General features: G+C 40.7%; 4 protein-coding genes and 1 long non-coding RNA gene across 8 annotated transcripts; 2 read left to right on the plus strand and 3 right to left on the minus strand.

Moving 5' to 3' along the window:
* Positions 1–12,933: 12,933 nt before the first annotated feature.
* On the minus strand, positions 12,934–84,230 carry LOC134202518 (uncharacterized). 2 transcript variants are annotated; one of them, XR_009977251.1, is made up of 3 exons: positions 83,672–84,230; positions 82,273–82,532; positions 12,934–13,273 (listed from the first exon to the last, which is right to left on the minus strand). It is a non-coding gene; the product is annotated as an uncharacterized LOC134202518 (long non-coding RNA). The 2 variants fall into 2 exon arrangements; XR_009977250.1 differs by having other exon boundaries at positions 83,788–84,226.
* Positions 84,231–98,435: 14,205 nt separating this feature from the next.
* Positions 98,436–99,654, minus strand: LOC134202527 (C-type lectin 37Da-like). Of its 3 annotated transcripts, none has more exons than XR_009977256.1 (3): positions 99,493–99,654; positions 98,777–99,419; positions 98,436–98,687 (listed from the first exon to the last, which is right to left on the minus strand). XR_009977256.1 is itself a non-coding variant. In XM_062677534.1 (2 exons), exons 1-2 carry the CDS (start codon positions 99,604–99,606, stop codon positions 99,030–99,032), a joined length of 504 nt encoding a protein of 167 aa, XP_062533518.1. In that variant the 5' UTR covers positions 99,607–99,654; the 3' UTR covers positions 98,436–99,029. The 3 variants fall into 3 exon arrangements, 1 of the variants encoding a protein (XP_062533518.1); XR_009977255.1 differs by having other exon boundaries at positions 98,436–98,699; XM_062677534.1 differs by having other exon boundaries at positions 98,436–99,419.
* A 5,786-nt stretch (positions 99,655–105,440) lies between these two features.
* LOC134202529 (C-type lectin 37Da-like) lies at positions 105,441–106,361 on the minus strand. The gene is made up of 2 exons (XM_062677535.1): positions 106,097–106,361; positions 105,441–106,023 (listed from the first exon to the last, which is right to left on the minus strand). The coding sequence occupies exons 1-2, from the start codon at positions 106,208–106,210 to the stop codon at positions 105,634–105,636; spliced, it is 504 nt and encodes a 167-aa protein (XP_062533519.1). The 5' UTR covers positions 106,211–106,361; the 3' UTR covers positions 105,441–105,633.
* Positions 106,362–115,485: 9,124 nt separating this feature from the next.
* Positions 115,486–116,143, plus strand: LOC134202519 (C-type lectin 37Da-like). The gene is made up of 2 exons (XM_062677517.1): positions 115,486–115,644; positions 115,704–116,143. Exons 1-2 carry the CDS (start codon positions 115,543–115,545, stop codon positions 116,085–116,087), a joined length of 486 nt encoding a protein of 161 aa, XP_062533501.1. The 5' UTR covers positions 115,486–115,542; the 3' UTR covers positions 116,088–116,143.
* An 8,816-nt stretch (positions 116,144–124,959) lies between these two features.
* On the plus strand, positions 124,960–127,070 carry LOC134202525 (uncharacterized protein F21D5.5-like). The gene is made up of 4 exons (XM_062677532.1): positions 124,960–125,206; positions 125,271–126,082; positions 126,200–126,831; positions 126,889–127,070. The coding sequence occupies exons 1-4, from the start codon at positions 124,993–124,995 to the stop codon at positions 127,010–127,012; spliced, it is 1,782 nt and encodes a 593-aa protein (XP_062533516.1). The 5' UTR covers positions 124,960–124,992; the 3' UTR covers positions 127,013–127,070.
* Positions 127,071–130,436: the final 3,366 nt, after the last annotated feature.

Consider the following 130,436-nt stretch of genomic DNA (forward strand, 5'->3'; position numbering starts at 1 on the left):
TTGCCAATCTAAAGTAAATTAAATTTCAGACCCGAAAAATCTAACTATTTGCGGCTAAAATGTGTTTTAACGTTTTACAATTATTTTAAAATTGACGCCTTATATCCTTTACCGGGTGAAATGAAAAGCATCACCCAGCCCCCATTTTGTTTACTCGCTTCCGTCAGGGCCAAAGCGGTGTGTTGGTGATGCTTCCTTCTGCGATATTCATCCGACGGCAAGCGACTGAAGCGAATGCAGTGCCGTTCGCTCCCGCCGAAATAATGCTGCATAGCGTCCTCACGCAAACCAACTGCGCTCCCATACGCTTATTGCACGCCACAAAAAGATACCACTTGAGAAGTTCACTCGTATATAGGGTATGCGAGCGCATGATAGCAAAATAATAGCAAAAATGGGCTTGATTACGTTTAGCAAAGAGTAACGTTATTAATTATTGAACAGTTTTCTCTTCGTTAGAGGTTACCCAAATAAACACTTATAGGGCGATCATGCCTTCAGTGAAGACAATGGGTTCTTAATAATATTGTTCATCATTGCATTTCTTAATGTTTGCTTTACTTAAAGCGACACGTTGTAATTATGCCATTATGAATACTAATTGAAAACAATAATTTCCCCAACAAATTGGCTTTCCTACCTATATACTGCCGCCGCAAGCGTAACTGTTCCATATTTTCTTCCGTGCAAAATCAATATTGGACGATTATGCTTGCGACGGCAGTATAGTGGATCTCATTTTACCTCCAAGAAATTTAGATTAACTGTCAAGGCGAAATGAATCCAATTTCATTTCTAGCAAATTCAAAGTTTGTCTATCAGTTATTGCATTAAAACTATCAATTTAGAACCACTATTGATTTTATCAAATATATTTTCTTTCATTGATTCAATAATACTTCCAATATTGGTACCGTTACCCTAGCAGAGTGAACTCTGTGGCTTTGAAAATAAATGAACATATACCAATTTGATGAATACTGTACAACTTATATTTATACATACCATGTGTATCCCGATGGTGTTGTGGTATAGCAAGCGCTTTCCACCCCAAAGGTCATCAGTTCGAATCTAGGAAAATCCAATGTAGAACATTTTGCTATTTTTTTATACGCAAAAACAGTTTTTTGGCCATAACTCCCGATTGCGATGAGCTATTGATCTAATTTTCAATAGCAAACAATGGGACTGAATTCCGCGTCGACTGCAACTTGTTGCGAGCAAATCGGACAATGGGAAGTTCAAAAAAGTGTGTCTACAAATTTTGTACACATACACACATACACACATACACACATACACACACACACATACATCCACACATACAGACATCACCTCAATTCGTCGAGCTGAGTCGATCGGTATATAAAAATCGGCCCTCCGGGCCTCCTATCAAAAGTTTGTTTTTGAAGCAGTATTATAGCCTTTACGTACACTTAGTGTACGAGAAAGGCAAAAACACGTTTTTTGATGTTATTCGGCGTACTCACTGCTGAAAAAATCACAAAAATGAGAAATAAAACAATTTGCGCACCAATTCCCTGTTTTCGAATGGTATTGATTTGGGTACATGGTATGAATTCAAGGAGCAGAAACCCAACAAACTTATGAAGCTTCTTTTTTTCGGTGCGCCATGAGAAGCTGATTTAATTATCGATTAGTTTGTAGAAAAAATATTGCATCTGCACCGTTCGCCTCATGCGCCAACAAAGGGCATCTCTGATTTCCATAAATCAAATCTCCATTTTCGTTGTACACTGATGGATGAATAATTTGTTACCTTCAGAAAAAATATCGGAAAAAATGTCCGATGCTATTATAAATGCATGAAGTTATTTCGATAAAATGGTCATTCGCATTAAACCGTTTTGATCAAGGTTTTGATTCATATTATGAACACTTTAGCTCGTTTTCACTTCGGAGGTCTTTTTTGGCACATGAATTAACATATTTTTATAGATCAATTGCCATCGGGTAGCGCAAGAATAGAACTTTCAAAAAAGCGCTTGATAATCATATTTTATTGATTGTAACTATCTATACTGAATATTTTTATTCTGGCAAACTTTGTCTCAAGTGACGAAAACGCATAGTAAAAATTGTCTCAAATTCCAAACATTTTGTTCCAAATTCCGAACACCACCTTAAATCCATTAGAATGCGAAATTTCGGTCGAAACAGCCGCTGCATTTATCGCAGCCACCTATCCATCCAGGAAACCAATCCTCGTCCTGTCTGTGTCTGACTCTGCTAGCGTCATTTCCGCACTTTAGAGCGACGAGCATAAGCACCCCTGGATCTAAAACATCTTAGCAAACATGCTCCCAAACACGACCTTTGCCTGGATTCCGGGGCACTGCGCAGTGTATGGAAACATCAAGGCAGATCTTCTTGCTGGAGTCGGATATCAGGGCCAGCGGATAAGGACAATGGGACGGGAGGCCTGTATAAAGATAGCCGTACGAGAAAACTGGGAAAGTTCTTGGTTTGCCACAACATATGGATACCTTCGCAAAATTAAGGGGACCACATCGGCATGGACAGAGATATCCAACCTTACTTGGAAGTAGTGCGTAACGGTGTAAATCCGGCCATATCGTCAGGCTCAGTACAACACTGAAGCTGACAATATGGCGTTCCTATCCCCGAATCCCAAGGTGTCAGGCGACCCGTGCCGAGGGGATGAATGACCTGGGGGGTGAAAATATTAGCCAGGTCGTTAACGGTGCCTGTGGAGGTTCCTCAGAGTGAGGGCTGCTTCGGCGGCAAGCGGGTAGCAGTGGGTGGTACCCACACACCCCCAAGTGGGGTACATGTGGTGCAAGCGAATGGGAGTTAGGCGCCGTATTACTCGTAACACCCCGCACAGAGTGAGGGACCGAGTGTATGGGTGAGCACACAAGTAAGACTCGCATGGTACGCATGGTCGGTAGTGTTAGAATGACTGAAGTCGGGTGAGCCCTGGCAGGAGTGTGGGGGGGCAGATACCTCTGCGGCACCTCAGAAGTAGGGGACACGAAAGTCTTGCTACGACTGGTAGGAGTGTCGGGGGGTTGATGCTTCTGCGGCAGCTCAGAAATTGGAGACATGTAAGGTAACCCAAGCAACACCACTTGTTTCTCAGTGAGTAACAACAACTGTGGTGTGACTTATTAAAGGTCGGAGTTATGCACAACGCGCCGTATGTGGAACTCCTTTGTGACACAAAAAGCGCAAGAAGTGGAGCCTATTTGCAACATCTTGCGGCTACAATGAAAATAAAAACACAAAAATCAACCGGGAATCGAACCATGGACCTTGAGATTTGCAACCTTTTACTATAACCATTGCACCATGAATTCTATTTGGATACTCTGCTACGAGTGCATTACATAAACAACAAAGTCATTTGTAACTTCATTGTACCTTACACGGAACAGGTAGGCGACTGTCAAAAATAAAATGCTGCTCAGCTGAGCTCAAAGTGTTTTGCAACATATCAGAAACATTGTCGTAACATCAATGAACCGAAGAGTTATTAATACTGCAACTTATCGGTTCTGTTTTTGATATGAAACACATTGAATTCAAAATCACCCAAGAAGTCAGATGTGTGGCATATTGCAACGCCACTTAAACGGAAATGAAACATTGTAGGTTTCTGAAACTGGAAAGTGGCTTTAATGTGACTGGATGTATTGCCAGTGTCTTCAATGCAATTTTGTAGGAACAAACAGCTATTTGAAAGATGTTGCACGTGTTGCTTGGGAAGTGGTGCCACCTCGTTGCAGGATGAGGAGACCACCACACTGACTGAGGATCAATAGGTGGGTGCTGCGTGCAAAGTACCTGTCCGAGACCTATTGGCAGCATCAAAGCCCGGGTAGGTGAGTGTTAGGCACGCGTAACGTGCCGGGTGTTCCACGCCCAAACGATGCACAAGAGGTGCACAGAGTGGATATAAATGGGAGAAGGGGGTATTACAACCCCCACCAAGTGAGAGACTGAATGTCAAGAGAGTGGTGCACAAGTGGTGCAAGCGATTGGGACTGAATGTATGAGCGAGCACACAAGTCAGACTCGCATGGTACGTGTGGTCAGAGTGGCTGCTTAGGCAGTAGTGTGATCCGGCTGCCAGGGACGGATTGAGTGAAGTCTAGCTAGGCCTGGCAGGAGTGCCGGGGGCAGATACCTCTACGGCACCTCAGAAGTAGGGGACACGAAAGTCTCGCTATGACTGGCAGGAGTGTCGGGGAGTTGATGCTTCTGCGGCACCTCAGAAATAGGAGACATGAAAGGGTCTGCCTCGTAGCTGAGGTAGGAGCGGCATTGGAGCCACCAACCTAGGGTCGCCTCCGGCTTGGTAGACAAGTGGTGCCACCCTGTTGCAGGACGGAGTGAGCACCATACTGAATGAGGACTGTCTATGTTGTGAGATGGCGGCATGGGGTACCTGTTGTTCCTCTTGAAATCATTCAAGCGGCATAGGCAGGTGAGTGTTGGGGCATCCCGAGCAACACAAGTCAGACAAAAATGGTTACAGCAACTTTATTGTGACTGAATCTGGTCGCATATCAGTTGCAGAAATCAATGAGAAACATGTGTGCTGTTAGGGATATGTGGTGCCAGTGTGTCTTGTGCAAATGTGGAGTGTCGGAGAGTCGAGGCGCATACGTGCACTTGTGTACGTCATGGAGGGGGCGCAATGCCCAATAGTCATCCCCCGAAGTATTGCTTAATTGCGGGGGGAGTGGTGATCCCATCCCCACACTACCTGGGTTCGCCTCCCCAGGTGTCTGGTTGCAGATTTCCATTACCTTCGTTAAAAAAAAGTGCTTTCCAACCTGAAAGAACAGCAAATCATCTCCCGGTTCCCTACCGGTCACACGCGGCTCTCGCATAACTTGGATGGGAACCCTTTTCATACAACCTGCGACGTCTGTGATGTTCACAACACCGTTGAACATTATGTCTGTCAATACCTCAAATATCAGGCTCTCATGGATACCTACGGGATACCTGTTAGCATCAGGGATGCACTATTCGACGACGCTGCCAGCACCGCCGCCCTCATCTCTTTCTTAGAACATGGGGGCCTACAATTAATTGCATATTATTCGGCAATTCGGCCGTACGAAAACCATTTTTTTTTGTTAAATATCTTGGCTGTGGGGGCCTATACAAACTAACTAAACGGTTTCACGGGCTTCCCGAGGTCAATCTTGGAAGTAAGCTCCCACAGCACGAGGCTTTCGGGCATTCCTTGGTTACCCTAAGGCTATAAGTCCCCACCCCTCCAGTGATCGGGCTGCCTGGGAACCCCAACCCGGGTTCCAAGTCCCTTGCAACATAAACCACCGATTTCAACAAGGTTGCTAACCTAAGGGGCGGGCTCGCACTTCCCCAAATCCAATTACTGTTGCCTCATCAGCATAGTTATAAATTCCCTGGTCTTTTACCGCAGCAATGCAAGAACGAATATGCTGCTGTCAATCAATTTCAGAGCTCTAAAGCTAATTTCCAGCGTTCTGATCTTATTTATTTCATTTTCCTGCGTTCTGCATACTTTAACATACAGTCAGATACATCTGAAAATTTTCGGAGTTTAATTTCCGTTCTGATTTTGAATGACCAGATGGAATAAGAGGCTTGACCGCGACAATTAGGGTAGCCATTCCACGGTTGGACCTGAGGGTGGCAATCCTGCCCCCTCTCCCTACCAAGTGCCCCTGGCCTTGGTATTCTCGTGAAGAACTTAAAAAATTAAAAATTCTCAAAAATGAAGAAAAAAAACTAGAAAAAATTATCACAACTGGAAAATCAACATCGGAAACAAAAATCAAATCGATTTCAATTTTGAAATAAAGGAACTGTTCCCATTACGTTATCACTGCTGGATGAAATCACTAAACAAAGCAAACAAACAGTGTGTAGGATTGAGATGAAAATATTAAAATTAAATAAAATTGTGATATTTGGATTATTAAGCACAACATTAAATTAATCGCAATCTGCGTAAACAATTAAACAGTGTATAATAAATTCACGCTCTATTCACGATTTTATATTTCAATAATACCTTAGCTGCTTCAAAAGCTACAATCGTGATTTTTTCTTCTGGTTTAAGATGTAATTATCCTTTATCACACCAAACTATTAAATCTTCGGAAATGTACAACAATTCGCTATATTGATAAAAAGAAAACATTGACGAAAAGAAATCGATTAATGCGGTTACGTTCCTATGATTCTAAGCGCGAGAGATATAGAATTCCGGTTTTAAAGATATTTGGTTCGTTGAGATAAAAAACAGATTCATCCCGTGGGACAATTTTATTCTCCGACTGTCGGCGGAGTCCAAGAGAAGGGAGCAGGGGCCAGTCGCTTGAGTAACGGTGGGAGGATAGGAATCGCTCGACGGGTAGCCGGAATTTCCGGATAGATCACCTCGTTGAATGCAGGAACACGGTTCTTTCTCGGCAGAGTCCTGATGGAAGCCTTCTTCCGGATTGCCAAAAACTCTGCCCGCTTTGGACAGCCCTTGGTGGTGGCTCGATGTTACTCGCCACAGTTGGCGCACTTGGGAGCGGCCACCTCCATCTTGTCGTACTAATCCATTGGCGATTTTGAGCACCGCGACTGGCTTCCAATTCCTGGATGAGCTCCTTTGCAGCAAAGCCTTGAGCGGCTTCGTGCCGTGTAAAACTCATATTTGTGGACCTCGAGAAACTCCACGACCGACTTGTGATAGTCCGTTTTGGTAGGGATCACATTAACGCCTTCACTACAAAGCCGGCATGTGCAGTTTGCGCCTTTGGCGATCAATTCTCAGAGCTTCGGACGCAGTTCAGGCAGGTCGCTTCTGATGAAAACCGGTGGGTACTTTTCCTTTCGCAATGATTGAACTTATGGTAGCTGCGACAGCTGCTTCCTCCGTTGTTTCGCCAGTGGATTGCCGGCATCATCGTCACGCAGCGCAGATCGCAATGTTACAAGCACCCAAAAAAAATCTTACACTTCAATACCAAATTTTCAAAACGACTTATCTACTTTTGTAAACAAAGATTCAAACGTCGATTTGACGAATCTGATAGCACTCCCACTCAAACCCGCACCATCACCTACGCATTGATGGTGTTGGTTTGCGCGGGAATGCAATCAGATTCGTCAAATCGACGTTTTAATCTTTGTTTACAAAGCCAGATAAGTCGTTTTGAAAATTTGGTATTGACTTATTGTATAAAATCTTGACATATACATATCTGCAATGTTTTAATACAAAATATGTAAGCGCGGCAAATGCTGGGTAAAGCGTACCATTGGTACTTCGCGTACTTGAAGGAATAAAATAGACCCCATTACGCGGTCCTTAGTTTCTTACCCAGCAACTCCTATCCAGTTGTGGAAATACTCGCTTCACGAGTTAGAAAAGAGCGTAATTGGTCCTTTAAAAAATGCCACACTCACGCGAACCTAGTGCCTGCATTTTTCTGGCGCTTGCTTTGTTCGCGAGTACGGGCAGAGCAAAAACAAAAAGCAGGGCAATATTTTGTTGGGAGTAAAAATCGCGGTCGCGAGTATGTTTAATTACTTCGAATACAATGAATTAATTTGACTTGACATAAACACAATAACAATAAACAATTGTGTTCTTGCTCGAACATCCGCGATAAACATGTTCCGAAGTTATTTTATGACATTTTGCAAATTAACCCGAATGACTCGCAAAGCTTCACGAACATTTTTCAGGGTTCGTTTTTCTCAGAGTCTATTATATTTATATAGAGTTACGCAAAGAGTGAAGCCAAATCTACCTATTGAACTGTCAAACCGTCTACCTATTGAGCAAAGTAAACAAATGTTTGTTGGTAAGGCGGAAGTATTGTTATCGCCTAATGATTATTATGGCGAGTTAAAACGCAAGAATTGAAATGTATTAGATTTGTTCTAGAAACAGCTTCAAAAAGCTTCAATACACCCCCCAATAAAGTAGCAACAAGAAACTCACGTGTTTGCACTCTGTGGATGACTTGGTTATCGAATTAAAAAGCTTTGGCAGTGAACACTCCCGTGAAGTCACTTTAAGGGTTGAACAAAAATGAAAGTTGCAAACAGAATAACAAGAAGATCATTCAGAATAAGTGTAAGAAGATACTCTTTGCGCAACTCTATATAATAGACTCTGGTTTTTCTGTTTTCTATGCGAGTAGTAGGTAGGTAAGAAAGAGGCAAAACAAATGTTCGCGAGTATTTTGCATTGCCTACTACTCGTTTTGTGAGCAAGGTTCACAGATTTCCACCACTGCTCCTATCCCTACCTCCTCGTGGCACTGGCCGGGATACGAGCAACTTTAGGGAAGATCGGGTAACCAACCACGGTGGGAACTATGGTCGTATGCTGACAGGGAAGGGGGGATTTGCTCCTCTCTGGAGGTGCAAATCTGATCGAGCGTCTGTTCTGCATGTTAGGAGCGGCTCACAACAGCGTCTGTTCCCCATGTTGGGGGCGATTGATCATCGTCCGAGTGCTAGCGAGGGACTCTAAACTAAACTGTGCACACCATGTTGCATCGTGTCAGCATCGAGAAGGCAGCCCCTTCAACGCGATGTAGGTAGCGCAACCCTGGTAAGGTAGCCTACAGAAGGTTCTACAGTTACCGAGAAAGAAAAGTAGAGCAAACGGATTGATTCAACGACAACAGACCCGGCAACGGATAAAGGACAACGATTGAACAGTCGGATCTTGGAACGTGAGAACTTTGAAAGAAACCTGCACGTGGTGGGCTCCTGTCTCATGGGCTGCAGCAGGCCGGCGTGAGTGTGGCAGCAATCCAGGAAATACGGTGGCCCAGAACTGAAGAACGTGAATTCCGGACGGACGATCCCATAGCGACCACTTCATTCAAGTACCACATCTACTAGAGCGGCGGTGACAGAGCAGAACGAGGAGTTGGCATCATGGTGATCGGGAAGCAGATGAAGCATGTTATCCGGTGGAAGCCGATAAGCGACCGCATTTGCGTGTTGAGAATGAAGGGCAAGTTCTTCAACTATAGCCTGATCAGCATCTATGCCCCAACGAACGATGAGCCTGATGACGTGAAGGATGAATTCTATGAGACCTTAGATAAGGCCTACGGAGAGTGCCCAACACATGATGTAAAGATTGTCATCGGGGATGCGAACGCGCAGATCGGAAGAGAAAGTTTCTTTCGCCCTATCATTGGTACTGAAAGCCTTCATTCCACTAGCAACAAAAATGGTCTGCGACTTGTAACCTTTGCTGCTGCTGAAGGGATGGCAATCAGCAGTACCCACTACGCACGTAAGAATATTCGCACACCTGGAAACATCCGAGTGGAGACACTTGCTCACAGATAGACCACGTGCTGATCGACGGACGACATTTCTCGTATGTTATAGATGTATGGTTCTTCAGAGCCCCGAACATTGACTCGGATCACTACCTTGTAGTTGCAAAAATTCGGACGCGACTGTCCAGCGTCACGAATTCACGAAACAACAGAACGATGCGTTTCAATATCTAACGCTTGTCAATTGGAGGAGTTGCTAGACAGTACCACCAGAAGCTGGATGAGCGGATAGGAGATGCCACCGGATCTGGCGACGTCAACAGATTGTGGGAAAATATCCACGAAGCTGTGACTACAACAGCGCAGGAAGTGTTAGGCACTGCACAGCGACGCCAACGAAATGGTTGGTTTGATGAAGAGTGCCAGCGAGTGACGGACGGGAAAATGTTGCTAGGAGTCGAATGCTAGTGGCTCGTACTCGAACCCGTACACAGCAGAGAGCGGTACAGTGTAGCAAGGGCAGAAGAGAAACGAATCCACCGCAAAAAAGGCAACACGAAGAGAGTGTGATAGCTGAAGCGCAGAAGAACATGGATAGAAACGATATGCGGAGGTTTTACGCAACTGCCAATGGCACGCGGCATAAGACTGCACCAGTGCCCGCCATGTGCAATGACCGAGAAGGGAATTTACTGACAGACAAGACTATGGTGGCAGCCAGGTGGAAGGAGCCCTTCGAAGATTTGTTGAACGGTGGAAATGAAAGTGTATTAAGGAGCAGGATGGACATAGTCGGCGACTGTACAACCACCAACGCTGGACGATGTAAAGAAGGCTCTAAACGAGCTTAAAACAGTAAAGCTGCTGGGAAGGACGAGATCCCGGTCGAGCTTCTCAAACACGGAAGTTAGCAGCTGCATCAATCAATCCACCACATTATCCAAAAAATATGGGAGGATGAAGAACTACCTGCCGGCTGGTTGGATGGCCTCATATGCCCAATCTATAAGAAAGGGCACAGACTACAGTGTGCCAAATACTGAGCGATCACTCTTCTGAACTCGGCGTACAAAGCCTGTAGCGTATCCTGTTTAACAGACTGACGCATGAATCATGAGCTGTCAGGGTTAGAATCTAAAGGAGAAAGAGAAAATCTCTCACTTATTATGTCTGTATACACTCTCGATAGGTAGCATACCGTGAGATACGTTTTTCGGTAGCTGTTACGATAATGAACTGATTCGAGGGGCTACATGATAAATTTCTTTGATCAAGCCCCAATTGTTTTACACAGCTGCGCGAAAAAAATATGGTCCCCGACATAAAATGAGCGAGAACAAAGCGTTTTATCAAACCCCCTCGGTGGGGGTCGCCTATCCGAATCAGTTTTTTCCAACTTGTATACAAGTGCGATGATTTTGTTTTCATGGCTTGTTATGATTCGAAGAGGTTTTTGCCTCTCTTTTATCGTTGTTCGTTATCTATTGAGAGAGATTTCTGCAAATCCTGTGAGCTGTATCAAGTATACAAAGAAGAAAATATTGTGAATCGTATAAAATACGGCAGACTTCAGTAGGCTGGTCACTTAGTGCAAATGTCGGAAGAAAGAATAGTGAAAACAATATACAACAGAGAACCAGATAGGGGTCGGCGACTTCGTGGAAGACCACGAACGCGCTGGCTGTACGCGGTGGAATCGAACCTGGGAACCCTGCGGAACATCGCCCAAGACCGATGATCATGGAGCTCTACAATACGCCAGGCATAGGTGTATCGACGTATTCCAATCAGGTATTCAGGTAGATATGTAAGCTTTTTATACAAACACTGTATTAAAATAATACAAAATTGTAAGATTTCAATACAACGATTGCATTAAAATCTTCCGAAATTGTACATGCCAAATTATTATACTCTTTCTGAAAGGTTGTAATGCACAACTGTATTAAATTCTGCCATGGTTGGGTGTGTAATTTGAAGTGTTTTATTTAATTATTGGTGCTGGGCATGCCAGCTTGCCGAGAGAAAGCGAAGTGAAAAAAAATTTCTGGGTGTACGATCGTGCTGGGGGTCGTACACATATTACGTAAGGGTCGTACACACTACACATATTATTAAGTACGTCTGTCGTTTTCTTACGCACCATATAAATAAAAAATCATTTGTGTGAGCAATATCTTACATGGCTGGAGGGGGGGGGTCGAAAATCCCAGAAAAAATGCTTACGTAATAAGTGTACGACCCCCTAGTGCTGGGCACATCAGCTAGTCCGGAAGAACACGAAGGGAAAAAATATTTTCTGCAGTTTTTTTTCTTAAATGGAGCCTAACGAAATTTTTGCGCAATTCCCCATAAATTTCATTGGCAACCTCTTTATTTTAGGATGGTTCTATTTTACACCGTTTGATTTTGGCAATTTTGATAAATAACTCCAACCACAAAAGGTTATAACATGGAACAATTATTACATTCTATTTTATCAATAATTTTATGAATACAATAGTTTTGCGAAATACAATTTCAATTGTGTTTCTTGGTTATTGAGATTATTTTAAATCTATATAAGAAAAATGAGTTGACATTTCCTTCCTGACGATTTAACTCGCGAACGGTTTGACCGATTTGCAAGATTTCTTCCATAATCGATTCGTTTTGGAATCCGAATGGTTTGTATATACAAAAAGTTGGTGAATTTAACGGGGAAATGTAAAAAATCATTGGAAAACTATTTTGGGTCAGCTGTTGAGGAAAACAAAACAAACGCACGGAAATTGATCTAGAGTGCGGTGCTGCAAACAGTTTATTGTGACATTTGCAACACCCGGGCAAATCTGGGTTTCTTTTGCTAGTCCTTTATCTATATAATAAAATTGAAATGGTCTGTGTTCGTATACGCTTAACTCGAAACGGCTGGATGGATTTGATTCATTCCTTTAGCAGTTAGATTCGTTATAGTTTCCGACGGGTTTATATGATATTTCCTCATGCGAAAATCACGAGTAAGGTTGAGTAAATCGTGAAAAACTAAAATTAAGAATCGTATGGAAGCTTCGCATGTGCCGTTCAGAACGCGCATTTTTGCCTACTATGCAGGACAACGTCTGCCGGGTCGATTAGTCCTTTATATATTATAAAATCTATGTCCAAATCTGATATGTTCTGAGTTTTGCAGCGAGGAGGTGTGTTTGTTGTAATTTTGCGTGCCCAATCGCATCACTTATTACAGTGAATTTAGATGCAGCGTTGCTCATCAACTAATATTCTTCCCTATGGTCTATGTGGAGACGTAAAAGTAAACAAGGCATTCAAACGAAAAAATCCCCTTCTATTATTTCTTGATTTATGTTCAAATTTTACTTCTTAATAGTTTTAGAACAGTCTACCGAGTTGCGTATCATTGAAGCGCAATGAACCATACTAATCAAAATTCAATTGAGACTAATTAAGTGGAATAACCCTTGTTCCATCTTCCATCTGGAAGAAAGAATGCGTTATCTTGAACTGATGTTATTCGATGTCATCTTGTTCTTGATTTTACGTTTACAGTGCTATTAATGCTTTTCATGTTTGCCTAAATCACTCTGACAGAAACAAACGATGGCAAACATATAAAGTGCTTCAGTACAATAAACTCACCTCTTCAAATCTGGAAAACTAATTAACTACGCGAAAAACACAGGAACTGTAACCAGGAGTTGACGATGTTTGCTAATACTCAGAAGGAGACACATGTCTGTTGCTGGAAGCTACTACAACCGATATCACTATCACTGTAAATTCCGCCCGCCGGTCTGGCTGCTGCTTCCACTAATAACGCTGATGAATCGGGCTTGGCGGTTCCGATGATACAAATGACGTTCATGCCCATGTCACGTCATCAAGAAAGCCGACGACGGGCGCCAACCAAGTGTGGCAATTATTGTGCACTGAACTGCAACCGACGACGGCAACGACAACCACGATCCGGGTGTGGAAGGTCTCTGAAAATCACCGGGGAAAAGAACAAACAAATGAAGCGTTATAGCAGCGACATTAAACAACTTTAAAGGCTAATTTTATGGCATCTATCTCGACATGTATGAAGGGTCAAATTCGCTAATGCCCGTCATCAGCGCACGAGCAAGATGGAAAGTTTAGTAATGAGGTAAATGGGATTTTTACACCGGCGGGAATAAATTAATAAAATTAATAATAAAAAAATATTTAAAAGCATATAAAAATGTCGAAAAATAAAGAAAACTAATTTCTTTGAAAATTACACAGTAATTGTTCTAAAACTTGTACATGTAATGAAATATATTATCTACCTTAAATTTATATTTCTATCGGGTTCAAAACCTTTAATTCTTTCAATCTTTTATCATTATGACCTTTAGTTTTTGTCACAGAAGCAACATCGTCAGCTAGATTTAATTTCGCCGAATTTATTCATGCCAAACTGGATTGTGATCTGCGATGCAGCAGCGCTGGAACCTTGCTCATGAACAAAAAATGTTATGAATATGCATGAAGACAAATAATTTTATTATTAGCACATCAGATCCACTTATCCACTACAAATGCGCCCGTCGGCCATTGGTCGGTGGTGAGCTACAGTTTATTTAACATCCTACACTCACTCACTCATCAACTAACTCCCAGACCGGTCATTTACATAATTGGCCGGCGTCGTACAGTTGAATGTTAGTTTGTCGGATGGCTTAGCGCCGGGTTACTAAACATGGAGGTCTTGGGGTCGTCGCATCATGCACGAACTTAGACAACATAACAACTCATCGTGTTTGGATGCAACTTATTTCACCGACAATCTGCTGGAAAGCGTTATTTGAAAAAGACTGAATCAGCATTTTTGACCAGATAGCGTACTGGATGAATATTGAACACTGAACACGCGATCAATAGACAAACAGACATAACACTTGAGATTATTTCACCGCCATCCGGTACGTGAAGTCGATGTAGGGAACATATACCATTTATTATGTCTGTTTGGCTGTGAGAAGATATCCAGTGGACCAGGGAACGTACGCACACTCCCAGCTCGCAAGTGCATCTCATACTATTGACAAAAAATAACGTCCGAAAACTGCTAGACATGCCTCATAATTTTCAGATAAAGATTTCTTTGTCTTTGATAAAGAGATTTTCAGCCCTAGGCTCATCATCTATCTTTACGACGCAATACAAAATATTTTCTTACATTTATGTTATATTGAAAATGTACTATAAAGACAGCAATAAATTGATTTGATCCTTAACACCGACTTTTAGGATAATTCAGAATTTCTGATTTAAGTTAACTTTCCATAACCCCACTGCCGCTAACCGCAAGTCACTCTCATCTGTATGTGGATGTCATATAAGAGAGAGATAAGTCAGACTTACGGTTGGCGGCCCAGTAAAACGTTATCAATATAGGTGATAAACAATTTTCCTCCAGTAATCCAACAACCCCCGCATTCCAATTCAGACGTTCTATTAGAAACAGTCATTCAATTTATCGGCTACGCGTTCATTGCTAGAACAAGAAAAAAACTTTCCATTCTCTTGAACTACCTACGCTCTATGGCTACCCTTAGACTCAATACTCCCACGCTGCAATGTAGAATGCAGAAATAATTGTTTTGATTCACTCCACCTTCAGACAATTTGATATAAATCTATTTCTGTGCATTCAATGGAAACAAATCCTCTTGGAAACGGCGGAGAAACAAATCTTCAATAAACGTTAAATCTCAACGGACTTCCCCAGGCTATTTGATGAGACATATTTACCGAGCAATTAGGAATCGAACGATACTCGATACTAGTGGAAACAACATATTCAGGCGGGTAAAAAAAACATTAGCACGGTGACTATATCAACTTAAAATGTAGTTTGTATTAATTCTGATTTAGCCAGTCGACTAATGGGAACTGCTTGCGAAGCTAATTCTTTCGATTATGCTTCGTGACAGCAGATTGAAGCTATACCTATAGAGGTTTATATTTATTTTGTCACCAAGTAGGGTAGCAGGAGCATTTCGGACCACTGATTTATTTTGAACACTCAGATAAGCAGAACCCAGGAATAATAGTGCTGAGCAATGGGGCCATACACTTTCGATGGTCGATGGTCCAACAGTTAGTGGTCCGAATCTCCCCCCACTGCTCTAAATGGTAGATGGAAACGACACTAATGAGCCAGAACAACGTTGGCGATGACAGCTACAACGGAGCTCGTCCAACAACGCTGTGAAGCTCGTCCCTCTCAATCGGTTGCTCTTTTGAGCTCCTATCGTCACGAAATGTGCGATAGAACCTAATCAAGCGCGGAAAGTATCCAGCCGTAGACAAACACGATTGCCTAAAGCTATTTCAGTACAACGGTATGGTACATATATGTCCATAGGTAGACCGCAAAACACAAAGGACTGCATGCGGGTGGATTCCTGTCACGTAGGACGTGAACCAAGATTTATGCGCTTATGCTACTTATATCTCTCTGATGTATATACCTTCATACGTATGCAATGCTCAGTGAACGCTGGCACAAACTTCATCATTATTTCACGACTGCGGACATCGGGAGCAAAGCGATGGCTAAAATGAAAGACTCGACAAATCGCGACGGCTCTTCAGTTGCTATGTTGAACGGCCTTGACCAATAATTAATTTTGCATTCACAGCTGCCTGGAAGATGGTTTTACAGCTCTTGAAGGCATTGCACCAGTAGGATAAAATAAGGAAATAATCACGCCAGGATATCATGCACATATACCACCTGCCATTTTGGTGAGACAGGAAGTATAGCAAGTTTATTCTGACTTTATTCTGACACTGGATTGGCAACTGGCAGGTCATCGATAATGAAAGGTGAATAGGCACTGGTTTCGAGTGGAGAACTGGTGATGCATTTTCAATGTCAAGTTCAATGTAGTCCGACAACTTGACGGATCAGGGTACAGGGAATAAGAGAATAAAACAAATAATGTCGGTCTTAATTAACATCAACTGTCGTAAATTCAAAACTGAAAGGTCATAATTGATATAGGCTAAATGATTAAAAAATGATGATATTTGAGTTCTCGTTGAGCAAGACCAAGTCCTACTCCGTAAAGAATTCCAAAACTCTGAAAGCAATTATTTTTCAAAAATTTATAAAAATGTTAATTTCGCCAAATTTTATATAGGGGGAAAACACCAACTGCTGGCAATCTAAGCCTTTCGCCAAATTTGATGTTGTTAAGTCACATATCAATCCCGCAGATCAAACAGGCTGTTGCTAAAATGATCGTGTTGGTCGAGTGATGTGCAGAGAGATAAAAATAAATCGTAGTTAGCAGTGCGGTAAGATGCGCGACTATAAAGCAAGACCATGCTGAGGGTGGCTGGGTTCGATTCCCGGTGCTGGTCTAGGTAATTTTCGGCATGGAAATTGTCTTGACTTCTATGGGCATAAAAGTATCATCGTGTTATAGCCTTATGGTATACGAATTCAGAAGTGGTAACTTGACTTAGAAAACTTGCAGTTAATAACTGTGGATGTGCTTAATGAACACTACGCTGCGAAGCGGCAATGTGAGGGATGTAATGCCAATGAAGAAAAAGAATAAATCGTAGTTTGAATGATATGCGAATAGTTTTCTTTATTGATATTGAATTGGACGTAAATTTGCTGTAACTTATGATTTTCTAAAAATAACGATAACCTAGCCTAGGCCAATGACAGTGGGCTCTGTCCAAGCAGGTCCTATTAAAACGAACGGGCGTTGCTCAAAGCACACTAGCCCAGCCCAGGAGCTTCGAAAACGGTAACGTCGACAGACACGAGCGGAAATCGAATCAAGGGCTGACAGTTGAGACATTCAACTCCTAGAGTAAAACCGGGTCCGTCTTTAAATGGCCTGTTTTTTTTTACAAGAAGGCAGTTACGCACGACCCAGCACACGTGCTTAGTAGTTGCCAACCCTAGTAACATTTTGGTTTTATGCTGGTTTCAACACACTCTTGTAGATTAAATTATGAATTTCAAGACCGTTTTGAAACTTAGAAAAGTTACTTGGGAAGCTACCACACGGAAGTGTACTGGAGTGTCGGACTCGACCAGTGAAGGTAATACTGACTAAACTCTCCTGGGCTCCACCCATCATTTCCCCCAGGAACTGCCTCCCAGCATTACTTCTGACGGATAGGCAGTAATTACTGTACTCACTCACTCATGCTCATGCTCACACTGGCACTCATCCCATATGATGCTTACTTGGGTGCTCTCTCTCTCTTCTAACACACCCTGAGACTCTCTCTGACTCACTATATGAGTATTACTTGGATGCTCACCACTAACATACCATGCAATTCTGACTTGGATGCTCTGCTCAGTCTACTCTCCTCTGCCATGCCTCGAGGTGTCGATAGCGATAGGTACCAACAGTCCTATGCTACGACCCTCTCACCTCGGCATGTGCAGTCCATACTAACACCTACATTCTCTGCAAGCTGCAGGCAATCTGAGTGGTTGCAGTCAAAACTGCGTTCAACTTTTCCACCGCTTGGGCAGTATCCGGGGTTGTGTCCCGACCGCAAACGTCTAGCATGGCTCTGCTTTCGACGTCGAAACGAGGACATACGAACAGTATGTGCTCTGCAGTTTCATCAACACATGGGCAGTCAGGGCAGACGGGGCTCTCCGCGTGCCCAAACCTGTAGAGGTACTGCCGGAATCAGCCATCCCTAGTAACATTTTGGTTTTATGCCGCTTTTATAACACTCTTGAAGAGTAAATTATGGTCTTCAAGAGCGTAATAAAACTTAAAATGTTACTTGGATGGCTTGACACTAGTACCTAAGAATAGATACGGCAACTGCTGCCAGTAGCCTACGTCTACTCGCACACACCTTGGAACTGTTGGACATCATCCTAGATAGTGCCGCAACAGCAGTCGTAGCCTTCTTGCACGTGTAGCCGACATGGCTGCCGAAGCTCAGCGTGTCGTCTATTACGACCTCAAGAAGCTTCAAACTCCGCATTGATGCGATCGCGACTTTACCCACATGAATTACTGCATGTTGAAACAACTTCTTATGTTGAGCGAGCTCCAGGCCTCTAGCGCTCATCCATTCCGGTACCGTGCTGATCACGTATGCTGCGGTCAGTTCTACTTCGGGAATAGACTCCCCGTAGACTTCCAGCGTTACGTCATCGGCGAAGCCGACGATCTTAACACCAGGAGGGAACTTTAGCTTCAGAACTCCCGCGGACATAAGGTTCCATAATGCCGGGCCCAGTATTGAACCTTGCGGAGCTCCTGCGGTATATGTCCCAAATGGAAACCCCGAAAACAACGCCAGAACACCGAGATGCAGCAGAAAAAGGAAATCCGTGACAGCGTTTCATACGCTGCTGTAGTAGTGAAAGTTTTTTCGGACAACATCGAATATGAATTGGAGAAGGCGCCCGAACTCGAAGTGGATGTATCTAGCCCAACGATAGAAAAACTTGTTAGAAAACAAGCAAGTGAAAGCGATGGCGATACTGAAGCGTGTGTAAACCACCCGCCGAGTGTATGTAGATGCAGAAGATACAGGAACTGAGGACCAGTGGATGTTGCAGCGAAGGAAAAAAAACAATACCCCGGGTCAAAACCCCAACCTTCACACTACCTAGGAAAATGTATTATTGATCAGCTGCCTTCCGTTCCGTAAAACCGTGGCAGGGATTGGGGAACGCCCAATCCAGCCGTCTGGCTTACGCCGATCCCGCTCTGAACACCACGGTGTCAACCCCCGCATCGGTGTCAACCCCCTTTGCATCAGCAAAGATAACCATAGGATCAAGAAGGTGACTATTCCAGCTGGACGAGTAGCGAAGTAGTCGTCTTGGAGAGCGATAACGGTACGCCAATAGTCGGCAAGTAATAGCACAATACGATGGAGATAGAGTCTAGTGGTATCCTGCAACTCGATGGCATTATCAATTTCACCAATGGACTGGGCAATATGTCAAAAGACCTGAAGCTGAACTTCTTCAAGCTTCACAATTTGGTTCTTGTTGCAAAGCAAGGACAGGACAGACTGTGCCAGAGCGCCAGCTCGAACCTTTGGGGGAGACGCCTATGGTGGTGATGGCCAAAACAAGAGAGGCACAGGGTTTTCCCGAGCGATGTCCAACGAGGCTGAAGACGATAATCGAAGTACTATCCCGCACCACGGCAGCGAGGGTAGGAACAGATGAGGAGGGTGTCGGTGGAGGAGCTTATAACGGTGGCAAATTCTCTCGACCACAAAAAAGCACCTGGTCCGTGACGGGTCGTGAACATAGTGAAAGCAGTCATAATGACCAATCCGGGCATGTGCAGGTCAGGGGAAGTCACCAGGAGACCCATCAGCGTACAGACCAATCTGTCTAATAGACACGGTAGGGAAGCTACTGGAGAAGTTGATCCAAAACAAGTTGTCGCTGTACGTGGAGGAGGCGAAAGGATTATCGAGCGAGCAATTCGGCTTTCGGAGAAAACAATCTACTCTGGGTGCCATTGAATCGCGGTTGTTGACACAGCAGAGGTCACCATCGAATACAAGCGACGCGGTATACGCTACTGCGCAGAAATAACACTCGAAATGCGGAATGTATTCAACAGTGCGATGAAGATTGCGAACTCGTTGCTTCAACGGGGAGTACCGGGAGGCTGTACAAAATTCTGGGAAACTACTTCCAGAATCGATTATTGATCTACGAAACAGACGACGGCTTGGTTTACAGGCAGTGAAAGTCAAGGCAGCGGAGGAGATGACTACGTCAGTTCAGCGGACGATGGAAGCCAACCAGCCCCCACCTTGAGGGAAGTTAAGGATGCCATTCAACAGCTAAAGACCAATAAATCAGCTGGTAAGGATGGTATCGGAGCTGAGCTCATCAAGATGGGCCCGGAAAAGCTGGCCACTTGCCTGCACAAACTGATAGTCAGAATCTGGGAAACCGAACAGCTACCGGAGGAGTGGAAGGAAGGGGTTATATGCCCCATCTACAAGAAAGGCGACAAACTGGAGTGTGAGAACTTTCGAGCGATCACCATCCTTAATGCCGCCTACAAAGTGATATCCCAGATCATCTTCCGTCGTCTGTCACCATTAGTGAACGAGTTCGTGGGAAGTTATCAAGCCGGCTTCGTTGACGGCCGCTCGACAACGGACCAGATCTTTACTGTACGGCAAATCCTTCAAAAATGCCGTGAATACCAGGTCCCAACGCACCATCTGTTCGTTGATTTCAAGGCGGCATACGACAGTATAGACCGCGTAGAGCTATGGAAAATTATGGACGAGAACAGCTTACTGGGGAAGCTTACCAGACTGATCAAAGCAACGAGGGATGGTGTGCAAAACTGTGTGAAGATTTCGGGCAAACACTCCAGTTCGTTCGAATCGCGCCGGGACTAAGACAAGGTGATGGACTTTCGTGCCTGTTGTTCAACATTGCGCTAGAAGGTGTCATGCGGAGAGCCGGGTGTAACAGCCGGGGTACGATTTTCAACAGATCCAGTCAATTTATTTGCTTCGCGGATGACATGGACATTGTCGGCCGAACATTTGCAAAGGTGGCAGAACTGTACACCCGCCTGAAACGTGAAGCAACAAAAGTTGGACTGGTGGTGAATGCGTCAAAGACAAAGTACATGCTTGTGGGCGGAACCGAGCGCGACAGGGCCCGCCTGGGTAGCAGTGTTACGATAGACGGGGATACCTTCGAGGTGGTCGAGGAATTCGTCTACCTCGGATCCTTGCTAACGGCTGACAACAACGTTAGTCGTGAAATACGAAGGCGCATCATCTGTGGAAGTCGGGCCTACTACGGGCTCCAGAAGAAACTGCGGTCGAAAAAGATTCGCCACCGCACCAAATGTGTCATGTACAAGACGTTAATAAGACCGGTAGTCCTCTACGGACATGAAACATGGACAATGCTCGAGGAGGACTTGCAAGCACTCGGAGTATTCGAGAGACGGGTGCTTAGGACCATCTTTGGCGGTGTGCAAGAAGACGGTGTGTGGCGGCGAAGAATGAACCATGAGCTCGCCCAACTCTACGGCGAACCCAGTATCCAGAAGGTGGCTAAAGCCGGAAGGGTACGATGGGCAGGACATGTTGCAAGAATGCCGGACAGCAACCCTGCAAAGATGGTGTTCGCTTCCGATCCGGCAGGTACGAGACGGCGTGGAGCGCAGCGAGCGAGATGGGCAGACCAGGTGCAGAACGACTTGGCGAGCGTGGGGCGTATCCGAGGATGGAGAGATGCGGCCTCGAACCGTGCATTGTGGCGTCAAATTGTTGATTCAGTGTTATCTGTTTAGATGTTAACTAAATAAATGAAATGAATGAAACGACGGCTTGGTTAGCGCTCACATCACGGCAGGTGTGCCGCAGGGATCAATTCTAGGCCCATTAATGTGGAACGTGATGTACGATGGCGTCCTGAGGTTGAAGCTCCCGCCAGGAGTCAAGTTAGTGGGATTCGCCGATGACATTATTATGACCGTGTACGGAGAGTCCATCGAGGAGGTCGAATTGACTGAAACATATTCGATCAGTCTAGTAAAGGAATGGTTGCGCAGTAAGAAGCGGCAGTTGGCGCATCATAAAACAGAGATGATAGTCGTCAACAACAGGAAATCGGTGCAGGAGTCGACAATTGGAGTCGGTGGTTGCAACATCACCTCCAAGAGCTCTCTGAAACCATTGGGGGTGATGCTCGACGATAATTTGAGCTTCAAAAGTCATGTAGACTACGTCTGCAAGCGCGCGGCGACGGCGATAGCGTCACTATCAAGGAAGATAGCAAACGTTTCTAGGGTGTGTTCCAGCAAGCGTAGCAGTTTCCATACTGCGATACGGAGGTCCAGTCTGGGTGTCGGCGTTGAGCGCAAACTGCAACGTGCGAATGCTGAATAGTACTGATAGGCTAATGTCATCAGCGCATATCGCACCACATCTCGTAAGGCGGCATGTGTACTCGCGGGCATAATGCCTGTCAAACTGGTGGTGGAGGAAGACGAGGAGTGCTACGCCCTCAGGGGTACCGGTAATGCTCGAAGGAATATCAAGGCAGCAACGGTAGCCTAATGGCAGAGGGAGTGGGACAACTCGGCTAAGGGAAGGTGGACCCATCGTATATTCCCAAGTGTGTCGGCAAGGATAAGCAGACGTCATGGAGAGCTAAACTTTGACTTGACCCAGTTCTTAACAGGCCACGGATGCTTCAGGTGGTACCTGCACAGGTTCGGACATGTGGCTTCGCCCGCCTGTCCGCAATGCCCAGACGTGACAGAAACGGCTAAGCACATCATGTTTACATGTCCCCGTTTCGAAACGGAGAGGGGTGCGATATTGGAGGCATGCGGAATGGACACTACCACCGATAACATCGTCAGAAGAATGTGCCAGAACCTAGAGCAGTGTAGAGCGGTCGCAAATGTGACGTCCAGGATATCCGACATCCTATATCGAAGTTGGCGTACGGCATAGCAGCATGCCGCCATTGCGGATAGCGGACCATGAGCACTCCGCCGCGGAAGATATATGTCGATTATGAATGGGAACACCAGTGCCAGCTACCAACGTCGTCAGCTTGCGGCGACCGCGTAGCCGCAGAACGTGGCGAAACGGCCGGTTTCGAGGAAGCTTCCGCTTCTGGCGAACTTTACGTCGGGGTAGGATAGATCCGCCGTCGGGGACTATCCGAGTCGTTCGCGATCGTGACCGAGACGGGAGCTAAATGGTTCAACGAATAAGGTGGGAGCTGAATGGCTGAAGGGCATCAAAACTCGGTTATCAAAGTGGGCTATGCCCACCACCGCGGACCAGCTGAGTAGACCGTAGCGGAAGTTATCTCCACCCGGAATCTTTGGATCAACCTCGGTACTCGTCCGGTCACCCGTTGAGACAGGTTGTCGGTTACGGGGGAGCCTCCGACGTCGGTGAACTCCCCGTCGGGGTAGGATAGATCCGCCGCCGTGGACTATCTGAGTAGCTTGCGAGTACGTAGAGAGCTAAATGGCTCAAAAAACAAAAAAGCAAAGCATTGAACAGGCAGACTATTGCTGAAACAATCGTCAAAAAAAATTATTTAAGCTCTGTTAGTGGAATGTCTTGAACTGTCTAATACGAGTTTAGTACTTTCCATTTAATTCCACTACGTTTTGTTATCTTTACAGATACGTATTTCGACCTCAACTGTGAGGATTTCTTCAGTGTCTCCTACTTCACTCGACTTTGTCGAGTCGAGTCAAGTACGAGACACTGAAGACGGCCTCACAGTGAAGGTCGAAATACGTATCTGTAAAGATAACAAAACGTAGTGGAATTAAATGGAAAGTATTAAACTCGTCTTAGACAGTTGAATCTCAAGATGTTTCTCAAACAAATTTGTTTTATATGGAGCGTAGTTGAAAAATAGGCCAAGTTACAGTTGAAATGTAGAGTCATTGAGGAATAAGGAGTTCCTCAAACAAATTATTTAGATACCTAATAGCACGGTTTTTGTATGCCGCGATTGCCGTGAACTAACAGATCGTATAATTAATAACAAGATATAGCTACAATATTGTAAGAGTCTTAACAGTACTAGTTTTGATTTTTAATGAAATAATGCATGGTATTGCCGATAACTTCTTATGCTTGCTGGTAGATACAATGACTTTTGTTACCCAATAAGCAATTTGCGAGAAGTATCTTTGCCTTGCATCAATTATGCACAATTCGAGTTTCGCAGCGACCCGTTCCACGAATTATTTCTCATTAACATAAATTTTACCATGAAATTAGTTTCCTCGAACTAAAATGAAATCGAAACTAACAAAACGTCTGTTAAATGCCACCTCCTACGACAGGCCCACACATTCCTAAGCAACACGCCAAACCTTGAAAGCTCCAGTTCCTTCTAGGTGTCTCGAACGGCAGAACAACTTTACAAACATTTCTCAACTCAAACACCAAATTTGTTTTGCGCATTTAGTGCTTCTGCAAATATTTGCGAAACCATTCACTCTTTGCCAAACCACCATACCACCGTCAACCATCATGGGACAGAATCGTACATGCACTTCAGAACGTACACCTAAAGTGTGCTTTTCAATTGAATTTAAAAACTTGTTTGCTTGCTGTGCCCGGGGAAAACCTGCTCGTGGGTATGTGCACCGAGAACCGACCGATCTCCACGATCGATCGGGCCTCACGGGCGGGCATATCGACGCTGCAGAATGTGCTATATTCCGGCTGTACCGCAGAGCATTTGAAAAGTTGTCTTCCTTGACGGAGAGGAAAATCTTGCGAAACACTGTACCTATACGCTGCTGCGAGTTGGCAAACCGCTAATCTGCAGGAAAATCACGCCAACGTCCTCCCAGTAATGCGATGGAACTGCACTGCACACCCAAGGTCGCCCGCCGATGGGGTGGTTGGAAACTAGGCTTTATCATGGGCAGGATTTCTGCCAGTGTGAATTGTTCGGAACGAATTTGATTCGAAAATAGCACATTTTTCAGCATTAATTTTGAAATGAAATAAGTGAAATAGGGATTCAGGTGGATTCAGTTTTTTTTAAGCAAATGCTTTGTCGTTTGTTTAAATTTGTTTAGCTAATAAATGCTATTAAATGAGAGCTGCAAATAATTCCACGATCATGAGACCTTTTGAACGTCTCTACATTAATGACGCATTTCGCGCCAAATCGTATCCGGAGCTAGCAGCACCCTTAACTTAATGAAACTTTGTCACAAAAAGTCACTTTGAATACCTAGTTTTCAAAAAAATAATCTAGACAAAACATTGTTGTATGAGTGAGCATGGCAAAATTAGCCAAATATTCGAATAAAATATTGAAAATAATTGCAAAAAAACTTTTTGGTTTGAATGACATTAGTTAGGAGTTAGGAAATTATGTTCCCAGCCCGTCCATTCATGGGCACTAAAACCAATAGAAGACAATCTCGTCCACTTGCATCAAAAAGGCCTCAAATCATTCATCGCAGTTGAATTCTATCCGCCAGTGACCAGCAGTCGTCCCGGTCCTATAGGATTGTTGTCGGAGAAGGGGTCTACCGATGTCCTGTCAACGGCAAGTACTACCAATTAGGGTTCCTAGTACCGACTCCTTTTTGTGGTACCGGTGCTACGGTACTGAGAATGTACAGTACCGGTAGTACCGGGAAAATACCGGTACTAGAGTATTTTGATTGATGTTGGATTTTGATCTGAATAATTTGCTCCTTTTACCTTAAATTTATAATGACTTAGATGTACGTTCAGTCATGTAGGGTAAGACGGTATAATGCGCCCCACCTGGCCAAAACGCCCCCCTTTGATTTCTAAAAAACTATAACTAATTAAGGGTCAAAAACAGTTGGTACCTATAAGTATATGTAAACCCATCATACTATGTGAATGTGGAAGTATTTTTGTATTACACAATGAAAATAATAGCAAAATACAAAAAGTTACAGTTTTGATGTAACTTTTCATGTTTGTTTGCTCAACATTCTGGAGCGACTCTGGCATACTGTCCGCAAAATTTGCACTGCAACACTCAGTTGGGCAACAAAATTACTTTTCTCAGTGGTTAATATGATATAAAATTGCTTCCATCTTCAAAAATTTAACGATTTTCGAAAACATGTTTCACTGGCCAAAACGCCCCAGTGTAGGCAGGACGATATGCCCTTACCAACTGGACACAAGCGCAGCGAGCCTGCAGCAGTTGCTTCCAAATTGTATGGAAAATATTAAAATGTAATTCACACCTGCTTGAATGGACCTATGTTGGTTTTTTAATGTCAAGCGCATAAGGATTTGTAGCCTTTTTATTATGGGATTGATAAAATACTAATGAAGGGCAATTAAACGTCTTTGGTTGAGGTGGGGCGTATTGCCCAGGCACATTTTGAAATCCATTTTCACGACTTTTCAAAAAAGCTTTATTACGTGTTAACTGAAATATTTTTATATGACTACTCACGGGCAATGCATTTTCGACTTCCTGGACTACCAAATAACACAAAGTTTGCATAAATTGCGTTGAAAAGTAAAAAGTTATCAAGGAGTTGTCTTAGGGGGGGCATATTATACCGTCTTACCCTATAGTATACCGTTTTCCGTGAGAGGTAATCGCCGCCAATTTACCTGCGGATTAGTTTCAGAATTAACATTTTTAAAGGTCAACTGCACCTGCATTCTGTCTAAAGTAGTAATTAAGAAGGTGTTGATGAAGTAGATCCACACAAAACATATTTTAGTCACAAGATAAAGATTGTAGTTTCGCTTCGCCTTGTTCTGCTGTCCGAAACATGTTGGGTACAGAGTTTTCAGTGATGAACTTAGGATAGTGAGGACAATCTTTAACTAAAATATCGTTTATCCACAACTTCTTATCAACTTCATTGCTGAGAATACTCATCACATCATGTGCAATAGACCTCCACAAACGCCAAATCAGAAATTAAGGCCGGCGCACAATGGATCCGGAAGGCAATCCAGAAAATTGACATACATGCAGTCAAACGTAGCAACGCACAATGCATCCGGAATGAGTTTGCGGATTGTACTAAACGCAAAGTAAACCGCAAACCTGTCCGCACCATTTGAACAATCTCAAACTTTGCGGACAGGTCTGCGTCAAAAAAATAAACAAATCACAAGAAAATGATGATTCATTTTTACTTCCACTGGAATCTCAATTGAAAATTTTAAGGAGTTAAAACTTAAATAAATATGTTGAATTTCTATGTGAAAATGTAAGTATGTTTCTAAGGAAATTATAGAGAGATGTAACGGGTAATTCAAACGAATATTGTCGGAAAACTTTAAGGAAATTTCCTGGGAAATTGTAAGAAATGTTCGTGGAAAATATTGTATGAATTTTTCAGGGGAAATTGTAAAGAACTTCCATACGAAATTGGGAGGAATTTCAACGAAAATGGAAGGAATTTTCTTCGGGCGTTTATAAGAAATTTCCATTAGCATCTGATAGGGATTTCCATCGAAAATTATTAGGATCCTTTGGAAAATCCTCCAAAAAATCCTCCGGAAGTTCATTCAGGAATTCGTCCGGTAATTCCTCCTGAAATACATCCAGGAGTTCCCCTTAAGTTTCTCCAGGAATTCCTCCGGAAGTTCTCCAGGAATTCCTCCAGAAATTCCTCCGGACGTTCCTCCAGGGATTCCTCCGGACGTTCCTCCAGGAATTCCTCCGGAAGTTACTACATGAATTCCTCCGGAAGTTCCTCCAGGAATTCCTACGAAAATTTCTCCAAGAATTCCTCCAGAAGTTCCTCCAGGAATGCCTCCAAAAGATCCAACAGGAATTCCTCAGGAAGCTCCTCCAGGAATTCTTCCCAAAAGTTCCTCCAGGAATTTCTCCCAGAAGTTCCTCCAGGAATTCCTCTCTGAGGTTCCTCCAGGAATTCCTCCGGAAGTTCCCCCGGTAATTCATACGAAAGTTCCCCATGGAATTCCTCCGGAAATGCCTCCAGGAGTTCCCCTAAGTTCCTCCTGAATTTCCTCCAGGAATTCCTCCGGAAGTTCCTCCAGAAGTTCCTCCAGGAATTCCTCCGGACGTTCCTCCAGGAATTCCTCTGGACGTTCCTCCAGGAATTCCTCCAGACATTCCTTCAGGAATTCCTCCAGGAATTCCTCCGAAAGATCCACCAGGAATTCCTCCGGGCGTTCCTCCAGGAATTTCTCAGGAAGTTCCTCCAGGAATTCCTCCCGGAAGTTCCTCCAGGAATTCCTCCCGGAAGTTCCTCTAGAAATTCCTCCCGGAAGTTTCTCCAGGAATTCCTCCGGAAACTCCTCCAACAATTCCACCGGAAGTTCCACAAGGAATTCTTCCGGAAGTTCCTCCATGAATTCCTCCTCCAGGAATTCTTCCGGAAATTCCTCCAGGAATTCCTCCGGAGGTTCCCCTTGAAATTCCTCGGGAAGTGCCTCCATGAACTCCCCTCGGAGTTTCTCCAGGAACTCTTCTGAAAGTTCTTCCAAAAACTCCTCATATATTTCCTCCGGAAGTTTCTATAGGGGATCTTTCAGGGAATTTTCTCCAAGAATTCCTCTGAAAATTTCTCCAGGAATTTCTCCGAAAGTATCTCCAGAAATTCCTCAAGGAATATCAGGAAGAATTCCTCAAGAAACTTTCGGAAGAATAATAGAAAGAACTTCCGGAGCAATTCCTGAAGGAACTTGCAGAGGATTTCCTGAAGGAACTGCCGGAGGAATTTCTGAATGGACTTTCGGAGGAATTCCTGGAGGAACTACCGGAAGAATTTCTGAATGAACTTCCCTGGGAATTCCTGGAGAAACATCCGAAGGAACTCCTGGAGGAACTTCCGGAGAAATTCATGAAGTAGATTCCAGAGAAACTCCTGAAGGAACTTCCGAAAAAAATCCTGGAGGAATTTGCGGAGGGATTCATGTAGGTTATTTCTGAAGAATTCCTGGAGGAACTTTCGAAGGTATTTCTGAAGTAACTTCTGTAATTTACTGTAATTTCTGAAGTACCTAAGTAATCCTGAAGGAACTTCCGCTTAAATTCCTGAGGGAAGTACCGGAGGAATTCTCTGAGGATCTTCCTGAGGAAATCCAGTAGAATTTTTCGGAGGATTTCCTGCAAGAACTTCCGGAACAATTCCTAAAGGAACATTCCCCCGAAGAAATTCCTGAAGGAAAGTCCGGAGAAATTCCTTGAGGAACTTCCGGAGGAATTCTTGGAGGATCTTCCTGAGGAACTTTCGGAGGGATTCCTGAAGGAACTTGCGGAGGATTTCCTGAAGGAACTTCCGGAAGAATTTCTGAAGGAAATTTCGGAGGAATTTATGGAGGAACTTCCGGAGGAATTCCTGGAGGAACTTCCTGGAGGAACTTCCGGAGGAATTCCTGGAGGAACTTCCGGAGGAATTCCTCGAGGAACTTCCGGAGGAATTCCTGGAGGAACTTCCGGAGGAATTCCTGGAGGAACTTCCGGAGGAATTCCTGGAGGTACTTTCGGAGGAAATCCTGAAGGAATTTTTGGAGAAATTCCTGAAAGAATTTCTGGAGGAATTCCTGAAAGAATTTCTGGAGGAATTCCTGAAAGAATTTCTGGAGGAATTCCTGATGGAACTTCCGGATGAGTTCCTAGAGGAATTTTCAGAGTATTTTCCGAATAATTTTTTGTAGAAATTTCCGAAAGAAGTTCTGTAGCAATTTCTGGAGGAGTCCCTATAGAAACTTCAGAAGGACATTTTTGTGGAATTTTCAGAAGTATTCTTGGAGGAACTTCCGGAGGAATTCCTGGAGAAACTTCAAGAGGAATTTTTAGAAACTTCCGAAGGAAATGTTTGAGGAATTTCTGGGGGAATTCTTGGAGGCAGTTACAGGGGAATTCCTGGAGGGACTCCCGGAGGAATTTTTTACAGGAACTTCCTGAGGAATTCCTAGTTGATTTTTTGGAGGATTTTTCGAATGATTTTTTTGTCATAACTTCCGAAGGAACTCCTGTAGAAATTTCTAGAGGACTCCTTATAGAAACTTCAGAAGGAAATTTTTTGAGTATTTTTTGGGAAAAACTACTGAAGGAACTTCCAGAGGAATTCTTGGAGAAACTTCCCGAAGTATTCTTCAAGGAATTTCCGAAGAAATTTTCAAATAAACTATTTATAATTTATGTGGAAATTTCTGAAGGATATCCTGTAGAAACTTCCGGAGGAAATTTTGAGGAATTCCTGGAGGCACTTGCAGAGTAATTCGTAGAGGAAATTCTAGAAGAATTTACGGAGAAACTTCTGGATAAACTCTCGGAGAAATTTCTGGAGAAAGCTTCAGAAGAATATGTTGAGGTACTTTCGGATGAAGTCTAGGAGGATTTTATGAAGGAACTCCTGGAGGAGCTTGCGGAGGAATTTTCGGAGGAATTTCTCCTGGAATGACTTGTGGGGAACTTGCGTAGGATACACCTGAATCAATCACGATTTTTAATTAATTTCCATCCTCTAATGTCCAAAAATACAGTTTTAATTCTCCTTAAATTTTAAGAATACTTTAATAACTTGTCTAAATAAATATAAGCTCAAAATCTCGAGCGCCAGAGATACATATATCCATTCCGTAATAACTTATTTGAAACACAAAAGCGAAAAGAAAATGTTAACTGCTCAACTGTCAAAAACCGTATGCATTGTGGGTTGCTTATCCGTTTTGTATTTTAGTTCAAAACGTATCAAACGGATTACAAAACGCAAACTCAAACGTAAACGCAACGTATCCATTGTGCTCCGGCCACAATTGTTGTTATTCCACAGGCAAGCTAGTGACCATTATAGGGCACTGCACGGACTGCTTTGTCTCTTTCTCGCTGCAAAGAAGTTAGAAAACAAGGCCAGTAGACGTCAATTTTTTTGATGAACGAAAGAGAAAGAGATGTTTCCGTGCAGTGCCCTATGGGGCCCTATAGCGAGGAAGAGACAAAGCAGTCCGTGCAGTGTCCTCCGAGAATTCCAAAGAATTTCCTTTAGAAATCTCGAAAAATTGCCCTTGAAAATCTCAAAAATTTCCTGAAGAAGTTCCGAAGAATTTCCCGTGGAAATTCCGAAGAATTTCCCGTTAAAAGTTCGAAGAATTACCCGTGGAAATTCCTAAGAATTTCCCGTGGAAGTTCCGAAGAATTTCCCGTGAAATTTCCGAAGAATTTCCCGTGGAAATTTCGAAGAATTTCCCGTGGAAACTCCGAAGAATTTCCCGTGGAAACTCCGAAGAATTTCCCGTGGAAATTCCGAAGAATTTCCCGTGGAAATTCCGAAGAATTTCTCGTGAAAGTTCCGAAAAATTTTCCGTGAAAATTCCGAAGAATTTCCCGTGAAAATTCCGAATAATTTCCCTTGAAAATTCCGAAGAACTTCCCGTGAAAACTCCGAAGAATTTCATTTAGAAATCTCGAAAAATTGCCCTTGAAAATCTCAAAGAATTTCCTACAGAAATTCCAAAGAATTTCCTACAGAAATTCCAAAGAATTTCCCGTGGAGATTCCGAAGAATTTACCGTGAAAATTTCAAAGAATTTTCCGTGGAAATACCGAAGAATTTCCCGTGGAAATTCCTAAGAATTTCCCGTGGAAATTCCGAAGAATTTCCCGTGAAAATTCCGAAGGATTTCCCGTGCTAATTCCGAAGAAGGTTCCGTAAAAATTCTAAAAAAAATACCTTTAGAAATCTCGAAAAATTGCCCTTGAAAATCTCAAAGAATTTCCTGAGGAAATTCCGAAGAATTTCCCATATAATTTCCGAAGAATTTGCCATGGAAATTCTGAAGAGTTTCCCGTGGAAATTCCGAAGAGTTTCCCATGGGAATTCCGAAGAAATTTCCGTGGAAATTCCAAACATCTTCCCGTGGAAATTCCGAACAATTTCAATCAGAGTAAGCTTTTAACAATGTTCTAACCCCGGTCAGATCTGCTGCAACATTTTCTCGACTTCCCTGGTTATACTTTGACCACTTGAGCAAGCCACATGATACTTATACAAATACATGAAGGATACTTGGCTTGCAAACGTCACAGATAATAACGCTGGAGCTGTTTTATGAACACAAAGCTACGTAGTGACGATCCCAGTAACACAAGGAAGCCATAATCAAGGATAAATTATCAAAACAGCTTAGGTGATTTTGTAAACAAAAATTCAAACGTTGATTAGCCAAACACTTGAACCAACTCCATCACCAATTAGCTGAAACCTTCCACTATCTGTTTGGTTTCAATGGTTCGCGTAGGTGTATTATCGGATTCGGAAAATCTACATAGGAATCTTTGTTTACAAAAACAAATTGAAAATTTGTCCTTGAATTGATCAATGTCGTCTTCTTCTTCAATGGCTTTACATTCCAACTGAAACTCGTCTTGCTTCTCAACGTATTCTATTAGCATATCCGTAGTTATAAATTGAAAGCTTTTTTATGCCCGCCATTGCATGAGTTTGTATCTTGTGTAGCAAGCACTATAGATACACTACGCCCAGGGTGTTGAAAAAATTTTCAACCCGAAAACATCCTAAACACCGGCCCGAGAATCGAACTCACCATTTCCGGATTAGCAATCCAACGCCTTTGTTCTCAAGGCTATTGGAAACCCCAAAACTACTGGAATTGAACAATGTGTTGACTGGAAAAATATTTCTCTTAATTGGTAGACTCAACCACTGATATTATATTGTTTTTCAATTTTAAATTATTGTACTGAATGTAAGAATGGTTTAAACATGTTCATTTATTTATCTACTGACGAGTAATTTCCAAAAACTTTATGTATCACTGCGCATGAATACAAGAATCCAATATTAGCTTTAGATATCAGTCAGAGAATCAACAACTGCTAATCGAATTCCGTCAGATGCTGGTAGTTGAGTGTTTTCTGTTTGCATTAGCAGCTCGTTTGTCCGAAGAGTCCCCTCGAACGCGGCGTTTGCCATTACTCATTATGACTTGTAGAATGTTGAGGCGCAAGTACGCAATTAAGACTAAATGATATGACGTCAGTAAGCCTCGCTTAGGTTATTCAGACCTTGATCTCTAGCGATGTCAGAATCAGGTAAATTGTGTAGATTTTTTCTCAAGTATAAGTCAGAATTTGACGTAAGAGAGCATTCCACAATAAATCATTCTACATGTGCAGACAGATGATGCTCTGCTACAGAAGCATCACGAAAATCAATCATCACGATAACTATATTGCGTTCGTACTCATATGACCGCGCTCATTTCTTGAGTTTGAATTATTGCATAACAATGACGACTGAGGAGCGCACTGAGTTGATACTGTTGTTGCTTTTCGTTTCTTCAATCATTAGTATTTTAAACGTATTTACATGTGTATATACAGAATATGGACAGCAATCGAGAAACCTAATAGTCAAGAGTGTCTACGGTATACCCACTTGAGGCAACGCGCGTCTGCCTAAAACAACACAAAGTCTTAGCAGTCGCACATGAAGTAGAGTGCAAAGCGCGAAATAAAACATTGAACTGATTTGTCTATATATACCACTAATAATTTTGATGAATCATTTTGTTTTTAATATTCATCTAGCAGTGATGTAGCTTCAAAGTGTTTCCAATTTAAGAATAAGTAATTCTGGAAAGACTTTTGAATGTACTGAATGCCATGGCATATTCTCAAAACGCCTTCCTCCAGTCCGAACAATAATTTTTAGATAGAAATAGATTTACAGAAATTAAAACATGTATAAGTGGTTTTCACGTTTTATGTGTTTTCCATATCATTTTATTGAAAACTTTCCATATCCGCCATTGGATTTGTGTCTTTTGTGGCATGCACAAAATCCAGGGATCGTACATGTTTCCCCTCGGTAAGATTCTAGACTCGACCGAGAATCGAATCACTATATTGATATCCATCATAATTGATGTAAGCCCATACTGTGACCTTTATTATCTTTTACTGAAACATAAATCCCTTCCTGATCCTTAACTCCAATAGCAATGTATCGAAGTTCTTGAAAAATCCATAAATATCAACGACCATTACAATCTGCAATTCCATTTTCGCAAATTGCAAATCCGAACATCTCAATTAAAAAAAAAATCTGCCATATCATAAGAAACTTGAAAAGGGCAAGACCACTCATCGAGCCGTGACCCCGGCCGTGGTTCCACCTTTGTGTACTGGACAAACATCGGATCCGGTCGCTGCTGTACCTTCAGTTTGCAATGACTTGTCACTACACGACAATGACACAGCCAACCCGGGATCGCACGAGTGACCTATACGCTTCATCAACCACCACCGCCTCTGCGTCCATCATCCAACAATACAAGAAAAAACAGAACAAATTCACCTTGCATACCGCATCCCAGCCGCAGCAGCAGGGGTATCTTCACGCATCAATGACCCGTGTCTGTCGAGTGGCTGTCGCGATACAAAATCGAAGCCCAGCTCGCAGCATTGAATGATGGCTTTGCAGATAGGCACTTCTTACCCAGATAGAGTTATGTGACGCAATTTCACAATTCAGACCGAAAGAAACGCAAATTTCCATGCTCGGTGACCGCGAAGCTCAAGAGTCGAATGTGCGGCGCGCGCGGTTGTTCAGCAGGCAGTAGTGCTAGTTGCGCTCAAGTCACCTCCATTACTTTGTAGTGAACTCTGTTTCCCGCGTACTTTACGCACTCTGTACAACGCTAAAGTATCTCTGAAGCATCAACGACGATTGGGACATACAACAAGTGTGTTATTATGATCATTATTAATACCTGCTGTGCGACGGTCAAGGTTGCCCGTCCACACAAAATAAAAGTTGATCGAACGAGGTCAAAGTCGAGTTTAACTCACTGCATTCGTTCTCCGACACATCAGCACAGCACAGGATGAGTTGGGACAGGGACTAGAAGCAAAGCATGATAATGTGGATTTTCGGGTTTGGGATTTTTGTTCGACTTCCACATCATCGTGCGATGATAAGAAAATAACAGTCATGACAAAACTTTACCAGAAATGATATAAACGGCAACGAAAGCTATTTCAATCGTAAATACGATATCGAAAGGTTAAATGGAAACTATAAAAATGAAGCCAACAACAGATTGTTTTATAATTTAAAAAATTGTAGTAATCAAAATTAATTATTTATCATTTATCAAAATTGGTGAATACCTTTTTGATTTTCTCATTCAAAAAAAGAGAAAGTGAGAAAGAGAAAGGTACAATTACCGTAACGTGGATAAGTTAGAGTTTTTTTTTCTTTCAGAACCAGTTTAGCGTATGCATTTAAACTTTAGGCGAAAATTCGAATGCGTGGGTCATGAGACCCATCGTGTCCCAAATCAACTCTGCTAATACCTGAAAGTCTATGTAGATTGCAAAAATTCCACCGTAAGAATTTTTGAAATTGTTTGACAATTTCTGGCTATGCATAAAGATTTGTGGAATGTTCGTTTCAGAAAGAAAATTGAGCGGAATTCAGCGGTATTTGAGCATGATAAAATCTGATTTATTGATTCCGAAAAATACGTTATTATTCAATGTGTGAAGGAAAAAGTGCGTAATGAAAAATGAAACGGAGTTTCGTAAATTTTATACATGAATTTTAATTAAAGCCAAACTTTCAATAAAGTAAAAAAAATCAGCTGCACCGCTGAATAAAATCCTAAGGCGTGCGTTCAAGATATGTATTGGAATTAGGGATTTAACGATACCACTAAGGTATCGATACGTTTACTTTGAAGTAGTATCGTATAAAAGTATCGATACCACTAAAAATATCGAATAAATAGTATCGATACCTACTCGTATTATATGAGTTATCATATATTTTAAGAAAAATTTAAAAACGATTGTTCTGTTACTGTCAAGTAGTTATTATTTATGCTGGACGGGACACTAAAGAGTGGAAGAATTAAGAACATTTCATTACTATTTGTTCTTCGATACAATAATCACTTACCCCGAGAGTGTATAAAAAGCTATTAAACTTATTTCAAGCGAATCATTTAATATGTGAACCAATTGCATCTTTTAATCATTAGATATATTTTCGGTATAATTCAATTCCCTAAAAATGGGAATCTCTTTGATGCTTCTTCAATAGTCCCACTGCTATACGTCTGCAAATATTAATGCAAAGCCGAGATTACCGGAGATGTTTGAGTCATTTACTATCGAGTTTGAGAATATTCCAAATGTTCTAAAATGGATTAAAGTGACCAGACTTATCTTGGGTCAATCCGTTATCAATATCTTATTTGGTTTAGTGTCAATTGGCCGAATGCCGTTTGGTCGAATAGTTGAAATACGTTACCTTATTAAGTGTGTGAAGGAAAAAGTGAGCAGTGAGAGGTAAGCAGTGTTTGTAGTGGGAAGCAAGAAGTGGGAAGTGACAAATGAGAAATGACTAGTGTGAAGTTATTAATAAGAAGTAAGATGTGATAGGTGATAAGTGAGATAGTGAGTAGCGAGCAAGATCATCTCTGAATGAAGTATTGACCATAAGAAGAGAACCCCCTCACGAAGAACAAACAAATAGAGTTCCCTCTCTACACCACGGCAGGCTACTGATACTTCTGCCAGTAGCTGCAGTTCTCTTTATTCAACAATAGGTATCTACAATACATTCATAACAATATTCCTTAATCTACCCAAGAGCAACTACAACCAACTGGCGCCTACCTCCTATCTATCTTCGATCTACAGCGAAGCGTCGCACACTACCTGATATTCCAACATGAAGAATAAATGAAGAAGAAGGATGGAGGAAGAAGATAGCTAGCTTAACTTTTCAAAAGAAGCTAAGTAACACTTTTCTCAAGAATTAATTAAAAGCTTTCATTTTGTTCTATTGATTGCAATATTCAAATGAATTCTTGAAAAAATGTTACTTAGGTTCTTTTAAAAAATTAAGCGAGAAAGAATCAAGGTTGATGAGGAAAAAAGAAAAAAGAAAAAGAAAGAAAGAACTGGGAAGATGGAAGAGGGAAGAAGGAAGAGAGAAGAAGGAAGAAGTTAAAAGAAATAAAAAATAAGAAAAAAGTAAAAGGAAGAAGGAAGGAAGAGGAAGCAAGAAGCAAGAAAAAAGAATAAAGATGGAAAAAGAAAGGAGAAGAAGAAACAAGGAAGAAGGAAAAAGGAATAAATAAAAAGGAAGAAGGCAGAAGGAAACAAGAATAAGGAGGAAGGAAAAAGGAAAAAAACAGGAAGAAAGAAGAAGGAAGAGAGAAAGAAAGAAAACGGAAAAAAGAAAAAGCTGAGAAGAAAGAAGACGGACGAAGGGAGAAGGAAGTAGTTCTAGTAGTAGATCTCAGTTCTCAGTCCACTTTTGTCTTCCCACTTTTCACTTCATTACTCGTAATCTGAGGTCAAATTTCTGAAACTAGGTATTCGGCTAAACTTCAAATAAGGTACACTGGGGGAAGTGGAAAAAGGGGGTAAGTGTAAAAATCGACTCGCAAAATTGTAATTGTACATACTTTACAATTTTTACCACACCATAACATTGTGCAAGCATATACTTTGATGCCCACACTAATACTGTATTAAAATTTGTATAACACATACACTAACACAGTTAACGCTTGAGCTGTCATTTGAGGTTTCGAAAAAAGTTAATTTTTGCATTCATAAAATCAATTCTTATTTGGACACATTGTCCCCTTTTTCAGTGAATTTATGTCACAGGTGACCATTTTAATACAATTAAACTAATCACATTCAATTTGTAGTGGTTTGTACCATGAAAGCAAATAATTTAAAGATTTTACACTTACCCCGGGTGTCAAACACTGCGGGGGAAGTGGAAAATGTTCTGATCACGCAATTATTTCCTTCCCTCCAGGGTTTATTTTGATGGCTGTGAATCTTAATATGTTCCTTCTTTCTTATCATTGTGATTTCAGTGGTGATTGGACTAATGTACATATGAAAAAGCCTGATTAATCCACCTATCGGTATTAATGCCTTTCACATGTTTAACATATGGAAAAAATGTATGAGAAAGAAAAAATAGCACCGGTAGGTGAATATATTCCATAATTCACATTCATTTATATTTATAGCAAGTTTTGCCGTTGAATGCAATTTTTTGTGCGAACAAATTGGTTAAGGACAAGTGCCCCAACATAGGAGATAATTTTGTACGTGTTTTTCGCACACACATACATACAAACACGCACACACAGACATCTTCTCAATTCGTTAAACCAAGTTGATTAGTTTATAACCCTGTAAGCCCCATTTTTCATATAAAAAGTTCAGCTTTGGGGCGAACCTATAAATTTTACGTAAACTTAATATTCGAGAAGGCAAAACCAGCCCTCCACTAGCTATTACGAAATTCCTTGGGGACCTATTCCGTTAAGCCAATGAAGTTATTAGACGAAAGATACTCAGAGCAATTACCGGTTTGATTTTAGTTATATGTAGCTACTCATCACAATTGAAGGTCAAGGTAACATGGGTTTTCCACTTACCCCATCCCACTGGGTCAAGTGGAAAAACAACTCCTAATTTTTAAATCTTTTTCCATAAATTTCAAGCAACCAAAATGGTATGAATTACCGCACAGTTGGTGCAAAATTGACAGTTTTTGATAGCCCATTTTGATTGAATGCATTTAGATCATTTAAATTGGTTTTACACTAATTCAAACATGCGCTATCGATTTTTCCTTTTCCACTTCCCCCAGTGTACCAGTTATATCAAATAAAATCTTCATATTACTATCACTTCTTAAGGTTATTCAAATGCTTTTCTATTCCATAGATTGTCACTGATTCCTAGGATTTTCTACTGATTCCATAGTCTCTCGAATTTACCCGAGCAGGAGAAATTGCCTGAATAATACCTAATTCTGTTATTGATACCATACTCTGTTATGAACTAGCCCTGCAGAAGAGATAAAATACCAAAGGAATAAAATCCAAAACTAATATGCACAATACTTATGCCATAACAAACTCAAATATTAAATTGAATTTCAATACCAACCAATTATTATTCGTTTGGTATTGAAATACCTAAGCATATTATGCCTCAAGTATTTTGCATTTAAGTTTTTGGTATTATTTTTAGGTATATTACCTCATATGCAAGGCTAGTTCATACCAATTTCTGTTATCGACGTCGTCGCTCCTGCTCGGGTACAGATTCATCATGGAATAGAGGACGTGTTCCGACTCGCCTGTAATGCGGGACTAGTAGACTGAGTTTGGGACTGTCCCGCTCAATAAGAGACGTCCGGTTACTTCAGGATTGAGGATAGGTCACATTCACGATCAATTTTAAGCTGAGTTCACTTTTGTGCATTTCACTAAAATTATACCGCGATTAGCATACTCGGGTACTCGATTAATTCAAGTACTTCAATTCAATACTTACTTGGTATCGGATATCAAAGTATCGATTCCATAAGCGCTTGGTATCGAATCAAAAGTATGGAGTATTCACTCGTATTTACGATTTACGTATGTCCGATTCATCCCTAATTGGAATTAGAACTTAAGATTTGTATGGGGCAAGTTTCAAAGAAAGGTTCATAGAAATAACTACATTAAAGAGTTTTACAGCAGCTGCTCAAAAGCATGAAACGTACATCACAGTCAGAGCTTAAGGTGATTATACAATTGATCCCGTGGTGAATTTCAAATTCACCACATGTTTTTATACTCCCATTTCCAAAAACCCAAATCTAGCGTAATAATTTTTGTACATTTCTGAAATTTAAGTCGATTGCTCAGCATAAGTGAATAAATGATCTACCATTGTTTCACCTGCTATATGTGTTATGGTTCTCTCAACTCGTGCTCTTGAAAATATTTCGGCAAAAAGCACGTAATTTCCAAGATGACCGATTTGTGGCTTTGTTGTTTAATCACCTTAATCTAGGAGAAGACTTGCTATAGTTATTGTATCCCCCTTTATTGCGGTATTTTGAAAATAAAACAAACTTAAATTCACGTAGTTGTTTTTCTGCCTTTATCGTTAAACATCAACATTGTGGGTCGATGTATCAATATCAACCGAAATATCAAATCAATTCAACAAAGACACAAATTTTACAAAATAAGCTACATATTGAAATAATTAAAAGCCAAAGAATTTTATAAAGCATTCAAAATTTGTTTTAAAACCCTGATTAATCCACCTAGCGGTGATGATGCCTTTCTCGCTCGTTCAAAAGGGTTGACAAACATATTTTTCACATTTGTTTATGGCAGCCTTACTTTGTACCGTTAAATGCACAAAAACGATCCATAAAAAATGAAAAACGATCCATAAATAACATCTGAATGTTCCATAAAACGCTACCTTAAATCCAAAAAATAGCTCAGGCGTATCCATAAAGATTAATTTTTAAAATCCATAACTAAGCATAACTAAGCTAAAAAAATAAACCAAATAATTGAAAAATAAGTATGTACCTTTGAACATGATCAAGAAAAACAATATCATTCCTGCTATTTTCCCATCATCCATTTGGAAATTGGAAAATTTAGAAAACTACATTTTGATCCATAAAAATACAATTTTGCGAAATTTTATTGGTGATTATGATCCCTAACTTCGGTAATATGATCCATAGTTTTGGATACATGATCCATAATGTTGGTCATTTGACAAACTTTCGAGTGTTTCTTGTTTTGAAGTCAGAATCCAGCTTAGGCTTCTGGCATCCATCAATAAGTTAGTCTTGATTCATATTAATTTGTTTTTGTATATATTATAATGAACTGATCTAAAATTATTTATCAGATCACTCTGTACAGGTAAACTATCACTGTACAAAATCTGATAGATTACTCGTGACAGAGCTGGTGTTACCGAAATCAACATACTTGGGCCAATAATGTCTAATACTTTATATCATACTGATTGCATACCTGATATTATTCTATCAGGAAATCAAAAATCGTTGATTGCCTTAGAGTAATTTGTTATGGATTATAGCAAGGATGTTTTCGATCATTTAGTAATATAGGTTCGATAATTTAGTAGTTTGTCAATAACAGAGGATAAATGTCGAAAAATATTCGCACCAGAAATCCACCATAAAACACGTTTAAAATTTAATTTCTGGTATAAGTAATCGACAAACTAAATGATCGAACTTAGATTACTACATGATCCAAAACATGCTTCGATTGTAGAAAAGTTTGAATACATTTTCCATTGAAAGAAAAATTTTCTTTAAATACTACCGAATCTCAGCTTCTCCCACGTAATCCGAGTGCTATTTGAAATCTTCAAACAGATGTGTTGTCACTATGAATGGGGTTCCAATTGGTCTAGAGAGGTCCAAGATTTAGGACTTATGTATAGCATGAATTAATTAACTATCAAAAACCACACCGAAGGTATGCAAGCGAAAAGGTAAGGAATATAGTAAGTAGTTATAGAAAATCAAAACCATTTACTCAAATAAATTGTTGTATTTACAAACTAATTGTTAGACCGCAGCCATGTTTTACATATACTGTGCCAATATGAATTATTTGCTGAAACGCCAGGAAGAATGCCTTACAGAGGATTCAAAATAAATGTCTGAAGTTGCTTTCCTTGCACACCAAAACATTATGAATATTAGGTGACATATTTGAATGAATTGACACAAAAGCACATGACGTAAACTCAATCGTATATGTTTTTCAACGTCAGATGATTTAAATATGCCACGGAACCTAAAAACACAGCACTAGGTGCGTTGCCGCACGAATGCACAAGCAGCCGATGATAAGTGCAAATTGCATATAACCTGATATACTTCGATCACCACTCATCCAAGAAGTAAAGATAGCTGAGGGGTAATGTTCTAGCCTCTCACTCAGAGGAGCTGTGTTCGACGCTCGTTCGGTTCTCATTTTTTTTCAAAAACATATTTATAAACAATTTTTATTTTCTATAACTAAATACCAAATTTTTAAAACGACTTCTCTGCGTTTGTAAACAAAGATTAAAACATCGATTCGTCAAATCTGAGAGGCGAGAGCACTCCCACGCAATCCAACACCACCAACAGGTAGCCGAAATCTTCACATATATGTTAGGCTACATATTTACACATGTTTTTAATCGAAATAATTAGACTTTCATGTTGCCAATCTAAAAGTAAATTAAATTTCAGACCCGAAAAATCTAACTATTTGCGGCTAAAATGTGTTTTAACGTTTTTACAATTATTTTAAAATTGACGCCTTATATCCTTTACCGGGTGAAATGAAAAAGCATCACCCAGCCCCCATTTTGTTTACTCGCTTCCGTCAGGGCCAAAGCGGTGTGTTGGTGATGCTTCCTTCTGCGATATTCATCCGACGGCAAGCGACTGAAGCGAATGCAGTGCCGTTCGCTCCCGCCGAAATGTGCTTGCATAGCGTCCTCACGCAAACCAACTGCGCTCCCATACGCTTATTGCACGCCACAAAAAAGATACCACTTGAGAAGTTCACTCGTATATAGGGTATGCGAGCGCATGATAGCAAAATAATAGAAAAAATGGGCCTGATTACGTTTAGCAAAGAGAAACGTTATTAATTATTGAACAGTTTTCTCTTCGTTAGAGGTTACCCAAATAAACACTTATAGGGCGATCATGCCTTCAGTGAAGACAATGGGTTCTTAATAATATTGTTCATCATTGCATTTCTTAATGTTTGCTTTACTTAAAGCGACACGTTGTAATTATGCCATTATGAATACTAATTGAAAACAATAATTTCCCCAACAAATTGGCTTTCCTACCTATATACTGCCGCCGCAAGCGTAACTGTTCCATATTTTCTTCCGTGCAAAATCAATATTGGACGATTATGCTTATGACGGCAGTATAGTGGATCTCATTTTACCTCCAAGAAATTTAGATTAACTGTCAAGGCGAAATGAATCCAATTTCATTTCTAGCAAATTCAAAGTTTGTCTATCAGTTATTGCATTAAAACTATCAATTTAGAACCACTATTGATTTTATCAAATATATTTTCTTTCATTGATTCAATAATACTTCCAATATTGGTACCGTTACCCTAGCAGAGTGAACTCTGTGGCTTTGAAAATAAATGAACATATACCAATTTGATGAATACTGTACAACTTATATTTATACATACCATGTGTATCCCGATGGTGTTGTGGTATAGCAAGCGCTTTCCACCCCAAAGGTCAGCAGTTCGAATCTAGGAAAATCCAATGTAGAACATTTTGCTATTTTTTATACGCAAAACAGTTTTTGGCCATAACTCCTGATTGCGATGAGCTATTGATCTAATTTTCAATAGCAAACAATGGGACTGAATTCCGCGTCGACTGCAACTTGTTGCGAGCAAATCGGACAATGGGAAGTTCAAAAAGTGTGTCTACAAATTTTGTACACATACACACATACACACATACACACATACACACACACACACATACATCCACACATACAGACATCACCTCAATTCGTCGAGCTGAGTCGATCGGTATATAAAAATCGGCCCTCCGGGCCTCCTATCAAAAGTTTGTTTTTGAAGCAGTATTATAGCCTTTACGTACACTTAGTGTACGAGAAAGGCAAAAATGGACTGGGGCATAACGCACTATAGGTGATGCAAAATAACACACATGTAAGGAAGAATCTCACATTGTGGACTTTCAGTGACAATAAAAGGATGTTCTTAATATATGTATATTGAAGTCAATGGTAGATACGTCCCACTCAAATGAAAACCGCGTAAAAAATCGCATGTTTTGTCATTAACTCTGGGGCGGGATGACCGATCATGTTTTCGGAAAAATCATTCACATTTATTTCTGTGTGCACTCATTGTAAGAAACGCACCCTAAGAAAAATATATTTTAAACTATTGTATTTTAACAAATTTGACAAATTTTGAAGATCAACGCCGACAATCTTGCCAGTAGGTTGGTTCATGGTATCGATTTAGCGTGTGCTTCATATTTTTAAAAATGCCTTCTAACTTTATATTCGGAAGACTGTTGCTGCCTAAAGAATCGATAGTTATTTTTATTCCGCCATTTCATTTTTTCCAAAATTGAAGCAAATATTCAATATTTGCTAAAAACGGTAAGTAAAAGTTTGCTATTCGTGTGCTGTTTTCTTTGGCAGTGCAATAATGGCAAGGATTTCAGAAGTGCACAAGTATTTAGGCTATTAATTCTTCGAATATTGCAACTTGAATGCAAAGAACATATTCAAAAGGAATCCCATACTTAAAGTTGCGTGTTTGGATCTAAGTACCGTGGAATATTTTTGTGGAATTATTCAAATGTTGCTAGGGCTGCTAAAAATAGTCGTGAACTGCCAATACCTTATTTCACCCAACATAATGCAAAAAATGGGGTTCTCCTTGGCGGTGCGGTAAGACGCGCGGCTACAAAGCAAGATCATGCTGAGGGTGGCTGGGTTCGATTCCCGGTGCCGGTCTAGGCAATTTTCGGATTGGAAATTGTCTCGACTTCCCTGGGCATAAAAGTATCATCGTGTTAGCCTCATGATATACAAATGCAAAAATGGTAACTTGGTGTAGAAACCTCGCAGTTAATAACTGTGGAAGTGCTTAATGAACACTAAGCTGCGAGGCGGCTTTGTCCCAGTGTGGGGATGTAATGCCAATAAGAAGAAGAATGCAAAAAACACAGATTCATTATTCTAGTGTTTTGTTCTAGCGATGTCTTTCTCGCGCTTCGTGTTGGGGACAGGATTGCCCCAAGCGGGTTTTTGTCAACTGCGGTTTGGTTTTCCAAGACCCTTAGAAGAATACAGGTTTTTGTTTTGCAGAGCTTTAGCCAGCTCTAGTTTATTCACTTAATCTTCACAGTTCGCCGGTTCGAAAAATACTGAATAAGAATGGAATTCCCTAGCGCTATTTATACTTAATAAATTAATTCTAGAATGTTCTATAAAATCGTAGTTGGCAATTGTTAGGTGTCGCTGTTTGTGGTCGGTCACGTTATTTATCTTCGGTATCCATGGAAATTTGTGTTGCTAGTGTCGTAACTATGGTTGCTGCAGGTTTGTTATGTTTATTCCGGAGCAGTCGATTCGGCGCGAACATAGTCCCCCGGGCTGGGAAGTATATAAGGGTCTTAGATGTCAACATTGTTATCTTCAATTGGCAGGATGGACAATTTTGATATAGCTCGCCTGTAGATAGAGTTTCCAATGCTTACATCTGCTACTCGTATCAACTTGTCGTGACCTGGATAGACCTGGACGATTTTACCTATCTTCCAACACTGCGGTGGAATGTCTTTTTGTTCGATCAACACAATCATACCAGGACGTACGTTTTGCTGTGCTTGACAATTTTTACCTCTCGGTTGCAGATTCTGCAAGTAATCCCGGCTCCACTTTTTCCAGAATTGATCGCGGATTTGCTGAAGATATTGCCACCTTGAAAAGCGATTCATTGGTAGTTCGTTGTAGCATGGTTCGGGAGTAGTGGTCAAAGGACGACCAATCAAAAAATGGGCAGGCGTTAGAATTGCCGCTTCCGGATCCGATGTTAAGCATAAAGGTCGAGAGTTCATTACTGCTTCCACTTGGCTGAGCACGGTAGCGTATTCCTCAAAAGAAAGATGAGCGGTCTTCAATGTCCTCTTCAGGTGATACTTAGCTGATTTCACGGCGCTTTCCCACAGGCCCCCGAAATTTGGAGCTTCGGGCGGGATGAAATTCCAGGAGATCTCTTTTGGTTGGCAGAAAGCTACTATTTCATCAATTGCCTTGCGGTTTTGAAATAGAAGATAAAGCTCGTGTAGTTCTGATTTTGCCCCCTTGAAGTTGGAACCGTTGTCAGAGTATATCTGCTGACAAAGGCCCCTTCTACTCACGAAGCGCTGTAGAGCGGCTAGGAAAGCAGCGGTCGAAATATCCGAAACTAATTCCAAATGAACTGCTTTGGTTGACATGCAGACAAATACTGCAATATACGCTTTGACTAGCTTCGGTTTGTGTCGTCCTTCTCGTACAATCACTGGTCCAGCATAATCAATGCCAGTCCTCAAAAATGGTTCAGCAGGTGTCACTCGGCAAGATGGAAGAACTCCCATCATCTGGCTGGATCCTTTAGGTTTCGCTCGAAAGCAAGTAATGCAGCTTCTGGTAACTTTTTCTTATTGACGACCTCCCGTCGAGCAACCAGTAACGAGAACGAAGTAGTGCCAACAGAGCTGTCGGACCGACGTGCAGATTTTCTTCGTGGTATGTCCGAATGATTTGATCGGTTATGAAATGTTTGGGAAGTAGATAAGGATGTTTTGAATCAAAGGATAGCCATGAGTTTTGAAGTCTTCCTCCTACGCGCAGTACTCCATCTTCGTAGATTGGGCTTAAAGCGGCGATCTTCTTACACGGTTCATTTGATATTACACGATGTATTCCATCACCCAAAACTTCATGCTGAATTACCTTGATAATAACATGGAGAGCTAATCGGAGTTCTTGAATTGTAGAATGTTGTTCCAGAATTCGATTGTTGCTAGATTTTTGTCGACAGTTACTGATGAATCGCATGACTAATGCAATTACTCGCTGAAGCTTTCTAAAGGAGCTGAACTTGGAAAACACAGTTAACGTTTCTGCTTTGATGGCTGGGATGACGATCATATCAGCTTTTCTCATTTCCGGAAGTTCCTCATCAGGAATGTCATCCGGAAGTTCTGGCTGGTACTTTGCTTTACTTAGAAATGATGGACCCTTCCACCAGAGCTCATTGCTGCTCAAGATGAGTGGGGTTTGGCCTCTGGATATTAGATCGGCTGGATTTTCCTTCGACTTGACGTAGTTCCATGTGCACATCCCGGTTTTCCAAAATTTCTGTCACTCGGTTGCGCACAAATACTTCTAGAGATGATAACGGCCTTTTTCAACCAAGCAAGCACTACCTGACTATCACACCATAAATTAACGTTGGATATTTGCAGTTGGAGACAGTTCAGTACTTTAACCAGCAGACGAGATAATAACCGGGCACCAAGCAACTCCTTACGCGGAATACTCATTTCTGCAATCGGGGATACTTTGGATTTGCTGCAGAGCATGTTGACTGTGATCGTATTATTCGGCAAAATACAGCGAAGATAGATGACTGCTCCATATGCAACTAGGGATGCATCGGAGAAACCATGGATTTCTATGGCGGTGACACCATATGGTATTGTGCATCGAGGAATCTTGACTTTGTTTATCTGGATCAAAGCCTCGCGAAACTGTTGCCAGGATTGGTACAGTTCTCCTTCCAGCGGATCATCCCACGTTAATCCGGCCTTCCAAATCCTCTGCATTATCAACTTGGCTATGACAGTAACCGGAGTTACGAGACCTAATGGATCGAATAGCTTACCGATTTCAGAGAGTACTGATCGTTTGTGAGTAGATTTGCTTATTGATTGGGATGGTTGGCGTTAAATAGTAATTGGTCTTGTTGCGGACTCTAGATCAAACCGAGTGTCTTCATTACATTCGTGGTGGTGTTGTCTAGATGCACTAACATTTCACGTTCGGCTTCCGGAATCGAATTCAAAACTTCCGAGGTGTTGGAGCTTCATTTGTGGACAGGGAATCCACCTCTTGCAAGCAACTGTTGTATTTGTCTCTGACTTTCTACGGCTTCTTCTTCGGTATCTGCACCAGAAATTATAAAGTCGATGTAACAGTCCATTCGAATTATACGAGCTGCAAGCGGGAAAGAACTGCCTTCATCATCACAGAGCTGGAATAGACATCTAGTTGCCAAATATGGGGCGGCAGCTGTCCCATAGGTTACTGTTGTGAGTTCCAGGACACGAAGAGACTCTTCCGGATTTGTTCTCCAGAAAATTCGTTGGAAGCGTGCGTGCTCCGGTTCAATCCGTATCTGCCGATACATTTTCGAGATGTCAGCAGTGAATACGACCTGATGTTTGCGGAACCGTAACAAGATGCTGAATATATCACTTTGTAGTGTTGCTCCGACTCGTAGAACGTCATTCAACGATTTTTCAGCGGGAGCTGCCTTTGCTGACGCATCAAAAACTACTCGGATTTTGGTTGTAGAACTTGATGGACGGAGAATGGCTTGATGGGGCAAGTAGTAAACGCCTTGGTTGGTAGCATCGGATACGTTTACTTCGTGGCAGTGCCCCATTTCTTTATACTCATCGATGAATTGACAATATTGCTTCTTTAGTTCCGGATTTTTCTTGAATCTTCTCTCCAACGAAAGAAATCTACGCATCGCCAAATTTCGGTTGTTCCCAAGTTGATTCACCGACTCATTAAATGGAAGACTTACTATATATCTGCCTGATTCATCTCGACGATGGGTCAACTGGAATAATGTCTCACATTCATCTTGATCGGACACTGGTTTTGTTGACTCTGATATTTCCCAGAATTGACGAAGAATGTCGGAAACAGGATCCACTGTTGCAGCTAGGCATTGCTGGGAAACCGAATCTTCGTCGATGTCTCCGGCAATCACCCATCCGAAATGGGTTTCTTGAAGCTCCGGTAACAAATAATTCAATTGAAGACGTCCAGATTTCAGCAACCGCAAGAAGTTAATTTGAGAAGGAATGTTGAATTTAGAGTCTGCCAAAGGTAGATCGATATTAATTGGCCATGCAGAAATGTCGATTTTCGCTGCAGGAATAGTTCCCGTTATTTTAGGAACTACGAGGCATTCGATGTTGGTAGAGAAATCGGAATACCGAGACTCAACTTCCACTATTAGCTTTTCCTTGGCGTAGGTTTTGACTCCACCAATTCCAGCGATGGGTATGTGTGCCTGTAGTCTTTTATTTGCCAAACGATCGGCCATTGCCTTACAAAGGAAGTTTACTTGGGACCCGCTGTCCAACAGCACACGACAGGGAACTGTCCATCCTCGAGGGTCCTTGATGTGCACCACGGCAGTCATAAGCATCACGGTTTTGGCAGCCTGGGATTGACTGCACGACACAACAGCATCGGAAACTTGTTGCGGGATTTGGGCTTGATGGCTTCTTCTTCGTCTTTTTTCTTCAAAAGCGGCTCGCTCCTCCACTGTTGATGATGGTCGTTCTTCATGCAATAGTGTATGATGCCTCCTTTGGCAGCGAAAGCACGTCTTTTTTTATGAGCAGTCAAGGGATCGATGACCTGGGCGAAGACAGTTGAAGCAGATTTTCAACTTGGTGACTCTCTCCCTCCGTTCAGCTGGTGTCAATTTGTTGAATTCCGGGCATTCGAAGTGGCGATGGATTTCACTACAGATTTGACAGGAACCGGTGATGGCCACAGTGGTTGCAGCGTGTGATTTGTGTCGTTGAGAGGGTTCCTTCAAGGGTATATGGTGCCTATTTTGAAATCGTTCCAAAACCTGGCATTCGCTTCGTAGAAACTGCATAGTATCTTCAAATTTGGGTAGCTTGGCGTGCTGCTGGGTCCTTTCCCACAGTTGGAGTGTTTGGTCATCCAATCGTAAAGTAAGGATCTTCGTAAGTATGAGACCAGAAAGTTCATCAACTACTAGTCCCTGGTACTCGAGACCGCCAACATGACGGTTGAATGTCTTCACAAGTTCGAGTAAGTCCTTATGGCTGCGTTTGGTCATCGATTTCATCTCAAGCAGCCCTTCGAGATGAGTATCGACGATTACTCTGGGATTCTCGTATTGGTCGCTCAGCTGTTTCCATGTTTGCTGGTAGTTATTTTCAACAATCATCTTTGCCGTGATCCACCCGGCGGCGTCACCGATTAATGCTTTGTCCAGATGATGAAGCTTGACTGCATCAGAATCACGGCTACGGCCAACAATATCCTCAAACATTGTCCGAAATTTCGGCCAATTTTCCGTTTTTCCGTCAAATGAAGGAACTGGAGCTCTTAATGGTTGTTGCTGAACGATAACAGACGGATTCGCTCCTCCGGAACCAGATGGAGATAGCTTCTCGGTGAGGTCCTCAAGTACAGCGAGAGTGTCGGTGTGAAGAGCGTCGAAAATATCCAAAACTTCATCTTCTTCCTCAATTTGTGCTGCAGGGGTAACGGCAACGACCGCTTGATGAGCTGCGAGAAATTCATTATAGTGCATTTCAAGCTTCTTTGCATACACCTTCAACAAGGATGCACTGATTCTTCTTGGGTCGTCGACGGCTTCTTCCAGTGATCGGCTTATCGAATTTACTCTGGTCTGGATTTTGTCGCGCTGGTGAACCAAAGATGTTTTGAAATCTTCCTCGTTCTTCATCGGACTGGTTTTCTTCGGTGTGCGTTGCATTTTTGGAGGCATTTCTTACTCACGTTGTCGGAGCCACGGAGACGCTCTGATTCCACTTGATTTTACTTTTACACGTTGTTTGAGCCACGTGAGACGCTCTAAACTTCACTTTTGGAAATTTCCACCATGGCGTATTCGGTTGCGCTGGTGGAATCGGGTTCGAAGGACCATTTGTTGGGGACAGGATTGCCCCAAGCGGGTTTTTGTCAACTGCGGTTTGGTTTTCCAAGACCCTTAGAAGAATACAGGTTTTTGTTTTGCAGAGCTTTAGCCAGCTCTAGTTTATTCACTTAATCTTCACAGTTCGCCGGTTCGAAAAATACTGAATAAGAATGGAATTCCCTAGCGCTATTTATACTTAATAAATTAATTCTAGAATGTTCTATAAAATCGTAGTTGGCAATTGTTAGGTGTCGCTGTTTGTGGTCGGTCACGTTATTTATCTTCGGTATCCATGGAAATTTGTGTTGCTAGTGTCGTAACTATGGTTGCTGCAGGTTTGTTATGTTTATTCCGGAGCAGTCGATTCGGCGCGAACACTTCGAAAAAATATTTTAAAAAACACATCAGAGAGGTCGTAATAGCAATTAAGATTTCATTATTTTCATCAATCCACATCTATTTGCGATCATTTGAATGCATTGCAACAACAAATCGTCAACCTTGTCCATGATTCAACCCCCGCCACATGATCCAAAGCAAATAAAAGCAATGTACCTATGCTTACTGTAACAGTAACTCATCCATTTCGGAAGCGTACGTTTTAACACGCATTAGTGGCAGCGGAAACGTATCGCCCTCATAGGCTTCCGAGACAACGACGAGAACCAAAACACAAAAGGTAATCCCACTTAATGAATGGATCTCACGGGGGTTGCTAGTTGGGGGTCCCTTCCGCATATTTGAAATCTTTGTTTTTCCTTATTAGTGTGAATTTTGAATTATTTTAATTTTAATTAAAACCGTTGATTCAAAAGTATTAGATTGCTAATGTCGTTCCTGTTCGCATGCCTAACATCTATGTTACTTCGACCTGGAAGCCAAACTACCGGTACTACAAGTACAGTGAAACAGATGTCTCACCAAACACATGTTTCATCGTTCATCATTTTAATGGTAGATTCAGTTTTTTGTAAGTGGTCAATCGGCCACCGATGGCACTTCAGTCGATCTTGCTTGTGTTTGACGTTTACACACTATCGCCATCTGGTTACCGCTTAACCACTCCCATAGCATTTAGTATTGGGCGATAATGTTTTCGCGACGATGATTTTGAATGCAATTTGTTCTAAGTGAGACGTCTGTTCCTCTGTGCTACAATTGTCAAACCGATGATGTTGATGATGAAACTAAACATGCACTACATGATGTATAAATTATGGCCAATTGAAGCTTGTTAAAGCATAATTTGTCAAAATAATTTTAATGACTACATCACCACTAGCGTTCTTGTAGTACTTATGCTTCAACTAAAAAAACTGAGCCTTTTCTTCGGCATCAACTGGACTGGAATCACATAGCATAACAAAAGATCGTCTTATCTGGTATATTTTACCAAATGATAACATAGCACGAACTAGCCAAAACGAAAAAATAAACTGTCAAATGAAAAACACTACCATCCGCGAAGCCTACTTCGATCTACGCTTCTATAGTATTTTATTTAACTGGTTGAAAACATAAAGGGGAGGCAAGGACGGAGGTAATGGAATCATCATTTTTTGTTGAATGCACTAAATGAGTATTTTTTATGATTTCTGTGAGCCCCTGACATCTATGTTCGAATATTACAGCAGTGACGATTATTCATAAATTCTTAAATGCTTAATAAATATTATTTAATTCGTGAAGAAAAACATTTTAATGAACATTTAAATGATTCAATAAACTTACGCAAATCCATTTAAAAGATTTTTCTATTGCTACGTTATATTTGGGGCCGTGCCTTAGCCGTGCAGTAAGATGCACGTCTACGAAGCAACACTATGCTGAGGGTGGCTGGGTTCGGTTCCCGGTCCGGTCAGGATATTTTCGAGTTGAAAATTTTCTGGGCTTCCCTGGGCATAAAAGTATCATCGTGTTAGCCTTATGTACCTTGGCTTAGAAACCTCGCAGTTAATGGCACAGCTGCGAGGCGACAATCTCCCAGTGGGGGATGTAATACCAATGAAGAAGAAAAAGTTATTTCAAAGGAATTGTTGGACTTAGATTAGTCAATAAAATCAAATTCTGATGAATGTAGGTTGGGTGATAGTCAGAATCGACATCGTAAGCACGAGGGTCAAGACAAAAAATTCAATTCTGGGTTTGATTTAACTCAAGAAAGAAAGAAATTATGAAAACGTAACAAACATTGGTAGTTAAACGACATTTTTGTCCAATAAATTAATTCCCGATTAACAAAACAAATGTTTAGTTGCCGAAATTCCTCGATGCAGATGATCCCATTTTCCAAAACCGTTTGATTTCAAATACGCATCATCGCATCGTTTTCAAGCTTTATTCTCCTATTTCTCTAGTATTTTGTGAAAAAATCGCATTGTTTTTTTCACAATTGCACAAGTACAAGTTTCTGGTTTGTTAGAATCGGAAATGTCGCCAGGTCGCATGTGGCCATGATAATTATTTCTTCGACCACATAGAGTTTTTTTTACATAAATCAAGCTCCATTAAAAACAAAATCATTACCGCTACCATCCGGTATCAGTCTTTAAGAAAAATGCTCTACAGCATTGACGTAATCTGAAAAAGTAACATAGGTATGCACCAAAGTAATTTTTTTCTCACTGTAATGAAACATTTTGATTATGTAAGTCCCTCACCGACCGTTATAGTATCCAAAATTAGAACTAATCCATATGAAACGGATATACGATTTCTCTGATTTTCACAATATTTGGGAGAATTGTACCTTTCTGAAAATAATTAGGCCCGTGTATGTACTATTTTCGGTGTGCGCCTGACGAACAACAGTTTAACTGGAGACCTTCGTATATATTAAATGAAATCATGTTTACCTTTAAGGCTAATCCCTTTCGCGTTTTTAAAGTATTTTTCAATATTTCAATATTTTTATGTTTGATTTCAGATTTTTTGATCCGCAAGTGATATTTATAAAAGCAATCAAGAACCTTTTCCAGTCAAAAATAATTATAAACGCATTTCTGTTCTATTTTTACAACAGTTTTTACAAAATGCATACATATAACATTTATTGCTAGTCAATATATTGATCTCGAAATTAATCCTGTGAAAAATCAATTCTTTTGATTTGAGATTTTAATCGTTTGTCATGTTCATCATTTTGTCTGAAAATCAAACATAATAAAAACTGCTGCAATTGAATAGCTAAAAAAAGCTAAACAGACAATTTCAAATTGTTATATCCATTTTCGCCTTACCCTATATTAAGAGTTCGTGAAGGCTACGATATAAAAACGAACCTGTTGATAAGAGTTTTTTTTTCGGTGACTAAAGTCCAATCTCTTCACTGCCAACCAGAATGACAACTCTACAAGTTGTTCGCTTATCACAGAAACTACATCGGCTCCTTTATGAATAAAAAAAACAACAACAACAACAATGAATATATCGCTCCATTTGACTAATCCACTTCGATTGAAACCCACCATGATGCAAAATTATTACCAATCACCCTGAGGTTATGTGATAAATTTGCAACTTATGGTTTCTATAAATAAGAGATAAGATAGCTATCAGGAATAACATTTCTGCTCACGATTAATTTTGTACACGTACTTTAGAAACACATAAATTAATCAACCAAAGGAATATGAGATGCTCAATCGATTTTGATGCTCATATAGTATCAAATATTCGAGGAACGCTCAGTGTCCGAAAATTATCGTGAACAGATTATTTTTCCAATGAACTCTGCTTATCAATCAAAATTATTTACGATCTTTACAATATAAAGTAAAAGCAAAAAATATTTCAAATTGGTTGCTGCTCCTTGAATTCATAATAGGTACCCATATCAATAGCAATCGAAAGCAAAGAACCGGAATGTAATTTGTTTTGTTTTTCATATTTGTGACTTTTTCAAGAGTGAGCACGTCGGATAACAATCCAAAAGAGAAACCAATTGATCCAAAATTGACCATTATGTGAACAAAGCTAAAATACTTCACTATTCCATTTACTTCCACTATATGTTCACTACATATAGTGGAAGTAATGGAATAGTGAAGTCTTTTAACTTTGTAACACTTTCCCCGAAGACGCACAATATTAATTAAACATTATGTGAATGTTATTGATATAGAATCTGTAATTAATAATGGAACGAATTCCCTAAATATGTCAACACATACCATAAACTGAGAAGTTGTCAACTATTTTAAATATCAAAACTTTCAATGGAAATCAGGCAGATTAAATATTGAAAGGAAAATCCAAACGAAACCCAAAAATTCGGCATTTTTATTTTCCCACTCCTCCCCAATGTCACACTTTTTTGCTTGAAACATGTCACACTTTGCTCAATTCCCAGTCTTCCCTCTAATCGTTACGTAATTTGTGTACACTCCCTAATGTAAAAAACTGAGTTGCTATACTGAAACGTGATTCGTGCCAACGACTGTCGATCACATTTGAAATTTGCGAACGGAACTGAGGCTGCATCAGCCGTACCACATCGGGGTGCAAACGAAATTTACAAACAAACAAAAAATTGGACCCCGCAGGGCACCACGCGCAGCAGCGTCAGCTGCTTTTATAGATATTTCATTTTTGTGGCACCCTTGTTTTTAATTACTTTCAAAAAATGTTGAATGTTACTTTACCATTAATAGTCGAATGAGTCCAAACGTCTAACCATCGGTAATGATGGCAGCCATTTTTTTTCCAATTAATGTTCAAAGCTAGATAATAGATATAAATACAATATACAAATGAAGTGTGAGAATTTATTTCGAAGTGCACATCCATGTACAGACTTATAAACACTAATGAATCAGAAAAATATATTAAGCTCGTTTAGTGGAATGTATTAAACCGTCTAAGACGAATTAAGTACTGTCCATTTAATTCCACCAGTTAATTTTCGTTATCTTTGCAGATATATTCGACCACAACTGTGTGGTCAGTCTTCAGTGTCTTGTACTTGACTCGACTTCGAGTCGAGTCAAGTACAAGACACTGAAGACGACCACACAGTTGTGGTCGAAATACGTATCTGCAAAGATAACGAAAATTAACTGGTGGAATTAAATGGACAGTACTTAATTCGTCTTAGACGGTACTAATGAATCTTTAAATGAATTATATCACGCTTATTTTAATTTTTAACTAGCAGATAGCATCGAAAATTAGTATGATTGACAGGTAAGATTTTATGCACGGCATATAAAAACACGCTCCCACACCTAAATAATTGATTTCGCTGGGAGCACACAAACGAAACGACAAAATATGTTGTGATTATTCTAATAGTCAAACGAATTGTGGAAAATTTGCTGAAACTCAATAAAAATAAGGATAAATATTCAAAATATTTTGTTAACAGAAAGTCAACCGTCAATTTGTCGGATCTGATGGCAATTCCCCGTAAATGGTATTCATCGACTGGTTGCAGAAGCTTCTCGCTACCTAACTGTATTGATGGTTTGGTTGGATATGTTAAGTACCAGATTCTACGAAACAAAATTTGAATCTTATGCTACAAAATCAGATAAGTCGTTTTAAAATGTGTTCTTGGTATATGGTGACCCGGGGAGGCCCAAAACACACAAATGGAAGTAAAACCAGTATGTATAACTGATTCAATTACATGTGAAATAGGAGTAAACGCATGGTTGTTTGGTGCGTTTTGCACTGTTCTCCATAACTGTAAATGTAACAGAATGCATATTGCGAATAAGAACGAGGCGTCATACCTTTCCAAAGTCATACAGCGCTATAGGAAAACAAAAATTTGCATCACGATAGAAATGATGATGATTGGATGATTATTTGTTAGAGTTCAGTTAACATTTAAATGTTTGAAAATTTTACCTCCATTTTTTAATAATTTAGGTAAAATTTGGAAAACCTGGCAAAATGTCAGGCAATTTGGATGACGCAAAGGCAACTTTTATGTGTATGAAAATTCGGATGGGAGAAACTCTCTTTTGGACAATCGACGTTTTCAAAAATCATGCTAGAAATGATATGTTAGTCGTTCTATTGACGTTGCCGATATTGGGGCTTCTTTGCAATTTAGGAACAATTTTGCAACATTACAAATAAACGCATTACAAATTACAAATTTATATTATTAGAGGAAGTTGGACGTCCACGTTAATGAAGAGATTTTCAAAAGTTTGAACTCGGTGATCTTAGTCAAATTAAGGATCGTCTAGTGTAAATTTATTCAGTTTTGCAAACTTGATTTTTTTTTAATTCTGGATTTTTTAATACACAATAATTACTTTTATTTTCAGTATTTTAGAGATTTTCAGCCCAGGGCAATGCACAATAATCTTTAAACCTATGCGCCATCGCCCCAGGCCGCCGCCGCTGATGACTTTCTTGCACCGTCACTGCCGTCAAAAATTAACCTTTGCATCCCCAACCTCTTTTGTGCAACAAAATTTTGCTCTAATTCAATCAATTTTAGACCGATTTGTTTGAACTTTTCAGACATAAACCAGAAATTATCATAGTTTCAGAATATCGATCGATTGGACATGTCGGTCCAACGGTTCCAGTTGGGTCTGTCGGGTGGCCATTTAGAACTATTTTGACTTTTATGTTTGTTATTCGTACCAATAAAGTTTTTTTATACCTGTATCGTGAAGAAAACTTATTTGCGATGCTTCTGAACGAATTTGAAACCGGTTCCGGGGCTCCAACTGGGGACATATATCAGAATACTTCGGAATGTATCATGAGGTATATCAATCATCGGCATTTTTTGCCGAAAGTTTTTTCGAAACTAATTTCATAGATTTCTACCATCAATTTTGATCCTTTTGATTCCGTTGATCAAAATATCCCGGGACACCTGGAACCAATTCCGGAGGCCCTGAGGAAGACTTGAATCTGGTTTTTGAAAAGAACACAGCGTGCGACATATCAAACTTCTTAATTCTTCATGACAAAAATGTTGGAAAACATTTTTTACATCTTGTTTCTACTTCTGCACAGATAAAAATATGTTGTGATTTTAAATGTATTTTCATGCACATATTTGGAGGGGGAAGGGTCATTTGGCCGAAACCCATTCGGCCGAAAGCCATTTGGGCCGAAAGGGTCGTTTGGCCGAAAGAGTCGTTTGGCCGAATAGGTCGTTTGGCCGAATGGGTCGTTTGGCCGAAAAGGTCATTAGGCCGAAAGGGTCATTTGGCCGAAAGGGTCGTTTGACCGAAAGGGTCGTTTGGCCGAAAGGATCATTTAGCCGAAAGGATCATTTGGGCAAAAGGGTCATTCGGCCGAAAGGGTAATTTGGTCGAAAGGGTCGTTTGGCCGAAGGGTCATTTGGCCGAATAGGACATTTAGCTGAATAGTTCATTTGAAAAGTGAGAATTAGCAATGAGAAGAGAGACGTCTTACTTCTCACTTTTCATTTTTCTTTTCTCACTATAAAAAGTAAGAAGCGTGAAATTAGTAGTGAGATGTCTCACTACTCACTTCGCTCTTCTCACTTTTTACAGCGTGAAGTGATAAATGAGGAGTGAGAAGTGAGACGTCTCACTTCTCACTCCTCATTTATCACTTCTCGATGTAAAAAGTGAGTAGTGAGAAGTTGGGAGAGAGACGTCTTACTACCCACTTTTTACATCGATAAGTGAGAAGTGAGTCGTCTCACTTCTCACTCTTCATTCAAAACTTCACGCTTTAAAAAGTGAGAACCGCGAAGTGATTAGTGAGACGTCTCACTAATCACTTTATTTATCGCTTCTCACTGTGAAAAGTGAGTAGTCCGAAGTGATTAGTGAGACGTCTCACTACTCACTTTGCGCTTCCTCACTTTTTAGCAAAAGTGATAAATGAGGAGTGAAGTGAGACGTCTCACTTCTACTCCTCATTTATCACTTTTGCTGTAAAAAGTGAGAAGCGTGAAGTGATTAGTGAGACGTCTCACTACTCACTTTGCGCTTCTCTTTTTTTACAGCGAAAAGTGATAAATGAGGAGTGAGAAGTGAGACGTCTCACTTCTCACTCCTCATTTATCACTTCACGCTGTAAAAAATGAGAAGCGCAAAGTGAGTAGTGAGACGTCTCACTAATCACTTTGCACTACTCACTTTTCACAGTGAGAAGCGAGAAATGAGGAGTGAGAAGTGAGACGTCTCACTTCTCACTCCTCATTTATCACTTCTCGCTGTAAAAAGTGAGAAGCGCAAAGTGAGTATTGAGACGTCTCACTTCTCAATCATCATTTATCCCTTCTCACTGTGTAAAGTGAGTAGTGAGACGTCTCACTACTCACTTTTCACAATGGGAAGTGAGAAATGAGAAAAGAGAAGTGGGAAGTGAGACGTCTTACTTCTCTTTCTTCATTTTTTCTTCTCACTATAAAAAGTGAAAAGCGCGACGTGAGTACTGAGACGTCTCACTTCTCACTTTGTGTTTCTCACTTTTGACAGCGAGAAGTGATAAATGAGGAGTAAGAAATAAGACGTCTACGAAGTTGGTAGACGTCTCACTACTCATCTCGCGCTTCTCACTTTTTACAGTGTGTAGATTATTTTCGGCCAAATGACCCATTCGGCTAAATGACCCATTCGGCTAAATGACCCTTTCGGCCAAATGACCCTTTCGACCAAACGAGCCTTTCGGCCAAACGACCCTTTCGGCCAAATGACCCATTCGGCCAAATGACACATTCGTCCAAACGACCCATTCGGCCAAACGACCCTTTCGGCCAAATGACCCATTCGGCTAAACGACCTATTCGGCCGAACGACCCATTCGGCCAAACGACCCATACAGCCAAACGACCCATATGGCCAATCGACCCATTCGGCCAAACGACCCATTCGGCCAAACGATCCTTTCGGCAAAACGACCGATTCGGCCAAATGACCCATTCGGCCAAACGACTCATTCGGCCAAATGACCCTTTCGGCCAAACGACCCATTCTGCCAAATGACTTTCGGCGTAATGAACCTTTCGGCCAAACGACCCTTTCGGCCAAATGACCCATTCTGCCAAATGACTTTCGGCCTAATGGTCTGTTCGGCCTAGCCAAACAACTTTCGGCCTAGTGGCATTCGGCCAAATGGCTTTCGGCCGAATGGGTTTCGGCCAAATGACCCTTCCCCTATTTGGAGCATGAAAATAAACGTAACATTCAATCGATCTCACTATTCTTTTAAATCGAAATAAATGTAAACGGTGCTTGCTTGTGAAATTCAATTAAATTTAATAGAATATCAAATGTATATTTGTTTGATGGGATAAGCTGCAATTTTACACGTCGTTGAATTTTCAAAATTATTTGCTGTGTGGATACTTCCTGGAAAATCCGAAAGTCGAAGGAACCGGTTTTGAAGTTTGTTTCATAAGTTGAAGTTCGTTATGAAAAATGTTAGTTGTACTTACATTTCGACTTTTCGAAATCAGATCGAGAAAAAACAATCATAGGTTTGCGTCTATTATAATTTTGAACCTTATTGGTCAGGTTTCAAGCACCTGGAACCGGTTCCGGGGTAAACCTGTGCGCTGATTGCAATTTAATTGGCGGCGGTGTAATGAATAATTTTGAGTTTGCGGCGGCGACGTGACGGCGTCCCACCATTGGTGATCGAAATCGGTGCGGAATTTCCTGCATCATTTCCTTCGGAAGTTCCTTCAGGAATTCCTCCGAAAGTTCTTTCAGGAATTTCTCCGGAAGTTAAATCAGGAATTCCTCCTGAAGATCCTTCTGGAATTCCTCCGAATGGTCCTTCATGAATTCTTTCGGAAGTTCCGTCAAGAATTCCTACGGAATTTCCTTCAGTAAGTCCTCCGGTAGATCCTTCGGGAATGCTCCGGAACTTCCTTAAGAATTCCTTTCGGAAGTTTCTTCACGAATACCTTCGACAGTTCCTTCATGAATACCACCGGAAGTTCCTCCTGAAGTTCCTATAGCAATTTCTCCGGAAGTTCCTTCAGCAATTCCTCCGAAAGTTCCTTTATTAATTCATCCGGAAGTTCCTTCAGGAATTCTTCCAGATGTTCTTTCAGGAATTGCTTTGGAGTTTCCTTCAGAAATTTCTCTAGAAGTTAATTTTGGAATTTCTCCCGAAGTTCCCTCAGAATTTCTCTGGAAGTTTCTTCTTGAATACCTACGAACATTCCTGGAGGAATTTCTCCTGAAGTTCCTTCAGAAATACCTTTGAAAGTTCCTTGAGAAATTCATTCGAAAATTCATTCAGCAAATCCTCCAGAAGTTCCTTAAGCAATTTCTGCGGAAGTTCCTACAGCAGTTACTTCAGTAGTTCCTCCGGAAGTTACTTCAGGGATTCTGATTTCTGAAGAAACTTCCGGAGAAATTTCTGAAGGAACTGCCAGAAGAACTCCTTAAGGAGCTTCCAGAGAAATTCTGGAAGGAACCTCTGGAGGAGTTCTTGAAGGAACTTCAAAAGGAATTGCTCAAGGATTGTCCGGAGGAATTCTTGGAGGAACTTTTGGAGAAATTCTTGAAGGAACTCCAGAAGGAACGTCGAGAAGAATTGCTGAAGGGACTTCCGAAGGAACTTCCGAAGCAATTACCAAAGTAACTTCCAGAGGAATTCCTGAAGTAATTTCCTGAGGAATTCCTTAAGAACTTTCGGGGGAATTCCTGAAGGATCTTTGAGAGGAATTGCTGAAGAAACTTCCGGAGGAATTCCTGAAAGAGCTTTCGGCGGAATTCCTGGAGGAACTTTCGGAGGAATTCCTGAAGGAACTCCTGGAGGAATTCCCAAAGGAACACATGGAGGAATTTCTAAAGGAACTTCTGGAGGAATTGCCGAAGGAACTTCTGGAGAAATTTCTGAAGGAACTCCTGGAGGAATTTCCGAAAGAACTCCTGGAGGAATTCCTGAAGAAACTTCCGGGAGAATTCCTGAAGGAACTTCCGGGGGAATTCCTTAAAGAATTTCCGAGGGAATTATGCTGCAGATCGAAAATCCGTTGGGTATACGCAGAGATATGGCCATGTTCTTAAAATCGGTACGGGATTGGCCATACACCCTGGGCAAATGCCACTTTCGCAGAATACCCGGAACCTGTTACAAATTGGCCAGAGAGTCTTACAGTCATCAAAATGTATCTTTAATAAAGATCCTATATTTATCGTCTTGGGAAAACATGAATTTTGACACCCATATAGGTATGGTCCCAGATGGTTCCAAAACCGGCCCCTCCTGGAAGGCCCTGGAACCTGCTATCAGGGTGGCAGTGGACACTATCATTCGGGAAATGTTTCTGTTATCATCGTATCGCAAAGCCATGAAGTTAGATACTCATACTTGCATTATTCCGATCTGTTATCATCTCATCATGTTCCCGGAAGCGTTTTTACGGAAATGGCCATATCTCTACGTAGTTTTGATGGATTCTCGATCTGCAGCCACCGTTGCTTGGCTTATTAGTTCTAGTTTTTGTAGACAGCATAAAACATGATGACAGTAAACGTCACATAAAATGGCAAGCAGTGCAAAAAATGCATCTTGAACATACCTTCGGAAAACCCGGAACGTCTCTGGTGGTCAAGGACCTACCTCAGTTTTTGCAATGGAACAGTATACTAGAAGAGCGTCCACTTCTGATGGTCTTGATTTTATCAAAATCGAATTATTGTACGCAAAGTAATGATAATTTGAATTTCGACATAATTTTACCTATCTCAACCTTTTTGACTAACCCCTGTAGTTATTCCTAACGGTAAGGGGCTTGGGGTTTCATAAAAAATAGGGTGGGCCACATTTAAAAAACAAACTTTTTTATTTGCAGGGCTATGGGTATACAATGTTACGCGAAGTTGTAGTTCAGCCTGTTTCCAAGAATTTTGCTAAAAAATATATTTCTCTACCTCTTAAATTGACTGATTTTAGGGTGACTTAAGGTGACCCTTAAAAAGCAGTTTTTGTTTCACCTTTTTGTTTTAAATTTCTCACCCATGTGATGTTCAGACCACTTTTTGAGCTTTGCAGGGCGCAACTTTTCATGGGCTTAGCGTTGCCATATCTCATGTTGATTAAAAGTTACGTAGGGTTTTCTTTAAAAAAAAAGTTCTCTTCTAACGGCTGTTTCTATGAATGACGCTCAGGTTCTATAACAAAATCACAAATTATGCCATGGAAGAAGCAAAACACATAAAAATAGCAAAATAGTGCTGGAAAATTAAAAAAACGATAATTTTTCTATACATTACTATAGGGTTATTTTCAACTATCCCCTAAAATGGAGTCTGAAAGTAGTAGAATAAGGTCGAGAAAATAGATTGAAAAACTGTTTGTGCTATTCATAGATACAGCCGGTAGAAGAAAACGTTTTTTCGAAGAAAAACGTAAATAACTTTTGATCGGCGTCTAACGTCCATGAAAAGTTGCGCCCTGCAAAGATCAAAAAGGGCTGTCCATACTTCCCCTCCCCCTAAGCTGTCCACGTGGTATTTGGACAGCCCCGTAGTCGTATGCGCACCTCATTGCTGAGAAATTTGAAACAAAAAGGTTAGAGCAAAAAAAACTTATTTTTAAAGGTCTTCCTTTGAATAAGCTATAATTGCTATAAATCGGTCAATTTGAGAGCTAGAAAAATATTTTTTTAGCAAAACTCTTGAAGCCTTATGTTGTGAAAAACGGATTTTTTTTTTCAAAAAGAAAAATATTTCCATTAAAAAATTGATTTATCTGCTCTGCAGAACTAAATACAGTAATATCCCGATTTTATCACCCCCTGGTGAATTTTGGGGTGATAAAACAGGGTATGTGACACAATTGGAAAAAAAATATTTCCATTTTTCTTAATTCATTCCACAAATATGAATCATTTTATGCCTTGGAAAGGCCAAATGCATGAACGGTACCCGTTATTTCTTGCCGAAATTGCTTACAGAATATTTCCCAGGTACTGAAAAGTCGTTCGTAATAAACTACAGGCGGTGAAAGTTATTTCATGAAAATCAATGTTGTTTGAGGTAATATTTACGAAAATAAAAAGAATGACATTTTTTTTTTGGGTGACAAAATCGGGTCGAAAACGTGACAAAATCGGGACGTGATAAAATCGGGTCGAAAACGTGATAAAATCGGAGGTAGACAAAATCGGGGGTAGACAAAATCGGGGAGTGACAAAATCGGGTCAACACTGTACCAGGTTCTCATTTAAAGAATAGAGTTTGAATTTTATTAAATTTACCCAGAAGAATGCGTATGAATCGTCGGATTTTATTAGGCACGTTCATCTGTTGTGAAATACGGATATAAATTCACAATAGCACGAACTTTAATTAGAATTTAGTTTCTCTGCTCCGCAAAACTAAATTTTGGCAGCTCCCTTTGAGAATAAAGTTTTGATTTCAGAATATGGGAATGGATGTTGGATTTTATTTGGCAAGTACCGCCAACGGGGGTGTCATTGGGCCAAAATGTGGTATGCTCCAAATAAATGTTACAAAGCTTTAGTAGTTAACATTGTAATCAAGTTTTAATTAGTTTGGTACAAGCTTGAACAATGAATTTATCACTGTGTGGGGAAAAAATAATAAATGGGGGAAATTCTTCAAAGTTATATGTTGTTTAAAATTGGCCCATTCTCACCCCTCACAGGGGGTGACATTGAGCCAAGTACAAAAAGTTCAACGGTGACGATGCCTAGATTCAATCGTTCATTAAAAATAATTGCCTACATTACGGCTCTTACCAACTATGTATGGCAAATCAACCAAAGGCTTGGCCCAATCTCACCCCTTTTCTACGTGCATTGCTCGATGCTACGAAAAACCAGAACCGCTATATAAATATTCATAAAATTCGATAAAACAACAACAGATTATCGTAACATGATAACCAGGTATCCATCGACCTAAAAACTAGTTATGTAATAGATGTGTGGGGCATTACTGACACTATTTTAACACTGGTTCATTCTATCAATAGTTTTACATTCAAATTCCAAGCATTATGGTACGAGCACAATTAGTTCTTGGAATTTGTTTTGTGATTTCCTAGACGTGTATTTTAATATAATTTCGAACCGTTTGAAGTTTTGATCAAAATTCGTAACAGTTTCTGAGATATTAGGAGTTGAAACATTTTTCGTTTTTGGCCCAATCTTACCCCCTAGGCCCAATGTCACCCCGAACGACGGTACATTTGTTGTGAAAAACGGAATTAAATTCATTCAAAATTAAATCATTAAACTCATCTGCATTCTGCAAGGCCCATTCTATGGAATTCAACATTCGTTCTCAAAGTGAGAAACAGAAATTCAGCTTTGTAGAGCAGCGGTTCTCAACCTGCGGTACATGTACCCCTGGGGGTACCTTCACTGGCCTCCAGGGGTACTTCAGACGATTCTATCACAAACGCCCGAATGACACTCTCCCGAATGACAAACGCCCAAATGTAACAGTCGCCCGAATTCCATTCGCCCGAAAAGACCAAACGCCCGAAAAGACCATTCGCCCGAATGGACCACTCGCCCGAATGGACCACTCACCCGAATGGACCACTCACCCAAATGGACTACTCGCCCGAATTGATCATACGCCCGAATAGGCCATATGCTTATGTATACCTTCAGATTCTATAACAACATGTTATTTTTCCTAATCATATTGAAAGAAAAAATATAGGGACACAGCAGGTATTTTCGTCTGTTCGTCATAGTCTCGAAAACCAATAAAAGAGACGCTTTTTTGTAAAACTCATACGTACCAAATCGTAAGCTCAGGAGAAACGTTCTGCTTTAGTGGAATTCTAGCAAATGTACGTTGCTTTCGTTGGTTTTAGCCCCTATGACGATGGACGGAAATACCTGCCGTATCCCTACCAATCACCTGGCATATATGAACGTACCAGTTTGTTCAGTTTTTCATTCTTTTCTGCTATTTTAAATGTCTTCTTAGCCTGCAGTGGTCGTAGAGTATCAGTGGTCGCTTCCTCGGAGGACTTCCTCGTTTCAAAAGCGTATTCGAGGCATTCCACGGGGGCATGTCAGTCGATCCTGAGCGACCATTTCGAAAATATTTGAAACTCTGCACAGTTTTTCAATTTCATCTAAATCGTCATTTTTCGATATCAAATCTTCATATTGAGTCACGACTAACTTTTCAAAAGGGTGTATGTGAAAATGGTTCAAAAATATTTAAAAAGCTGCACAGCAAAAACGAAATGTTTGATTGTTATGATTTTTTCAGCAAAGTTAGACAACTAAATGGTGATTCTTAATAAAATGCGCAAAGTAAAAAAAAAATTTTTTTTGCCTTTAAAAATATCATTTTTGTCACAAAAACTCAAATATCTCAAAACCCTATCTTTTTTCGAACGTAATTTTTTTAGGGAAAACGGTCCATTATATTAGCTATCTACCATAAAAATTTGGTGATGGTAAACTAATAAACAAAAAAGTTATGACATTTCAAACATTTCACAATTTTCACATTTAGTAAAAAAAAAATTTTTTCTGTATAAGTTATTTCGAGAATTGCAGTTTGATGCAGATTTTATTGTTAAGGGACGTGATTTAAACAAGTTGTTTTCATGATATTTTGATTTAATTATTCATAGCATCTATAAGAAACTTAGACACGATCCAGTGTTGTGATCAAAAGTATTGATAGTGTCATAATTTTCATTGCACGTGACTGGCGAAAAATTCTTTTAATAGTGTTGAAACCTGTTGATAATAACGTTGATAGAAACATATCAGAAATGTTATTTTTAAGACAAAAGCTGCAAAATCAAAGATTTATATACACGTGTACGTCTATAGTTTACCTGCAAAAAATATACCTCTTAGAGAATAGACTTTATGATCGGGAGGAAACGGGTATCTTCAACAACAACAAATGCATGATAGGTACATACCATGACAATGTTTCACGAAAAAGCAAAAAATTACTACTACTAAGGTTGTTAAAGATCTTATAGTAATTTTTTTCTTCAGTCAAGCAAATGACACCAAACTAGTCAGTAAAAACTTAAAAGTGATTTTGTTTATTGAAATATTACGAACAACATGAGTAGCCGCAACTGTTGTAGGCCGTTTGATGGAAAAAAGTGTTCAAAAGAGTTACGAAATCTCACCGAAAGCACCATAGATAAACTGAAAGCGACTGGTTATGCTCCAATGTCCACATTGAATACAAATTTACGCATTTGCACGTCCTGCCGTCTAAACGTTGACAAAAGAGCAATCTGTATATCATCGGTTGAGCAGAGCGCAGGAAGTTCGAAAACGACAGCAACTGAGGAATTGCCAGATGTATCGACAACAACTGAGGAATTACCAGAAGTATTAAGTGCTGAGAGCCTTGCCACCGTACCATCAGCGAAATCTGTTTCAACAAATCAATCGGAAGATGAGTGTATCCAAAAGGTCAACATCGAACGCTTTAACGAGGGCATAGCTGGGATAAAAGTGACTCCGATTAAATGGAGTAAGATGGACTACGTTTATTACCCGGAGAAAAAATACCGTGAAATAAACGAAGCTGTACGAAGAAACCTCTTCAAATTAGGACCTGATGATGTGGAAAATACAGACTACGATGAGGTAATTATAAATATGAAGGAAAGGTTCTCGAATGCAGCCACGACAAGGAAAGAAAAATTATTGATCTTTTCGATGCCGCCAAGTTCGTGGTCTATTCAGGATGCCATTGATGAGTTCATAACCAATAGAAATACAGTCAAAGAGGCAAAACAATTGAAGAATAACTGTCTTTCAACCAAAAATACTAGGTCTAGTACTGCATTAACAGATGAGACAAAAGAAATAGTAGTTCAATATTTTGAAGATGATGAAGTAAGTCGAGCTATGCCTGGTCAAAAAGATTATGTATCAGTAAAAAAGATGGAAAGCGTCAAGCAATCCAAAACGATTAATGATGACGACTTTGAAAGAAGCGTACACACGCTTCAAGGAAATTCACGATAATATTAAAATAGGTTTTTCCTCATTTGCAAGCCTTCGGCCAAGGCAATGTAAGCTTCTTTCCAATTCAGGAACACATAATGTTGGTGTGTGCACAACCCATGAGAATATTAATCTTATTTTACATAGTTTGAAAAGAATCAATTTAACAAAGGATATTAAAATGTTAACTGGTAGTCTTTTGTGTGAAAATACAACATCAAATTGCTATCTACGATCTTGTTCGGATTGTCCAGATTCTTCATCATTGGAAAATACTTTATTCGCTGAGTTTGAAGAAAAATATATTGATCAGTTATCATTTGAGCAATGGGTGACCACGGATAGGTGTGACATAGAAACTATTGTAAAACCTGTAGATGAGTTTGTGTCATATTTTTGCTTGAAATTAGAAAGTTTAATCCCTCACGATTTCATTAAAACAGAACAATCCAGCTTTTTAAAAATACGAAAAATACATTACAAAATGGTGAATTTTTAGTCATTTGTGATTTTTCTGAAAATTACAGCTTTGTATTGCAAGATGAAGTGCAGTCCCATCACTGGAACGTACAACAAGCTACAATTCATCCATTCGTTATTTATTTTAATGGAAGTACGCAAAGTTTTATTATAATTTCCGAAGATTTAAGACACGATTCAGTATCCGTAAACTTGTTCATTGAAAAATGATTAACTTTTTACGCGTTGATAAGCATAAAGAAGTCAAAAGATATATTTCATGTCTGATGGAGCAGCGTCGCAGTACAAAAATCGTAAGAATTTTTCGAGCCTATGTCAATTTAAATCAATGTACGGAATTGATGCAGAATGGCATTTTTTGCTACATCACATGGCAAAGGTCCTTGTGATGCTATTGGAGGAACAATAAAGCGCATGGCCACAAGAGCAAGTTTAGCCAAAGAACGTGAGCATCCAATTAAAACTGCGAAAGAACTTTTTGATTGGGCAAATCGTAGAAAAGAAAAAGATTTAACCAAATTATCATTTTGTTTTACTACTACTGAAGAGTACGAAATAAAGGCTTCAGAGCTCAGCGAGCAATTTAATAACGCGAAAACGATCCAAGGAACCCAAAAATTTCACTGTTTCATTCCATTGTCGGAAAATAAAATTAAAGCAAAACTATACTCAAACTGTGCTGATAATAATTCAAAAGTGTTCGATATTTTAAAAAATTTTAATAAAAATAAATAAAAAATAAGTATTAATAAACTGTTTTCATGATATCATAACCCATACCAAAATTCAAACCCAAAACTCTTAGAGTTTCTATAACAACATTGTGTAACTGCCACATTTAATTTAATACTTAGGATAATATTAATTCAATTTTATTTATTTATACATATAATATTTATACATATAATATACATAATATCGATGAATACATAAATATGGAATATCATACAAACACCTTGCTTAACTCTCGATAGGCCCTTAACAATAACATCAGCATCAAATCAGGATTCTTGAAAAAAAATACACGGAAATTTTTTTTTGTTTACTATATGTGAAAATTGTGAAATGTTTGAAATGTCATAACTTTTTGTTTATTAGTTTACCATCACCAAATTTTTATGGTAGATAGCTAATATAATGGACCGTTTTCCTAAAAAATTACGTTCGAAAAAGATAGGGTTTTGAGATATTTGAGTTTTTGTGACAAAATGATATTTTTAAAGGCAAAAAAATTTTTTTTTACTGTGCACATTTTCTTAAGAATCACCATTTAGTTGTCTAACTTTGCTGAAAAAATCATAACAATCGAACATTCCGTTTTTGCTGTGCAGCTTTTAAATTTATTTGAACCATTTTCACATACACCCTTTTGAAAAGTTAGTCGTGACTCAATATGAAGATTTGATATCGAAAAATGACGATTTAGATGAAATTGAAAACTGTGCAAAGTTTCAACTCAATAGAAAATCATGAATTAAAAATTTTCTTAAATTTTGATGCTGTTGCTTGGAATCGCTCATTCCACTTATTGTGCCACCCGAAAATGTTATTGGAAGTTCGAGGAATACTGTCTAGGGTATTTTCGATGCTAGGAGTAGTGAGAAGTGAAAAATGAGAAGTAAAAAGAAGTGAGGAGCACGAAGTGAGAAATGAGATGTGAGAAGTGAGAGGTGAGAAATAAGAAGTGAGAAGCGAGAAGTGGAAAATGACAAGTAAGAAATGAGAGGTGAGAAGTGATAAGTGAAAAGTGAGCAGTGAGGAGTGAAGAATGAGAAGTGAGAAGTGAGTAATGAGAAGAACGAAGGAAAAAAGATGAAAAACGAAGAAAAAGAGATGCAAGACAAAAAGAAGAGAGAAGGAAGAAAAGAGTGAAGGAAAATAGAAAGAAGATAAAATGAAGAAAGAAGGTAGAAAGAAAAAAAGGAAGAAAAAAGGAAGGAAAAAGGAAGAAAGAAAGAAAAAAGAAGGAAGAAAGAAGGAACAAAGAAGGAAGAAAGAAGGAAGAAAGCATGAAGAAAGGAATAAGACAGAAGGAAGAAATAAGGAAGAAAAAAGTAAGAAAGAAAGACAACAAAAAGAAGGAAGAAAGAAGGAAGAAAGAAGGAAGAAAGAAGGGAGGAAGAAGCATGAAAGAAGGAAAAAAAGGAAGAAAGGAAAACGAAGGAAGAACGAAGGAAGAAAGAAAGAAGAAAGAAGAGAGAAAGAAGGACAAAAGAAGGAAGAAAGAAAGATGAAAGAAGGAAAAAAGAAGGAAGAAAAAAAGAAGAAAAAAGGAAGAAACAAGGAAGAAAGAAAGAAGAAAGAAGGAATAAAGGAAGAGGGAAGAAAGAAGTATGAAAGAAGGAAGAAAGAAGGAAAAAAAAGGAAGAAAGAAGGAAGAATAAATGATGAAAGAAGGAAGAAAGACGAAAGAAAAAAGGATGATAGAAAGAAAAAAAGAAGAAGAAAGAAGGAAGAAAAAGAAAGAAAGAAAGACGAAAGAAAAGAAAGAAAGAAAAAAATAAGGAAGAAAGAAACGAGGAAGAAAGAAAGAAGGGAGAAAGAAGAACGAAGGGAGAAAAAGGAAGAAAGAAAGAAGAAATGAGGGAGAGAGATGGAAAAAAGAAAGAAGGAAGAAAGAAAAAACCTTGATTAATCCACCTAGCGGTGATGATGCCTTTCTCGCTTGTTCAAAATGGTTGATAAATGAAAATTGATATATGAAAAGTCTAAAATAACAATTGGTGAATAAGACTTATTTTTCACATTTGTTTATACCAGATAAACCGACCTAGGGTCGAAAATCTCGTGAATAAAGATAGATAAATAAAGATAGATTGAATTGAAAATTCACATTTGTTTATACACATTGTTATAATTGCTGCTGGATGCAATTTGTTGCAAGCAAATCGGATGAGGTTAAGTGCCCGGAAAATGTGAGGTTGTGCAATTGCACAAATCGAGTTTCAGACATATGGGTCTTCTGAAAAAGTTCGTATCGTATGCTTTGTATACGAGAAAAGCAAAAAAACGGTGGTGAGAAAAAAACAAATGTTTCCAGTTGCCAAGCTTTCGAGTGCTTTCCGTTTTGAAGCCAGAATCCAGCTTAAACTTCTTTCATCCAATCAATAAGTAACCTTTTTTGAAATTGTTGTTTTGAATAATATGATTCTTCATATAGATAAAAATTTAGTTGACCTTTCCCGTCAAAAATTGTATTTCGTTTCATTGTTTCAGTCGATTCTTTGGCTTATTTAAGGTCGATTTTCCCAAAGAAAATATAGGTTCTTTGAAGCCTCTAACTATTAAATGGAAAACAAAACCCGAAAACGTGTGCACTTGTGAACCGGCCTGAAAAAAATTCACTCGATGTTCGTTCAAAATCGGGCCAATCTTAAAAACAGCACTTTTTCGATTTTTGTTTTAAATTTAAAAAATACTTAGAGGCGTTAAACAATGTAGGTTAATTGGGAATGTTGACCTTAAATAAGCCAAAAAATCGATTAAGCGAATAAAAATTTTTGACGGGAAAGGTCAATTTTTGCTGATAAGCAGTTCCGTTTTTGTCATTATCATTCAAATACTTTTCAACAAGATTTATGAATTTGATCCGACTTTAAAAAAAATCTGAAGAGAATTCTACTGGGGTTGCTTTTCTTTATATGGAAAGCATTTCGCAGTTATTGGTATGAATGCATGGTTAAAATTGATTATTTTAATTTCTAAACTGATCCAAAATTATTTATCAGATCACTCTTTACAGGTAATCTATCCAAGTACAAAATCTAATAGATTACGCGTGACAGAGCTAGTGTTACCAAAATCAGCATTCTTGAGCTCATATTGTGCAATACTTTATATCGTAATGATAAAATACCTGATATATAGCTTGCCTTCGTGTAATTTGTTATGGATTGTAGCAAGGATGTTTTCGATCATTTAGTAATATAGGTTCGATAATTTAGTAGTTTGTCAATAACTCATTCCAGAGGGTCAATAACTCATTCCAGAGCGAAGGTTTTTACAACTCTGCCTAATTGTTGTTTCTATTGCACTAATAACAGAGTAATAGCGCTAGTTGCAGTAACTTATTATACAGACTGATCGAAATTTTGTTATCATTTAGTATTAGTAACTAGTGCTTTAACTCTGTTATTAGTTGAATTAAAACAACAAACTATTAGGGAGAGCTGTAGAAAAATATTCGCACTAGAACTCCACTGTAACACGTTTTGATTTTTAACCTCTGGAATAAGTCATTGTAGTTTGTCAATGATCGAACTAAGACTATTAAATTACCTTAAACATACTTGGATTACAGAAAAGTTTGTATATTTTTTCTTCTGACTTCCAAAAATAGAAAATTTTCTCCAAATCCTTCCAAAACTCAGTTTCTCCTACATAATCCGAGTGCTTTGCAAACGAAATGAATATCATATGGAAAATACCACGCGAATAAGGTTTATATAGCCATTTAAATGCGAGTGTTCGGAATATGAGTCATTTTCGGGACTTGAGTCAAAACGGTTTATATTTTTCAACATCAGATTATATGCCACCGAACCAAAGCACAGCACCCAGTGCGTTACCGCACGTATGCACAAGCAGCCGATGTCTTGATGCAGTGAAATAGTTATTTATTGCATATCGCGTAGCCTCTTGTTCTTCGAACACTCTTCTCCCAAAAAACGAAGATAGCTCAGTGGTAACGTGATAGGCTCTCAATCGGAGGGTTTATGTTCGATCCTCGTGCTAGCCATCTTTTTTTTTTCAAAACTCATATTTTCTAGGAGTGTGGTATAATATTACGCATTGCAAGAAAAATTTTGAATACTAGAAAATTCAAAGCGCCTCCAATAAAAATTTTTATATTTAATATTTTCCATGCTAATAATCTATGGAACCTAATGCTGTGTATTGTTTATATTTATATTCATGACATTTCTATATGTAATTGAATCCATCTGATTTTGGGGGTATTTGAAAGAATTCAGGTCTGAACTTTAGATGAAGAAGGAGGTAGGAAATGAAACATAAATGCATAAATTGAGAATCGATATGTGCTCAACAGTTTTCTTTAATGATTGTTAGCAGAAACAAAATAGCTTTTGATTTACCTTGGTAGTAATCAAACTTGCCCACCGAGTTTCAATAGAGAGTAAACATAAGTGGAAAATTATATTCGATTGCTATACAATGCACAAAGAAAAGATGCCTTAGTGAATAGAAAATAATTATTCAATAAAATCAGAAGCTTGCGAGTTTATGGGGCAGCAGACGCTATATCCAATGAATTAGGACCGGGGATTTCCCTCTGCGCGTTATTAACGCGGAGCTATCAAAATGTTTCTCTTTTTCCGTAATACTCATGAACCAATTTCCCCAAATCTCATTTGCTCGGATCAGCATTCAACCCAGCTGAGCTAAAAATAGAACATTGCCGCACGCAATGCGATGTGTGCTGGTGATGCTTCCTTCGGCAATATTCATCCGACGGCAAGAGACTGAAGCGAATGCGCATGCGTCCCGCGTCTTCCCGCACACCAGCTGCGCTCCCATATGCTGATTGAACGCCACAAAGAATGATGCATGCATATGCGTAAAAATAGAACAGAAGCACGGCTTGCCGCTGATGCTACGATGGTTAAGCCGACCGATCCACAGTGGCGGAAACCCAGACAAAACCTAAAACAAATCGTTCTTTCTTGAAGCTGATATTATTTTAATTTTGTGCATTTAGTCAAGGATAATTCTAGGAACTTTTTTCAAATAGGCGTAACTGTATTTGACCTTGAAATTTGAAACGGCTAATACTCTCTCAATTTTGCATATTTGATATAACTGACGTTACTATCAGATAGATCGGAATCAATTCTTCTTGTTGGGCACATAAGTTCACCGAAATAGTTTGAATGAAGAGCACAATCGCCGTTCCAAAAATCAAGGTCAGAATCAATTAGGCCCATTTGAAAAAAGTTCCTAGAATTCCTCAATTTGTTAATTGTAGTTGGTAAATTTATTTTTTGGTGACCTGGTTCAAGTTGATGCTGTAAAGTATCTCCTAAACATATATGCATGGAAAAATTAAATTTGACTAAATTTTTTATCGGGAAAGATTCGGAAAGAACTGATATCATGCATTGAAATATATATTTTGTCTACTTAACAGTGGTTAGTTTGGCGAATTGCGCCTTGCTGCACCAAAGCGGAAAATTTACTGTTTCAAGGTTAGAATTGAGACGCTACTGTGGCTGCAGATCTTGGGCTTCCGTAAGTCATGGGCTTCCGTAAGTCATTGGATAGCATAGCATATGTCGGATAACTATTTAAATTTCAAAATGAATTCAGCGTTACAAAATTACTGTTGCTAAATTTCAAGCGCAATCGTAGGTTTAGTCGAGCATTTGTATGGGGGACCACCACTGCGCGAGGCACATTGCCATTCCTCCTTTAGGGTGCATTCGTACGGGAGAGCGTTGAACGTGTTGAACAAAGCACGATGCTTTTTGAAATTGCTACATGAGGATTATTTACAGGCTGTTATATAGGGTATTTGTGATTTTCTTAGCGCTTGATAGCAAAAAGACATGAGAAAAGTTATGTCTAAAGTTTAGCAGAGAAGAGGATTTTTAATTACTGAACGGATATCCTATCGAAAACCCTGATTAATCCACCTAGCGGTGATGATGCCTTTCTCGCTTGTTCAAAATGGTTGATAAACATATATGAAAAGTCTAAAATAACAATTGGTGAGTCGTCGAATATCGAATCTCGTGAATAAAGATAAATAAATACACATTGTTATAATTGCTGCTGGATGCAATTTGTTGCAAGCAAATCGGATGAGGTTAAGTGCCCGGAAAATGTGAGGTTGTGCAATTGCACAAATAGAGTTTCAGACATATGGGTCTTCTGAAAAAGCTCGTATCGTATGCTTTGTATACGAAAAAAGCAAAAAACGGTGGTGAGAAAAACAAATGTTTCCAGTTGTCAAGCTTTACCGTGCTTTCCGTTTTGAAGCCAGCATCCAGCTTAGACTTCTATCATCCAATCAATAAGTAAGCTTTTTGAAATTGTTGTTTTGTACAATATGATTCTTCATATTGATAAAAATTTAGTTGAACTTTCCTGTCAAAAATTGTGTTTCGTTTCATTGTTTCAGTCGATTCTTTGGCTTATTTATTTAAGGTCAACTTTCCCAAAGAAAATATAGGTTCTTTGAAGCCTCTAACTATTAAATGGAAAACAAAACCCGAAAACGTGAGCACTTGTGAACTGGCCTGAAAAAATTCACTCGATGTTCGTTCAAAATCGGGCCAATCAGCACTGTTTCGATTTTTGTTATAAATTTAAAAATACTTAAAGGCGTTTAAAAATGTAGGTTAATTGGGAATGTTGACCTTAAATAAGCCAAAAATCGATTGAATGAATAAAAATTTTTGACGTGAAGGGTCAATTTTGCTGATAAGCAGTTCCGTTTTGTCATTATCATTCAAATACTTTTCAACAAGATTTATGAATTTGATCCGACTTTTAAAAAATCTGAAGAGAATTCTACTGGGGTTGCTTTTTCTTTATATGGAAAGCATTTCGCAGTTATTGGTATGAATGCATGGTTAAAATTGATTATTTTAATTTCTAAACTGATCCAAAATTATTTATCAGATCACTCTTTACAAGTAATCTATCCAAGTACAAAATCTAATAGATTACGCGTGACCGAAATCAGCATTCTTGAGCTCATATTGTGCAATACTTTATATCGTAATGATAAAATACCTGATATATAGCTTGCCTTCGTGCAATTTGTTATGGATTGTAGCAAGGATGTTTTCGATCATTTAGTAATATAGGTTCGATAATTTAGTAGTTTGTCAATAACTCATTCCAGAGGTTGAATTACAAACGTGATATGTGGAGGACTTCTAGAGCGAAGATTTTTACAACTCTGCCTAATTGTTGTTTCTATTGCACTAATAACATAGTAATAGCGCTAGTTGCAGTAACTTATTATACAGACTGATCGAAATTTTGTTATCATTTAGTATTAGTAACTAGTGCTTTCACTTTGTTATTAGTTGAATTAAAACAACAAACTATTAGGGAGAGCTGTAGAAAAATATTCGCACTAGAACTCCACTGTAACACGTTTTGATTTTTAACCTCTGGAATAAGTAATTGTAGTTTGTCAATGATCGAACTAAGACTATTAAATTACCTAAAACATACTTGGATTATAGAAAAGTTTGGATATTTTTTCTTCTGACTTCCAAAAATAGAAAATTTTCTCCAAATCCTTCCAAAACTCAGTTTCTCCTACATAATCCGAGTGCTTTGCAAACGAAATGAATATCCTTTGGAAAATACCACGCGAATAAGGTTTATATAGCCATTTAAATGCGAGTGTTCGGAATATGAGTCATTTTCGGGACTTGAGTCAAAACGGTTTATATTTTTCAACATCAGATTATATGCCACCGAACCAAAGCACAGCACCCGGTGCGTTACCGCACGTATGCACAAGCAGCCGATGTCTTGATGCAGTGAAATAGTTATTTATTGCATATCGCGTAACCTCTTGTTCTTCGAACACTCTTCTCCCAAAAAACGAAGATATCTCAGTGGTAACGTGATAGGCTCTCAATCGAAGGGTTTATGTTCGATCCTCGTGCTAGCTATCTTTTTTTTTTTCAAAACTCATATTTTCTAGGAGTGTGGTATGATTGCATTGCAAGAAGAATTTTGAATACTAGAAAATTCAAAGCGCCTCCAATAATTTTTTTTTGTATTTTATATCTTCCACACTGAGGAAAATGGGCGTATGATTTTCAATCAAACGCCTTATGAAAATTTGCCACAAGGAATCGGTATGAATTTCAATATGTTGCCTTATGAATGATGATTTTCATTTGAAAAAAAGTGAAGTGCGGCAGACTGGGTTCGAACCTTGGACGTCGGGGTCAGGAGGCCGGTATGTAGACCACTCGCCCATCGACGCTTGATTACTCGGGAAGGTAACTGCGTATAAGAATTACTGTTGGTGGAATATTCGGTCGAAGATTCATAAGGCGCCAGTTATGAATTTCGATAGTTCAGTTCGCTGAGTGCATGCTAATAATCTATGGAACCTAATGTTGTGTATTGTTTATATTTATATTCATGACATTTCTATAATTGAATCCATCTGATTATTTGGGGTATTTGAAAGAATTCAGGTCTGAACTTTAGATGAAGAAGGAAACATAAATGAAACATAAATGCATAAATTGAGAATCAATATGTACTCAACAGTTTTCTTTAATGATTGTTAGCAGAAACAAAATAGCTTTTGATTTACCTTGGTAGTAATCAAACTTTCCCACCGAGTTTCAATATAGAGAGTAAACATAAGTGGAAAATTATATTCGATTGCTTCACAATGCACAAAGAAAAAATGCCTTAGTGAATAGAAAAGACATAATTATTCAATAAAATCAGAAGCTTGCGAGTTTATGGGGCAGCAGACTCTATATCCAATGAATTAGGACCGGGGATTTCCCTCTGCGCGTTATTAACGCGGACCTATCAAAATGTTTCTCTTTTTCCGTAATACTCATTAACCAATTTCCCCAAATCTCATTTGCTCGGATCAACATTCAACCCAGCTGTGCTAAAAATAGAACATTGCCGCACGCAATGCGATGTGTGTTGGTGATGCTTCCTTTGGCAATATTCATCCGACGGCAAGAGACTGAAGCGAATGCGCATGCGTCCCGCGTCTTCCCGCACACCAGCTGCGCTCCCATATGCTGATTGAACGCCACAAAGAATGATGCATGCATATGCGTAAAAATAGAACAGAAGCACGGCTTGCCGCTGATGCTACGATTGTTAAGCCGACCGATCCACAGTGGCGGAAACCCAGACAAAACCTAAAACAAATCGTTCTTTCTTGAAGCTGATATTATTTTAATTTTGTACATTTAGTCAAGGATAATTCCTCAATTTGTTAATTGTAGTTGGTAAATTTAATTTTTGGTGACCTGGTTCAAGTTGATGCTGTAAAGTATCTCCTAAACATATATGCATGGAAAACTTAAATTTGACTAAATTTTTTATCGGGAAAGATTCGGAAAGAACTGATATCATGCATTGAAATATATGTTTTGTCTACTTAACAGTGGTTAGTTTGGCGAATTGCGCCTTGCTGCACCAAAGCGGAAAATTTACTGTTTCAAGGTTAGAATTGAGACGCTACTGTGGCTGCAGATCTTAAGTCATGGGCTTCCGTAAGTCTTTGGATAGCATAGCATATGTCGGATAACTATTTAAATTTCAAAATGAATTCAGCGTTACAAAATTACTGTTGCTAAATTTCAAGCGCAATCGTAGGTTTAGTCGAGCATTTGTATGGGGGACCACCACTGCGCGAGGCACATTGCCATTCCTCCTTTAGGGTGCATTCGTACGGGAGAGCGTTGAACGTGTTGAACAAAGCACGATGCTTTTTGAAATTGCTACATGAGGATTATTTACAGGCTGTTATATAGGGTATTTGTGCTTTTCTTAGCGCTTGATAGCAAAAAGACATGAGAAAAGTTATGTCTAAAGTTTAGCAGAGAAGAGGATTTTTAATTACTGAACGGATATCCTATCGAAAAATGTTTACTGTTAGTAATTTCCATTGGGCACCCGTAACCTGAGGGGTTCTTATTGATATTTCACATTATTATACACATATGTTTATTTAAGTTTGGATGAAATTATGTTATTATACCAATACAATTTTGCATTGATTTCCTCGCATCATAGTGAATCTACTTTTTATCTCCAATAAATGAACAGCGTATCCAAGCGGTTTCAATAGTTTATCTATTAGAGCATCATTACTGGGTGCGAGTGTTTTGATCACCCTCGCTGCTCTGTCATTTTAGTTTAGTCACTCTTTTTCGCACCAGTCGCTATTTTCGGTTAACATTTTGGTGGCTGCGTTCCATACCGGTGACGTTTAATAGTTCATCAAATAGCAGCGCTGTTATCGCGCTACCAAATTTGATCACCTGTCAGCTGCGCTACTATTTTAGCAGCGCGTTTAGTAGCGACCGGTAAAGTGTGAAATAATGATACTGCGCTGCAAAACGGCTTATACTCACCACGGCATCTTGTTCTAAGTTAATGTATTGAAACTGTATATTTTAATAACCAACGAGAAAAATTAATATTTTCTTTTCTCATTCCATTAATACTTCCAGTATAGGAAACAATACCCTAGAAGGATGAGTTCTGTTGCTTATAGAGGCAATGAATATGTGCCCAATTCGATGATTTATATTTGTACGTATCTTCTCACATGTTATGTGTATCGATGGTACAGTGGTGTAGTAACCGCTTCCCGTTCTAGAGGTCACGAGTTCGAATCCAGAGCTAGGCATTTTGCTTTTTTTTTGAACGTTAAAACAGTTTTTTGGCCATAACTCCAAAACGCAAAGTTCGATCGATCTAATTTTAAATAGGAACCAATGGGACTGCATTCCGCGTCGAATGCAACTTGTTGCGAGCAAATCGGATGATGCTAAATGCCCAAAAACGTGTCTCACATTTTTGTACACATACACACACACACACACACATACATACACACATACAGACATCACCTCAATTCGTCGAGCTGAGTCGATTGGTATATAACACTATGGGTCTCCGAGCCTTCTATAAAAAGTTCGGTTTTGGAGCAGTTCTATAGCCTTTCCGTATACTTAGTATACGAGAAAGGCAAAAAGAAGGAAGAAAGAAAAAAAAGAAAAAAGAAAAAAAAAGAGGAAAGAAAAAAGGGAGAAAGAAGCATGAAAGAATAAAGAAAAAAGGAAAAAGAAGGAAGAAAGAAGAAAGAAAGAGTGAAAGAAGAGAGAAGGAAGAAATGAGGAAAAAAGTAAGAAGAAAGAAGGAAGAGGGATGAAGAAAGTAAAATAAACGAATGAGGAAGAAAGAAGAATGGAGGAGGAAAAAGGAAGAACTAACTTCTCACTTCTCGACCTAATGGCATGACACCGGTATTCTCATAGACCGACCATAGTGAAGGGGAGAAAAGTAGGTCTCTAGTGGTCTTTTTGTGCGTTGATTGGCGACCATTCACATGAGTCCACTACGTTAGGCATAATGAATGTTACACATTACGGACGTTATTAATTATGTCTTCAATACATTTAGAAAGAACAATGTATGAAGAAAAGAAGGGTGAATTCCTAATTCCGCCTCTTATTTTTGACGATTGGTTTAAATAAATACCCTTGCAATATCATTTTTCGCTACAGCTCTAATTATTCCGTCAGGTTTTAATTCATTTCAGGATGTTTGTGGACCGGTATAAGTGACCAGCATAAAGCCTGTCCACGTTAAATTTCGGACACCCATTATCCAATGCGATTTTTAAAAAATTTTCACAAACCACTGAGGAGATCAATTTACACGACAGTTGAATCTCTCCGCTTTATGTTATTCTTTCAGCGGGTTTTCCTTCTTGTCCAAAGAGATAAAATGGCTTCAAATCAGTTGGACATTGTCTCAGTGTCCGAAATTTAACGAGGACAGGCTTTACATAAAACTTATTTTAATATCTGATTCTCTCAACAATGCTAAGCGATTGAAACTGATTTTTTTTTTCTATGGGGCTTTACACCTCGGGAAAGTTTTCCGCCGGATTTTGGTCCCTGTGCCTTTGGGAAAAAATCTGTGGACAAAATTCCCGAGGTCTGAAGTTAATGCATACGTATATAAAGAAATCAAGTCATTATTTGAATATTATGAAAAAGAAAGTACATAACGTCGTTATTTTTCTTATTATTTCACACATAAACGAAACGATTATTTAAATACATATGAGAGACGTGTACAACAAAATATGAGATAAGTAGGAAATCAAATATACTATTTATTTTCATTAGTAACAAAAAATCTTTTCATCAAGTAAAGTAAAGAGTTTATTCGAGCAAGTAGTCTATTCGGGCGAATGGTCTTTTCGGGCGAATGGTCCCTTCGGGCGAATGGTATTTTCGGGCGAATGGTCCATTCGGGCGAATGGTCCATTCGAGCAAATGGTCTTTTCGGGTGTTTGGTCTATTCGGGCGAATGGAATTCAGACGTTTGTCATTCGGGCGAGTGTCTTTCGGGCGTTTGTGATAGAACCCTTCAGACAAAGATGCGTAATGGCGGATGTTGTATTATAACCGTAAAAAAAATATGATTTACCTCGAAATTTATTACAACTAATACTCCTTATTCAGCCTCTTTTCTTCATTTGACTACCAGATAGAACGAAATATTTTTTTCTATTGAGGAAATTAGTCGTCCTGAATAAAAAGCACAGTCCTAGGGTTTGGGTTTTTGAGAGATTCAAGAATCGCTGTTCAAAGGCCTATGGTCAATATCTATTACGCTTATTTGGGAAAAGTCCATCAATTGGTATATCAGGGAATCAATATTCGAGCAACGCCTAACAATATACCCTTTGTCATCAACAGAGTTTGTTACTGACAAACGCACCTTGCAACAAGTCTTTGTCAGAACCTGAATACAATATGACAAGAATCATTTGCCTTGCATGCTCTGATATTTCCGAGAATACGAGGCTATTTTTGTAATAAGCGTTAGATTCTCGTATATTTCCATGAAAGTAGAAACTGCGATAGCATAAAACCGACATTAGCTCTAGAGAGAATGCAAAATAACGGAATGAAAAGTTATGTCCCATTGTATCCTATTGAAAATTGGGCCCAGAAGTTATGGCCAAAATATTATTTTTTTTTAAACCAAAAAAAAATCCCACTAATTTTTCTATTGAAAATTGTCCTATGGGCTCAAAAGTTAGGGCCAAAATACTGTAATAGTATTTTTATATCACACGAGAAAGGTTCCATCACCGCTAGGTTGATTAATCTGGGTTTCTTACAATAAAAAGAACGTCCTAAACGAAATCCAACCACTCAAATGCATCCGGAGAGGGTTATTCTATGAAATTTGAACATTATTCTTAAACGAATAAACAAAAAAATAACTTTGCAGAACAATTAAACCAATTCTACTTGAAATTATGTATTTTCATACTTACTCAATATACATACCACATACTTTTGTGAATAAAACCCCTTTTTTTCTCAAAAGCTTGACGTGTTACAGAAATTCTTAATATGTATCCGAATTCAACATAAAAAAATCTCTATTGAGTACATTGAAAATGGTTGTAGGGATCGAAAAAAAAGGTCAATTTTGTTGGATAGTGTTATTTATTGCTTTTTTATTCTATCCTATATTTGTTTTATTTATTGCTATTTTTATTTATAGAAAATTGGATCATTTTTTGCTTGTGGAAAACATTGCTTTTTTAATTGCAATAAATTTAATTTTAATTAACTTCGATATTAAAAATGGCCAATATTATCTTGGTTTATGAAAAATTTATATAAAGCATTTATATAAAGAAAAGTTTTATTTCTTTTACCCCGATTTCTTTATGGAAAATTTCTTATTGCAATTTTATTTTGCAGCCTTTGATACCAAAGTTTGATGTGATATAAAAGTTTTTGTTCCGTTGATTACAATAGCTCAAAGTAAAGCAAAATAAAATTATAAATGATTGATACCAAAACCATTTCTTTCCATTTACCAAGTCCCCTTTGCTCGCATTAGCTTTTGCTAGTTCACCTTTATAACATTACACACATTGAATATTAGTTTGCATTACATTTCACTTACTCTTTACGGACTGTTCGCTGGCAGTTGCTGTTTGGTTCGATCGTTCATTATAGGTGACTATTTGAAGCAATGTGCCAACAAGAGATCCACACGCACACGCTCACGCCAGGTGAGCGGCAGCAAACGAGGAACCCGCGAAGGGCCAGGCAGGGGCGGCCTCAGCTGCTTCAAGCGTCTATTACTTGCGGACACCAAAAAGCACAAATCGCGAACCCTCCGGTTACCCTACTTCGGTTTAGCTATTTTTCTACTCTGTTCGACTGAAATGTAAACGCCACACAAAAAATAAGAAATCCATAGCAAATTGCAAGAGCGATGAAAATAATGTCGCATTTTACTAGTCTAAGAATATAGTTTGATTGAATAATTGTATTTTAGTTATCATTATTTATAGCTCTATACTATGAAAAACATCGCGTCAGCTTTATACTATTAGGAACATTGAAAATAAATATAAGCTTTATATATTTCCGAACTATAGTTTTGAGCTCCTAAAATTAGAATTACCGCCAATACTACATAATGCCATGTTTGGCCCACGATAAAGAAAAAAACTACTGTATTAAAAACCAATCATAAAAAGGTGCCAATTTACTCTGATAATCTCATGAATAATTTAAATTTCTAAGAAATCGTTTTCATGTCTATGCATTTCTCGACTAGTTACAAATCGGTCATAATTTCAAAATATTCAGAAAAAATATTTTAAGCTCTTTTTAGTGGAATGTATTCAACCGTCTAAGACGAGTTTAGTACTCTCCACTTAATTCCACCAATTATTTCGAGTCAGCAAAGATATCGAAATAATTGGTGGAATTAAATGGAGAGTACTAAACTCGTCTCAGACATTTCAAAATATTGTTTGGAAACATTTTATTATGTGGCGCTTATTCATCTGACATTCTATGCGCCTCGCCCCGCAACGCAGGTTTAAGCGAAATGTGGGTATCTGTCTTCATTCCACCCTATATAGACGATGCGTCGACGAGGGCAGTCAGAGGAGAAAACGAGTTTCGCTTCGAATGTTTGTTGTAAGAAGCAAAAAAAACTTCAATACACTACTTGCAGAAGCAGCAACACTGACTGGGTAATGGTAATAGCTTTTTTGCTTTTCTTCAAATTGCTCGTGTAATTTTTTATTTTGCCTTGGAGCAAATCTTCTCACTTTTTTCTTCGATAGATTTCGAGGCAAGTTGCGCACTCTTCTTCGGTGATTTTTTGACGATCATCCTATATGATTGCGAAGGTACGAAACTTCAATTTGAGCATATCTTCGTCCGAAACAGCACTATACTGGGCCACGTGAAGTAAGCGAAACCCATTGAATGAATTTCAGAGAATCGAGAACACTCAGGAAACCCCAGAACAAAAAAAATACACTGTACGCTAAAACACAGACCCTAATTGGTAAACAACACGCGGTGAACAATCCCTGATTGTTTTGGCTATGAGATTCATTTATACGAATCGGTTGGATAATCCACAGTCAACAATTTTCAGATAGAGCATACAAACATTTTAAGCTTCAAAGAACACCATTCGCGCAAATTCTTCCAGTCACCAACTTTAAACAGAACTTGACGTCACTAGTCGTACACTATCCACGCACCCACGAAGTGCAAAGTCCAGCTGATTCCAGGTCGTGAAGGGAATGTTTACCAAGACGATTCTATTCCTTCCCTACCGTCGCCAATTACATAAAAGAGCGTTCCATCAAACGTTGTTCCTATAGCCAGCAACAACAAACATCCTCAAACCACGCGAACGAAAACTTTGCGCTGGATATCGGTTATTGCATCTGATGCAACTGCAACGGCACAGCGATGACCAAGCGACGTTCAACGACCAGAAATGTTGTTCGCGCGTGTTTACTCGCCGAGGTATCGTTCGCGACTGAGCGTCAACCTTCCGAACCGATAGAATGTGATTGGAGAACTGGGAAGCTATCTCTGCCAATAGTGCCTATGAACTGGAGATACGTAGCCCGATTAAGGCGCGGGGCCTCTGCCAATCACTAATGGTTAGCGGCAATAGTACTAAATGCACCTGTTGACTTGGAATTAAAGTGTTCAAAACGGCCAGGTGTGCCCATTGGAATTTGAAATTCGCCATCATTGACATCCTGAACTAATGGGGACATCAAAAAGTCCTATTGCAAATTCAATACTATGAAAATGGCATAAATTGCAAAGTTTTACATATCCTATTAATAAGCTTGATTTTACAATTAGGTGGAGGAATGCCACACTAATTTAGTTTTAAACTAATAATATCAGCACAGTAGGTTAGTTTAAGACCAGCTCCCTCAAATCTGCCGGCAAATATATTTACGTAAAGATTCACAGAGCGAGGTGAGCATCAACAAATACGCAATATTAGAGCATAGCACATAGTATGTCTCTCATAAAAGCTTGTAGAGAGGGTGGTTTATTGATGTGTGTAGCTTTCGAGACTCACAGTAAAAGCTTTAATGACGGGTGGCAGTATGAAAGCTTCAGAAAAATTGCTTGCTTATTCAATTGGACGTTATTGATGAATATTGTATTGACTTCGCCTCCTGGGCTTGAGTAAGTTTGGCTTATTCAGATCACTGCAAGAGATAGGATAAACTTATTCCCGTGTCAAAAGACGAGTTTGGTAATATTCCTTTTAAATAACTTATAAATCGTTGAAAAGAGTTTCGGTCCCATATGATCACATCACACATCACGGCTACGCGTTTAACTAATGAAATTCGGCATCGATCTAGTATGCTCCAACAGAAACAGTCCACTCAAGTCGTTATTGGGCTCAATGAAGTAGAATTATTAGGGATGAAGTAGACATGTGGCTGCAAAATGGTGGGTTGACATCAAGGAAGGAGCGCCCAACAGAGCTTTGGTCCCCACAAGTTCCTATCTCACGCTTCCACGGGTCGTCCGATGACAAAAGACCGCCAGCTAAGGATTGTGTACTTAGCTGGTAGTGCAGCATGGGGACCGTTGTCTGACATCAGCTAGAGTGAGAAGGTACGCCTCGAGCGTCTGTTCACCAGGAGGTGCGGCTCAAACAGCGTCTGCCTGGTACCCAGCGGCTGATCAACGAAATGCTGTATCGCGTCAGCTATACCTAAGGTGGCAGTCCCACTAGCGCGATGTAGGTAACGCGACCCCGGTAAGGTAGCTTACTGAAGCCTTTCAAATACCACGAAAAATGGAGATAGAAGAAAAAGAGAACGTTATTTTTGGCAACCGACCCGGCAACGAAATAAGGACTATGCTTGGAAACTCAGTACCTGGAATGTCAGGACCCTGAATGAACCTGGACGAGTGAGCCTTCTGGCTCATGAACTGCAGAAGGTTGGAGTGAACGTGGCCGCTATTCAAGAAGTCCGATGGCCTAGATCCGGAAAACGTGAATTCCAAGCCGTGGACCCCACGACCAACACTGCATTCAAGTATAAAATCTATCACAGCGGCGCACGCAAAAAAAACGTTCATGAATTCGTGAACTAACGAGTTCACGGTGTATTTTTTCGGGAATAACAGTCACGGATTCGGGAATACAATCACGTTTTCTGGAACGTTCGGGAAAACGTGACTGGTGTTCCCAAATCCATTAATTAAATCACGGTGTATTTTTGCTGGTTCACGAATTCGGGAACGCTTTTTTTTACGTGCGGCGGAAAAGCAGAGCATGGAGTTGGTTTCGTAGTGATGGGCAAGCAGATGAAGCGAGTGAAGAATCTGTGTGTTGAGGATACGGGACAAATTCTTCAATTACACTTCAATTCTTCCAATGTCAGTGGTAAGCGTAAAGATAGAGGTGAGGCGATTATCGTCAGTACTGACGACAAGAGCTACGCCGAAGTCTTGAAGGCCATGAGAGTTAATGACAAACTCGCTGGCCTAGGAGAGGATGTCAACTGCATCCGAAGGACGCGGAAAGGCGAGATGATTCTCGTCTTGAAGCGGGATGCTGCTCAGAAGAGTTCTGAGTACAAAAAGTTGACGGAGGAAGTCCTGGGCGATGGGGTTCAAGTAAGAGCCCTATGTCCAGTTTAGAACATCCAGTGCAAGGGCCTGGATGAAGTAACCGAGGCTAGAGACCTGGTCGACGCACTGAGAGATCAGTGCAATGTCGAGATCCAGGAATCTACGGTTCGGCTACGCAAAAGCTTCGCGGGAATGCAGGTTGCCTCATTCCAAGTACCTCAGGCTGAGGCCAAAAAGGTAATGGATAAGGCTAAACTGAAAGTGGGTTGGTCGGTATGTCCGCTAAGTATAAGCCAACCGCTTCAGACCTGTTTCAGGTGTCTTGGCAACGGTCATAAGTCTTATGACTGTAAAGGACCTGATCGCAGTAAGCTATGCCGTAGGTGTGGAGCTGAAGGCCACCAAGCTCGCACCTGTCAGGCTGCACCAAGGTGTCTGATCTGTCCCCCGGGTACAGAGAACAGACACCTCACCGGTGTCCAGGCTTGTCCGGCCTCTAGAAGGACCCAGACACGCAGGTAACACAGCTTAACCTGAACCACTGCGAGGCGGCTCAATTGCTGCCACAACAGTCGGTTACTGAGTGTAAAGCTGATGTAGCCTTGCTGTCCGATCCTTACCGCATCCCTGCCGGTAACGGTAGTTGGATTGCGGATAAGTCTCAGATGGTGGCCATCTGGACTTGCGGGCGATATCCCATCCAGGAGATAATATCATCACCTGACGATGAGGGTTTCGTTATAGCAAAGGTAAACGGTGTTTACTTTTGTAGCTGCTACTGTCCTCCCAGGTGGAGTATAGTGCACTTTACTAGGGTAGTAGATATTCTTGCAGCAAAACTAACTGGCTTAAAACCGTTAGTTGCCCGACTAGAAGAGCATAACAGAAACTGAACACAATTTTAACATATTGTGATATTTATTACTTATTTTGTTACAATTTTGTTCTTAGTAGCCATTATCTTTCAAATGTTGTAACAGGATTTTATCATAATATGTTTAAAAAATGCTCAACACCGAATTGCCCAACAGTAGGCAATTAAAATAGATGTAGCAAAGTCTATCAGCCATATATATCACAACGCTATAGTGATATCATTTGAAAAGGTTTCCTAATTTCTAGTGTTGTTAGTTCATGTTCTTGAAAAATATTGTTGTTCAGACAAAAACAAAAATATCTTATTGTTGACCACAATCTGCAAACTTATCACGACCTGTAAAAAAATCCAACTGCACAGAAACAATATATTTTGTATCTGATTCTGTTATAAATTTCTAACAAAATATGTTATTTTTTTGATAAAATTGTAACAAAATTTGATAGCTTTTTGTTTCCAGTAGTGTAATTTTTGATAGAAATTTAGATATTTTAACAACATCCTGCACCATGTTTCTAACAAATTTTGTTATAAAAATTTAGTATAACATAATAACATATGTTGATATAATTAAGATATGACCTTCTAGTCGGGTGTAGCAGGCGACTTCAATGCGTGGGCAGTGGACTGGGGATCCCGGTCCACAAACGCCAGAGGTCATGCCCTGCTAGAGTCGCTAGCGGTATTAAACGTAGTCCTGCTGAATGAAGGCCAAGTGCCAACGTTCAGGGGACCGAGCGGTGATTCATGCATCGATGTGACCTTCTGCAGCGCGGGATGGACGGTGGAGCCAGAATGGGAGGTTCATGAGGGGCATACCTCCAGCGATCATCAGGAAATTCGTTTTATGATCCGGTATACCCCGTAGCAACCATTAAGGCGGATCGGCAAAGCCGATCTAGGATGGCGCACCTCGCAGTTCAACCCAGAACTCTTGGAGGAATCACTACGATGGGAGACGCGAACAACGGGATTAAGTGGCGACGAGTTAATCGATGTACTAACCCGTGCATGCGATGTGACGATGCCTAGGAGGACCAAACCTCCCGGAAACCGGCAACCTGCGTACTGGTGGACTGACACAATTGCAGACCTTCGTAGAATCTGCCTTAGAGCAAAGAGAAGGCTGCGACGTGCCAGAACAGACGCTGAAAAGGTCGAGAGACGCAGGGTGTTCCAGACAGCGAGCAGAGCTCTGAACTACGAGATCAAATGTAGTAAGAGAGCCTGCTTCGAGCGGCTGTGCAGGATGGCAAACGACAATCCATGGGGAGATGCATACAGGATGGTGATGGCTAGGACTAATACCACGCCACCTGAGAAATCTCCGGGGATGTTGGCCAAAATAGTCGACGGGTTGTTTCCGAGGCATGAATCATCGAACTGGCCCGCTACACCGTACGAGTCAGTTGACGTGGTACCGCTAGTGACTAACGAGGAGCTTATCGTAGCCGCAAGAAAACTTAAGCTCAATAAAGCGCCAAGCCCGGATGGTATTCCAAACCTGGCCCTTAAACACGCCATTCTTGCCAATCCAGAAATGTTCAGGAGCTGCCTCCAGAGATGCATGGACGAAGGAAACTTCCCAGATCGATGGAAACGGCAGAAATTGGTGCTATTACCGAAGCCTGGGGATCCTTCGGCATACAGACCAATTTGCCTACTCGACACAGCTGGAAAGCTGCTAGAGAGGGTCATTCTGAATAGATTGTCGGCCTATACAGAGTGTGCTGGTGGCTTATCTAGCAACCAGTATGGCTTCCGTAAGGGCCGTTCTACCATCGAAGCAATTCGAGCAGTTACGGATACGGCCAAGATAGCGAGAGGTTTAAACAGAAGAGGTATTAGGTACTGCGCGTTGATTACACTTGATGAAAAAAACGCGTTTAACAATGCTAGCTGGGCAGCAATTGCTGACTCCCTGCACCAATTGAGAGTTCCGGATTACCTGTGCAGGATATTGAAAAGCTATTTTCAGAATAGGGTGTTGTTATACGACACTGATGCTGGTCAAAAGTCGATCGTAGTGTCCGCGGGTGTTCCACAGGGATCGATCCTCGGACCGGTTCTGTGGAATATTATGTACGACGGAGTATTGCGCTTAAGTCTCCCGGCCGGAGTTAAGATAGAAGGCTTCGCGGATGACGTAATGCTAGAAGTAGCAGGTGACACTCTCGACGAAGTCGAACTGAAGGCTTCATACGCGATTGTCAGAGTGGAGGAATGGCTCAACTCGAGGCGGTTGTCCCTTGCACATCACAAGACGGAAGTCGTGGTAGTGCATAACCGTCATGGGCTGCAACAGGCGAGGATAAGAGTAGGGACCTGCACAGTTAACTCCGTGAGGTCTCTCAAGCATCTGGGCGTGATGATCGATGATAAGCTCAATTTTACGAGCCACGTCGATTATTATGCATGTCAGCGGGCTTCATTGGCGATAAAATCTTTATCACGAATGATGTCCAACAGATCGGCGGTGCATAGTCAGGTGCGTAGGCTGATAGCTGGCGTAGCATTGTCTATCATCCGTTATGGCGTGCCGGCATGGGCCGTAGCACTAAAAGCCGAGTACAATGTAAAGAAATTGATCAGAGTACACCGGCTGATGTGCTTACGTGTCGCGAGCGCATATCGCACCATATCATATGAGGCGGTGTGCGTTATAGCTGGAATGATGCCGATCGACACACTCTTTAGAGGAGGATGTGGAGTGCTACAACGAAAGGGACTCGGTGCAAGTGCGACGTGTCAAGAGAGCAGCGTCGTTGCTCAAATGGCAAAAGACATTGGACACCGCAGTCAAAGGTCGTTGGACCCACAGACTGATTCCAGATGTGTCCAACTGGGTTGATAGGAAGCATGGTCAAGTCAACTTCCACCTAACACAGGTGTTGTCTGAACATGGCTGCTTTTAAGAAATTCCTACACAGGTTTGGCTTCGCAGATTCTGCGGAGTGTCCTGAATGTGTAGGTGAGGTAGAATCGGCAGAGCATGTGATGTTCGCATGCCCGCGATTCGAGGTAGAACGCAATACCATGCTGCTTATTAGTGGTATGGATACAACCCCGGACAACCTCGTCGAGAGGATGTGCCGGGAAGAAGCTATATGGAATGCGGTGATCACAGCATCTCAACAGATTATTTCGAAACTGCAGCGGTGGTGGCGTCTTGAACAAAACCAACGAGTGCACCTGTGATGCAGTGCACACTTTGCTCACCCCGACAACCAACATGTCGCGGGTGGGCTGCGGGGACCTCAGTATGTAGATATAGAGGTTATTGCGGTTCATGCGCGGTGGTTGTTGTCGGGGTGCTCGTCTCCAACGTGAGATTATGATACGGACCGTTAGGTTACTATCATAGCTTGCGATCGACGGGTGGTGAGGTAGCCACCCTTGAAGTCGATGTTGTGTGTATTGACGTCAAGTGCGTTAGCCAATGTAAATAAATACTAAGGTATGGAAATCTATATATTGTGTGCGTGCCTTTTGTGTATGGCGAAAAAGCTTTCACTACTACATTCGAACGAGCTCCCATAAGAAGCCGTGCAAATATGTACGTCACCATTTGCTGTTTACATTTTTCATCATCCACTAACACACTTGCATTTGGTCTTCTTCCTCACCTTCTATCTATACTCATTGTGCGTTAGCATAGGCGTGAGCGTTCTCAATAGTCCCCCCCCTGATGTATTGCTTAATTGCGGGCCGGGGGTACGGACTGGCGAAAGGGTTTTGGTTTTAGTAGGTCGGGTAAGAGTTACATGACATACCCATCCCCACACTACCTGAGTACCTCCTCAGGTGTCTGGTTGCAGATTTCCGTTTACCCTTGCTCAAGAAAAAAAAAGAGGTATGGCCATCAGTAGCACCTACTTTGCACGAAAGAACATCCGAAAGTACACCTGGAGACACCCAAATGGTGAAACTTGCAACCAGATAGACCATGTTCTGGTGGATGCGCGCCATTTCTCGGATGTTATCGATGTGCGGACATTCAGAGGTCCGAACATTGACTTTGATCACTACCTCGTTGTCAGTAAAATTCGATCACGGTTGTCAACTGTATCGAACGAAAGATCACAGCGAACGATGTGTTACAATATCCAGCGATTGTCGGCGAAAGGAGTATCGACTGAGTACCGCCAGAAGCTCGACGAACGGATAAGTGCAATCAACGTTAGCGACAACATCAACGATCTATGGGAGTCGATCCATGGAGCGGTGAGCACAACAGCACGAGAAGTGGTAGGCACTGCACAGAGGCGACCCAGGACGGGTTGGTTCGATGTGGAGTGTCAGAGAGTGACAGACGAGAAGAACGTTGCCAGAAGCCGGATGTTGGTGTCGGGTACCCGATCGAATAAAGATCGGTACAATGAAGCAAGAGCAGCCGAAAAACGAACCTACCGCAGGAAGAAGAAAGAATATGAAGAACAAGTGATTAGCGAGGCGCAGGAAAAAATGGAGCAGAACGATATGCGGAGGTTCTATGAGCCTGTCAATGGCGTGTGGAGAAAGACAGCGCCATCTCCCGTCATGTGCAACGACCAACAAGGGAATTTGCTGACAGATAAAACCGAAGTGGCTGCCAGGTGGAAGCAACACTTCGAGACTTTGTTGAATAGTGGAAGTGACGGTGCATCGGAGAGCAGAATAAATATTAGCAACGATGGACAAGCTGTGGAGTCGCCTACACTAGATGAGGTTGAAAAAGCTGTTAAGAGCTGAAAAACAATAAGGCTGCGGGGAAGGACCAGCTCCCGGCTGAACTTCTCAAACATGGTAGTGAGCAGCTTTATGAAGTTCTGCACCATATTATGTCGAAAATATGGGAAGACGAGGAAATGCCTGCTAGCTGGTTGGACGGCCTCATTTGCCCTCTCTTTAAAAAAGGGCACAGACTGGAGTGCGCCAATTACCGAGGAATAACCCTCCTTAATTCGGCGTACAAATTATGTCCCGTATTCTGTTCAACAGATTGAGACCGCTTGAAGAGTCCATCGTCGGCGAATACCAAGCGGGGTTTCGTGAGGGCCGATCAACGACGGATCAAATGTTTACCCTGTGACAAATCCTTGATAAATTCCGGGAGTACAACTTGCAGACACATCATCTGTTTATTGATTTCAAGGCGGCGTACGATTCAGTGAAACGGAATGAATTATGGCAAATTAAGCTTGAACATGGTTTTCCGGCGAAACTGATACGGCTGATTCGTATAACGTTGGAAGGATCGAAATCAAGTGTAAGGGTTGCGGATGAAATATCGACGTCATTTGTTACCTTAGATGGATTAAAGCAGGGTGATGCACTCTCGAATCTACTGTTCAATATAGCGCTCGAGGGAGCGATTAGGAGAGCTGGCGTGCAAAGAAGCGGTACTATTATCACAAGATCGCATATGCTCCTGGGATTTGCGGACGATATCGATATTATCGGGATTGATCGCCGTGCCGTGGAAGAGGCTTTTGTGCCTTTTAAGAAGGAGACAGCGAGAATTGGACTCACGATCAATACCAGCAAAACGAAGTATATAGTCGCTGGCAATCAACGTGGGTTCATTAGTGGTGGTGGTAGCGAAATGGTGCTGGATGGTGAAAAATTTGAAGTGGTAGAAGAATTTGTGTATCTTGGAACATTAGTGACGTGCGATAATGATGTTACCCGCGAAGTGAAAAGACGTATTGCAGCTGCAAATAGGGCTTATTACGGACTTCGTAACCAGCTTAAGTCCCGTAGTCTGCAAACGAAAACAAAACTCGCGCTGTATACTACTCTGATTTTTCCGGTGGCTTTATACGGCCATGAAACATGGACCTTAAAGGAGGCTGATCGGAGAGCTTTCGGAGTGTTTGAGCGTAAGATGCTGCGGACAATACTCGGCGGTAAACAGGAGAACGGTATCTGGCGGCGCCGCATGAATCACGAATTGTACCAGGTGTATAAAGAGCTGGATATTATTAAGCTTATTCAACACGGCAGACAACGGTGGGCTGGTCACGTTGTTCGTATGCCGGAAGAACGTCAAGCGAAGATAATATTTAGTAGAGAACCCGGAAGAGGCCGCAGGCTTCGTGGAAGGCCGTGTACACAATGGCTTTTTGCAGTTGAAGAGGACCTGAGGGCGCTCAATGTTCAGGGCGACTGGAAGCGATTGGCCCAGGATCGAGTCCAGTGGAGAAGGGTACTCCATTCGGCGTAGGTTCATCGAAGAGCTGTAGCCCATCAAGTCTAGTCAAGAATAACATAATTTGCTACCAATGTGAATAAATCTAAGTATAGGCCAAACAAAAAGATCAGTAGGTGTAAGGTTCAAGGAACATATGGGCGAATTAAGCAAGGCGAAAAGGAAAAATGATAAGGGATTTGATAAGGGTTGTGTGCAAGACACGACCGCTCGACGTAAACTACGAAAAACCTTTTGGTGCAATGATAATAACCAATTATTTTCAATAGTCCAATTTGTTTTCAATAATACGCATTTCCAATCAGTCATAACAACAAATCCAAAGTCAGAATATTGCGAACTTTACTTTTCGACGCAATCATATTCAATTCTGCACAGTTTGTCGGAGAGAGACGTTGCAATAAATTTATTCGCAGACGATGGCTGAAAATTTCTTCACTATGGTGGGGTCTTCATTGGTGTCGGTGAAAAGTGAAATTTTTCTCAAGATTCTGAGATGAATTGACGAGTGCGGTTCATAAATTCTGTGCGAAATCATGCGCGCAACAGAATTCATGGTTTTTGGTCGATTGCCAGATCCGCCGAAGATGGGACACGGATGAAAATGATGTGCTGCTGCTTCCACGACCGCCACCACAACCGACCGAAAAAATTTCATCCGCACCACTACACCGCTGAGACAGCCGTTGTCACTGGGACCGCTTCTGGACGCCCTGGTCCGCTCGCCGTGACATCCAGAATGAAAATGACGCGCGCACGCGAAACACGGGGCTTTTTATACACAGGGAAAACGAAGCAGTGGATCAAAAGCCCCGTACCTTACTGCAATCTGATGTCCGTGTTGGGGATTTATGAACGGAATTGAATTTTTCACCCGGTTTGGAAAGAAACAAAATTTTCAATAGTTTAACGTTGATAATCAATAGTATCAATAGAATTGGCAAATTGCTGGAGAGTTTCTGAATCGATTGATAAGCAAATGTCGAAAATCCATCGAAAGATAAAGACGCTATTAGCGTTTGAAATCTATCCTAATTTCGTGACGGTCTCGAATTTGGAAATTTTGGTGTTACACCCTGTATCTGAGTCTTCTCCTTAGACGTAGTTTACGTCAAAATAATTTAAATATAGTGGTGTAGTTAAGCTGACTTGGGGAAGCACCTTGTTATTTTTCCTTTCTTTTGCCTCTTTCTAGCATTATCACCTCGTGACCCCCGAATTGGTAGAGGGAGATTTTTTCATTCTCTTTCGGTTTCAACCCTTGGGGAAATTTGAAAATGTCTGCGGAAATCTACGGATTTTTTAAAAGCGCACTTTAAATTTAAATTGGAGTATCTGTGAGTTGAATCACCAGTGATTAACATTGTACAGGGATATTGTATTGAATCCGAATTTGAAACACTTATTTCCGCAGCTTGATTCATCTCTATACCAGTTGAAATTCAAAAGTTGTATGCCTCCTGTTTAACGATGTGAGGTGTGTTTTTTAATTAGCAAAATAGATAATTTAGAATTGTCAAATATTATCACTTGATTTCAAATTTAGTTCAAGTTGAGTAAACAATACGTAAGTTCTTGGTATATGAGTTTCTTTTGGGAAAGAAAGGCCGTTACACATATTTATTAAAAGTTATGTCCTACTGATCTCCGAAAGGTTAAAAAGGAATAATAACTAATTTTAAAATAAAAAAAATCTAAAAACTTCAAGAGGAAATCCTGACGTAGTTTTCGAAGAAATATCTGGAGAAATCTAGGCATTTTTTTAGGAAATTCTATAAGACATTCCATCTTAAATTCTTTCAAAAACCTCTTCAGGTATTTATCCGAAAGTTCCCTAAGGAATGCTACTAGAAACTCCATCGGAATTCATTTAGCAATTTTCTCGGCATTTCTCTTAGGAATGCTTTTCGAAAACTCGCTCGGGTTCTTCTTCGGAAAATTCATTTGTAAATTCCTCCAGAAACACTTTCGGGAGCTCCTCCAGGAGTCCCAAATAAAAAAAACGCCAGTAATTCCATTGAACATTCTTCCAGGGATACCTTCGGAAAAACCTTTGGAAATTCCAGTAGAAGTTTCTCCGAAAGTTTCTAGGGAAATCCTAGGAAAATTCTAAAAACTCTATTTACTTTATTTTTTTTTTCAATTCTTTATTAAGGTGTTGAAAAAAAATCCATTTAAAATTTCCTAAGGTTTTCTAAAAGAAATATACAGGAGGCAGTTCTATAGAAAGTTCTATTGAAAGATTCGCAAGAATTATTAGAAGTCCTTCTACTTAATATGCAATAATATTGCAAGTACACTAGCGCCGCCTATTTGTATATTTCCTAATTATTTATTCCGTCACATGACAGTACATTCCCACCAGACGAACTTTGTTGAAGACGTCATCTTTACAAATTTCAAATTTGTGCGATAAGAATAAAATTCCATATATCTGAATTACTTGAGTAGTCTAAAATAATGAATTCAAATATACCGCCACCAAGCGACCAAGCTCTAAACTAATCAATGCCTCATGTCAAAGCACACACCTTCCTGCATAACCTTTTTGAAAAGGTGCAGTTCAAAATGGGTAGGATTTTCAGATATAAGTAAAATAAGCATGAAAAATCACTGTTTTTGTACCCTTTTTATGAAAAGCCCTCCCCGCGATGTATCCGCCCATCTATAGTCAATCTTTGGTAACGACCTGAAAGATGATTAAATTATCTTTCGAAACAGCTCCAAAAATCCAAAATTGGCCAAACATTAAAAAAGTTATGGCAATTTCAATTTGGGGTCAATTTGACCCCAGAGCAACGTAAGACCACGTAAGTTTTTTGAAAAAAGTACACTGTAGCGCATATTTTCAAGATTTTTCATGCCAATTTGCACCTAGGAGACAGATCTCGGCGAGTTTTACCAAACTACCAAAAATTAGGAGAATCTAAACTAAAACCTTGAAAACTAAAAAAAATGGCAGCCACTCAAAGTGGCCTGGGGTCATATTGACCCCAAAGCACAGACAAAAGGTTAATTGTTAGGCTTGTTCATTGTTTGGGCTTATATTTTTTTCGATTTAAAAAGAGCCAGAAAATATAGGAAAATATCTAGTTTGAGTTTTCCGGATAAAACTTTAGTGCGGACTTAAATAATTAAATTATGTCGTGTTCGGGTTAAGTACGAGTTTACGAATACAAAAATTCTCAGGTACGGGTCGGGTCGGGTCCGGGTTTGAAGGAAATTTACAAATTGGGTTCGGATTTGCAAAATGTGAAACCCGACTATCTCTAGGGCAGACGCATCCATTTCCATTCAAAGTAGGCATAACCTTTCCTGCCGCTAACCGCAAGTCAGACTTAACTTTATATGAATGTCATATCCAGATAAGTCTGACTTGTGGTTAGCGACAGTTTCCCTTTGCTTTTAACCAGGCAGATGCGTTAATTCATAGAAGGGACTACCTCCTTTCTTTTCTTTATACCGAGCAAACGTGTCCATTTCAAGAAGGCATTGCATTCTCACTTTGTGTTATACTTTGTGTTGTGTTATCAAAGAAAGAATTGCGATCTTTCATTATTTAAATCACAATTCAAAAGAATTTAGCCCGGATTGCATGTAATTAAGGGGCCATCTGACGACCAGCGTGACGACCCTTACAAAATTTTTAGAGTTTTAATACAAAAAGTGTGACGAAGGGGGAGGGACGAGAAATAAAGAAATCGACCGAAATCTAACCTGGCAACAGGTTAAAACGATAGCCGGGCAACGCTCAGGATGGAGATCTTTCAAGTCGGCCCTTTGCACCACCGGAGGTGTACAGGATCCATAAGTAAGTAAGTAAGTAATGACATTTCGCGAAATATCTTACGGAAAAAAGGTGCATTCCGCGAAATGTGTTTCGGAAAGTTGATACATTCCGCGAAATGTCGTACAGCGAAAAAAAAATCCGCGCAATGGTTTTCGGCGAAATAGTATACAACCGGGCACACATCACCTTGAAAATAAGACGCGTTAAACGGAATATCCTAACCTCAGTGAAATCCAAATTCGTGGAGTATCATAACCAGAAATACTTCCAGCCAATTGCTTTGTTGGTGGTGCGCTAACAAAGTCGTTTTTTCCCTCCAAATGCTGCATATCAACTCCGGACCGATAGTCACTAGTTACATGTATATATGATTACCATTTGTTCAATGTCTTGTAATCGCTGCTTACTAAGCGGCTTAGCCCCTTCTCGGAATGCGACAGGGTCCAACAGTTAACAAACCCATGTCGCTTGAAGTTGCTCTTCTCACATCTCAGTATAGAGCGCTGGCCACTAGGAAACAACTATGATGTCAAAAACGAGTCCACTAGAGTGAAGAAATTTGAATATGAACTTTACAAGGTTGGAAATCTGCTGATACGGGGTGATAGATTGTTTATACTGCATAGCCTGAATCAAAAAGCGTTGGAGCCGCTTTCGTGAATCGCCACACTTTGACAAAGACGTTGAGAAACATGTGAAACAGTGTAAAGCTTGTACTCAGATTTCTTCACATGTTACACCAGAGCCACTTTATTGTACGAAAATGTCTAATCATGCATGGACGAATTTTGCTGCAAATTATTTAGGTCCTCCACCATAAGTTCATAATCTCGTGCTGCTAGTAGACTATTAATTCAACCGTTTTACCAAAAGCATTGCAATGAACATTACATAATTTATTCTACCGACCTACTCCACCAGCAGCATCAAATAATTGAATTAATTCGGGTTCGGATCGGGTACGGGTTTACGGATGTGAAAATTACCGGGTTGAAAATTACCGGGAAGATTTTTCATTTCAGGAGTACACGTTTGTCCTTATGCAAAATTCAATTCCTCGTTCGACGACAAGAGTGGTACCTTCATGTTTGATTTTTTTGGCGAGTTCTCAAAGATAAAATGTCGGCATGGTGGTAGAAGGAAACCATATTCTTGTAGAGATTCAAGGCCGTTCGTTCACAAATTACATAACGCTACTATTTTAGTGCGTCGCCCTCGTAACACTTTGAACGTTTGAAAGGACCCCTCCCTACCCCTAAATTGTTATGTAATTTGTGAAGAACCACTAAATAAAAAAAAAGGTCTGATTTATTACTTACTAATATTTACATCTTTCATATGTTTAAAAAATTTATTAACTTGTAAATATATTGAATCACAATCACATACGTGCTAATCCCTAATCATTGCTCCAGGTGGGCGGCCCAATTTGATAGCTGCCCTGATTTTGATTGCAAAGAAAAGTTGTGCACTGCGCATTGAAACCGTTTTTAGAGCACACACATATATTGCACTTCTCCATGTAGATAGAATTAGATTCACAAACCACGTCCAGAACCGGATTTGATTGGGAGTTGCTTCCTCCTGAAAATGTGGCTAGAAATTCAATTACTCTTTACATCGATTTAACACCAAGTTTAGGCAAATAATGGAACTATTATTATGATTTTTACCAATAATTAAAACGATGAGTAGTCCAGTCAATGATTTTAACTTAGTGGAGTTCATACTCACGGTAACACTTGAAAAGTATGTGCGTTCTTAGAGTTACTATCTTGAAATGTGCGTTTCCAATCAAAATAGATGCCATTGTTTCAATAAAAGCGACGAAACTTGTAAACAAATTTATTTTTCTAGTTGATGTAAGGAAACGCGTAGATCATACTTTCGTTTACATATTTAACCTCCCATTGGAATTTCTGTTTACTATCCCTTGAGCTGTTCTATACAACCGCTCAGCTTACTCTCACAGATGAAATACATGTGTTTGGTCCTGCAATCGTTATCATTCCAGGTCCATCTCTGCTCGAATCGGGGTATGTAAACCAACTGCATGCAGTGTTCCGTGTCGTTGGCGTTGTTCGGTTCTCCCGGTGACCAGTTGGCGTACCTCACCAATCGTCCGTTCGGCATCCAGCTAAAGGTACCTTCTTCCGCCAGATCACTTCCACCGAGCCAGAAGAATGATGCCACATCGCTGAACTTGTCCGTACTCTGGACAAACTGTACCACTGCGTCATTCTCATCACGACTAGTGATCGTCACCAATTGCTTGCCGATCGAGCTACAGAACTCGTTCGCCTTAAACCAGTTTGCCTAGTTTGATAAGGGTTTTGCCGATTAGTTGAGATTTGCTTGTTAAGCAAACAGCATAATTAAAACAACTCACTCTGATGCTTGGAATTTCATATTCCTTATCGGTACTACACAAGATATTCTGGACTTGTAAGACAAGCCAAACCACAATAAAAGTGGTTGCTTTCTGCTGTGATGTTTTCGCCATGACTGATTTATAATTTTCTGATCCCAACTGATGTACTCATCCAGTTTTGCTTCAATCATATTTATTATTATATTGTATAGGAAGATTACGAGAAGGAATAAGATAGGGTACTTACTCTCTTTCTTGCCATGCAATGCTTGTGACCTGTAGAATTAGAAGAAGCTCGTTGTCAATTAAATTTCATTGATCTAGTCAAGTGCATTTGAAATTCAAATCAAGGTTCGTTTACATAATACGTAACGCCAAATTAGGCAATTTTAAACTCCCACCCTTTCCCTTTCCCCTTGTTTATTTGTATAAACTATTACTTAAGACCTAACCCACTCCCTAAGTAATTTGTGAACAGCCCCTCATAATTTACAACGAATCAATTTTTGGTATATATTAGTTCACATTATCGTACACAGGATTATCTTTTTACACGATTTTCATTATTTCAGTATTGCACTCATCTAAAATATTTACGGCACAATATTTACCATCTGATTTTTCGTTGAATTATTTAGAATTTTTTGGAACATGTTGCAAAGATTTTGGTAGTACATTGAAAAAAAATCGTGTAAAAACAGAATTCGGTGTATTTCATTTCATTTTCAAAACGAAAAACAAAAAATGGATCACGCTTTTCTTTGCATATTATGGACTCGACGTAGGTATTGGACTTGCCCTGGCTAATAAGTCTAGGTTTAAGCGCCATTGCTCGCTCTATGAAAAGAGAAGAGAAGAATCATATATGGAAAATCCCTCCCCGCATGTGATAATGTCAAATTCAAACTAAAAGTATTTATGTCAAAGATTGAGTGTACTTCCCAACTAACATTTAATGTCAATGTAACTCAACTCGTCTATACGGCTTCAAGCTGAATATGTGTGCTATACATATGATCAAGAACTTCTATTCAATTCTTAAACCAGCAAATCTGGCGAATCTATTCAGCTGTTTTTGACGTACCTGCACACCTACTTTACAGCATGTTATACATTTTTTTTCTCAATCTTTACTAAACCATCAGTAATATAATTCGCTTCAATAGCGCTTATTCAGATTTTTTGAATCTGTTAAATAAGTTTTATACAGCCACTGAATTCAATTTGATTAAATATAATTTGAGAGAAGAGTAAATTTCGGAGTTTCATGGTTTTTTTTTGTGAAAACTGAAATACCAATTTTGTTGCTACCTAGATTCGAACTCCGGATCTCCTGATTCAATGGCTGCTGCTTTGTCATCACCGTCCCTTTCACATATGTAAGTAACAAAGAAAATTATGGATGTGCTTCTTCGCATACCCAATAGGTTGTTTTACTAACGCTATTTTCAGTTTCGTGCTGTATAAACGTTAGAAAGAGTCCTACGTGCTGTCTTTAGCACATAAGCTTGAATATTATACTTTCAGCATTTTCTTAACTATCTGCTAGCATCAATGAGAGTGCTTTGTCAGTTGCTATAAAAGCAGGTGAATACCTTTGAAGCTGCATTACAGAAATCAATAGCTCATACACATCTCCGGCAATAAAAATCGAATGTAAACATTGCGGTTTTCACGTTCCATACTGATAAGGTTTATTAAAACGTTGTGCATTCTTCAAATATACAGAAGTTGCCTAAAAGCTTCGTTAGTTCATTTATAGCGCCATTACGCTACATTGTTAGTGCTATAACAAAAGCGAAACGTTTTCAATGTGAATGCTACTCACCGTAATACGGGAAGTTGCTAACAAGCAACACAATTGCATACATGAGAACGATAAGCTGGTTTGCTAATTCAGACAGAGCTATTTTATTACTAGGGTCGAATACGGCATTAGCAGGGTGTGACAGTTGTTGGCACCCTCAACAATATTTGCGTTTTCCAGCAAACATAAAATATTTATGAACATAATTTTGCTTCAATCACACAATTTCAAGTCTAAGCTTTCATTTGAATAAGTTGTTTGTGTAAAAGTAGCAAGATTTAATGTGTTAATCACCGAAACAAATTTGCACCTGCGAAATCCTTACCATTATTGCATCGCCAAAGAAAGCAGCGCACGAAAAGCAAACTGTTACTTACTTTTTTGGATCGCCTGATTCTCCTCTTTATTGCGTATAACACGACAAATTAAGTACGTAAACTATTGTTACACTTTATCACCACTTTATTATCACCACATAGAGCAAGTTTATGCAATATTTGCTCTTTGTTTCACTAAATAACATCGGGACTGTTCGTTTTTTTTTGACAGCATCACACTTCGGATTAGATCGAGAGAATGTGTTTGTACGCATATCAAATACACGCTAAAAGGATACCACGCACAATTCCATGTGATTTGATTTTAGCAAAAATACGAACAAAATATCCGGCGATGGCTTTTATTAGAATTAGTCATATGGTCTCACCCCTCGCTAGCGCCCAATGACGGAGTGCCAAAATCAGAATAATGTTAAATTTAACCTCGCCATATCAACTGGCATACAAACCTGAAACGACTTGTGCACGGTAAGCCTCTATTAAAATCAGCCCAAACCATTGGATGACACCCAAATTATAAATCATAATCGACTGAGCGTGGCGGAGCAAAATTATTTTTTGAACCACCCTAGTTATTAGTTTGGTGCTGCCGATGCCGTTGTTGACATTCGATCCGCGATCAGTTTTTAATCGCTTTTTTCGGGCAAAAATAGCAGTTTATATAAGGTTTTCGGTTTAAACAAGTGACTGATTTCGAAAAGTGATGTTTAATTTGCATTCCATCAACATTTGGGGCTGCTCATGTGCGGAGAAGTGAGTAAAAACTTGATTTTTTCCGTGCCCTTTGAGAAGAAGTGAAGTGCAGTGGATAACCCACCAAATCGTGAACGGTTATTAAATTGGCACGAAACTGCTGATTTATGATAATATTCGAGCCGAAATACATGAGACTCTTTGGATAAACATGTACATTATCACGGGAAGTGAATAAATATGCTGTGAACAGGTTAGTAATTTCAATATTAGACTTTTGTTCGATGCTGTTCGATGCATCCGAATGTTGGTGGGAGAGGAGTGCGGGAGGTGTGGGGTTGACCCGTGGAAGGTCCGGTGCCATATTGGCTGCCATCGTGGTACTCTTCCAACTATGTCCTTAAGACTTAACCGTCTTACTTAATTTTGAATACTTAGTATTCAAAATTTGCAAATTTGGATTCCATTTTTGCCTTTCTCGTTTACAAAGTATACGTAAAGGCTATAGGATCACTCCAAAACCGACCTTTTGTTAGAAGGCTCGGAGACCCTTATTGTTATATACCAATCGACTCAGCTCGACGAATTGAGGTGATGTCTGTATATGTGTGTGTGTGTGTGTGTGTGTGTGTGTGTGTGTGTGTGTGTGTGTGTGTGTGTGTGTGTGTGTGTGTGTGTTTTTTTTTTTCTTCCTAAGCAATGGAGGGGGAATCTGCTCAACAGACATCCTGGGTTGTCCAGGAAGTGTGGGGTTAGGGGCCACCTCCAATGAGGAAGGCAGGACTGCATCCGTGACCCGCTAAACCGTTTCCATTGCCGCTAAGCCCATCGTCCATTCGGTACAACCAGCAAGTATTGCTTCAAAGGGGGGCCAGTGCATAACTCACCCTCGAGGTTAGCTGCGTGTCCTTGCAGCATCGAACATCGTGACTCGCTTTTTTAGAAGAACACCATGGTATCGTGCCAGCGCATTGCCGGCTTTCCAGGTGGCCTTACTACGCCCTATGTCCTCGGAAGGTGGGCAGGGTCGACTTCGCGCCTGCTTCCCTCTGCACGACTGGTATCAAGAATGATGATGCCGCGTGCACCCCAAATTGACCTTTCTGCGATAGGGCCTATTCGCCAGCACACAGAGGGACTTGCCGACGCGGTGCCTACGCTTGCCCCAGCCTTGACGAGGACCCCTTTCCGTCCTCGGGCTCGGAACCCGCCCGGTTGACCGACGCCGCGAAAGCGACGATACCATGTTGTTTTTCACGCGGCCACTTGTTCGATAAAAGGATCGAGTTCGACCACAGGGCACCGGTATGACCCATGAAGCCGACTCCGAACCCCTGGACCACCTCTTATTTGCGCCTGAACTAGCCATCCCTCGAGTCCACGCGCCACCTTCTGTGTAGCTCCGAGACGATTTGGACGATAGCCGATAAAACGGCGTTCCAGCCAACTTCATCTTTACACATCCTCCGAACTAGGTTGTCCGGGGTAGTGTCCAGACCACATGTGGCAAGCATGTGGTCACGCATTGTGCGAAAACGCGGGCACACGAACAACACGTGTTCCGCCGTTTCCTCTAAACCAACGCACACCGGACACTCGGGCGAGGCCGAGCAAGCCAGCTGCTTTACCTGCACTTTGATTTTGCAGCACGCTTAAACGCCGGGCACATCGAGCCCCCCGACCATCCCACCTTGACGCTCCCTAACTTGACTACCTTGGAGGCGTCCGCTGCAGATAGCCGAACCAATGCTACCTGCGTTCCTGACGACCCTTTTCGTAGCCGACCGGCTGCGGTGGGCATCTCCACTTTACACTGTCGCCGCAGTGCCGTGACGAGCTCTTCGACTTCGGTGATCTCGTCCAGGTCTTTAACCCTTAGATTCACCTCCGTCGTGAGTGCCCTCACCTTGATCGTCTCGCCTAGGACTTCCTCCGCCAACTTCTTATAGGCGGCGCCCTTTTGCGAGACGCCCCGTTCCAGCTCGAGGATCATCTCGCCCATCCGGGTACGTCTTATTCGACGTACATCGTCGCCGAGGTCACCGAGCTTGACATATCTCCTCATCGCCTTCAAGACGTCCGAGTACTTAGCCTCGTCCGTCTTGATGACTAGGGCATCGCCCCTGGAGCGATTGGCGCCTACCCTAGCCTACCCTACGGACCTTCCCAGGTCCTTCCTCCCCCGGTTTAAGAGGTACCTGGCCGGGGTTCAGCTTCCCAGCCCCACTACCCTTGTTCGGGGTAGTAACCCTCCGCGTTTTGGAGCGGCCCCCAGGGAGCTCATCCTCTGGAGACTGTCTCCCCCGTTTTTGTGTCTGCTCCGTTGGAGCAGTCACCCCCGACGTGCCCGCAAATACTTGAGCCTCAGTCTGGGTAGACTTTGGCACCACCATCTTCGCTGGCACGCCCTCGGTCGATTCGATCTTGCCCGAGTCCGCGAATCCTTGTGCCTCAGTCTGGGTAGACCTCGACCCCACGGATTTCACGGGTTTACACTTGGCCGCCCCGACCGCCCTCTACAGCTTGGCGTCCAACATCGACTTTCGAAGTTTCAGCAAGCTCCTCTTGAGGTCCTTACTGATATTATGCTTCGATGAATTATGCTTCGATGATATTTACATCTTTCATATGTTTGAAAAAAATATTTACTTGTGATAGACCAACATTTGAAAAGGGCGTAACAGCCAAAATTTATTCCTTCTGATTCTTCGTCCACATATAGAGCTTTTTATGTAGACGAAGAATCTGAAGGAATAAATTTTGGCTGTTACGCCCTTTTCAAATGTTGGTCTAGATATATTGAATCACAATCACATACGTGCTAAGGTCACTCATCATCCCTAATCATTGCTCCAGGTGGGCGGCCCAATTTGATAGCTGCCCTGAACTTTGTTGCAAAGAAATCGTTTTTAGAGCACACACATATATTGCACTTCTCCATGTAGTTAGAATTAGATTCACAAACCGTCCAGAACCGGATTTGATTGGGAGATGGTTCCTCCTGAAAATGTAGCTTGAAATTCAATTACTCTTTACAACGATTTAATACCATGTTTAAGTAAATAATGGAACTAATATTATGATTTTTACCAATAATAAAAACGAGGAGTAGTCCAGTCAATGATTTTAACTTAGTGAAGTTCATACTTGAAAAGTATGTGCGCTCTTTAAGTTACTATCTTCAAATGTGCGGTTCCAATCAAAATAGATTTCATTAATCCAATAAAGGCGACGAAACTTGTGAACAAATTTATTTTTCTAGTCTACGCGTAGATCATACTTTCGTTTACAAATTTAACCTCCCATTGGAATTTCTGTTTACTATCTCTTGAGCTGTTCTATACAACCGCCCAGCTTACTCTCACAGATGAAATACATGTGTTTGGCCCTGCAATCGTTATCATTCCAGGTCCATCTCTGCTCCAATCGGGGTATGTAAACCAACTGCATGCAGTGTTCCGTGTCATCGTAGTTGTTCGGTTCTCCCGGAGACCAGTTGGCGTACCTCACCAATCGTCCGTTCGGCATCCAGCTAAAGGTACCTTCTTCCGCCAGATCACTTCCACCGAGCCAGAAGATTGATGACACATCACTGAACTTGTCCGTACTCTGGACAAACTGCGCCACTGCGTCATTCTCATCACGACTAGTGATCGTCACCAATTGCTTGCCGATCGAGCTACAGAACTCGTTCGCCTTAAACCAGTTTGCCTAGTTTGATAAGGGTTTTGCCGATTAGTTGAGATTTGCTTGTTAAGCAAACAGCATAATTAGAACAACTCACTTTGATGCTTGGAATTTCATATTCCTTATCGGTACTACACAAGATATTCTGGACTTGTAAGACAAGCCAAACCACAATAAAAGCGGTTGCTTTCTGCTGTGATGTTTTCGCCATGACTGATTCAAAATCAACCTGGGTGCTGCGGATAGAGCTGCTTTTCTCATCTTAAGCGAGTAGCGGGATATTTTGAAATCAATCCCATAAGCAAAATTATTTTGCAGTTTTTTGGCTTTCAAACATTTCCCGCTCTTCGAATTTCTGTTTCCATGCTGCATGAAGGCGCACAAATGCGCGAGACTCTACATGACTTTACGGTGGTTTACATACATTCCTGCTCCAATCAGCTGCTCATTCTCGTGAAATCTCGTGAAGAGTGCGTTTTAGTTGCATTCCTACTAATTTTCCACTCGAAATATAATATAAATATTTTTTTACAAAGAATGCACAACTCAAACTCAATTTTATTTTATTTTTTCCCCAAATAATAACAATGCTTCTCAATATAAGATCTAAAACGAACATAACCACAATCTTCAATGTTTGGCTTCAGCACAATAGAAAATTTTGGCTTCAGTTTGACGATTCTATCCGCACCACCCAGTAATTAACCATCTGCCAACTGATGTACTCATCCCAGTGGCGTAGCCAGAAAATTGGTCTGGGGGGGGGGTTTCTGAACATTTTTTTCTACCAAAAAAAATTTTCTTCTAAAAATTTCGTCTCTTGGGGGGGGCTATGCCCGAACCCAACCCCCCCCAACCCACCCCCCCGGACAACTCCACTGACTCATCCAGTTTTGCTTTAATTATATTTATTAAATATCAGTAGTGCGCATCATGCACGCATAGATGCACTATCATGCGCACTAATCTAAATGAGATGCGACGTCTGATAACTGCAGATATTTTAATTTTATTGAAAACAAATTTCCGATTTTCTACCATACACGGAATATATCAAGACAAAATTTTCAAAACGACTTATCTGCTTTTGTAAACAAAGATTCAAACGACGATTTGACGAATCTGATAGCTCTCCCACGCAAACCAATACCACCAATAGGTAGGTGAAGGTTTCCGCTACCTGTTGATGGTGTTGGTTTGCGTTGGTTGGTTGGAGAGCTATCAGATTCGTCAAACCGACGTTTGAATCTTTGTTTACAAAAGCAGATAAGTCGTTTTGAAAATTTTGTCTTGATATTGTATTAGGAAGATTACGAGAAGGAATAAGATAGGGTATTGTCAGATTTTCTGGATATGATACACTGCGCAGCGTTTGTAATGTTTCCAAATGGGCACTTGCACAAAACTTCACGCGGCGAATGGCTGTCGAAAAGTACGGCCGCGCCAAACGATACACCGCAATGCTATTAACCCAGAATCAAGTAAACGGGGTGCAGAAAGCGCGGCGGTACCTTTCATGAAGGGTTCGCCGCGTGCAATTTTGAGAAAATCAGGCAATACTTACTCTCTTTCTTGCCATGCAATGCTTCTAACCTGTAGAATTAGAAGAAGCTCATTGTCAATTGAATTTCATTGATCCAGTAAAGTACATTTTTTTCATTTTTATTTAAAATTCAAATCAAGGTTCGTTTATATATTACGTAACGCTAAATTAGGCAATTTTGAACTCCCACCTTTTCCCTCGTAACACATTATGTAAGGATATTTGTTTTATTTGTATAAACTATTACTCTTGACCTAACCCACTTCCTACGTAGTTTGAGAATAGCCCCTCATAATGTACAACGAATCAATTTTTGGCATTCACGCAATATAATCGAAACGTAAATTCCTCAAGTTAAAGGTACTCTACAACACGCATGACTGGATTAGGAATCAATGGATGGAATTAATCAAGAACCTGTGGAAATATGACAGCAGACCTGGACCTATTTCAGCAACAAACCGATGTTGACCATCAAGCCAGTTCCCTGGGGCCTAGCGATACTGGAGTCTTTGGTATTCAAATTAACCGTATGATGAAAGGGGAGGAATTACCACTGGAGATGTTTTGGATACCGCAATAAGTAAGCTAAAACACAGTTTAAGTTTAATTTATCTCGACATTAAGGTAAGTACGACGAAGTCATTTATATACCTAATACCTAATTGGGATAAGGGAGAAAGGGATCATCATTATGTATGGGGACAACAAAATCCTAAGTAGCAGTATATAATTGGGCTTTATTTTATGATATTATTTACCAGAATACTTCCACCGTACCAACCTCATTTGTTATAAATTAGGTAAACAACTTTCCTCTATTGTTTTTTAGAGGAAACATTGTTATTAGCATTATTATTCTTATGCATGTGCGCCTTTTTTGCTGTACCATAATTTATTTGAATATACATTCATACTAAATCAGTTACATACAACATTATACACGAATTAGATTCGCATAATTATATATGAATTCGAATAATCAGCCAATATACTTTATATAAGTTATACTTTATATAAGTTTCACATTTATATACATTTGTATAATCATAATTTAAAATTTATTAATGTTTTTTTTTCAATAGCACTTTTTTGCAAATGATAGAGTAACCGTACTCTTAGTGGAGGTGGCACCAATGGTGAAGGTAGTGTGATTTTAACCTTCCGGGACTCGCTTAGTCACTCCTGAAGCCTCGCCACCGTTGTGTAATAGAAGCATGTTTTTTTCGCTAGTGTTGTACTTTTTACGAATCCGTGCGAATCCATAAGGGTTCATGAGATTTTTCATAATTATATACTTGACGATGGTTGTAGTTTATGCGTCGTGTTATGCTATTATATACAACTTACTCTCGAGTTTCGGTTGAGAACTAATGATTTGAAAATAATGATTTTCCATAATAAAATATATGTATAATGAATTTAATTAAATGCGGGCTGGATTTAAAATATATTATATATATTTTGAATCCGGAAGTTTGATTATGATACCATTATCCATTTGATAAAGGGTAGCATAAACAGGCGGGGCTTACTGTTAGTGATAGTGGCCTCGGAGTGGACATGAAATACCAGGCACTCTGAAATGGGTCACTGGAGCTGCAGTAGAGCTAGCACTTTCTAACTCCCGGATTAAATCTGACTGTTTTAACAGACAGCTTTCTTCCATAACATCACTGCCAGTGCCAGACAGTGGGGGTTAGTTTGTACACACACACACGCAAAATAATCGAAACGTTTGATCCAAGACTTCTTACACATGGATGTAAATGTAAGTCTACCATATGATTTCAAAAGTATTTCTCTACATTTCAAACATTTTCACTATTCAAATTCTATATGAATATGTATGAACGCATCCAAAATATTACTTAATTTCATCGCAATGTAGTGTGCTTATCATCAACCAAAGAGTGTTTATTAATTCTTTTCTAATGACATTCTTTCATTTCATAAACTAAATTATTCGTGGTAAAATATTGTGGAATTCTTCTAACGCGTTTGTTCAATGAACCTTAAGATTATTGGACTATAAAAGCTATCATGCGTTCATTTTCTTTCGATTATTCTTAACTTTAATCCATGAATACAATTTCAAACATTCAGGCCAAATACGGAAAAATGCAATCAGGCTTGATGACCAACTTGGGTTTTATTTGGATGGAGAATATAATTATGTGAATGCACTGATTTTGTTATTAAAGAATTGCACTTCTCTCACGTGAGTCGCTCATGTATTTCAAAGCATTTTCTTTAGTTTAAGTAGTACATAACTTCCCTTGTTTGGCCTATCTTCTGCTTATGAGCAAACCATGCTCAACAATGGATTCGCATTTATTAAATAAATTTGTCTTTATTTCAAACCAAGTTTTAAACAATGTTAACAGTTTGAAATCAGATCAATTCTGCTTAGTGTCCTCCACAAATTTTAGCACAAATTACTCAATACTTTACATGATTAACCATATTAGCTCTGCCGTTGTGTTATCGCTTTTTTATTTCTAGAAGGTAAAATAAAAATAAAACATAAGTGCATGAAAAAAATACGTACCAAAACCATGAATATCATAAAAATTATTTGACGTTTTGTTTTTTGTTTTTATGCTAGCTGGTGAGTGCCAATGTTATTTAATTAATCAAGGCCTACAGTAATCAAAATATGTAAATATTTTCTACCTCTTGAATGTCGAAAAGGCACTCACTCGGCAGCCATTACCGAGCGCAAAATACTGGATAGTCTTGGAGAACTTGAAAATTTACCTTTGAATAGTAAGCCGAATAAATTATATGACGCCAAGAATGACTACCAAAATTGAACTAAAAAATCCAGCCCGTAGCATGCCAGAGATTTTTTTTTTCCTATGTACTGATGAATATATAATGGCTCGTATACTAGAAATCGAGGACTGATGTATGAGTGAGTCACTGATAGAAATGCAATGACGCAAATTTACGGTTTTATAGTAGCACCAAAATAACATAGCCCGTCGGAGTCCTCGAAAAGCAAGCAGACATTTTTTGTTATCATTGTTATTATTTATCAAAAAAGGCATTAATGTTAGGATTTCTTATTCATTGATAGGCGTGTGTGCTATGTACATACAGTATCCCCCCGTTTGTCCGGACCTCGCTAATCCGACGACTCGTTAGTCCGGATCTCGCTGATTCGGAATTTTCCGGATTAAAAAGTATCAACACTTGTTTGAACACATTATACTGTCAGTTTTCAGATTTTGCTGTGATTTTGTTTTGGTTTTTTTGTATGGATTTGACGGAGAGGAACCTCGATAGTCCGGCCATACATTTATCGGACCAGCGGGGGTATATTGTATTAGATAGTGTTTATATAGGTGTGGAGTTGCATAGATCGTATCACATACCAAAGTGAATCCAGACCTATGTAACTGTTTTCCCTACCCATCCCTACTCGCAAAAATCCTTCCTGTGACAATCGTGGAGATGCAGAGGTATACACGGTCTCTAGAAACAACGATTGTCACACACACTAATATTCCTTCCCATCCCCGATAGACCGTGAGGACGTGGCCGGCGCCGTTATTGATCATTTAATTTCTAGAGCCCTCGAATTGTGCACATTGAGGTTGGAAAGCAAATCCCATGCCCCACCCACTGGTTCCTTGTGCAATTTCGATTGCTCTGATCAATCACGGAGTAGCAACTACGAAGTGTACGGTCATCATGCTCATGCTCATGCTCATGCTCATTTCAAACATTTTCACTATTCAAATTCAAGTGAAACTCGGAAACTCAGTTCTCAGTCACTCTTCGATTTCAAGTTTATTCATAATTTAATTTAAATTGAAATACACTTGAATTTGCCCTGCTGGTTAGCAACAGTGACTTCGAAGGGTAAAACACTTTCGTTTCGATTGTTTTGCTGGCAAGGTAAAATGTGACCAATCGAAAGTGCTTCACACGTTTTTATAGTGCTTTACACAGTGTAAGAAGCAAATCCAGAAAAAAAACAGGTTCTAGAAAGTAAGTATAATTAATATTATAAGATACATATAATCCTTAACTACGAGTTAATATAAATTTTTGCCTAAAGATGATGTTATTAATTAATTCATTTGCAGGAACCAAATAGTGAAGTATTGCCAGTATTGAATCAACAAACGGTCATGACCAAACTTTATAGTAAATATTTGAAAAATTTTAAATTGGCTGTCAATCTAAATTATTTTGTTAAGAAAATTATTTTGAGCTTTTTAGTGGAATGTCTTCACTTGTCATAAGACGAGTTTGCACAATCCCATTGAATTCTATCACTTAATTGTATCTTGACAGATACGTATTTCGACCTCAACAGTAAGGCCGTCTTCAGTGTCATTCGTACTTGACTCGACTAAATCATTTATTTTTAATCTTTTACAGTTCCCGCCGGTCATTATGCGATCCAACACATGATGTTCGAAAGCAACAGGAAGTAGAAACTGAGCATTCAAAAATTGAATAAAAATGTATCAATAGCTTGATATAGTGATATTTTTAATGAGATATAGTATTGTATATTAGATAAAAAGGTTAAATTAATAAGCTTTATAAACAAATTTAAAAAACATAACAACGCTTTTGATATTTCTCGTGAATCACAATTCTTACTATATTTGAAATAGTGAAAACATTAAAATCGAAGACCACGAACATTCGCTTTCAAAGCTTTTCCCATTGAAAATGACAAATAATACATTTGCATTTCAATAGAATACCATTCGAAATGCAAAGCATTTTTTTCAAGAAACAACACTTGTGTCAAAAGTGTTTTGTTGTTTAAACTAATATGTGGTATGACGAGTTACTGAAAGTGTTTTGCACTCAAGTTCCACATGTTTGAACAGTAGGGCAAATCAAAGTGCAAAACACTTCATAGTAGCGTGTATATTTTTTGAGTGTATGTTAGTTCACATTATCGCACACAAAATTCTCTTCTCACACGATTTACATTTTCCCAGGATTGCGATGATCTAAAATATCTAAACCATCTGATTTTTTTTAATTATTTAGGATTTTTTGGGAACATTCTTCTTCTTCTTCTTCTTCTTATTGGCATTACATTCCCACACTGGGACAGAGCCGCCTCGCAGCTTAGTGTTCATCAAGCACTTCCACAGTTATTAACTGCGAGGTTTCTAAGCCACCATTTTTGCATTCGTATATCATGAGGCTAACACGATGATACTTTTATGCCCAGGGAAGTCGAGACAATTTCCAATCCGAAAATTGCCTGGACCGGCACCGGGAATCGAACCCAGCCATCCTCAGCATGGTCTTGCTTTGTAGCCGCGCGTCTTACCGCACGGCTAAGGAGGGCCCCATTTTTGGGAACATGTTGCATAGATTTTGGTGGTAAATTGAAAAAAATTGTTTGAAAACAGAATGCTGTGTATTTCATTTCATTTTCAAAACGAAAAATCAATCAAGCTTTTCTCGAGGTTTATTAATCGAGAGCATCACACTCTATGCCCCCAACAACGGGCTGGGCGGATTTGTGTAGAGTGCGAATCAATCACACTCTGATGTGCCAAAGGCTTGCTTGGCTAAAGCATTTGATGAGTTTGATTGCTCTACGCATGCGGTCGCGTGTACTCAGACGACTAATGACGGTGGAAGACCGAAACTTGATTGCAATTAATTGCATATTATTCGGCAAATCGGCCGTACGAAAACCATTTTTTTTTGTTGAATGTTGTCGGATTTTCTGGTTATGATACACTGCGCGGCGTTTGTAATGTTCCCAAATGGGTACTTGCACAAAACTTCACGCGGCGAATGACTAAGGTATGGTATGGCCGCGTAAGGTATGGATTCACCGCGATGCTATTCACCCATAAGAATCAAGTAAAAGGGATGCAGAAAGCGCGGCGGTACCTTTCCTGAAGGGTACGCCGCGTGCAATTTTGAGAAAATCAGGCAATATCTTGGCTGTGCATATGCACAACACATGTTTCGAAATGGACAAATTGATATGAAATTTGCGAAAAAGAATCCACGTGTCTTGAATGGACTCGAACCCTCAACCTACTACCCTCTAGATAGGCGTGATAACCCCTACACAACAAGATCACTTCAAGGTCACGTTAGCGGACCTTTGGATTCGAGTGGATTCGAGGAACCCTGGGGTTATAGCCGGAATATTCAACGTGATTTCGTGAAATTTGCAGATGGAAAAAGGTCAGAGATTTTTGTTGTACATATTATTGGCATTAAGTATCAAAAATCTAGCGCAGGAATCCAAACCAAAGAGTGGTGACGTCACTTTCAAGTGAGATAGGCCTCTGTATTGAAAATTGGAACCAATAAAACAAGACTTGAAAACCTAGGCCGCCACCAATTAGAAGGTTAACGAATTATGCGGTTTGATTTGAAATTGGTATAATTAGAAATAAAGTCTCATTGAGCCTTATCCTTTTGATAGTTTCTATTATTATTATTTTTTTTTTCTAAGTAAGTCGGTTCAGTTTGGTATTGTTTGAAGCCTATACTTTGTAACTCACTAAGAGTGATTGGGTGTTTGAGGCAGAGCCTAAAATATTCATCTTCATGAAGCAACTTCGGTCCGAATTTTGACAAACATCGCATGAATATTCAAAACATAGAATGACATGATCAGACGACTACTCCACCAATTCATTCAATCGACTGTCACTGAGTGTGTTTGCTATGTGCAGAAAAACATAATTAGCATTGTTTATGTTGATGTTTATTGTTGAAAGTGCCTCGCGGATGACAATCAGATTCAGTTCTATGTGACAAATTACTTTACTCATTTGAAACGTGTTTAGATTTCAGATAATTTATCAATTTGTGAAATGTGCATAAATATTCAATGACTAATATTCAACTGAATATTGACAGTCCAGAGCCGACTATGAATGTGTCTGGAAGTGAGCTGACAAGTGAAGAAAGGTGGACTTCACCAAAAAATTTCGATTTTTTTACATTCTGGTTTGAGGATATTCAACCCGCCCTAGAAAAAGAGCCTCTTCCGGGCCATTAACAGCCTCAGCAGTCACACGATTGGTACTTGACTCGCCTTGATCCTTCCTTCATCGCGTATCGATTTTATCGAGCGATGTTTTTTACGTTGTTTGTAATGGGCTGTTTTATAGGCGACTTATCGGGCCTGCATTAACGTCGTGTCTCGTCGGTCGGTGTCACCCCCCACACTACGACCACAGATAAACAGACGTAACACTAGAGAGATTATGTTCAATTTTCAAGCTGTTACGTTCGTTTGTCTGTGCTCTAACTATAAGCCCCACGACTTACAGTTTGCCAGGGGGTTAATCATTAAGCCGTTGAACATGGGCCCCTTCTGCCAAAACCATTTTTACTAGTATTATATCGCTGAGTAGAACAAGGGAAGAGTTTAACAACTACCGAGCAGCCATAAAGCAAAGTATATGTTATTATTGAACGCTATTGAGTTTCGTTCAAATCAATGACTGATTAAGTTAGTTCTGGATTAATTAATATCAAGGTCTCTGGAAATTACAAGTATACATGCTGCCAGCGTTACAATAGTATCTAACCAACCATGTTACCACATGTTACAATAGCTATTCAATCCGACGAGCGCCTGATAGATAGTCAACCTGACGTGCAGTGCGGAATCATTCGTTTTGTTGTCACTCAACCCACTCAACCCATGGAATCCGCCTTTTGGTAGGCAATTAATTTGTCATTTACACTTTCAATCGCCGTGGGTGGTTGAGTAGTTTTATCTCGTTTTAAATACTGGAGTCTGAAAATATTTCCTTTTAATTAAGGAAGGGTCAAAATCTCACTGTAGGTGGATTAATCTGGGTTTTTTATATTTCCATCTATGATGCACGAGAAAAGCACCGGAAAAAAAAGATTAATCTGAGTTCACTAAGTCAAATAAAACAAACGAATACTGATAAGCATTTAACGAATCGCTTCGATTGCTAAAACCTCTTCAGAACCCGTATCAGCGCACAAAACTTTCATTCTGCGGAATGCAATCGAAGGGGATTTCCGTTTTGGTTGTCTTTCTCTCATTTCACTCTTTAAGTGCAATTAAAAAATCGAATGCGCGATACTTTATTCCCAGCATCCACGTAAGTACCAATCGAACCAGTTTTGCACCACGGATATCTGATAAAACCTTTCTCGACAGTCCAACTGGTTCAAGGCCAATGAGTTCTGTAATTCGTTACAAATGCGCCTGGTGGTAATCAAGTCACAAGCGGATAACGATGCCGTGGCTCAGTACGTTCAAACAACAGACAAATTCTCCGAGGTGAGCTGCGGCTTCTGGATCGGAGGAAGCGATCTAGCCGAAGAAGGTGTGTTCATATGGGTAGCCACCGGTGAAAGAGTTACCTACGCAAACTGGAAAAAGGATGAGCCGAACAACGCTGGACAGAATGAAGACTGCATACAGCTGGCGTATATTCCATCTGCCAACTATAACTGGAGCTGGAACGACAACCCGTGTGCGGAGACGTCGCTGTATTTCATATGTGAAAGCGTGGAATGTGATTGTGTTCAACAGTTTTGATATGCAATGCCGAATAATGCGAATAACACTGCAATGAAACTTTCGATAAATTGAAACTAGTTTTGACTGGAGTTCTGCTCCATCCCAAAAAGATCTAGATCCAACGAATGCCAACCATTTGTTGGGAAGAAAGAGTTTTCTGTGTGGTGATCCTAATATAAGGGATCGGGGTTCTGCCAATCCGCACGAAGCGCCAATGAAAAATCTCCCAATTTTACCCACAAAACACAGTGTAACGCTTCTAATTACTAACGAACCGTATTGAACATTTCTGGACTCAGTAATCAAGGATATTCTTTATCAAATAAGCATATAAAAGGATATGAATAATACTTTGTGTTCTTTTTGGAATCAAAGTATCACTCCAAGCAACAAAAAGTTCCCTTAAAAGTTCGTTTTCGCCTATAGGCTATAGACTATAGTCAGCTTGGCTGAAGTGGGTAGTGGATAGGGTAAGACGGTATAATATGCCCCTCTAAGGCAATACCTCGGCTCACAACAGCGTCTGTTCTCCATGTTAGGAGCGGCAGATCATCGTCCGAGTGCCAGCGAGGGGCTCTAAGTGAAACTGTGCACCATGGTCCACCGGAAATAAGGAGGAATGGTCCTCCGGAAATTTAGGGGGTTTGGTGTCAGGCTCTGCAAGCCAGCAAAAAAAGCTCACGCAACGAACAATCAACAAGAGAGTATGGACCGTAACGATCGGCGAAGACCACTAAGACGAGAAGGGACTAGCGATGGTAAACTCGGTTCGTAGAACTGCAAATCTCTCAACCTCATCGGGAGCACACGCATACTCGTCGATGTGCTCAAGGACCGTGGATTCGGCATCGTAGCGCTGCAGGAGGTTTGTTGGAAGGGATCAATGGTGCGAACGTTTAGAGGTAATCATACCATCTACCAGAGCTGCGACAACAATACGAGCTGGGAGCAGCTTTCATAGTGATGGGCGATATGCAAAGGCGCGTGATCGGGTGGTGGCCGATCAACGAGAGAATGTGCAGGTTGAGGATCAAAGGCCGGTTCTTCAACTTCAGCATAATCAACGTCCATAGCCCACACTCCGGAAGCACTGATGATGATAAGGACGCATTCTACGACAGCTGCCCAAGCCACGACGTCAAAATCATCATAGGAGATTTGAACGCTCAGGTTGGCCAAGAGGAGGAGTTTAGACCGACTATTGGAAAGTTCAGCGCTCACCGGCTGACGAACGAAAACGGCCTACGGCTAATTGATTTCGCCGCCTCCAAGAATATGGCCATTCGCAGCACCTACTTTCAACACAGCCTTAAGTATCGGTACACCTAGAGATCACCACTGCAGACAGAATCACAAATCGACCACGTTCTGATTGATGGACGGCACTTCTCCGACATTATCGACGTCAGGACATATCGTGACGCTAACAACGACTCTGACCACTATCTGGTGACGGTTAAACTGCATCGTGTTAAAACTATCCGTCATCAACAATGTTCGGTACCAACGACCACCGCGATACGACCTAGAGCGACTAAAGCAACCTGATGTCGCCACTGCATACGCGCAGCATCTCGAGGCAGCGTTGCCGGAAGAGGGTGCGCTCGATGGGGCCCCTTTTGAGGACTGCTGGAATACAGTCAAAGCATCCATTAACGACGCAGCGGAGAACAACGTCGGGTATGTGAGACGAAGTCGACGTAACGATTGGATCTGTTTTCTGGAAGAGAAGAACGCAGCGCGGGCGGTCGCGCTGCAGCAAGCTACCCGGCAGAACGTGAAGCGTTATAGACGGAAGCGGAGACAGCAGACCCACCTTTTTCAAGAGAAGAAACGCCGCCTGGAAGAAGCGGAGTGCGAGGAGATGGAACAGCTGTGCCGTTCTCAAGAATCACGCAAGATCTATCTGAAGCTCAACGCATCCCGCAAAGGCTTCGTGCCTTGAGCCGAAATGTGCTGGGATAAGGATGGGAGCATCTTGACGGACGAACATGTGGTGATCGAATGGTGGAAGCATCACTACGAGGAACATTTGAATGGCGCCGATAGTACAGACAGTGAATGTCAAGGCAGCGGAGGAGATGACTACGTCAGTTCAGCGGACGATGGAAGCCAACCAAACCCCACCTTGAGGGAAGCTAAGGATGCCATCCAACTGCTAAAGACCAATAAAGCAGCTGGTAAGGATCGAATCAGAATCAGCCAAATCTGGGAAACTGAACAGCTACCGGAGGAGTGGAAGGAAGGGGTTATATGCCCCATCTACAAGAAAGGCGACAATGCGAAAGGCAATCGCCCCATCGAGCGATCACCATCCTTAATGCCGCCTACAAAGTGATATCCCAGATCATCTTCCGTCGTCTGTCACCATTAGTGAATGAGTTCGTGGGAAGTTATCAAGCCGACTTCGTTGACGGCCGCTCGACAACGGACCAGATATTTACTGTACGGCAAATTCTTCAAAAATGCTGTGAATACCAGGTCCCAACGCACTATCTGTTCATTGTTTTCAAGGCGGCATACGACCGTATACGGTATACTTTTGAGTTTAATTTTATTTTAATTCACGAATCGGACCGTATTAAGGGGCCCTCGTTAGCCGTGCGGTAAGATGCGCGGCTACAAAGCAAGACCTTGCTCAGGGTGGCTGGGTTCAATTCCCGGTGCCAGTCTAGACAATTTTCGGATTGAAATTGTCTCGACTTCCTGGGCATAAAGAATCATCGTGTTAACCTCATTAGATACAAATGCAGAAAAGGTAACTTGGCTTAGAAACCTTGCAGTTAATAACTGTGGAAGTGCCTAATGAACACTAAGCTGCGGGGCGGAAAGAATGATCCTCCGCTTGAGTGCAGGATCACGGTTTTTCTTCGGCAGGGTGGGATGGGGTCCGCCACACTTGTTGCAGCGCGGCTTCATGCGGCAATGCCTGGTGCCGTGCCCGAAAATGTAGCAGTTGGTGCACTGCGTGACGTGTCGCGGTGTCCGATGTCGCTCCCAGTCAACGACGGTGTAATTTACAACTCCGACCAGCTTCAGGTCTTCCCAGGTAGTGGAGACGTGCTCCAGATGGACCAGGTAAGCTAGTTGCGATATCCCCTTGTCTTGTAGTGACGAGCGATCATGTGCACGGCCACTGGTTTCAGGCCGCAACTTTTGAGTTCTGCTTGGAGCTCCATCGCCTTGTCCTGTCGTGGAGTCCTCGCACAAAAACTTTGAGCGGCATCGCGCCAGATTGTTTATGAGAGTAGTATTCATACTTATGAACCTCCAGGAACTCCACGACGGATTCATGATGGTCCTTGTTTATCGGCATCACTTTCACGGTCTCGCTGCAGTGCCCAAAAGTGCATTTCAGCCCCTTAGCGATCATCTGGCAAATTTTTGGGAGCAAATCCGGCGGATCGCCAAAACCAGCCGGGCACTTCTCCGTTCGCTGTGGTTGCACCTGTGACAGATTGCTGCTTCTTGCACTTATTTTCAGGCGGATTGCAGGTGTCGTCGCTTGGTAACGACGAGTAGACGTTGGTGGACAAAAGACGTTTGTAGGGGTTTCCCTCACCTCTAATTGTTGCGCGGTTTGATAACTTGCTAGCGACCGGACAGGTCACCGAATCTCCCATACGAGGCCGGGAGAGAAAAAAACGCCACCTCAAAAAACGGGAGCGCACGAACAGCCGATAATGATGCTCTAAGGGTAGATGGACACATAGGTTGATACCGGAGATAGGTACGTGGGTCAAGAGGCGCCATGGGGAAATCACTTTCCACCTGACCCAGGTCCTTACAGGCCATGGCTGCTTCAGACAATATCTACAGACAACCTAGTCCGGAGGATGTGTAAAGATGAAATTGGCTGGACAGCCGTTTTATCCGCTATCGTCCAAATCGTTTCGGAGCTACACAGAAGGTGGCGCGTGGACTCGAGGAATAGCTGGTTCAGGCGCAAATAAGAGGTGGTCCAAGGGTTCGGAGTCGGCTTCATGAGTCATACCGGTGCCCTGTGGTCGAACTCGATCCTTTTATCGAACAAGTGGTCGCGCGAAGAACAACATGGTATCGTCGCTTTCGCGGCGTCGGTCAACCGGGCATGTTCCGAACCCGAGGACGGGAAAGGGTCCTCGTCAAGGCTGGATCAGGCTAGGCACCGCGTCGGCAAGTCCCTCTGTGTGTTGGCGAATAGGCCCTATCACAGAGAGGTCAATTTGGGGTGCACGCGGCATCATCATTATTGATACCAGTCGTGCAGAGGGAAGCAGGCGCGAAATCGACCCTTCCCACCTTCCAAGGATATAGGGCGTGTTAAGACCACCTGCAAAGCCGGCAATGCGCTGGCACGATACCATGGTGTTCTTCTAAAAAAGCGAGTCACGATGTTCGATGCTGCAAGGACACGCAGCTAACGCGAGTCACGATGTTCGATGCTGCAAGGACACGCAGCTAACCTCGAGGGTGCGTCGTGCACTGGCCGCCCTTTGAAGCATTACTTTCTATGGGCTTGGCGGCTATGGGCTTGGCGGACTATGGGCTTGGCGGCAATGGAAACGGTTTAGCGGGTCGGGTATGTAGTCCTGCCTCCCTCGTTGCCTGTTGGAGGTGGTCCCTAACCCCGCACTTCCTGGACAACCCAGGATGTCTGTTGAGTAGATTCCCCCTCCATTGCTAAGGAAGAAAAAAAAAACACACACACACACACCGTTCCGATGACAATCGACCGCCAGCTAAGGGTTTTGTACTTAGCTGGTAGTGCAGCCTGGGTACTGTTGTCCTTCTGACATCAGCTAGAGTGAGTGGGTGCGACCAAGGGGACCATCGTCCCTAACCCCTAATCCCAAGGCGTTAAGCGACCCGTGCCGAGGGGATGCATGCCCAGGGGGTGAAATAATGAGCTAGGCCTTTAACGGAGCCTGTGGGGTACCTGGGCACCCTCCACAGTAATTGTCCCTTACCGCGTCATGCTGGGCTCTGGCGTGGTGAACCTTTTTTTCCCGCCGGAAAAACAAGTCAATTCTTCAATCAGTGGTAGTAGTGTAGGCGACAACCCCTTCGCAAGAGGCCCAAGGATTCACGGACTCGGGCAAGGTCGAATCGACCGAGGGCGTGCCAGCCAAGACGGTGGTGCCAAAGTCTACCCAGACTGAGGCTCAAGTATTCGCGGGCACGTCGGGAGTGACTGCTCCAACGGAGCAGACACAAAAACGGGGGAGACAGTCTCCAGGGGATGAGCTCCCTGGGGGCCGCTCCAAAACGCGGAGGGTTACTACCCCGAACAAGGGTAGTGGGGCTGGGAAGCTGAACCCCGGCCAGGTACCTCCCAAACCGGGGGAGGAAGGACCTGGAAAGGTCCGTCCACCCAGGAAAGAGGGTGGTAAGGGGTTACGGCAGGCTGAGAACTTTCAGCCGCCCCAGACCAGGGAAATAGAGGGGGATGACGCCTCCTGGACCCTGGTCAAGAACAAGAGGAAACCGAAGACGTCAAGGGCCGAAAAGAAGGCCCAGGCGAATGAGGGTAGCAAGAAGTCTAGGGTAGGCGCCAATCGCTCCAGGGGCGATGCCCTAGTCATCAAGACGGTCGTGGCTAAGTACTCGGACGTCTTGAAGGCGATGAGGAGTGACGTCAAGCTCGGTGAACTCGGCTCCGACGTACGTCGAATAAGACGTACCCGGATGGGCGAGATGATCCTCGAGCTGAAGCGGGGCGTCTCGCAAAAGGGCGTCGCCTACAAGAAGTTGGCGGAGAAAGTCCTAGGCGAGACGGTCAAGGTGAGGGCACTCACGACGGAGGTGAATCTAAGGGTTAAAGACCTGGACGAGATCACCGAAGTCGAAGAGCTCGTCACGGCACTGCGGCGACAGTGTGAAGTGGAGACGCCCACCGCAGCCGTTCGGCTACGGAAAGGTCCGGCAGGGACACAGGTAGCATTGGTTCGACTATCTGCTGCGGATGCCTCCAAGGTAGTCAAGTTAGGGAGCGTCAAGGTGGGATAGTCGGTGTGCCCTGTGGGCATATACGAGCAACCCGAAGTTTGCTTCAAATGCCTGGAACCGGGGCACAAGCAATGGGACTGCAAAGGCCCTGACAGAAGCAAGCTCTGTCGACGCTGCAGATTGGAGGGACATAAGGCACAATGCTGCACGCACCCTCCCAATTGTTTGATTTGTTCCAGCAAAGCTGTGAACAGCAAGCACTCCATGGGGGGTTCAAAGTGCCCGGCGTTGAGGCGTGCTGCAAATTCACAGTGCAGGTAACGCAGCTGGCTTGCTCGACCTCGCCCGAGTGTTTGGTGTGCCCGGATTAGGGGAAACGGCGGAACACGTGTTGTTCGCGTGCCCACGTTTTCGCGCAATGCGTGACCATATGCTTGCCACATGTGGTCTGGACATTACCCCGGACAACCTAGTTCGGAGGATGTGTAAAGATGAAGTTGGCTGGAACGCCGTTTTATCGGCTATCGTCCAAATCGTCTCGGAGCTACACAGAAGGTGGCGCGTGGACTCAAGGATGGCTAGTTCAGGCGCAAACAAGAGATGGTCCAAGGGATCGGAGTCGGCTTCATGGGTCATATCGGTGGTCATGCCCTGTGGTCGAACTCGATCCTTTTATCGAACAAGTGGCCGCGTGAATAACAACATGGTATCGTCGCTTTCGCGGCGTCGGTCAACCGGGCGGGTTCCGAGCCCGAGGAAGGAAAGAGGTACTCTTCAAGGCTGGGGTAGGCGTAGGCACCGCGTCGGCAAGTCCTTCTGTGTGTAGGCGAATAGACCCCATCACAGAGAGGTCAATTTGGGGTGCACGCGGCATCATCATTCTTGATACCAATCGTGCAGAGGGAAGCAGGCGCGAAGTCTATAGACTTCCCACCTTCCGAGGACATAGGGCCACCTGGAAAGCCGGCAATGCGCTGACAGGATACCATGGTGTTCTTCTAAAAAAGCGAGTCACGATGTTCGATGCTGCAAAGACACGCAGCTAACCTCGAGGGTGCGTCGTGCACTGGCCCCCCTTTGAAGCATTACTTTCTGGTTGTACCGAACTATGGGCTTGGCGGCAATGGAAACGGTTTAGCGGGTCGGGGATATAATCCTGCCTCCCTCGTTTGCTGTTGGAGGTGGTCTCTAACCCCGCACTTCCTGGACAACCCAGGATGTCTGTTGAGCTGATTCCCCCTCCATTGCTTAGGAAAAAAAAACACGCACACACCGATTATTCAGCAAGTAAAAGTGCCATTTTGTTCCATACAGATCTGTTGTCAAAATTTCGCTTGATAATAGACCAATGCAAACTCTAACTTAACCTCACTTATTTTGACAGTTCACAGAGCTTGTTTACAAGGTGTTCGAAGAAGAATCGATAAGGGGAAAATTAAAATTCATATTTTTAGTTCAAAATTGCTGTGATCCGAGTATTTCAGTGGTATTCTTTGCATTCAGCATGAAATCAATCACAAAGGACATGTTCATGCAAATAAAATGACCAAACATTTTTATCGGAAGCTTCGCCGGAGACTAAGTCCAGGTGAAATAGCTCTGTGAACTGTCAACCTACGTCATCACGCACTGGTCTGTGACAAGCGTGGTGTCATCATCATCAATGGACATAGACCGCTGTCATCATTGAAACGCAGTATGAAAAAAAATTATAGCCCGCCATCCTGGCTACGATCCGGCAATGGGCTAAACAATATGATGTCAATCCAGTTTTCCGCGAGCGGTAATGGCCGCCCGCTTGCTTGCGGTTCAGTCTCTGATTTGACGTTTCTGGAGGTCAACTGCACCCACCATTCGAGCATTTTGATCAATGTGGTATATAAGAAGGCTTGAATTCACTGCATCAGCACCTTCTTATATGCAACATTGGTCAGAATGCTCGGAGCGGTGGGTGCAGTTGACCTCCAGACACGTCAAATCAGAGACTGAACCGCAAGCAAGCTGGCGGCCATTACCGCTCGCGGAAAACTGGATAGCCTGATAATAATGAACAAAATACTTTTAAGGTTCCCCCAAACACAAGCGACGCGACAGTCGCGTTTTCTTTTTCTATCTCAGTCGCATGTTGAATTGCGGATCCGCTTACTGAAACGAAAAAGTAAAAGAATTTTCTCCAATAAAGCAAATTTTTTTTTTAAATTCTTTATTTAGGTGTTAACAGAGCAAAAAATAAAATAGGTATTTGTAAGGTTTTCACGCGAACCAATGAGAGCTGTCACTTTACTTCCGGAAAAATATTCTGCTTGATTATTCCGTAAGTAGAAATGACATTTCGCTCCATGCAGTTCAGTTGTCGAAATTTCGCTTAGTAATATTCAACAAAATTCCGTAACCTCTCTACTTTTTAAGACACTGAAGGCCTTTACACTACTAAAAATCCACACATATTTATTGGCAAAAATCCATAGATTTAACTTATGATGTATATCAGCACACACATAACCATTCTCCACGCGAACTACTAATAAAGTATATGTCTAAGGGCCAATTTCTTCACCTTCGCTTAACTCTTAAGCGGTGCTTACCCATACGTTTAAACCTGGTTTAAGGCCTAAGCGGAGGTGAAGAAATCGGCCCTAAATAAACTTAAGGTGTGGTCTCGAATTAGCAATAATTTAATTTATGTGTGGTTCTTCATCGATTATATTAGGGTGGAGCTATTGCAAAAAATTATAACGGCGACACATATATGTTATATAGATATTTTTGGCAGTGTAGTTTCGAGAGTTTTTATGAAGATTTTTTTTTTTGTTAACACCGGGTCAGGGGAGCACCGTGGAAACATTCCCATGCCACGGGGTAGTTTTAACCCATTTTTTGGTGATTCCTGAACAGCGTGTGCATATGTTTTCCTTTTTTTTGACACTCACCGATTTGTCAGTGCACTCATGAGTGGCGTCAATCCATCATCTCTCAGCTGTTGTGTTAAATATCAATGTTCATATTTGCAAGCGATTTACATCGTTTTCAGTTATTTTCTCCTGTTTTTCGTTATATTATCGCGCGTAAAATGAATAAATCACTTAAGCAGTGTTTCATTAAGCCATTACTTGAACGGCACCCGGCGATTCAAATCGATACTGAACGTAAAATTATCGGACGTAGCCCGGAAACACTTATTCAAGATCCTTGCTGTTCGCGCCAACAAGGTATGTTTTGATCTTTTCATACGCCCGGATGCAGGTATAAATTTTCTTTTTTTGCAAATTTCAGTATGCTTGAAAGCCAATTTTAAGGGAGGATTTGTGCTAGTGAAAAGTCTGGGATCAAATCCCTCAGTATTGAACGGAAAGCAACTGGAGAAAAATATGTGTTACGAAGCATACGACGGGGACATTTTAGAACTACTTCCTGGACAGCATCAATACACTTTTGTCTTCAAATTTGAGGAGAACCCCGAAGATAAGCATACTAAAAGTAAAGATAAGACAGTTGATAAGAAGCAGCACAATGGCAAAGAAAAGGATAAACGAGAATCTCACAAACGAAGTTTGTCAAAATCTGATGTCAGGGACGAAACCGAATCTCGAACAAAGAAAAAGAAAGACGAACAGCCTCAAAAGGACAAGAGCTTAAGTCGAACGACTAGCACCGATAAAGATGAAAGCAAGAAAACTCCAGTTCCGGCTGTGAACAACAAATGGGAAGACATTGACTCTAAACTTTTATACATTTTCACCAGCAAGGATGTCGTTGCTTCCGACAAAATTGCAGCTTATGACCTGGACGGAACCCTAATCAAGACTAAGTCCGGAAATGTGTTTCCCAAGACAATTGATGATTGGCAGATTGCATTTCCGGAGGTACCCGGAAAGTTGAAATCACTCCACAAAAATGGGTTCAAAATTGTACTCTTCACGAATCAAGCTGGTATTTCCAAAGGGAAACTGAAGATTGAAGATTTTAAGCAAAAGATGGAATCGATTCAAGTGAAGCTGAACGTACCATTCCAAGCATTCGTATCTACGGGTAAGGGTAAATATCGCAAACCATTACCCGGTATGTGGGACACACTTTGTCAGTTGGTAAGTTTGGTTCTGCCGTCCTATGATCTATTTTTTGAAATTTTATTTTCTTTTTCTGTGTGATAACAACATTTTTTTTGTGTCTGATATTGTCTGATTCATTATTTTTTTAAACAGAAAAACGATGGTATTAAGCCGGATAAGGCACGAAGTTTTTACGTTGGAGATGCCGCCGGTCGTCCCGAGCAGAAGAAACCCATCAAACGGAAGAAAGACTTCTCTTGCGGAGATCGCTTGATGGCTATAAACATAGGGATACCATTTTTCATTCCAGAAGTCCATTTCCAAAATGCCAAAGATCATGAATGGACGAAACCTGAATTCAATCCAAAAGAGGCCCTGCAATGTAGTGAACTGCTGTCACCAGCTGGGAGTAAATTAATTTCGTCCCAACCGGAAGTGATAATCATGGTTGGCTTTCCCGGTTCCGGGAAGAGTCATTTTGTTAAAACCCATCTGGAACCAAAAGGTTACGTTTCAATCAATCGCGATACCTTGGGGTCGTGGCAGAAATGTGCCTCGCTGCTTGAGACGACTTTGCACAGTGGAAAACGCGCTGTTGTGGACAATACCAATGCAGATATTGATAGCAGGAAACGTTTCGTCGATATTGCGAAGAAGAAGAAGGTGCCCTGCAGGTGTTTCAAAATGAGCGCCAGCTATAAACAAGCCAAGCATAACAACACATTTCGGGAGCTTACAAACCGGAATCATGCTACGATCAATGAGATGGTTTTCAATATGTACAAGTGAGTGCTAAAACTGATGTTTTTTAAGAACCTATTCATTGAAATTTTTTTTTCAAGGTCAAAATATCAAGAGCCATCTTTGGAGGAAGGTTACGATGAAATCGTTCTGGTTAATTTCCGACCGAAATTCGAATCATCTGCGGATGAGAAATTGTACAAAATGTATTTGTTAGAGAATTAAGTTATTAAAAATAATCATGCTTTCGATGAAAGACGTGATACTTTCTGATATTCCTTGATCACTCATTAGTTCATTATGGGCTGTCCCCAAACCACGTAGACCGAATTTTCACATTTTCAAACCCCCCCCCCTCTCCCCTGGTAGACTTTCGTAGACTTTTCTGAAACCCCTCCCCTACCCCCTTGAAGTCTACGTAGTCTTTTCCAGATATGACAAAATATCATAGGTGATTGGAAAAATATGGAAATTAATCAAGTTTTAAGTAATTCAGCTATTGAAATCTATTTCAGTATGCAAAAAATATAATAAAATCCGAATTTCGAACATAACAAAATCAAACTGAACAAAATCCAATCAAACAAAAATTAATTTAATATGAAATCAAATTCAATCCTCAGTCTACAGCTCCTGAAACCAAATCCAAAGCCAATTTATTCTAGTTTCTGTTGAACTCGATCCTAGACGTGTGCTGGTTCAATTTTTTAGAAAACCGAAGAATTTTCAGAATTTCGAAAATTTCCGAAATGAAAATTCAAGAATGTCAAGTTTTTTGTGGAAATTCGTAGAATTTCTCAATTGATAACCTTTACTTTTTTTTTCTTGATTGATGACTTGTGAGGGATAGTTAGGTTTGCCATTTTAAGGTTATTGCGGTCGGACGCACGGTGGCAAGCGAGCCTATATTGTCGTTGCAGAAGCAAACCCGCCTCAATACGACAAACAGAAGCACATGTTTGTGATTCAAACGCAACCGACTGTTGTTCAATTCTGATACACATAGTTGGATAGAGAGAAAAGGTGTGAAATGTTGCCAAAGCAGATTTGATGGATACGGGGAATTGACTGAATTGCAATATCCCTTTGAATAATCATCCGTTAAAATCCCAAGAATTTCCACCTAACTTCCAAAAGTATTCCCGTTAATGTTCCGAATAAATTTTCGAGAAAATTTTAAATTATTTCCTGAGGTAATTTTAAGTTTAAACGGACCTTCCGAAATATTTCTCGTAGAATTTTATATACGGTCTTGCAAATTTGGAGCAATTTCCTGAGGAAATTTGAAATAATTCATATGAACATTCCAAAGAATGTTCCGAATTATTTTCGGTGGAAATTTTGGAGAATTTTCAGTTGAAATTTTGATGAATTCCTCGTAAAAATTTCGAATATATTTTCATAAAAATTTCAAAGGCTTTCTTCCAAAATTGCAAAAAAAATGTTGGGGAAACTCAAAGAGTGAGAAATTCAAATAATTTCTCGTAGAAATTTTCAACAATTTCCCTCCCCTCGGATATGTGATCTTGCCGCGATGGGTGGGCTTACGCCATTAGCACTGATATGGCAACCAAAGACATATCCTGTCGTGGTGGTATCACATGTGGACTATTTTTGTTCAATGCCGCGTCACAACTTGGCATTGACGCACTGATTTTACGGATGTGCATGTGATCCAACGGACATCATCGTGTCTTGGAGCCTGGAATAGTGATGCAGTAAGGTGGGCTTCTTTCCTCAGTAATAATGAAGTGAGATCTCCTCCTTTTTTGCAATACTTTTCTGATGTGTTCCCTGAAGATGATGAGTCGTAGCTACGCTTAAATCTAGCTAGATAGGTATATATAGAGAAATTGTGTTCAACTTTATCGACATTAATAGGAAATTGACATTAATAGGATTCACTGAGTAGAAGTTTTTTTCAAAACTAGGAGCGTGGCGCTTTTTTTATTTTGTTATGTGCAAATTAAAGAGCCACAATATAAAATACCACACTTGACAACAATGGTATACAAACAATCTAATAATGGCTTCATTCTCGATAAATTTTATAAACAGATAGGGAATAGGCGTTTATTTTGCCACCGAAAAGTGAATCCTATAGCTGACCACGACTTAGATAATGATAGTTATTTTACTTGTAAGGATTTAAGACGATTAGATACGGTAGGGCAAATTTCATTATCTTCGCTCAACTTTAAAGCGATGCTCTTTCAAACTTTAAAACTAGGTTTTCCATCTATGCAGAAACGACCCTGGGAGATTAGTATTAGACAAATAAAATGAAGGAACGACGCAACATAATCTACAATGAGTATCGACTTAAACTGAATTACGTAGAAAACAAAAAAACTAAGAAAGACAATGTGATAGGTGAATTAAACAAGATAAAACAAATGACATCTTACGAAATACTTGACAAAATTAGAAGTAAACATACTGTTTGACTATTAAAACTTGTAATACCAGACATGACTGCATCATCAAGCTAGTTATCATTAATTAATTGTGTTTTCAAATATTTGGATCTGCTTCAAGAACAATAGCATAAAATTAGCTTTAGGAAATGAGTGGAAAATTATGCTGAGGTGTTTTGGGTGATGACTGAGAAGTGCAAAATATAAATAATGTAAAAATTGATGAATCGATGTTAGATGGTGTTGGCAGTCATGGGTGTACATTAAATGAATCAACTCATCATTAAACACACGACTGCAATATATGTTCAACAAAATAGTAAACAGGGACTTATATACTTATTAAGGAGTGACGTGAATTTGGAAATGTTGTACGGGATTTTGAACAAGGATGGTTCTGAAGATTTAGTTATTTGATTTTGACCGTTTGGTGATTTTTCGGTGACCCGTTTCTGGGGATGGTTTTCCTGCCTAAGAGAGTTAAAATAGTGGAGAAGTTGTGAAAGTGAAGAAATAACGATACGGTGATAGTGACCGCAACATTGTTGGTGATCACGATGACTGTGCCAAGATTTACGTAATGATAGTAGGTGAATAGGATGAAGTGAAGTGATTGAGGTGATGAGTAGTGTCAGAAAAATTTATATATTTTTTAAAGGTAAAAGAGAAGAAAAGAGTGATGTTGATGTTAGTGATAGTAGTTTGACAATACTAAGTGCTTATAATGATGCGGGGGTGAGCTGTTAAACAAATCCTTGTTTTCATCAACACGGCCCACAACAGTGACTACATGAGCAACATCGCTTAGGAACGTCTGTGTGGTGAATAAAAAACGGGAGGCTCATAGAAGCCAATATGGGCGGGGTACAGTGTAGATTAATAGCAAGGGACAGCTGCCATTGTAACCACAAAAAAAAAAAAAAATCTCGTAGAAATTTTCAACAATTTCTTTAGAAATTCTGTAGATTTTCTATCAATAATTCAAATCAATTTGCATTAGAACTCCCGAATAAATTGCCGTGAAATTAACGAAGAATTTCCCATTGAAATTTTAAAGAATTTCGCTCATATGTCCAAAGAGTTCGTCGCGAAAATTCCGAAGAAATTCCGAAACTGAGAAAAAATTTCTTGGAGACTTCCCAAAAAATCTCCAGTGGGAATTCTGAAGGGTTTTTCGCGGAAATTCCGGAGAATTCCCCTTACATGTTCCAAAGAATGTCTTTTGGGACTCC

The sequence above is a fragment of the Armigeres subalbatus genome, unplaced genomic scaffold (genome assembly GCF_024139115.2).
Source record: "Armigeres subalbatus isolate Guangzhou_Male unplaced genomic scaffold, GZ_Asu_2 Contig1252, whole genome shotgun sequence".
Lineage (NCBI taxonomy): Eukaryota > Metazoa > Arthropoda > Insecta > Diptera > Culicidae > Armigeres > Armigeres subalbatus.

Bases quoted from the DNA above. Each gene is read 5' to 3' on its own strand.
- LOC134202529 (XM_062677535.1), bottom strand. From the start codon at position 106,210: ATGGCGAAAACATCACAGCAGAAAGCAACCGCTTTTATTGTGGTTTGG. The intron at 106,024-106,096 runs GTGAGTTGTTCT...TTATCAAACTAG, and splicing joins ATGAAATTCCAAGCATCAAA to GCAAACTGGTTTAAGGCGAA.
- LOC134202525 (XM_062677532.1), top strand. From the start codon at position 124,993: ATGTTCATATTTGCAAGCGATTTACATCGTTTTCAGTTATTTTCTCCT. The intron at 126,083-126,199 runs GTAAGTTTGGTT...TTTTTTAAACAG, and splicing joins GGGACACACTTTGTCAGTTG to AAAAACGATGGTATTAAGCC. The intron at 126,832-126,888 runs GTGAGTGCTAAA...TTTTTTTTCAAG, and splicing joins ATGGTTTTCAATATGTACAA to GTCAAAATATCAAGAGCCAT.
- LOC134202519 (XM_062677517.1), top strand. From the start codon at position 115,543: ATGCAATCGAAGGGGATTTCCGTTTTGGTTGTCTTTCTCTCATTTCAC. The intron at 115,645-115,703 runs GTAAGTACCAAT...CTTTCTCGACAG, and splicing joins ACTTTATTCCCAGCATCCAC to TCCAACTGGTTCAAGGCCAA.
- LOC134202527 (XM_062677534.1), bottom strand. From the start codon at position 99,606: ATGGCGAAAACATCACAGCAGAAAGCAACCACTTTTATTGTGGTTTGG. The intron at 99,420-99,492 runs GTGAGTTGTTTT...TTATCAAACTAG, and splicing joins ATGAAATTCCAAGCATCAGA to GCAAACTGGTTTAAGGCGAA.